Source organism: Mercenaria mercenaria, chromosome 15 (assembly GCF_021730395.1).
Source record: "Mercenaria mercenaria strain notata chromosome 15, MADL_Memer_1, whole genome shotgun sequence".
Lineage (NCBI taxonomy): Eukaryota > Metazoa > Mollusca > Bivalvia > Venerida > Veneridae > Mercenaria > Mercenaria mercenaria.
In genome coordinates this window covers 59,518,811-59,641,311 of record NC_069375.1, presented here as the reverse complement: position 1 = coordinate 59,641,311, position 122,501 = coordinate 59,518,811, and the positions used below count along the sequence as shown (strand labels likewise).

Genomic DNA, 122,501 nt, shown 5'->3' with positions numbered 1-122,501 from the left:
TATTGAAGTGTTTTATGTCTTGAGTACAGTTTCTTATATCAAAATGGTGTCTGCTGAATACTTTGCAAAAGAAATTGTATCTTCAAGAACTACTAATTTCGTGGTCTTCACACTCATTTGGCAGACATATCCACAAGAAAGTTTTGTTCATTCTTTCATTGTGACTTCCCTGACCTACATCTCAATTGAAAGCGATCTTAGACAATTGGTACACACGGGAGGTGTATTTATTTTTTCCTGGAGAATACATAAATTGTGCAGCTTATGTTCATTCATCCAATTTATGAAAGATAATCATATCTGCATGAATTGGACACCCCCGAGTGTTTAACTTCATGTTGCCTGAAGAAAGAATTGCTTCTTATTCATATGACATATCTAAAGAAGAAAGTGTAAGATACGAACAGTACACGTGAAAGGTACACTGAAATGCAAGAATCCCCAACCCTGGATATAATTGACATAAATCTTCGTTTCTAAATATTTGCTTCTGCTTTTACACCGGCTGAAGTTCCATGCGTCAAGCTAACTTTATAGGACATAAGTATACAACTTATGTGAAACTTCAGTTTGACTCGGTTGAGATTATAAGTACATGTATAAGCAGTATTTTCTTAATTTTTGTTTGTATATATTTATATTTGTTAAGTTAAAGTCGACACCGGCTGCCAATATCAGTGACCCATTAAGACGTATGTGTGCCAATTTTGGATTTAGAGGGTAATGCAAGATAAAGAAATTAGTCCATTTGCTTGTCAGATAACTACGTATTTTCTTCACTTTTATGAATTTACAGGGACGAAATACGTTCTTTATCTTTAAATCTGGGTCCTCCATATAAAGAATATGAACAAGAAAATACCGTCAAATATTATTGAGTTTGGTACATTAAAGAGACAATATATTTAGTCTGTTGCAGACATTTATTATTGATAAACGAAATATTACATAATAAATAATGGTAATTTGATAAAAATGCATGTTTACACTGATATTTATGTCAAATGGTCCGATCATAAGAAAGTATAGAGATGAGAAATAAATATGAACCATAACAACATAAAAAGCGGAACACCTATAGGTCTGAATATTACAGAACCTAACTGTCCTTCCATACAATATTCGAATACTGAAGCAGACACGACCGGAGATATTACACAGTAATACACTTAAATGTTCACGTCATTTTATCCAAGCACAAATTCTAAAAGCCACAATGCGTTTCATGTCACTTAGGGATTACTTGGAGCTACACTCATATTTTTCCATATTTTGACTGCATTTCCAAAGACCCTACTTTCGTCACCTGCAATATAACAAGTTTCAATGAGTCAGTCAAAGTTAGAATAAGTGATGATACGTATACCATGCATCAGTAGGAGCGAGGTTACAATGGATCAGGACTCACTTTACCATTTAGTTATCTCCCTCGTTATATCGTTAATTCCAAGAGAACGGCTTTCACTTGAAACGTCAATGTTCGGCAGCGACTAAACAGAGAATCCGAGCATTAGCAAAATACTCATATTATAATTAATAAGAAATTATTGTTTTAGTTTATTTCATCACATATTTGCAAATATGGTCGACGACTTATGGTCGTATAAATAAACGTTGCAAGGGTTGAAATTTCGGTTTAATCCATTCATTTTGTTTTTGTTGGGCTTAAAAACGCACCGACACAATTACAGGTTATTATGGCGGCATCCCAGCTTTAATGGTGAAGAAAGACCCCAGGTGTCCCTACGTGCACTATTTCATCACGAGCGGGTACCTGGGTAGAACCACCGACCTTCCGTAAGCCAATTGGATGGCTTCCTCACATGAAAAATACAACGCCCCGAGTGAGGCTCGAACCCACATCGGTGAGGGGTAAGTGATTCAAAGGCATTTTATTGCAAAATACCTTGTTTCAAACTGTGCCATTTAGTATTATGCCGTATGGATAACCACGTTTGTTTCCCTAAGTTTTGCTTAAATTTATCATCAGCAAGATCTATATTCATGGCATTGTTATAGTGACATGACAAATACTAGGCAAAGAACTGTTTACACAGTGACGGCAAATGACGACCTTGTTTCTACGTGAAGGTGACAAAATCTTTATTACGCTCAAGAACGACATGGTACTTCAAAAATTAGAGCGTTATCATCACGGACTACAGCACTATTCTTCGATGTAATATTACATGTCTGCTAATTGTAGATATTTATTCACCTAGACATCCACATACTAAATATTTGAGAAATATTAGACTGTAATATGTAAACACACATACCTTTTATTTAGAGAGATTACCATTAATACATGAACAAAAAGAAAGAAAAGAAGTGTTTTACCTCGACTCATACCCTCTATGACGTTATATCATTACATGCCTATATCTGTTACAAGCAACGCGAAAACAATCACTAATCATCATTCTGACCGTTATAACAATAAGTGTATCCCCTATACCTACCACGACCATTTTATCTCCTTCTATATGTCTGGTGATATTCATTTCCATATCGTTCATACTTTTATCTATATGTTTTTCTACAAATTTCCCACCATCAGCCGTCATCACACTCTGAATGAAAATATAATTATAATAAAACAATCTAAACATGCTAAAGTATGTGCAAATGTCAAAAATATATATAAGTACTTTTTAATTAGCCATGCAAATTTACCAGTTTTGAACAACACCGCTTGACATCCGCATAAATCAAAGACAAATCAATGAATTTGAAAGAATTTGACAATTTGTATCATTGTTCCTTACCTAATGTAAAGAATTTGATATCTGTATCATTGTTCCTTACCTAATTAACTTTTATATACAAATAAATCAATGACAAATCAATTATGTAAAATGCAATGTTAATGTAGAATGATATTTTATCAAGAATAATAAGGATTGTTTGATTCTAAACTTTGTATTATCCTTGAGATATTGTGTTATCTCATTTTGTCTAAAATAACGTTTATAATATATAAATATTCCTAACTGTGGTGCGGAGGGGAGCGGTTGTCTAGTGGATAAGGTGTCAGCCGCTCAATCCAGGGGTCGTGGGTTCGAACCCAACTGGGGTCACAGCCATGACTTCTCATATGACACCAGTACAGGTTTTTCCGGGAAGTGGACTCGAGAGCGGTTCCAATAAGCTTGAAGCCTTCATCACAATTGAGCTAAAACAATAAACTAAACTAACTGTGGTTGTTGTATTTTAAAAACTCTATATTCTATTCATTTGTCAATCAATTAACAAATTCAGTTTTTAAATAAACAACCTTGAGGGGAGAACCATCTAAAGACGCAGATTCATACTCTTCTCCTAGTTTTAACTTGAATGTTCTTTTGTCTGGGACACCTGCCATGCCTACTGTGATCTCCCATTCGTCGCCATTTTGACTGTAAGTAATCTCTGTCCGGGCTTGCTTAAAGAATTCTTTCTTTTCTGCAGGTAGACCTGAAAACAAAAATATGGTATACTATACTGAAACGAGCTTATCTGATTGACTGAAAGTGCTTCATTCTCGGGGCTGCAAAAGAAGATAGATAATTAATGACCCGAGACGATACCTCAGCATAAGCCATTAATTGTGTATTTTTATACGTATTACGCATTATCTGTGCAGATTATATTTTTCAGAAGATACCATCTACATCGGATAATTCAGTTTGCATCTACATTACTATAGTTAAAGCGTTTATAGTACAGTTTTTTAAAATATCTATGCATACATTCCAATGAAGATTTTAGAGATTCTTAAATCAGACATGTTCGCAAAAAGATAAAATTTGCTACTTTCACGGTTAAGATAATTTCACGAAAATGTGTCCTAGCGAAAGCTGGATTTTGATAACTTTCAATTAGGAACTTTATGGTTTACGCGTAATTCGACTATTGTGATAGTTTGCTAACGTTTAACCCAGCGAAAAAAAACACATAATTATGCAGTAATCGTCTCCAATAGGTTTAATCATTACTCATTTGTCTGCAATCTCCTTCCTTATTTAAGTAGCATACCGACGAATGTGCGTCGAAAATCTAAAGAGCCTCATGACGCCCAGTTCATTACTATAACGATATATAAGTTCAGCATGCTTTTTACCATCATGTAATAAATACAAACATGGAATGTTTGGGATTCATCGTCCTATTTTTTTTTAATATCAGACTGACTATCAAGTCAATCGGGCTATATCCCACCTGGTTTAGTTCCTGTGCAACTGTATTTCGAAACGTCGTAAATCTTATGATAAACGAAGTGAAGGCCTTGATAATTACCAAATAAATATAAAACAATTTGATATTTTAGGCATAAAACTGGTTTCGGTTTACTTCGTGACTATCACAGTTTGTAAATGTTCTACAATTTTACTGCCGAATTAAATGGTATAATAATAAAATACTGAAAACTAAAAGTCAATTTACATATGTCTTAATTTTAATTATTGACAATAACTAACACATAAAAGTAGTTTTGCAATTTCAAAACGTTTGACATAGCTCTTGACCGTATATGTTTACACGTTCTTGATTGAATACCATCAGAAAACAACGGATATACTATCATCAATCAAACACATTTTATGGGCTCTGTATCTACGTGCATCTTTCTTTATCTTTCATTTTTGAAGAAGAGAAAACTTCCGCAATAATTGTCCGATAAAGTTTTCGAGATACAAAATATGTTAAATCGCTGGAACTTTAAAGTACGTAATGCTTTGATAGTTATCAAACAGGACTTCACACGATAAAACGTTTCATGGATTAGTTTGTCCGATATGCCTTCTTCTTCTGAATGTATATTTGAAAACAAAATATCTGATTGATTTTCCAGAGAGACAACTGATACTATTCATCAATCATTTCCTCACACAATGTTTATATAACGCTAAATTAAGTCTTTACATGGTTGGTTAGATATACAACTTTGATCTTCTTGCTTTCCCTATAATTTGTTTTACCGCAATGAATTGATTACCATCAACAGTTAATCACGAGATGTCATGTTCCATTTGCTCACACCAAGAGTTGTCAATATGTTTTGGAATAATTCATTTCTAATTTCAAAATGTTACTGACGACCTTTCTTCCTATTCGTAGTACCAAAGGGGAACGTACCTTTAACTTTTCACAAAGTTTGCTACGTATCAAATCATGTTTTTATTTATCAGAACTTAACAATGGCAGCATTGTCATACATATATTCTGTTTAATGCAGTATAATATTAATTAACATTTAAACGTCAAATGGAATTGTCTATTGTCACATTCAATTCAAATGTTCATTTGGGTACCTTCTGTCTAATTTAAAACCAGTGTTTACAGAAATGTTCGCATATCAAAATTGACTTGTGTAGATATGGTTTTACAACTGGACTAATCTATGGAAAATAAATACACCTTTCATTTTTTTTTGCATAAAATATGCCATCGAAATTTTACAAAAATAATCTGCTAACAGATTTTAACTTATAGCTTTTAAAAGTAACTTGCTATTCCTATATTATTTTCAAAACAATCCACTGAAGCAATTTTAATGCGCATTTATTACACACTTTTGGCACTTTTTAAGAGATGAATCGATCATTCAGTGTCTTACCACACAGCATTCCTACATAACATGAATTCCAGACGCATGCAGTTGATATTGGTTTTGAGTTTTATTTCAGTCTTACCTAGTTTTCAGAAATTTGAAATGTTAACGCGAAACGCTATTCGTACATGTGTAGTGCAGCACCTACCTTCAGCTATTTCAAGTTCATTAAGTTCAGAATTACTCTCCATTGTACATAGTTATAACTTCAATAAGTAAGTAATACCCGTAATGATAAACGAAGATTGTCTAGAATGTTAATAGTTTTCCAGGACATTTGAAAATGCACTATTGCAAGCAAGACTTGTTTCCGGCATTTGTTTCTACTTGGAACACATTATCTGGAACGGATACATGAACTATATTAAAACAAATTTAATTTATCATTAAACGTTTAATTTATTCATATCGATATTTTACACGAATGCAGAAGTTTTCTTTTGTGTCTGCCTGTAATAAGTGGGTCGTAAAAAGCCATTATTTCTAATTATACGAAACAAGTTATAAACATCACTACATTCCATTCGTTCCTACACCACTTATATAACATGGAAAATATAGGTCTGCATGCTGCTGTCAGATATCATCGGCCGGCGATATATTCATAACCGTTTATAACACTGTTAAAATATTAGCCGACCAATTACAGAAATGAAACCAAACATTTACTGATTTGATATGTTATGAATTAGTTTACGATCTCTCATATATTGATACCGGTAGTTTATTATGTATGTACAAGATGATGCTAAAAAATGGTTTATACTATGACAAAACTGTCTATATTTTACATTTTTTTTGTTATCGATATGGATGGAGTATAGTGACTGTATCCAGCCTAAATAGTAATTGTTAGGTATTATTCTGTGTTCACTTACTTTCTCGATAGAGTGTTTACTCCATACGTACAGAGAAATAAAAAACCTGCTTGTGGTAAATGGTATGTAAATGAATTATTTCTAATTATATAAAATTATAATCAAATATTTCTGCATTCAATTATTACCGGAACCATTGTAAAAAAAGCATTTGTGCTACTATGCTGCTGTCACAGATGGCTTTTACAATCTCCAGAAAACAATGATCTATACCCTATTCAAAATCGTGTTTGATTACGACTTGAATCTGGCCAATGGAGACAAACAAAGCTTTTACAGATATTACAGGGGATGAAATTTTATACGGGTCCGTGGATGGACAGATAAAATATTTCATTTTTAATATAAATGAGCGTATGAGGCGTCAAAATTTATATAGGAGTAAGATGTTTTACATATTTCCAATAAGCATCCGAGGGATCAAGATTAAGATAGCGTTACGATTTCAATCTCAGTTTCAATAAAGATCTGATGCGTTTTAATGGAGATTTATTCTTATTCTTGTGTCTAAAGCATCAGCATTTAGAATACGGCTTATACAAAACCAATTAAAAATAATTCTTCTGAAATCTAGATTTGTAGTTCACTTGTTAGATTTTACAGGTAATCCACAACGAGAAACCACTGCAATAATGCAAATACGTTTCCTTTTATTTCTAGGCGTTGGCTTAGGCGCATTCATCTTGAAATATTTAACCATTATTAAATAAACTTTTCTGTAGTGCATGCTAGGAATAGATTTACTGTTGATGTAGCATTATCTATAGCATTTATGTTTATAGCGTTGCACATGTTTCTGATGCAAACATGCGGTAGGTGTCTTTAGAAGTTGCAATGAATAATCTTACCGCCGATGTATTAATTAAAAGTGAATGCACCCGAAGCTATTATTATGTTAGCTGTTTTCTTTGTGGTGGTTAGAACAATGAAATAATTTATGCAATTAAGTGTCAGTAAAGTAGTAATTTATGATAACAAAGAGTACAAACTATTTTCTTAAATCATATTTTGTTAAGATACACAATGTGCATGTGTATAATCATTAAATACCAAGTGTTATTTGCGACAGTCAAGCAAATGATAATTATTGTTTTATATTTTGTTATAAATTAATGAAAGGTTGTACATTTCCAGTATAATAATTTCAATTTTGAATAAAGAGTGAATATTTCATTATGTTGACACTTTCACACAGCCAAAATATAATCATCTTTATTTAGATCAAAGTTTTTGACTATGACATGAGCAGTAAACATTTTATGTGGTTGTAAAATGTATCGTAACATCATTTTAAACAGCTACGAATTCTTATATATTAAATGTCTCCATTACATCAGTGCGTGATTTGATACGATGACTTTACAATAAACTTCATCTATTTTGCCGATGCGTTGTATACATGTATATATATTTGTACAATTTAAATTTTCTATCAACTGTATTGACGAATGCTTGTCTGTTTTCGTGTTACTGGAAAGCAATGAACAATTATATAATTACAGTACGATATTCATAAATGTGCAGACAAGTCTGTAAATAACTGCTTATCTGCGAAAAAGAAAACGTTATTTTATTATAGAGTGACTTTAGGAAGTATGTAACTGAATAACGTTTTGACTATTTCTGGCATTCATATACGGTAAAATAAAATTATCAAAACAAAACCAGTAATATACCTTCATGCAATAAATAATAATTATTCATGACACTCTCTCTCCGTGTATCTTGATAATAATACATTAAGACAGAAACCACAGGATTTATACCAATTTTTTTATGTGAATGACTTTGAATTGTGTAAATTAATAATCTATCAATGTAGGGAAAATAGTTTCTTTCCCATATATTACTATTTTAATAATTATACGTATGCACATTCTATAACTTAACAAAATGATAAATGAAAATAAGATGTACCCTTTATTATCATAAATTAGTGCTCTATTGACACTAGACTGCATAAATTGTGTTTCATAAGAGTAGGTCCAATGTTACATATTTTCATTGTTCTAACCACAACAAATAAGCTGAAACCGCTAAATTCATCCAGGTGCATTCGCTTTTTAGTAAATACCTCTTCAGAGTACATCGTTTGTAATATGTGTTCATTGCACCTTGTAAAGACACCACATACCTATACACAAACGTTTTGCTACACTAGCATTATGCATCAGAAACATGTGCAACGCAATAAACAGAAATGCATCTAATGAATTTATGATGACGTGACCAGATCTTCTGTAGATTTTTGTATGACTTAAGATCCTCAACATGTTCAACAAAACCAGTCAGAAAATCCCAACAAAACCAGTCAGAAAATTCACAACAAAACCAGTCAGAAAATCCTCAATAACAGCCAGAAACCCTTAATAAACCAGAAAGAAAGTTCTTAAAACCAGTCAGAAAATCGCAAAATCCTTAACAAAACCAAACAAAACCAGTCGGAAAATCCTCTACTCAACAAATCCTCTCTATTATGACGTCTTGATATTTGCCACTTCAGAAACATAAATTGTTAATTTTTATAGAACTATTAAAAGTTGATGCGATTAGAAGTAAGCTGGAAATTTTGAGCATTCAACTATGATCTATATATTCACCAGCAGTAAATACGTGTCAATTTATGTGGCTTAAATTTATGGCAGTAGTGGGGTTTTTCGCCTGTTTGCCTGTAAATTTCATGAGAATATCTGCACAAAAAGAGAAACAACTGCTTGAGAAAATCTACATATTAGAGACCTTTAGTTTACCTGTTAGCCTTTGCCAAGTGCGTTGGTTATTAAAATTTTCTTAGTATAATTTTTACGGTATCCCGTTAGGGTCATGGCTGCATTTAAAACGCTCAAATCAACGACATTAAGACGCTACTATGTTGAACAGCCGTTATAACGAAACTAAAATGCTGAAATATGAAAACTAAATTCATCATCATACTGTCGACATCGTGGTTTACTTGTTTCGTTTTATCAACTTTTCACCATCCTAGTTTAAACTTTTCATTCCGCATTTTCAGCAAGAGTTTTAACATGAGGTGATGACCCAAACAGAACACAATAATATATCAATATGTCTTACAAAATATGTCTAATAAATTACAGTATACAAAGAATCTCTAGATAATTAAATAATTGAAACTAACCGAGAGCTTCCGCAAATGTATCAAAATCTGCTTTTTCTTCTTCTAACCATTTTCCAACAAACTCTGTATTTCCGGCCATGTTGCTAACACTTTTCGATATGTAAATTTGTGAAATAAAATTATGTTCAAACATGCCGTTCCCTTTGCAACGTTCTTCATGCATAATTTGAAGTTATGACAATAGTAAAAAGTAAATGTTATATAAAACAAATTACCAGCTTTTTTATGACCATAATAAAGTATTTTCACCACCTGGCGTACTTTTGATGCCTTCGTTCATATACGAACGTTCTGTTTGTACAATGTAATCATATCTAGAAAAAAAGTAAAGTTACTTTCTCTTTTAAATTTAGTTTATAAATAACCTCCTATCATTTCGCTTAACATACACAGTGGGTAAGCGTTGACTTAAGTTAAAACGTTGCTGCTTTGAAACGGCAAAGGTATAGTTCAACTGCATGTCAGTTTTGTCAGTGTTGTTGAGTTACAAAAACATTTAATTATTACGGTAAATAAGATTGTTTTACCATTTCAGATAAGGTTCAAATACTTCTTATTAACTCAGGAATGTCCATCGTATTTACGGCAGCTGGATCGACATTTTCTTTAAAGCCAGTCAGCACTCATTCATGTTTTTAAATCCTCTAATATTATCTGAATGCGCAAACTTTGTATTTATATTTATCATTTTATTTATTTAAACAAAGCACAGGGTGGATTTTAAACATTTACGTCGCTAAAACTTCATATAACTATTAGCTTTTTGCTTATTCATACTGTATGTTTCGTTTTTCATCACAATTGATGTAAGCTTCTTGTTTCAAACATTTTGTTCTGAACTAAGTTTGTAATTATTTTGTACCCTGACTCATGATTACATGTTACCAAGTTTTTTTTATAAAAGTAACTTGATACTATACAGATCATAGACATATGAAGTTACGTAAACTTGTTAAACATTTTCCGCCCAAAGAACACATATATACGCTAAACTTTACATGTGTATTAAGATATCACAACTACAGATTTAAAATTCTTACTGATTGCTTGTGTCTGAGATATGTTGTAATAATTTCTGACACAGCCAGACACAGCTTGCGTTTCTGTTAAGGAGTTGTGTTTTATACTTCTGAGGGATCGTGTTTTGTATTTATTTCGATTATATTATTTCGTCAATTATTATTTTTTCTGACTAAAAGAGAAAGCATTGTCTTTGCTTAACGATATGTAAAACGTTTCCGCGACGCATAATGTCTTATGGGTAGGAATATAGTAGATAAATTTGCTTTCAGTCCAATGTTTAATAAGTACATTTCTGATGGATGTCACACAATCCAAGACACACCTTAAAAAACAGAATTACTAACCTTATATTCACAAATGACCTTTTAATTAACTCATAAGAAATAAAAATAAGAAATATAGGTGTCATGTATGTTCTAATTTGTATTTTTGTCCGACATGTCAACACTTTGTGGAACATAATTGACAGCTTAATTATCACAATGAATACAGGTTAAATGAGGTTTATTTACTTGTAATAAAATGCAAAATAACTTACTGAAAAGACTACAAAAATATTAGGTATAGATTCACAACGAAAAAAAGCTACTGGCTGTTATAAAACGCGAAAACACTGCTTTACCATAAAAAAATAAAGTTTCTTTCTTTCCACTATTACCTGATTATCCCGGAAGTGCTGAATGATTACCTGTTTAGTAGTTCGATACCGCACAGCTGCTTTTAAGACATTGTAAGTTCGGTTAAGCTTTGTCTTGCCACATATAGTAGCTGCAGAAATTAACAGTATAGCATCAGTTGGATTTAAATCAAAGGAAATTGTAAATCTACGCGAGATAGATTGAAATGAAATATTTCACTCTATTGAAGTACAAATCAAAGCAACTAATTAAAACCATCTGAACTTTTAGCTTAATTAACACCCTCATACATTCACATATGTACAAAACGTTTATAACAGCTTTTCAAGATGATTTTAGGCTCATTACAATTACAAAAAAGTTACAGAGTCGAAAGTACTTCTTGAACAGACAAACGCATTGGTGGCAACAGAAACTCTTGCATTCTTTAGTTATCTATTCTGCTGTAGCAGTGATATTAAATAACAGAAACCTTTCAGTCAGATATCAGTTTAAACATTCAACTTCCAGCAAAATTGTTGCTTTTGCCGCCAACTTTGTCTTTAGATTATTACTTGATTTTTTCTTAAAATGTATTATTATATTTTATAACAAAAATGATTATTATCATATCTCGTATTTCACGGACAAAATTTGAGATTCATCATGATAAAAATAAGTTTTATTTTCCAACCCATAAACATTATGTTTCGTTTAATTTCGGTGCACTCAAAGGTTTACTTTATTGATATCCATTTTCATATAAGATTCGTCTGCAATTTTATAGATTTTAACAAAAGAATAGCTATTTAAGAGGTCCTCATGCAGTATCCATCTTCAGATATAAAAAATATATAAATAGAACGTATTGTATCTCTCAACCAGATCTGAAACGACTTGTTCAGTGAGTTGGGATAGTATTTGCAGATACAGATTGCACATACTATATAAATTATATATTAGCATTCTAAAGGTCTCTACGGATGGTAGTAGGGTCGATTTGATTTTTTAAGATATCCTTAACAGGGTTGATTCCATTTTCGTTGTTTTTAATTCTTGTCCATTGACAATTTTGAAATTCTGTATATTTTTTTCGAACGTTTACAGTTTTATTACAATCCATCAAGAAATACACTCAAAATTGGAATGAAAACAGCGAATGAAACAGTTGAAAAATATACAATTGGAAATAGCCTTCTAAAATCGTTTATAGACGTTAAGTTCAATAGTAAGAGAGCTTTACTGACAACTTTAAACGTTTCTACAATACTCTTAAGGTTCTGAATTATATAAATATCATATGAAATGCACTGTCAATAGAAATCAAGGAAAAAATGCTTGTTACGTAAAAGTTGGATCAAACAGTAAATATTGTACACTTGCTCATCTTTAAAATGCCATCCAATTATACTGCATAGAAATTATATTGAAAGTTTTTGTGTTGCAATGTTTTGTTCATTATACAACCAATTAGGGGGAACATAAAACATCTGGGGTCTAGAAAATTTGTTATGCTGAGAGAAGCTTTGTAACTGAAGTATCCCGGAGAGAGAAGAATTCAATTCATCATCATAGACCAGACTTTGATCCCTTTTGCAATTTCGGAATTTATTTCCTATAGAGATTAATAAACAACCTTTACGTTGCAATGATCATATTTCGTTTATGAACTATAATGTTAGACTGGTTCCTAACATTCATATTTGTAAAGCGAAATCGTGTGTCATACATTTTCTCACTGAACTGTCTAAGTACGACATATGAGCCGCGCCATGAGAAAACCAACAGAGTGGCTTTGCGACCAGCATGGATCCAGACCAGCCTGCGCATCCGCGAAGTCTGGTCAGGATCTATGCTGTTCGCTTTCAAAGCCTATTGCAGTCAGAGAAACTGTTAGCGAACAGCATGGATCCTGACCAGACTGCGCGGATGCGCAGGCTGGTCTGTTTCCATGCTGGTCGCAAACGCACTATGTTGGTTTTCTCATTGCGCGGCTCATTTCAAATATATTTTTGTAAATGAAAAAAATTAAATGCATGAACCTCAATCTCCTTGTGACTGTATAGTTAATAAGCTATCACCCATGTTACTGTAACTATAAGGATTTGTAATTAAATCGAAAACAAATATAAAATTCTGCAAGACAGATTGTTTAGATATTGACTTTTAGTTAACTATACTATTTAAAGACATCTTTAAAATTCAAAAAGCTCCCACCAACTCTTAAAATGATGTACAGAACATATTTTGTTCTTGACGAATGAAAAAGAATCTTCGAAAAAACCTAAGTCTGTTATAGCAATACTGAAGCAGACAATTCATCAACAGTATAAGATAGGAATTTCTGCAAATAAATATCTCATTATTCAAAGAAAAATGCTTTCTGTAATAATTAACTTATCTGTAATAAATGTCACAAATTAATATAAAAATGTATGATTATTGTTATTTTAAGTGTTATTGCAATATCAGCTAATAAATTTCTTACATAATAAGTTTCTTAAATAATAATCTACTTTAAAGAAAACATTTTGCAAAAAGCAAGAAACAGACTTATTATACGTTCTGAAATATGCAAGTAATATAATATACATGTTCAATTACATATAAAATAGAATAAAAATAAGAATAATGGAAGCATCCTTGACTAAACATACTTGTCTAAAATAATTTACGGTAAATGTCAGGCTATTTTTAAGCTTAACCGTTTGAGCCGAACAGAATGAAAACTCAAAAGAGTGAAACTGACTCTATAGTGTACATCGGTAGTGTGGTAGTGAATTGTGTATTATAGATATCATTGACGATAATAAAAAAAAATACAATAAACAGAAGTATAACATCTATTGATAATAGCTGGCTTATGCGTGATTTCAAAATAATTTTCGTAAATAATATACAAAACTGCACTGGTGGAACATGGTATTGCAACTCGAACTGAGAATAAGAGGTATTAAGAGACTAAGCGCCAAATGACATTAAACCGATATTATAATTTGTTCTGCACAATACGGCGAAACGTTAGGTTGAGTGCCCATTCGAAAAACGTACTGGACAAGCCTATAGGGGAGTCAAATATGTTTTCGGATGGGTACTGGTTCAAATATTGATAGAATATATAGAACATATATGTATAGTATAGTGGCTAAAAGTTTGACTAAACTGTTTCCAGAAAAAGCCTTCATACAGTACATTAAATAAACAGTTAAAAGTATACATCATCATTTTATTATCCAAGACGCCGAACGTGAAGAACTGCCTTAAATTGTTATTTCTTTGATAACAAATTTACCAAAATGGGATAAAATTAAAATCGTTACTAGGCTTGTTTGGGTTATAACGTATAATTATGTCAGTTTCTGCAAATGTAATGAAGAGATCTTCAATCAGGAAAAGAAGTATCTCATATACAAATAATTACAGGTCATTAGCTTTGTATCGGGAAATATGCACGAGTTCTGCAGCGGAAATATTGCGCGACTTCCGCGAAGTCCGAGTGCATATTTCCCGATGCAAAGACAATAACCTTTTTACTACATACGTATCTACACGTATAAATAAAATGTAAATATTAAGAATTTATTCAATAGCCTGAATAGGATTGACAATACTGAAATAAATAAAAGAATTAATGCAACGACACACATTAAATTACGTCTCGCACCCGATATGAAATTCAATTTCAAATACATACAGATTACAAATTGATCCAAATTTTAAACAAATGTTTCCAGTTTATTAACCAATTTGTACCAATCAATCTCGGCTAAGTAGAAACACTGTAATCGCTGTAATTCAGGTTATGTGCAAGAATCTTCCTGGCTGAAGAAATTTTGATATGACTGGATTTTTTATTACAGTTTCTGTGCCATTTTCCTGTCCCGAGAAGATATGTGCTATTGCTCTTATATGAGAATACTTTCAAAATTGAAACTATACAGTTCAAAATTAGATTAGAGATATGTTTACGTAACAGAAACTTTGAGAAATATTTGTCGTGTCGGCTTTTTGGAATGACACTTATAAGATAATAAGATAAGGGCAATATCTTAACCATAATTTCTTACTTTAAGCATAAAATTTGTAGCTGCTACTGATCGTTTACCTTGTAATTATTCAATTTGTAACCAATGGCTAGTTTATTTTTAGAACATCATGCAAAATAATGCACAGCACACAGCCAGATGTGCATAATCGCAATAAATAGCTGATATTTCTACTTTGCATGGAAAGCACCAATTTCCGAGGATGCAATATATATCTTGATGAACGTTGATTGTCGATATCCTAAAAATCATGGAAGGATATTTTTGATATAAAAATGAAAATGATAAAAGAATTGTGGGTTAGGTTTGGGACGCAAACATAAGCACTATAAAAATATTTCAAAAAAAGTATTCGAGGTGATAAACGCAATTACTATTTTGATTGGAGTGCCACCAAAACTTACCACGTGATACGCTTTTAGTTGAGAATTTTATTTATGCATAAACAAGGTACATATGTCCATTTAATTAGAACTTGACTTGTTATTCAGTTTTTACATTAGTAATCTGGTAATAATGCAACACGAACCATATGTTACAAATCTATTTGCATAGGAAGCTTAATGTATCTATAACTCAGTAAGACAGTTTCTCTCAGGTTAGCCCTATCGCTTGATTGTCTTACCGCAAAAATTAAACTAAGTATTATCTCATTCAGCACAGAACCCGCAACATTCCCATCAGGTGCATCAATTTATGCTATAATTCTTAACTGCATTAATTAGGACCTGCATAAATTCCCTAGTCACAGACGAAGTGTTCAGTGTAAGTTAACGAAAGTTTCATATGAATGTTGCTTTCCTTTTACTAACCTTGCAATTATCAGTAAGATCGGCAGATGTGAAAGTACTATTTGGAGGTATAGCTGCATATTTTTCTATGTAACGTTATGAATGCCTTGGGATTATCGTACATACTTAACAGGTCTTTAAAGTACTTAAACGATTCAAATTCTTTAGAAAAGGCTATTGCACACATGTACCCACAAACAAGAAAACGCCCTAAAGCATTGTAAGTATTTGTATTTCCGAAAATTATGTTATCATAACTGTTACAATAAAACGAATTTAAGATTGGAAAAAGGCAACAATAACAAAAGCTATGTAGAACAAATTTTAACCCAAGTTCAGATTTTGGACGATTAACAGTCTCAAGTGCCTAATTGGTTAAATTAACACACGGAAATGATCAATTAGTAAATTTAACCCTTACCCTGCTGTATTTCTATAATGGACTGGTCCATCTTTCAATTTGGACCGTACCACTTACTGTTCAAAGGGGTTTGCACTGAAAATTTACTGACTGAATAGCGAACAGTGCAGACCATGATCAGACTGCACGGATGTGCAGGCTGATCTTGGTCTGCACTGGTCGCAAAAGCAGTATCACTCACCGCCAGCAGGCTAAGGGTTAAACAATTACTTTTATATCAAAAGATTTGATTTAATGAATAATATGTAATGCCTGTAGCTACAATTTAAAAGCAGATTATAAACAGTTTATCGCAGAAAATAAAATTGATGCCTCTTTTATTGTTCGTTCTGAAGTCAAGTTAGTGCTGCACTTTTATCATCGAATCCTTCAAAATTAGCTTCGAAATACTGATTTAGAGAAAGGAGTAATTAACGCAACAAGTATTACTTATGGAAAGGCATATCAAAACGACACTACTGTTCTACCTTAGAACTGCGGGCTCAAGCTACGACAAAAGTACTATTCCAGACAACTACGTAAAATTTTAAACTATTGCTAAAATAGTACAATCATTAAAGTTTTTCGCACTGAATATTGCTCCAGTACATGGGAATGTTTTGTATTATCTAAACAAAATGTGTTTGGGCAATTGCTTAATCAGTACACAAAAGTTTTCACAGATTCCCACAGCTTATATTGCTCCAGTTAATGGACTATTATTAAAACATGTGTTATCAAATACAATACGTTTCCATCAAATGTATCAAATGCGTTATAAGCGTCAGTAAACATTACGAAAATGAAAGTGAAATAAACACAATCAGGTAATCGGTATTGCCCAGAGTCGATTGAAGTTAATCATAGTTCTAAATATCTGCATCAACTTTTGAAATAGGCAATTAACTGAAATAGATATTTGGAAAAGAATTAATCAATTGAGCAAATCTAACTTTTCATTACCGCAGAACCTGGTAAAAATTACTTGATTGAATTCGTAAATTTGTATTTTGACAGAAATCACAAATGTTTGCATAATCAATCTCCATGTCCAAATCTGAAGGTACAATGTTTTATATTATATCAGCATCACATGTTTATCAATGGAATATGCACTTTGCTAATGGGTTAGGACTCACATGTGTAACATTCTTAACAAATCTAACAAAAATTATTAGAAGCGTTATTATTAATCTTATTATACTTAATGTACATTTTTTGTAATAGAAACCAACATTCTGTCTCGGATTTCTTATATCAATTTGCTTTTTCGTTAACTGTCTTAACATCAAAATTAAGGTCAAAAGTATTTTTCACAGAAGTTTTTTTCCAAGTTAAAGAATAAAGTTATTCGATATATGTGTAATTGACGCGTATAAATTTGTATCTATGAGATGTCTGTAACATCTTCAAATAAATTCAGACGCATCTCATCTCATTGACAGATTCATAGTTTTGTTCAATAACGAATATCAATATCAAAAACGTTTATTGTCGCATTTATAGCAGAAAAAGTTTTCTTGTTCGTCTAACGTTTTAACATGTTCATTAAAATACATATTATTGTGTATTTCATTGATTCCTTAACATCATCTCGAGCTTGTAAGTTTGGAAACTCGTCAGAATTACACTATATTGCATTATTTTACCAAATTATTTCACGTAAAATAGTTATATAAGTTAGATACTGACTTATATACATTATAAGTGCCTTATATATACCTAATGCATCTGCCATTTCATTGAATCCCGTCTTCTCTTCTTCCCTCCAACTTCCTACAAACGAATCAATTCCCGCCATATGTGTCTAAATGTATTTTTCTTGTTTATCTTCTTTAATCCTATTTGTAATTCCACAAATCTCAATGTTTTCCTGATACCAATGTGTATGAAACAAACAGGCACAAAATATCAACACTGACTGCACTATGCTGTACCTGGTATATTATATCAGTGAGTAATTCAATTGTACGGTGGTTTTATGCATGCAGTCTCTGGTAGCAGACGATAACTGGATATTGACAGACAGCCACGTGCTGTTATAAACGGAAGTTGTTTCGGCCAAACGGCACTACGCCTACCACAGGCTGAGTTGTGATGTAGTATTCTCAAAAGATCCAATTATTTATATCATCAAAGGCATGACTCCTATCATAGATAAAGATATACAGATGTGTTCCCATTGTGATATATTATTTCGTCTAAGATTTGTCTCAGTGCAGCTAAAGGAAGATTTTAATGCGTAAAACTGTAAGGTTACTTAGGACGGAAAATAATGTAATATTTGAATCATGAACGTTCAGTTTATAAGTTCTTGACGACCGTATCAAAGCTGTTTCGTGCTTCCACTAAACAAATGACTAATACGAGGAATTAGTTGAATGCGTAAACAACAAAAAACATATCCTTGTACAGGTGTCAACATAAAATATAAATATTTACTGGTTATTTACCTCAAAGAACCAACTAAGAAATGTTCAAAATGTAACATAGGACATTTTACAATTAAAGTATTCGAATCATTTCTGTTCGGAATTATGCATTTCATGATTCTACCATGCATATTTGAAAACTACACACTGTACTGGATTAATATCCTGGGACTAGCATAAGCATGTGGTCATGTTTGATTTTCAGAATACGAACGGGGCTTTTTTGCCAGTAAAAACGATGGGAGTTTTCATTAAACAAATTATTGTTCAAAAATGATATTTTCGTACGATAGGAGATCCAAATGTACAGTTATTGTATGTATTTGGCTAAATATGATATGTTTGATGAGATCACTATCTTGTAATACAATATTTTAGTGAAGGGTGTGAAATAAATATATATTTTAGGGGTTTAAAGTGAAAATTTCATATTTGTTACTGTACACGCCTTCTGTAACGTCCTGGCAGCGCAATTTTTGTGTTGATGTATATATTTTATTCCTAATTTCGAACTATAGGGGTAACAATTTTTCATGTTATTAGTTCAAACAATTTATATAATGCTTATTTTGAAAAAAAAAAAATAAGAAACAATTCCAAATTCTTTCTAACCATGAACTATCAGGATATAATTTATCACTTTACTCCTTCAGTCATAAATATTTATCGTTTCTCTTTCTCACATCAAACATCTCTCGCAGGTGCAGTGCATTTAGTGATTGTTCCAGACAAATGTATACCATATTCATAGCAGAGACTTTCAAAATTAAGTAATACATTCAAACATGCAAGTTGTTTAATGTTTGTAAGTTAGATATTTATTGTTCAGTGAGAAAAAACCTCACTTTTTTATCAGAAACAAGTGTATCGATATTTACGTTAATAAGTTAACATTAAGTGTTTTGGTGTGCGAGTATGACTGAATTTTATTCTGATTCTTGTATTTCTTTGGTTTTAATATATATGTCTTAGGTACATTCTTACGGATTCTCTTTACATCACAATTTCTATCAAACGCAAGACTTGCTATACATGTATAATAGATGGTCGTTTTAAGATTTCAGACGAACAAGAATACTGATTGACAGACCCGTTGTTATATACAAAGGATGAAAAAAGCATACAAGAGATTGTGTTGCGGTGAAATATCATTAAAATACAATTCAAATACCCTCATTGATTGGACACCTGATGCCAGAGGAAAAGGATTTACTTCTATTAAAAACTAGAGTTGATCTTAAGAAGTTCTCTAAGAATTGTTTGCACTATTCAGAGTAACCGTTTCGTTGTGTTATGATAATTTCTCGTTGCCAAATGAATCATATTTTTTTCTATGTCTGCAGCTTCGAATAGATAGAATAAGTCGAGGTCTTTGAAAATACGCTATTCATGCGTCTGTACTTTACTCATCAAATGATTAGTATTCGTAAATATAAAGAATTACTCAAAAACGCGATACACCAAAATTTTACCTGCCGAATAGGTTTTCATTTGGCTTTTGAAATAATTCAACAAAGACAAAGAATACATCATAGAATCTGGTGGAAATGGGGCTTTTCTGTTAAAATATCTACGGTTCTAATCTGCGTTCTTGCCCGTTTATGCTTGTTATCAATATATGGTAGATAAAGGTAAAAATGATAAATTAACATCAACTCTGGTGGATATTTTGACCTTATAAATCATTTGGCTCTTTCACCACACTGTCAGGTAAATTGTAAAACTTGCACCGATATTACAATTTTGAATCATATCAGCGTTTTTTCACGTAATTTAGGTTTTATTGCAATAAACAGGGAACAGACAATTTGTAATAACTGGCAACATTCCATGACAATGATTTATGTCTATGTTTTATATGATTACGGTCTCTATGATATTTCAACACCTGAAATCTTTCGGTTTATGCATTTGCACAGTTTTATGATACACGTTAGAAAACACCTTTCAAGATTCAGACTTGTTAATTGATATTGCGATTGAAGTTGGCGTGTCGTATAGATGAAAAGCTAATCCAAATGTCTTAAGTCGAATTCAAAAGGTAACTGTATATTCGTATCTGAGAATATGTAAGTTGTAATGTTTCAAATCACAATATTTTCATGCCAAACAAAAATTATTAAAAAGAAGTCAAAGTAACAAACTTTATCCCATAGAGAAAACCGTTTTCAAAGGACAGCAACTATTAAAAGGTGCTTTACGCCTAAATTATTAATTAAAAATATGAACAATTGCTCTATTAATAACCAAACATGAATAAATTAACATGTTTGTGAAAAAATAAACTGTATCAGTATTAACAGTATTAAGCAGCCGAAGAACTCAATATTTATTTTCAAATAAATCTCTGTCTGTAGATTAACATTTTGTTCTGACTGCAGCTCTTTGTACATATTTACTTTATTTATAAGACTTAGCACAGTCAGCATTGTCTTGTTTTAATACTGATATATTTTAGACCAACTTTGAAACAAGTTCTACAATTTATATAAATCAGTCTTGACACCTCATTCCTGATGGTATCCTGATGGTATCCATCGTCATGACAGTCAGGAAGAAGAGAAGCCATGCTCCCTTATAATGCTGAACACCATTGGGAATATGTACAATTTTCCCCGTCTTTTGATATTCCACGGTCATGGAGCAAACGACAGATCTCCCGCTCTCATAGTTAAACAGGCGCTCTACGATTAAGCTGCCAAAGCGTTAAGGACAAATACCTTTAACAAATATGTCGTTAAAATGTTTGTATCATTAAAACAAAAATCAAAATAAGGTTTTTTTTTCATATTAGGCGAACTTGATAAACTGTAACATTAGCTTAAATAGTTTGTAGTTATGCTGATACATTTAAGTACCATCATATCAAAATAGAATATCTTAAGTATTTCTCGTATTGACCTGACATATGATATATTAGTTGTGTTTGAACTTTGGCATCCACTCACATTAAACATGTCAATGTCCTTCATACCCTTTGCCTCATTGGCATATAAATTATGTAGAAATTTCAGATATCATTCCACATTCAAGTCTAGTACTGTCACAACAGTGAAAGGTGTCAGATATATATCACTCTAATATTACGAAAGTCTATTGAAACATAATACAAATACAGTTGTAAATCGATATCTCGAAATCGTTTATTTCAAAATATAGATTGTTTTGAAGACATAATCAAGTCCCGTCCCGAAACCTCTTGCACAATATATCATTTAAGTCAAACATCGGTTATTTCAAAGTTAAACGCTCGTACCCTTGGAATTAATTCGAGATACCGAGTTTTAGCTGTATGGTAAAACAATGTTGTATGTTTAGGTTTTCTGGGAAAATAACAGACGCTCACCTGATTCAAATTACGTGTTATAAATCTAATAAGCGACTATATTAATTTCAAAATTCGCAGCTCATGTGTGCAAATCATGTTAATTAAACCTTCTAAAGAATGGTGTTTTCGCTCATACATTTTTAAGGATTTCTCGGAGCAGCATTAGACGCATACCATTTGATAATACATTAAACGTTTAACAAGATACCAATGAGGTAAGAAAAATATTTAAAACAACATGATTTTCTTTAAAATGGTAAGTGATATAAAATCCTTTCTTTACATGTGAATAAATAACATGATCCAGTCTTTTGAAAAGTATATTACAGACATACGCACAAAAGAAAACATATTAGTAGGAACTCCACTTAATTATGTATACTTAGAATACTTGAGAAAACTGTGTTATCGTAAAAGTAAAACGAGAAAATATTGTTATTATTTTAAATCAGTACAAGCATATTTCACGTTTGGGCACTGTTTTATTTTCAGTTAATGGACTTAAATTCAAACGTATTACATGAATCACATAATAATTCCTTCAACAGAAACAAATATGCATTAGCTTAAGTACATACTATGAAAACAAGTGAAACTAGTGCTATCACTAAAGACGATTAAAGACATCAGACACAGCTTTGATAAAGGAAAAGTAAAATATTGTGGTTATGACCATCACCTTTGATTGACCTAGGACATGTCTATAAAGTAAACACTTGATGCTAGTTTTATGGGATAAAATAAACGCTTTATACGATATGGTGTACACACAGATTAAAGCTAACTGATCTGTGACATTCAAGAGTGACATTTAACTTGAATTGAATGACCCTCTTTGTACGCTCCGGACGTCATTTAGATGAGGTTTACAATGGATGCTAGTCTTATGAACAGAAGGTTTAGAAGTTATGAAGCGAAAACAAAATTTGAGCTTTCACCTCTATTGTTATGTTGACTTTGGTCCTGGTGGCATGGGTTTGGCATCTTTCACGTCGACTTGTTACGGTAAATAAACGTTAGTTTAATGAAATTCTTTTATACAAAATGGGATGGACACAAAATTATGCTATTTGACATTTGACATCCATGTGTGGCCGTGACCTTAGATCTAGTGATCGGGTTGTTCACTCTGCACTTCGTCTTGAACAGGTTACGTTTACCATTGATGCTACTTTTATACTTTTATGAAAATCGAAAAGACGGACTGCGTACCAACGGATATGCGTGACTCCCATGCTGACCGTGTATACCTTTTATCTCGGTGTATGGTTAATACAGTCAAAATTCCATTAAGGTCTGTTGTATTGTACCTATCAATTTCAAGTTTTAAAATATGCATTTTCTTTATTAGTATTGAGTTATTACTTTTACAACCTTACCTATAATAGAAGAAAGTTTTCTTGCTTTTCTAACATTTCCACAATAGCATTTAAACTCATACGGAACATTTTACAGGTTTCTTTAGATCATCTCAAGTTTGCTATCACGGCACGTTTACATACCTACACTGTTTCTATACCATCATATTGTTACTTAATAACTTATAAAATAAGTGTATGTAAAATATTGATATAAACTGATATATTATATCTGCTTGATAGAGATACCTATTTGATCTGCCATTTCATTGAATCCCGTCTTCTCCTCTTCTCTCCAACTTCCGACAAACGCAGCAACACCTGCCATATGTGTATTCTGGTTTCTTATTTATCTTCTTTAATCCTGTTTGTAATTCCACAAATATCAATATTGTCTGCTATCAATGTATATGTACCAAACACACGTCTGCTCTCTCCTATAACTGATACTTAACTGCAGTGATTATACAATTGTGCGGTGATTTAATGCAAGTACAATCTCTGGTAGCAGACGATCACTGGATATTGACAGAAAGCCACGCGCTGTTATATAGGGAAGCGGTTTCAGCCAAACGGTACAACGCCTACCATAGGCCGTGTTGTGATGTAGTATTCTCAAAAGACCAATTATTTATATCATCAAGTGCATGCCTCCTATCACTGAGAAAGGCATACTGACGTGTTCTTATTTTTGTCTAGGATTCAACTCAGTTCAATTATACAAAAAAAATCTTTGATGTGTCACTGTAAGGTTACTGAGAACGGATCTACTGCTTTATTTGAATAATGGGAGTCAAGTTTAGAAGCGCTTGACAATAGAACAATTGCATATAAAGCACATTTAACGAAAAAAAAAATATTTTGTACTTCCATCGAATGGTTGACAAAATCATATGAGTAATGAAATGAAAGCGTAAATGAGCCGCGCCATGAGAAAACCAACATAATGGCTTTGCGACCAGCATGGACCCAGACCAGCCTGCGCATCCGTGCAGTCTGGTCAGGATCCATGCTGTTCGCTTTCAAAGCCTATTGCAATTAGAGAAACTGTTAGCGAACAGCATGGATCCTGACCAGGCTGCGCGGATGCGCAGGCTGGTCTGGATCCATGTTGGTCGCAAACCCACTATGTTGATTTTCTCATGGCGTGGCTCAAATCAAAATTGCCCTCGCAGATGTATCAAAGAATTACAGTGATATTGGCTATTTATTTCAGATCTCTCACAATAAACTGTTCGTGATGCCAGACATGATATACTGAATCATTTCACATTTCTTTTAAAAGCATTTACATCATTTCATCTCTCGATTGTACTAGGTATTTTTGCTGTCATAAATTTAGTATGAACTCCCAAACTTTTGCCTAGCACACCCGTGCGGTCATATGCACTTTTCAGGGTATATGAATATATAAATGCAACAACAGCAAAAACAATTAAAGTTTTATTTAACAGATTGCTGTTTAAAATTGGCATGCTTGTGTTTGCAGTTCCACATTATACAACTATTACATGTAAACGGCGAAATTAAATATATCTGATTGGGACTTTAAGATTTAATTTTTATGATAAAATATTTCAGCGAAGGATTAGCATACTAGAATATATTCAACGGTTTAAATTTTCTAACTGCCCATGCCTCTTGTAGCGTCACGACACCGTCAAATTTGTGTTGATATCCGTATTTTGTTTACTATTTCGACTGCAAGTGCCAGTATTTTGATTTTCTTGTTATACGTAAAATCATTTTGATAACGGTTATTTTTAACAAATGTGAATACACAGCGTTCTCGACCATTCTTCCATGAATTATCAGACAAGTTTAAACAATAATGGAGCATTAAATCAAGGTGGCTCATTCTATCATGAATATTTATCGTTCATTTTTCTCATCGCGAAATAAAAATCCCAAAAATCACTTACAGCTGCAACCGCATTTAGATGATTGTTTCAGACAAATGTACACACGATTCATAGCAGAGATTTTCAAAGTAATTAAACATTCAAACAATACACATTCTTAAGTACTTGTATATTGATAACTTACAGTTAATGACAAAAAAACATCAGTTTTACGCCAGAGACAGGTGTAACAGTATTAGCGTAAACCATTTAACATCAAGTAATCTGGCATGCAAGTGTGACTATTTAAATTGTTTTAGTTAATGTGAATACTGATCTGATCTTGTAAACCTGCTACGCTCTACCCTTACGGTAATACATTTATTACTCATAATGCATTACTTAAAAATGCCCAATTTAAACTTAATCGAATTAACTTCAACATGTTTGTATTTGACCTCACCATAAATAAGTTTGCCTCCGGATTTTTGTCGAAATATAAAACATTTTATACAAAAAAAATATATAACGGCCTCGGTAGCCTAGTGGTAGAGCGTCCGCTTCGAGTGCGGGAAGTCGTGGGTTCGATCCCCGGTCGCGTCATACCAAAGACGTAAAATGGAACTAGTAGTTTCCTCTCTTAGCGCTCAGCATTAAGAGGATAGTGCTAGGACTGGTCAGTCCGGTGTCAGTATAATGTGACTGGGTGGGATATCATGTCACGTGTCTACGGCGTGATATTCCAGAGAGGCGGCACTATAAAGTTGGGCATTGTGCTCACTGCTACAAGTAGGCACCGTCGTTTATATGACTGAAAAACTGTTGAAAAAGACGTTAAACCCGAACACACACACATATATTTTAACATTATGTTGAAAAATCAGAAAAGGTGATTCAGTATCAAATTATATATCGGTAGTGCAGCTAAACCAATACCACAGTATTGAACTTAACAGGACCACTTAAATGTTAAATTTACAGTTGATAAAGATTCAAAGATTCAAAAGACTAGTGTTGTACTGCTCATGATTTTTTTAACATGAATATGTACTTTAGCATGTTATTATGTTGCAGTAACTCACAGTCTTTTTACCATCAGGCTGCAAAATTTTCCCTAGCTCTACTTTCCAACGAGAGAACACAATTCGATCCTTAGTGTATATTGCAACGTAAAGTTTTTTCCACAACGATATGTATTTTGTTAGTTACTTTATTGGCTTTTCTGGAGCGGGTGGGTTAAATTGATGACGGAGTTCATTTGTAATGCATCAGTACAGTAGGAAAGTTACAGGCCGTAAGGGGCGTTATACCTTTCTCCTTTTATGAACAGACCTACTCAAACAGAATCTACTTGATTGCGATCTGTATTCCGAAAAGGTGGTCTTATATATTTTGTTAACTATCACAGTTACAGTTGGAAAGTGATGTTTATGCTGCAGAAAATCACCCCGTACTTGCACACTCTGTGTTTTTACGTTTTCTTGTCCTTTCAGGATCACGTAGTCCATCCATTCACCATTCAATGTATACTAGAGCTTTGCTTCAGCAGAAAGGGATTTGCCCATTCCAATTCCTCCGATGGACGGACTTAATTAAATTAAGTCCAATTTTGAAATTACAGACATTCTCCCATTTTAAATTAGACATCCGTCGTAATATTTAAAAATACCGGATAAGTCTAATATTACACAAATCTGCCGTAAAATGCCATAAAACAATGTAAAATGGTAAGGCTTTCAAGAAAAAAAGACGCTCACCTTTTTCGAGTTAACTGTTATAAATCTAAATAACACCTAATATAAATGTGTAAATTTACAAAGCACTCGTGCCAGTTATGTCAATAATAGTTTATAGAGAATGTTGCGTTCTGCTCATTCATAGTTGGAGCAGCTTTAGGCGTAGATAATACATGCATTTGAAGAGAACTGAAAGTCATTGAGGTATTGCCAAGGTTTGCAATTACTCCACCAATACGATCAGTAAATTTGGAAATATGTTTAGAGCTGCAAATTGCTCTTTATAACGGTAAATGATCTGGATATACAAGACATGCTTTACACTTCATACAACATCTATTTTAAGCAATAGTAGCAAAAAAAATACACAAGCACATATACAAGTATGCAATGACACTGAAGTGTACTTCAAAAAATCATGTTATCTCGGCCAAACAAAAACATTTTTATTTTAAATTTTGTAAACCGTTGTGAAACATTTGTAGATTTATGCCCAGTGCTTATCTGATTTTTAAAGAAAAAGAATTAGAGGCATCAAAATGAATTTCTTTTCGATTATTTGTTTTTCATCTTTTTAAGAGTAAACATACATCTTATCATACATTTTGATTTGCAGTTCTGATGTCATTATTCTCCAAATTTAACGATACATGGGAAGGATACAATAAGGGAGGTTTTCTAACTGATACACCACGTAACAGCCTCTTACATTTTGTTGCTTCTTTTTTCAAGAATATTGAGCAATAATTATACTTTTTTCGAAACAAACTTGGCATGATTTGGTAAAAGTAAAGCATCATAAATGTTAAAGTCCCTTTAACACTTGCTTAATTAGATAGCATATTAGATAAATCTTTTCTCCTTCATCCGACTTGCTTCCATCTCAAGATTAATTTGCGTTTAATTATATTTTTGCTATGTCCAATAAGTGATATTTGTTTTGTTCGGTGTTAGATAAAAAAATAAAAGAAATAAAATCTGTAAGAAGGTGAATATGAATGATTATGAAGCACACTAGCATAAGTGTAGCAGCCTCGTTTTTGATTGAATATGTTCGCGACATGTAATAAAATATGCGCATCTGTAACTGAAGTGAAATTCTATAAGTAACAGAATAATTACCTTAAATAGAGTCTGTTATGTCAATGGTACTGTCAATAAAACACTGACTTTGGGTAAGATTTTATAATTTATAGCATAAAACTAAACAGGTTGAACTAACGTCAGATACTTTTTCATAAGTACATATTGTTTAACCGTCTCAACACAAAAAAGAAGCCGCAAACATCACCTGTACGTGTATATAAAGATTATTTTGCTAGACAAATATGCATCTGATTTGCAACAGATATTTTAAAAGTAATTAAATCGTTTAAAGAATAAAACTTGTTTATTGCTTGTATATCAAATAATTAATATTGAATTAATTTCAAGTCAGGAGCAGATGTAACGGTAGGAGCATAACGTATTTTATAACGATGTTTTGTTTGTTCTGTAAGTGCGAATAAAAAAACAAGTATAACTAATGCGTACTCTCCGTCTTACCATTTATACCTCAATAATACCTCCCCATAATGTCATAATACTTCCTTATTACCTCATAATAAACAAATAATCGATAACAATATTCACATTAAGTATTTCTCTCTTTCCCAACTCACATTTACAGCTTTTATTGCGAAACATTTCCGGTTAAGATCTTATCTTGACTGGGAATACAATGAGCTTTGTTCGGATTTAAAATAAAGTTTTTAAGATGATGCTTAAAAAGCATAGAATGCAAACGAAAAAAAATCTCAGACTCGGTTTGATTCAATATGTAATGGAATATGCAACTTCCCGCACGACCTCTAGTACCGCCTTATGCAGAATTCTACTGTATTATAGTAGAAATGTCATATGGCAATAGAATAAATAAAATTGTGGTTTTCAAATTGTCAGAATCTGTTCAAGGTGTTAATATTACAGTTCAAATGTATTTTGTATAAGGCAGTTAATTAAAGGTGCGTCTGGTTTAAGGCATCCGTTTTAGATTTAATTAGCTCCTACGCAAATCTCAGTTTACGGACGAGGCGTGTAAAAATCGTTAAAATAATTATTGAAAGGAAGCTGGATTATTACTCATTAGTTCATTTCAAAATCATTAGTTCCTGACAAGGATGCTATGCTGATAGCATGAACATAATATTCGTTTGCTTTTTTGATTAACAACATTCATGCCTCTCAAAGACTTTAAAACAGCTTGGTAAAATCGTCAGGAGAACAAAAGTCCGTCAATAGAACGCCCATTTCTGATCAATGTATTTCTAAATCTCTTAAATCTAATTAATATCGCTAGAAAATACACTATACAGAGAACTTCAGAGTATATAAGTTGTTAACCGAACAATAGGTAGATTATTATAATACATAAATAAATTCAATCTTTTTCGCGCTATCCATCTTTTGTTACAAGAGTGCATTATAAACATCTTAACAGTACAATGTTGTGTTTTTCAAAGCGTGTGTCTTAGTTTTTATTTAAATATTTTTGTAACATGTTTGACGTCGTAGGAATGAAATAAAACCGTTTACATAATTTTGATATTACACTAGTGTAATAAAGCGTTGACGTTGACATGGTTTTAAAGGAGTACGATAAAATCTCTGTATATGAGATGGCAATATTTTTCCCAATAATAGAATGTCTTCAAACTTTGGATATTGAAGGACAATCCTCTAAAAAACAAAGATTTGCAATAAAAGTCATAGGTCACCGGTACTGAGAAGGAGTAATCTGCCCTTGAAAACGGCATTTCCCCAAACTATGCCGTTTTCACGGGCAGATAACTCTTTTTCATACACTATCCTCAAGTACATTGAAACTATTTTCCAGACAGATGCACACCTGATACATCACATAGATTTTCAAGCCAATTTTTTAATACCATCAAAGTACGCGAAGTTTGCCATCTTTGTTTATCAAATATTCTTCGTAACGATTCTCATTGTAAACGTATTGTTTAATGACAATAACGTATTACTAAGTTATGCTTCAGACGCACGTTAACAGTAGCTTCAAAAGCATGCTTGTTTACTGCTCATCATTTGAGCCGTGCCATGAGAAAACCAACATAGTGGGTATGCGACCAGTATGGATCCAGACCAGCCTGCGCATCCGCGCAGTCTGGTCAGGATCCATACTGTTCGCTTTTAAAGCCTATTGGAATTGGAGAAACTGTTAGCGAACAGCATGGATCCTGACCAGACTGCGCGGATGCGCAGGCTGGTCTGGATCCATGCTGGTCGCATACCCACTATGTTGGTTTTCCCATGGCACGGCTCATTTTATTGCAAAATCAAGACTTCAGCTTTTTTTAGATGCAGGTATCATGCGGTATCATTATTCCATTCTTTTAGCATTTTTTGTGACGCTGGCAAGAATCAGTTTGCACAAACTGTTCAGAGCTAAATTCCAATGGTTTATATGAAGTTGCACTGAAATACGTTCATTGGTAGTAGAGCTATTTAAGAACAAACGTTTCATATATGCATAGGGTTAAGGAATGTTGAAGTTAGGAATTTGCATTTGCGGGACATATCAAAGTGAAGAATAGATAATTACTTCGCAAAACAAAAGTCAGTGCTATCTGGAACTGCTAATGAGCTTGATTTAGGTTCCTGAAAACCTTTATGTATCTCCGTTAGTTTCAGATTTGTCAAATAGGGTAATATTCAAAATATATATAAAAATAAAAGGCATAGTTATCAAATAACATTTTGATCTCAAATGTTTGTGTGGAAATTCATTAAAGTGTATGGATAGATTTCAGTATAATTGTTTTGTTTTGTTTATTTTGTTGGGTTTAACGTCGCACCGACACAATTATAGGTCATATGGCGACTTTCCAGAGTTTATGGTGAAGGAAGACCCAAGATGCCCCTTTGTGCGGGCATCTGTGTAGAACCACCAACCTTCCGTAAGCCAACTGGATGGCTTCCTCACATGAAGAATTCAGCACCCCCAGTGAGGCTCGAATCCACACCGATGAGGGGCAAGTGATTTGAAGTAAGGGACCTTAGATCTTGAGAGAAATGTTATTTTGGGGGAATTTTCCATGTGAAAAGGGGAGATAAGTTTTAACTTATACATTCATATCGGTTCTAGAGGCCTGTTGGGACTGGACTGGATGACAATCTCGTCAAAACAAAAGTGAGAGTTATAGAACGTGGCATTAAATTAGTTTTATGATGATGGAACGGGACTAAGTGATTATTCCTACGTATTTACACTCACTCTGCATTTTGCACTGAAAACAATAACGTCTGTTTTGCGTATAAACAACAATGGTGCAATATTATCAAAGGTCGCCGTTTCCTCGAGACTGTATATGTTACCTGGCGTCGGTTACAAAAAAAAAAAATGGCGTTCATTAAAAATAAAATCTTTGGAAAAAAAACGGCAATAAAATTCCAAAAAGAACGTAGAATAATAGCTAAAACTCCATTTTCTTATTGTAAATGTTATAACTGAATCGACATAACGATAAAAGTTTTCATTGAGAAGTTTACGGGGGCGAGTCGTTTTGGCTGTTCTATCTACATTTTAAAGATCGCTAGTCGAAAATTTATTTTTTATTTTGCATTTTTAAAGAGACACGCCGGTAAAATCTAATACCTGATATTTTAACCCTAAAGTTATTGACAATGCAGTGAAGTTAAATTTCATTCTGTACTTCTGGAAAGTTTTGTTCATTAGACGACGAATAAGGAGGGTGACTGTAGCACTGGAATATTATGACGATCAAAGAAATCTTGCATCTTAAATAGTCTTTTGGGAAGAATGTTAATTTAGTCTGTACAAAATAAACTTTTGTGTATTTCATATTTTGTGCAATAAATGGTCACAAACTTTCCCTTAATAGTAATTTATCAATACTATTTCAGATATGGATCTTCTAAAAAAGAATAAGAACAGTGTCCGAGGAAAAGTCACAAACAAAGAACACAGCCGTCCATACAACACTCAGCACAGAAGTAGGGGTATGTGTAAAGGAATACACGTACACAGACCCGAGCACATGTACACGTTAACATAAGATAGAAGTAACAGCCATAAAATGCACGAAGAAGGAACACAGCAAGGTAACTTGATCTCAGTTATATATCTACGTCACTTTATTCAACAAACAATTAATACGCTTTAAACACGAACTTAATGTTGTTTTTTTTTTGTAATGATGATCAGAATCTACTGAAACTTTGCAATGCATTACCTATCGAACATAGTTAATACTTCATCTGTTGAAACTTTTCCAACCAAATCGCCCTACACGTATCTATTGGTTAAACTGCCCAATGGCTATATTTTGAAATATTTTTACAATAAATTCAGTAAAATCACTTTTAAGTTAATGGCACATATTTTTCTGATTTGTGGTCAAGAGCATTCAGATGAAACAAGAATTTTCACCCGAACTTGGTTATTTGTTTTATACAATGTGTGAAAGAAATTATTGTCTTTAACATAAAATGAATTTCTATGTCAATGGCTTTATCTTTTAGTTGCTTCATATTTAGGCTATCAACTAGCCCTACGCACAGTTACAGTTGTGCGACTTCAAAGCAAAGCAACATACTTCGAAATCGCTTCCAGTCTGTAGAAAAAAAAACATAATTATTATGTATTATAATACTAGGCCTGTATTAATATTTTCAAGAATATATGTTGCAAAGATGAAGGAAGAAGTTAACCACCAGGCAACTTAATATACAGTGGGTAAAATATTTGGCAATTCAGTTTGACATTCAATACCAATTTACTACGGTCAGAAAATAATAATGTTCTTAAAAAAGCACTTGTATAGCATTTCTCTATATTATGAAAGAAATTGTTCTGCAAATAAAGATTTCAACTTTTACTTATTTATAATATTATTGTTGTTAAAATACTTGTTTTTCAAAATCAGAGTTTGACATATCATAGCAAGATAAACCGCATGTCGTAATTACGAAAACTGTTCACTGATTCTGATACACGACATCGACTAAATTATGATCATCAGAAAAAAACGGCATTTTTATGTAGTTTAACGCTTATGTTTATTCGGACGTAGTTAGTTATGTCTGACGTGTAGGGGATAGGACTAATTCTAACAATATACATACGTATTTTCACACCCATATAGTATCAAAAGTCTAGCGAGGTAGCACACCAAAATTTTATCTGTACACTGGTATTGGAAGCATATTATTATACCAAATTGAAAATGCAAACTTTCGTACTTAAAGTTGAACTGACAGTTTTGTGAGAGAAAAAAACTAAATTCAAAATAGAAAAATATATATATAAGAAACCAGAAAGAAATTTTGCTATTATATTTCTTAAGATGTTTATAGCAAAATATATAAAAATATCAAATAAACTATTTACATGCAATTGTAACTTGTAACCTTATGAAGGAAATGAAGACGTTAGCGTTTACTCTTCCTATTCTTACATCAAATAATTACGTTATATTATGCTAACCTAAACTGCTGGTTAATTAAGAAAAAAAAAATGATTATTTTAAAATAACAAATTTCAGTTTTATGATAATCGAATCACGCAAATATTTTTTTTTTAAACTGAGAAATACCTATATTATCTGCTAACTCATCGTAACCAGTTTTTTCCTCTTCTCTCCAACTTCCAATAAACGCTTGAATTCCTGCCATTTTTCTCAATCTATGCACTTGTTATTATCATTTAGGTCTTAGATATGACTCCACAAATGAGCAGTGCGTTCTTGCTGTCAACTTAAATGCAAGATGCGCACGACTAACGAGCGCAGGCGGCTGTATCTTATACCAAATACGTAATAGTGATTTCATGCAGACAAATATTGAATATTGATAGCCCTACTGCTATATGTACATATTTGGCTTTGGTCATATTATGTGCAGTGGTGAAATATTTTAAGGACGAACCGTTTTTGAATTAGAAAAAAAAAATCATTTTCTCATTTATTTCCTGAAACTAGGATCAGTTACCCATTTCAAGCCTCGAAACAAGTTGAACAGGCGTCTGCAGGTAATTGGGCTATACGTGAGAAGTATTAGGACCTCGTATATACAGGTCAGCCATATATAATTTTGTATAACTGTTGTTTGTTTGTCTTGCTTCGTTTAATTTCTTTTGTGGTATTTCGATAAAAATGTATTGCTCTCTCAATGAAAAAGAAAACTGCGCACAACATACTTGAAGTTGTATTACATGTATTTCTAGCTGCAACTCGGAAAGTCTTGTTAAGTCGAGACCTTGTTTTTAACATAGTTAACAATAAAAGTCTAATGCTTAACTTACTGTAAACCTAGAAATGTTCGCTGATACTATATTTCGCGTTTTTCAAAACGTCGAAATTTTCGCGGATACAAATATTCGCGGAATCATATCCATTATTTAAGCTGAAGCTTAAATCTTTCGCGTTTTTGTTAATTCAGAGTTTTTCGCGGCTATTTAATTTCACAGAAATATACTAGCCACGAAAGGCGCTAATTTAAAAAGCGCGAAAACAATTCTAGGTTTACAGTACTTTGCGAACTTGTATGGTTAAAATACACGAAAATTGTAACGCTCTGAAATTTGACAACCCAGACGCTCACTATAAAATCATAGTAGTACTCGTACCCATGCAAGTATGAATCGCAATCATTCTCATTGTCGTGGATAACGCATATTTATTTCTTTTTATGTGAAACGTTTATACAATGAAAATGATCATGAAATTAGTTGGCTCTTCCTCCTAAATACCTATCGTTTCATTATCTCATCTCAGTAATAGATACAACCGCAAACATCCTCATCAAGTGCATTAAAAATAACGGTTAAAAGGAAGTATATACCTGATTCATAGAAGAGGATTTCCTACTAATTAATGCATTCCTAGCATGCAGGCTGGATAACACTAGCATATTAAATCCTCTATGCTTTTTGTTTAATGACAATTACACGGTTATATATATTACCTTAACAATATAGCTTAAACACCTTTGAATTCAATATGTATGAGCCGCACCATGAGAAAACCAACATAGTGCATTTGCGACCAGCATGGATCCAGACCAGCATGCGCATCCGCGCAGTCTGGTTAGGATCCATGCTGTTCGTTTCCAAAGCCTATTGCAATTGGAGACACCGTTAGCGAACAGCATGGATCCTGATCAGACTGCGCAGATGCTCAGGCTGGCTGGTCTGGATTCATGCTGGTCGCAATGCCACTATGTTGATTTGCTCATGGCGCGGCTCAATTATATTGAATTTAAGGGTGTTTAAGCCATGTTGTTAAGTATCGGTGGCAAATCTGATTTCATGCTTCTGTTTCCCGTGTATTAACACCTACATAAGGCCTTAAATCATATACATTTTTCCTTTAATAGCATATCCTTCCAAACTGTGTTATTGTGCGCTCTTTAATTTATTGCAAACGCGGATGGGAAGATGATAACATAAATTCCTAAATTCTCTTGTGTTTTCCAGACAGCAGTTACGGACGTACCCTTTCAACTAACCATCAAACAGAAGCGTTGTTGTTTTTTTCTGAATGTGTCCCTTTATTGTTGTCTAGATACCAATATATCTCTCGGTACTTGCTAATTTTCCAACATATAAATCACAGTTGTTGGCTTTTTTGTAATGAAAAACATTTTCAGAAAGGCAGCAACATTCGCAGGTGTAACATTTTAACAAATGCGTGGCAATTATACTGCTAATGGCAGTTTTCGATTTTCTGTCTCTTGGATCTAATTTACCCGAAAATATAAATATACCAAAAAAGACTTTTCAAATTAGTTTTAGTGATAACAATCGAGGACACACTGAAAAGTTTTAGAATTTAACTAAAAATTATTGAAGTATAGGATATATTCATATCTGTATGAATTTAGCATTTTGCGAGAATTACTGTTTGAGGCAATTAACTGTGAATTTCATTTATAAATTAATGAAGTAATTATTATCAGCATTTGGCAAAACTGCTATACAATGTTGCTTTGAATCAGTTTCATGTATATATGCAAATTTGTTCAATCATTGGTTGGATGAGAGCCAGAGAAATAGCTTAAAGGCGTATGCTAGATAAACTTTTCACGAGGCAGAAATCGCATGACGCACCGATTACGACACCATTTCCGGTAAAGTTTATTTTCAACGCCTGGTCAAAACTAGTCGAAATGATGGGATGTACGTTTCAGGACGGCATGATAACTTTTGGCTATCACTGTCCCGTTACGTCGATGCTTATTTTGAGTATTTCTGTAAGGACATCTGCAATGAAAACGTACGCAAGATAAAATTTTCACGAGGCAGAAATCGCACGGCTCACCGTTTCAGGTAAAGTTGCATGGTTTTTGGACATTCGGACAATCGCTGTGTTTATTTCTAATGCTTGATCAAAACAAAACCAAATAATAGGATGTAAGTTTCGGGACAGCGTAACAATGTTTGACTGTCACAGTCCTGTCACGTCCGAGCTTATTGTGCGAATTAGATTTATGTAAGGACACCTCCGATGAAGTTTGTTGGGAACGTTTTCTGGTACATGTACATATGAATGTATTTGTAAAGATAACAGGTCTGATAATGAATTTATTTTACATTAAAGCATACAATTGTCTCGCTGATATTTTTGAACGTATGTTTTGTGTTTTTGTTTCTGTCATTTTAGTGTCATCGGCTGAAACCGGTGTCGAGGTAGATATCTCCTCGCACTTGTTCACATATTTCCAAAGATTTCAGTCTCTTATTTAAAATTATGAGTTACATTTGACCCATATTACGTTTCTTTATGACTATTTGTTTGTAATCGATTGGAGTCTGACCAGTATTTATGACTATTTTGGATTTATAATGGTTTTTATTTTTTGGCATGAAGATCACAAACCAGTATCATAAAGGGGCAATAATTCAAAATGAAAATGTGAAAAATCTAATTCGGTGACCACCCTTTTTATATTTCAAAAGTAAACATTATATTCTGCTATTCTTGCAAGTTTAAGCAAATTCCTTTATGTAGATTTGGAAATATTAACTGCTGAAGGAAATATACAATATTTCATAATTATGATGCTTTTTTGACTTAGAAAACAACAACAACACACAAGTGTCATGCAACTATTTCTTGTATTTCATTAAAATTTCTTTTTGTTTTGAAGGGAAATAATCATGTCTTTGATTTGACTAGCAGTTATACTTCATGAATCATTTATTTGATTCCTTGATCTTATATGCTATGGCAGACACGCTCTAGATTTCAGGATACACTTGTACCATGGTCATGCATTATAATCTGAAATAAAATGAAAACGAAGTCGGTGACCCCCATTTTAATTTTTAATTTTAAGTTACTTATAGAATGAACTAACAATATATGAAATATGAGCAAATTCTGTTAATGGGAAAAAATGGTGAAATTCTAGCATACGCCTTTAATATAGCTCTATATATGGTTTATACATTCATTTCAAATACAAGGATACATAAACACTATGAAAAAGTTAATTTTTATTACAGTGTGTCTTGACAAGATGAAATTTAGTTTAATAATGTATGGAAACAAGGTACAAAAGCTTTTTTGTCGCGCATCCTACATAGTCGTGTCTTTACACCCGGTCGTTTTGGGTACGACTCCCACTAGTGCTTTCTCATATGACATCAGTGCAAGCTTTTTCCAGGAACCGTTACCATGCTGGACACGACCAGTGTAGATCATAATCAGCCTGCACATCCATGGTACTGTCCAAATTGGATGATGGACAAGTTCATTAAAGACATTTTGCAGGGTAAGTGTTAATTAAGTTACAAGCTTTCATCACAAACGGGTTAAAATAAATAAGTATAAAGTACATTAAATGCACTTAGCTTAACCTAGCCTTACTCGACCACGAGTTTTCCCCAAAAGCGCTCTCACAGATAGGGAATGTACGTTTACATGTAATCAAAAACAAAGAACACCAAACGTCTCTCTAAGAAATTACAATTTTTATTAGTTTATTTCGCTGCTGTTGTTCGATCCTAATTGTAGTGTATTTAAGTAAACATAATCTTTCAAAAATACCTAAGACATTAGCCATTTTATCGTGTCCTATCTTTTCTTCCTCATTCCAACTTCCGGCAAACTTCAAATTCCCACAATTTTTCTGAATCCGTATAAGTGCTAATTATTATTATTATTATTATTATACCACATTTATATAGCACTCTTTTCATACAAAATATGTGCGTTCAAAAGTGATTTACAAAGACATTAAAGAACTCATACATACATATATATACATGTAAATACATTGGTAAAATATTTTTAAAAAAAGTAATTAAAACAATCATCCTTAAATTTTGTTCAACGTTAAATCACATTACATACACTATTAAAGAGGAGCAATCCCTTTCTCAACACGAAACAAAACCTGTCATGATTTTGTTAGTGTTGTTTATTTGTTTTTTGTTAAACGCCGTTTTCAACGGTATTTCAGATTTTGATATTTTATATAACATATGTGAAAGAGATGTGTTCTCAATTTTTTTGTAAATGCGAACAGTGAGCTTGAATCTCTGATGCTTGCTGGGAGGGCATTCCAAAGCTTTGGAGCTGCATGCTTGAAACTTCTGTGACCATATTTAACTGTTCGACTCCTCGGAACAACCTAACACACTGGGCCATTTGCCGACCATAAGTCTCTACAAAGTTAGTTCATGTCCAGCATATCGACAATGTACTTGGGAGATTCAATGTGTATGGCTTTGTACGCAAGTGTCAAGATTTTGAATTCAATTCGGTGCTGAACCGGAAGCCAATGCAACTCCTTCAAGACTGGTGTGATGTGATTGTATCGCGGAGTCTTGGTTATGATGCGGGCCGCTGTGTTTTGTACACATTGAAGCTTTTGTAGTGTGTCTTGGGAAATTTATACAGCAGCGAGTTACAGTAGTCTACTTTCGACGTAACCAGAGAGTTCACAAGAGACTTGGTAGCATCAGCTATGATGTACTGCCTAATTTGGCCTATTTGCCGAAGTTATGCATAACTGTCTCTACATAGAGAGTTAATATGCTGTGTAATGACCATGTTTAAATCCATTCTAGCACCGAGATTCTTCACACAAATTGATGGTTTAATCCGAGAGGGTCCTACTTTCACGCAGATATTTTCGGGTATTTTTGTGTGATTTGTGTGAAACAAAATGACCTCAGTTTTGTAAGTATTGAGCTTCTTCATGTTCTGATGCATCCAAGAGACTATCTCTTTTCGAGATTATTAATCACTTTGTCAATTACTACCAACGTAGATGCAATAAGCCTGCATGTAATAAAAAGTGGCAGGTATGCCTGGTATGTGATTGCCGAGAGCATTTTGATCGTTGGGCGGTTTCATGCCGGCGAAAATTCGTTTCTGTTAGCTGCCTTACATTAAATATTGAACATTGTGATGTTTCGGTCAAACGGTTCATCGTCTGCCGTAGACTGTGGTATAAGAAAAATCTAGATTATCATCAATTAAATGCCTATTATTAAAACGTAATAACAAATATTCCATCTTATTTCTTGATCTTAAGCTTTGACTTGATAAACTGTATGGTCGCTTTGTGGCGTGAAACTGCACTCGACAACTCAATGAGTGCTGATACAAAACTGTATAAAATTGTACAGTCAAATCAGTGTTAAAGTCTATTTGAAGATGTGAGAGCAAAAAAGCTCTAACTGTACTATTTTCCAAGTTATTGTCATACTTTCTAGTCCTTTTGGGATCAACGAGTACGCTCATTATCACTAGTCTAAGAATACAATTTCTTGAGCTCGGGGGCCTGAGGGTGTTTCACATTATCATAAACAGAAGTCTGCTATTACGTGGCTTTGTGTTCTTTGCTTCCAAAAGGATCTTTTATTTTTTAGACAGAATTGACCATAAATAAAAGTTATTATAACACTCAACTAGCACTTTATTTCTGGTAAAAAATGTTTATAGACATTGGTAATTTTGCTGTGATATGAAATGAAATACTTCACGTGTCTAATAACTTGGTTAACCGGGTGGATATGTTAACTTTTCGTTAACACTAGACTGTAGTGTTGCCTGCAACTAAAGTCTATATCTGTATGTGATCATGTCTTTGCTTTAAATGCCTAAACTGAGCAGTTCACACATTGATGAAACTATCAATTTCTATCATATTTTGTGTTTGTACAAATATTTAAGAGTTGCACCATTGCCAAATCGGGTAGCAGGAATATTTGAATAACAGCAACAACATTTCAGTAAAAAATATTTCAATGTGAGCACTGGTTTCTTTATTAGACCAATTTCTGTACGATGATCATAGTTTCAACTAAAATTAGACAAAAAAGTTTTGTTGATTTGTTTTTAATTTTAGCTGCAGAGAGCAAACATGCATAATAGATGCGCGGTGCGGACGAAAACATGCTAGCTTAGTAATCAAATAACAGTATTAAACATTTGTTTCTGGTGTTCAATGATGTGTTACCCCTGTCTTTTATTCAATGCTTGCGTTTCCGCATGCATGAACATCTTGTAAATGAATAAAATAATTATAATAAATAAAATATGTAAAAAGATCCTTTGGAAGCAAAGAATGTAACCAAGAAGAATAATAGCTGACTTGGTTTGATTGAATCTATTCATGAGAGGTAATGAAATGTGCAACACCTCTTACGCCCCCCAGCCCTGGCTTAAGCGGAACTCTATTACACATATGTTGAATGGACACTGTGATCCCAAAGGTCCAGAAAATATAACAGCAATCTTGGAATGACACACTTTACAAATCATACGTCGTAATAGTAAACATTTAATTTACTCATCAGTTGTCTGCTTAGCAAAATAGTACTACATCAGCTATGTCTGACAAATAAGAAGTAAATACCGATTCGAACTTGTTTGCTTTCGTTATTCCGAAAAAATCATGTAATACTTAGTTTGCTATAATATATAAGTTAACGGGTACAAATATTTTTTTTCTATTGAAGAGATATCTTGCAATGACTGGCGCAATTCCATCATCTTGAATTATGTATTGAGTTATTTACTATGTTTTTTCGCACTCCCGAGGTTGCAGCACTAGGTAGAAAACATATATCAGCTTGTCACTGGATCTTACTGATAATACATATCATATCCAGAAGGCAATCTTTGATGTTTTAAGGCAGACGACATTTATTACATATAGATATTTTCATCGGGGTAATTAAAGACGCATCAGATAGTTTCCTAAGGGCAGATAAATTAAATTCAAAATCAAGCACAGTACCTATGATTTTAATACATATTTCCGTTTTAAACTTGATTCTCAGTCAGTACACAAAGTTTAAAGAAATTATGCCCATAAGAAAATATTTTCCTACATACATATAGGAAACTCTCAGATTTGTCTTAACCAGATTGACAATGTAGATGTTCAAATGGTAACGAAGTTATGACTCGGCCTATTTTTAGAAAAAGAAATATATTATGTACTCTCAATTAATGCCTCAAGTAGTGATATCCTGTTTGATTGTGTCAGACTCTGTGACATTTCTGAAAGCCCGCTGGAGCTAAAATGTTTATCATTTGTGTTCTGGCCTTCATAACATAAATTGCAAGGTATCTGTGGTCAAAGGAAAGTACTTTTCTACATACTTAGATAAATAATTTTGACATTACGTTTAATGTAATGCTGTTGATCAGTTCTATGTAACCTTTTCAATGACTTAGTGGGTTTGGAAAATGCATGTTTCAAGATATAACATGTCATGATGTGGTAAATAATTTTGCATAAGAAAAGTCAGTGTTTGACACTATGTTTAATGTGATGCTGTTGAACAGTTCAATATAACCTTTAAAAAGGCTTAGTGGGTTTTGAAACTGCATGTTTCAAGATATAACATGACACCTTGATTTTTTATTTTGACTGGCGACAAAAGGAAGAGGTGAGCCGTTGGAGATCGACACATTTTTACATCGTTAAGTAAGTAAGTGCTTGGTCTTCATGGACCACCAGAATTTTGAAGGCTTAGTGTCCTATCTATTTGCATGTGTCAAGATAATATGTGATAAAGTTTTTTGACCAATGACAAGTTACAAAACCTGGTATTTAAAATTGTTTTATGGTAACGGATGGTGACAGGGACAGACGGGGCAAAATGTTTCCTATTAAATCTCCTCCCCAAAAACACAATGTCCCATTCAAAATATGGTTTGGAGAATACAACTTTGTAGATAAACATATGAGAAAGTAGCGGAGAGAATAACACAATATTAAAAAATGCCTTCTGTAACAACACTTGAACCTGAAATATAACGTACGAGTATTAAATATACAAACTGGTTCTGGTGAAATTAGGTATATTCAAGACGATCTTACCTTGTGTTCAATTTACAAATGTAACCAGGAATGATTGAGTCCTGTAGCATTGCTATTGTCCGTCGAGCATTATAGTATGCAAGTATGTTTTTTTCTTGCCGAAATTACCTAGAAAATATCTGTGCCTTTTACTCAGGGTAATGTAACATTTATATAAGTAGCGGAGGCTTCACGCGCGACCATAACGTCAGAACGAGGATACCCACATGGCGGCTAGGTCGTATAAATACAGCATTTCGGCGTGGGTAAAGCGTTTCCTCAGACTGATGACAGATAGCACATAATTATTTCTTCTTTAGTCAAAAGTTTATACGATGAAAATGATCATGAAATTAGTTGCCTCTTCCCCCTAATTACCTATTGTTTCATTATCTCATCTCAGTAATAAATGCAACCGCAAACACTCTCATCTAGTGCATTAGAAATAATGGGTAAAGGGAAAGTATATACCTTATTCATAGAAGAGGATTTCCTAGTAATTAATGCCGTCCTGGAATGCAGGCTTGATAACACTTGCATGTTAAATCCTCTATCATATTCAATTTTAAACTTTTTTGTTTAATGACAATTACACGGATATGCGTTTTATTGAAATTAAAGGTGTTTAAGCCATGTTGTTAAGTATCGCTGACAAACATGATTTAATGCTTACCATGTAATAATACCTATATAAGGCCTTAAATCATGTCATGTTTCCTTTTATAGCATCTCCTTTAAACTGTATTATTATGCGCTCTTTAATTTATTGCAAACACATTTGTATAATTTCGGACGCAGATGGGAAGATGATTACATAAATTCCAATCTCCCCTGGTGTTTTTCCCAACAGCAGTCACGGACGTACCCTTTCAACTAACCATCGAACAGAGGCTTTTTCTGTTTTTTCTGGACATGCGCCTTTATTGTTGTCTAGATGCCGATATATCTCTTCGTACTTGCTAATTTACCAACATATAAATCATAGTTGTTGGCCTTTCTGTAATGAATAACATTTTCAGAAAGGCAGCAACACTCGCAGAGGTAATATTTTAACAAATGCGTGGCAATTATACTGCTAATGGCAGTTAGATTGTCTGTTTCGTACAATTTGGATCTAATTTAGCCGAAAATATAAATATAGCAAAAAGACTTTTAAAATTAGTTTACGTTTTAGCGATAACAATCGAGGAAGCAATGAAAGTTTTAGAATTAACCTTAAGTTTATTGAAACATAGGATATATTTATATCTGTATGAATTACTATAGAATTACTGTCTGAGGCAATTAACTTTGAATTATAATCATAAATTAATGAAATTGATTATTATTCAGCGTTTGGTAAAAGTGATGTACAATGTTGCTTTTGATGTAAATTTGCAAATTTGTTCATTCATTGGTTGGATGAGTGTCAGAGAAATTGCTTAATCTATAATAGTTTAAATATAATTCATTTCACATACAAGTACATATGCATGGTCAATACTATAAAAACGTTATTTTATCTTTTAAAAGTTTGTGTTAAACCTATTTAATTAGAGAAGATGAAATTTGGTTTAATATTGTATGGAAACAAGGTAAGAAAGTTTATTTGTCGTGCATCTTATATAGTGGTGTCTTTAAACCCGGTCGTCTTTGATACATGTCCCACTAGTGCTTTCTCATATGACACCAGTACAAGATTTTTCCAGAAAGCGAACATAATGATTTAAATAATGTTTAAGCTATGCTTTCATCAAAATGAGTTAAAATAAATAAGTATAAAGTGCACTGAATGCAATGCATTTGTTGCACTAAAGTTGTACTGATACCTGAAATTTACCATTTCAGAATTTTGTATATACAACACGATGTTTTATCACTAGCGTTGAGATTCTCTAGGTGCGGGAGACGGGAGGTATTTTACATTTTCTTGTCCACGGAGTAACGTTACGGTAGGTGTGAAACCGGTTATCCAAATGCGGGTTTAAACACTTACTCAATGCCTGCTGTTGTTTTGAATATTAATATTGGTGTTGAACCTCTCCACGTCTTTTATTTTATTTTAAAAATACCTGAAATCATGGTTGGTATTCACTTGAATATTTAAGAATTTCAGAATTTGAAGTTACAATTCTAAGGCATTTATCAATAATCATTATGTGTTGTTGTCGGAATCATGTATGCACCAAGTATGCAAAACCTGTCTCAGGTGACGTAAAGCTGTCTTGTAGCCTAACCTACGTCTTATTCGTCCATGAGTGTCTCCTAAAAGCGGTGTCTAAGACAGGACATATACGTTTATATGTAAACAAAAACAATGAACACCCAACGTCTCTCTAAGAAATAACAATTTTAATCATTTCATTTCGCTGCATTTGTTCAATCCTAATTGTAGTGTAGTTAAATAAATATAATCTTTCTAAAATACCTAAGACATCTGCCATTTTATCGTATCCCATCTTTTCTTCCTCTCTCCAACTTCCGGCAAATTTCAAATTCCCGCCATTTTTCTCAATCTGTGTAAGTGGTAATCACCTGTTATTACTATCAACGTTGATGAAATAAGCCTACATGTAATAAAAAGTGGCTGGTATACTTGGTATGTAATTGATTTGATCGTATGGAGGTTTCATGCCAGCGAAAATGTGTTTCTGCTAGCTGACAAACAATAAATATTGAACATTGTGATGTTTCTGTCAAACGGTGCATCGACTGCCACAGACTGTGTGGTACAAGAAAACAATCAATTATCATCAATTAAATGGCGTTTATGAAAATGAAATAACAATACATTCCATTTGTATTCTTGATTTTTAGCTTTGACTTGATCAGTTTTGCGGTCGCTTTGTGGCTTGAAACTGCGCTCGTCAACTCTATGAGAGCTGTTACAAAATTGCACAGTCAAATCAGTGTTAAAGTCAAGAACTTCAAGAAGTGAGCGCAAAAAAAAAGCTCTAACTGTACAATTTTCATGAACAGAAGTCTACTATAATGTGGCTTAGTTTGCTTCAAAAGGATATTCTCTCACTTTTTTATTTAAAGACAGAATTGACTATCAATAAAAGTTATTACAACACTCAACGAGCCCTTCACTTCTGGTAAAAAAAGATATTCATATACATCATTAATTTTGCTGTGATATGAATTAAAATACTTCAGGTGTCTAATGACTTGGTCAACCTGAGGTCTATCTTGGTTTTTCGTGAACACTAGAAATTTTGTTTTTTGTTGTATTGAACAGATATCTTGCAATGACTGGCGCCATTTATTCATCTTGATTTATGTATCGAGTTATTTACTATGTTGTTAGCACACCCGAGGTTGCAGTATAAGATAGAAAAAAAGCTCAAAACTATACGTATCTAATTTGATTTGATTATTTCTCACGCTGATTTGATATGTATTGCCAACACACGCGGTTAAATTGAGATGTCATTTTTTTGCAATCTAAGTGATTTCCAGTAAAAATATTTCATAACCGTTTTGCAAGATTGTTTTTTTCCAGTGACCGATTTTCTTTGTAGTTATTTCTACATAGACATTTGATTATTCGGATATAACATCATATTTGTAAAATTTAGTTTAAACCGTTTTTCTATGACTGTTTTTCCCTTGCAATGGAAATTAATTGATAATTTAAGGATACCTGTAACAAATTAACAAAATAAAGTTAATCTTTAAACCGTTTTTTCATACCTTATTCTCCTTAAAATGGAAATCAATTGATAATTTACAGGTACTTGTAACAATTATTCAAAAATATATTTAAAGTATGAAAAATAATTCATTCGCAATTATTTCCGAATTGATTAACTGATTATGTTAAGCAATGTTTTAGCTGTAACATCTGGTTTCTATCAGTTCCATTAACTATCAATAACAAAAATATGCCGTGTAATTTTCTTTAGGGATTTTGTTTCAGACATGATCTTGTCATAATTGACTTTCTATTTCGATTTGTCGAAACATATCAAATACTTCAAACTGCAGAATAAGTGTCTGCATTTTATAAACATTATTGCCTGAATATTGTATATGCTATTCGAACAATTTTGTTTACCAAAAAACACTAACAAGTTTGCTTGTTTTGTAACTTATGAAATACCGACCTTTCTATCAGAACATCACGCATTCTGAAAGCAAACAAATGTTCATTATTGACGATTGCTTGACAAGGCAGTGTACACTTTTTTAGACTTACTTCAGCACAATAATTACACAAAATAAAGAATAAAAAATAAAAGGAAGCAAAGCTTTATACAATCAACATTACATGTGCATCTCAAGCTACACTCATGTTTTTGAGATAAATAATTTAGCCAGTGAACAATGCATTTGATTCCCAAACATACTTCAGCTTGTCAGTGGATCTTACTGATAATACATATCATATCCAGAGTGCAGCTTTTGATGTTAAAATGTATTGGGGTCATTAACAGATTGTCAATGCAGATGTTCAAATGGTAACTGTGTGAAGTTATGACCCGCCTTTTTTAGATTCTTTTCCTATTATGTACTCTCAATTACTGTTCCAAGTAGTAATATCCTTTTTGATTGTGTCAGACTCTGTGACAGTTCTGAAAGCCCGTCTGGCCTTCATAACATAAATTGCAATGTACTTGTGGTCAAGGGGCCTCCGTAGCCGAGTGATTAAGGTCACTGACTTCAAATCAATTGCCCTCATCGATGTGGGTTCGAGCCATGTTTAATATAATGCTGTTGATTAGGTCAATGTAACGTTTCAAAAGGCTTGGTGTTTCTGGAAAATGCATAAGGATATAACACGACAACTTAAATTTTTATTTTGACCGAAGACAAAGCCCAGGAGAGCCGCGTGCGGCTATAGAAATATACAACCACGGATAAAATTTCAGTGCTTGGTCATCAGGGGCCACTATAATTTTGAAGGGTTAGTGTCCTTGGATGGTGCATGTGTCATAATAAATATGTGATAAAGTTCCTGTATTTTTTTACCAATGACAAGTTACCTGGTATTTAAAATTGTTTAAAATTGACTGCGGTCAAATTATGTGCAGGCAGTGGTGAAATATTTTTAAAAGGACAGGATGAGCCATTCTATAAATAAAAGAAAAAAAGGCATTCTTAAGTTAAGATCATTTACCATTTTGTAGCCTCGAAACTTGTTGACCAGGCGTTCGCTGGTAACTGGCCTGTACGTAAGAATTAAAAGGACCTCATATATAAAGCCAAATCTAACAGGTTAGCCGTGAAAATGATCATGAAATTATTTGCTTCTTTCTCCTAAATACCTTTTTTTTTTTTTACCTTATCGCAATTACTCAACAACCGCAAATATTACCATCTGGTGCATTAAAATTTGTTGAAGGGACGTATAGACCTGATTCATAGAAGAGGATTTCCTAATAAATAATACCTTCCAAGAATACCAGAGAGGTAATGCTTGTATATTAATCCTCTGTCATCTTTATTTTTGTACTAATTGTTTACTAGTAATAACATGGAGATATACATGGAGATATGCATTGCACAATTTAAAGTTGTTTAAGCCTTGTAGATAAGAATTAGTGGCATATCTGATTTAGTGTTTCTGTATTCTATTTATGAAACTTCTACATAAGGCCTTAATTCACAGACAAGTTTTCCTTAATTAGCATCTCCTTACAGAGAAGGTTATTTTGCGCTCTTTAGTTTATTGCAAGCACATTTGTAAAGTTTCTGACGTAGATGGGAAGGTGATATTAGCATAAAATACTATATCTGTGTTTTACCGAACACAGCCACGGAAGTACCCTTTCAAGCAACCATCAAACAGAAAGGTTGTTTTGTTTTCTGAAAGTGCGCCTTTATTGTTGTCTAGATGCTGAAATATCTCTCCTATTTGATTGGTTAATACCGAGTCGTTCACACATTGATGAACCTCTTTGTTATCGTTTTTGTATTCGTACGCGTATTTCAGAGCTCCATCGGTGCCATTTCAGCAGCATTATTTGACAAACGGCGAAAACATCCATATTAACACATGTATGAACACGAAAAAAGTAACCATATAAACAAATAAACCAGAACACTTGGAATGTAGATAATTTACCAACCATCTGTACGGCTTAATTTTGAACAATTTCAAATTACTTATCAGCCGTATGCTATTAAAATAATTCCTGTGTCAGTTTGAACTGACAGCTATGCAAGCAAGTACTGATTCGAGTTTGATTTCATTATTCCGTAGATATCATTTAATACTTTGTTTGTTTCGAGTTTAACGCCGTTTTCCAACAGTACTTCAGTTATGTAACGACAGGCAGTTAACCTAACCAGTGTTCCTACATTCTGTACCAGTACAAACCTGTTCTCAGCAAGTAACTGCCAACTTTCCCACATGAATCAGTGGTGGAGGCCTAATGATTTTAGACACAAGGTCTTTCATCAAATCGTCACGGAAATTGTACGACCCGCCCGAGAATCGAACTCTCGAACCCGCCATCCGTAGATCGGCGCTCTCCCTATTGAGCTAAGCGGGCGGGTTTTTATAACTTTGTTTGCTATGATATAAGTGTACGGATACAAATATTTTTGTTTTGTTTTGTTTTTTGTCAAAGAGACAACTTGCACCAGTCAATCATCTAGATTTATGTGTTTGAGTTATATGCTATGTTGTTAGCGCTCCTGAGAGAATATGCTTTATCTATGTTTGTGCACTTGATAACAGTTGCTGAGAGAAAAATGTTCGAAACTATACCTGTCTAACTTGATGTAATTATTCCTCATGCTGTGTGTCACGTATTGCCAGCACACATGGTTACATTGAGATGTCATTATTCTGCATTTTGAACGCTTTGCAGTGGAAATATTCTATTAATTCTATAATTACCATACAACAATGTTCCTCTCCCATGACCGATTTCTTTGAAGTAATACCTACTTAGACATTTGATTATTCGGGTATAGTATCCTTTTGTATTAATTAAAGGATATTCAATATTGTATGCCAATAACCTAGGAAATTGAGACCTCTAATGGCAATTTCTGTTCATGCACGGATGTTAGTTTTAAAGTGATCCTTAGGACCAAACTTGAAGATTATATTATTTTTCGCCTTCTGTTGTTCCTGATAAAATCAAGCAAAAAACTAAGTATATTCACAAATAAGTTTCGTCACTGTACATTCTTGTTATTTCTTGAGTTTCTGAAACACAAGGTCCTGTGTTCTAGAGCTAAATTAACTTACGTTTAACATATCATCAGCATGGCGGTATGCTTTGCTGTTCTGTATCAATCTAATGATGATTATTGAACGGGGCATAACGCTCGGAGTTATTATATTCAACTTTTTATTCATCTTGATAGCTGATCTGGTATTTAACATAGTAAGAGTTTTCCTAGGAGAGCAAATAAAATTAAAGACTAAAGGAAGTAAAATTCTATGCGATCATCATAACATGTGCATCTCAAACTATACTTTAGTTTTTAGGTAAATAATTTAGCCAGTGAAACTGTAGTTCATTCCCAAACATACATCAGCTTGTCATTGGATCATATTGATTATACATATCAAATTCAGAAGGCAGTCTTTGATGTTTAATGGCTGGACGACATTTATTTGATATAAATATTTTCCTCGGGGTTATTGAGAGATTGTCAAAGAATGTGCTGAAATGTCAAACAAATTTTCATGAGATTTGAAAGAATTACTAGAATCTGGATTCCAAAGATATGAAATGTATCATGATTATCTTACTTATTGTTTGGTTTACTCTGACAATGTATCTCATGGGGACGTTATTTACAAACTTCACAAGAGTATGAAACATTCCAATGTAGATTTACAAATGGTAGATTTACAATTGGTAACTGTACGTAATAATGACCCAGCTCTTTTAAAGAAATGTTTCCTATTATGTACTCTCATATACTGTTAGAAGAAGTGATATACTTTGATTGTGTCAGACCCTGTGACAGTTCTATAAGCCCACTGGAACGAAGCTGTTTATCATTTGTTTACTGGCCTTCATCGGGGTCTACTTAGTGTTACAATTAGAAGAGCGAGGAAACAAAACTATCATGGCTGCATTTTTGGTAAGTAATTTTATATTTTATCAAGCGCAAACATCTAGGACGCGGGTCCCGAAATGTGATCAATAACCACTATTTTCTACGTATATACTTAAATAAGTATATAAAACAAAAGTCACTGTTATGACAACATACTAAATGTGAAACTGCTTATCAGTTCAATGTAACTTATAAAAGACATTGAGCCGGTGGAAAGTGCATGTTTCAAGATAACATTTCATTAGTATTTCGATAAATTAAAAGTCAAAAGATATACAAGCACGGATCAAATTTCATCGGAGAAAAATAAAAATTGAAAAGGATGAGAAGTGGGCAAGAGAGGCAATTTTTTATTTCGTAAAGAAGATAGGTGCTTGGTTATCTGGGACCAACGTAGCGTTAATTGCATGCCAACGTTGGTCAAAGTAAAGTACTTTTCCATATACATAGGTAAATGATTTTGCATACGAAAAGTCAAGGTTTTGACACTATGGTTAATGTAATGACGTTTATCAGTTCGATATAAACCTTTTAAAATCCTTAGGGTTTCGGAATGTGCATGATACAAGATATAAGATGACACCTTTAATTTGTATTGATATTATATTGAAAGTGGTAGGCCGTAGGAGAGCGACGCCTTTTTACATCGTTAAGTAAGTGCTTGGTAATCAGAGACCATCATATTTTTAATTTCAGCTAAAGATCCGTGTCCCGACATGTGATAAAAAACTTCATTCGCATATACGTATATAAAGGCTTTGTGTCCTTTGAAGGTGCATGTGTCAAGATTATGTGTGATGAAGATCTTTTCTTACCAATGACAAGTTACAGAAGATGGTAACATTTGAGAAGGTAGTGAAGAGGATGACGCAAAGTTACAAAAATGCCTACAGTAACAACACTAGAACCTAAAATAAGACATACAAGTATCAAATATACAAACAGGATATGGTAAAATTAAGTATATTCAAGCCGATCTGACCTAGTGTTCAATTTACAAATGTGACCTAAAATGATTGAGTCTTTTGGCAATGTTATTTTTTGTCGGGCATTAGTAGATGCAAGTATGATTTTTTCAAATGAGATAGAACAGAAATTATAGGTACCTAACATATTAACTATCGCTTCGAACCATATAAGTTTCTTATAATAGTCTCAGGCATATGCCTCATGTCAATTGAATGTATATATATTAATAAATTTATTGCTAGCTTATTTTTCATATCATTTAGTAACAGTGTTAGCTGACTGATGTATGGCTTGTCTCTCATAAAATATCTTTTGTTTTGTAGTTTAACAAAATAAACACTCGATTCTTAGAACCTTTCGAGAAAAAAAACGACAATATGTTTCGGTTCCAAAAAATAGTAAAAATGTTTCAGATGAAATGAAATAAGAATCTTTTGAAGTTACAATCAAATTGAGATTTAAGTTTAAATTCATTTGAAAATAAGTATCAGGACGATACTTGCCGAAATTACGATCAGAATATTTTGGTACATTTTTCAGAGTGTGGTGCGGCTAGGTTGTATAAACACAGCATTTTGGCGCAATACCACAGAGTAATGACAGACTGGAAAAGTTAAATTAAGAAATTATTTAAGCATTGTTTCTAACGGAACACTTAAGACATGGGACGATTTATATAGCTATACGAGATCCCCTCCACCTCATGCCCCGCCCCCTCCCTCCCCACCAAAATCCTTCCGGAAAAGCGGCTTAATCAGGAGTTAATGATGTCGCCCGGAGTTTAGATTCCATACAGACAAGATAGCTATTAGTCTCAGATTAAGTTGAGACAGGAAGAGACAATGTTACATTAGGAACAATAGCTGTCAGGCTGGACAGAGAAAAAAAGCAACCGTGCTTGAACCAATGAAGACGAACATAAATAGAATCGTAGTAAAGTCTGAAACAAATTTTATGATACCGTTATATAACTTGCTGACGTTATAACAATCGCTGGCCAACTATACTGAGCATTTAGTTTAATCTATTTGTAATTATTTTGTTGGGTTTTATATCAAACGGACACATCCTAGGCCGCCCAGTGAGCTTACAGATTTACATGGAAGAGAAAGACACACTGTGAACGTGCCCCTCTACATATTATTTCAGGTAAGGCAGGGTACCTGGGTAGAGGCACTAACGTCCTGTAGCCAAGCTGGATGAATTCTGTCTAACTTAAGCGCCAACATCAATAAGGAGAGAGTACGTTTGTATTTAGTCGTTGACAACAACGTTTAAAATTTAAACATCTGGTTCATTCGGATGTGATGGTTAGTTTATTAATGTTATCATTTTCACATAATTAACTTTACTCTATCGCTTCATTCAGACACCCTTTATTTCAAATCAAAATTGAAGGATGATGTTCAAAATGGATTTCTATTTATTTACGCTGAAAAACAAAGCAAAAGAGATATTATGGACCATGAAAAACGTGTATTATAATTATAACACAATAGTCTTCATGAAAGCATATTTTTTATTGTTTAGTTGATGTTTTCTCAGTGCTCAATTTATTCATATTTTGTTCCGTGTCTATAACCGTTAGAAGTTTGAGTGATATTTAGAGAAACGCCGATAAAATCTAGTGCTTATTATTAACCCTAAAAATATTTACAATGCGATGAAGTTAAATTTCATTCTGTAGTCCTGGAACGTATTGTTTATAAAATATTAATAAGGGTGGAGGCTGTAGCATCTGGATTTAAAATATTTATAACGAACAAAAAAAGTATGTGTCTACAGCAGTCTGGAAAGAAGAAATTAATTTGAATTATAAATAAAAATCTTTGTGTATTTCATACATTATGCAACAACTGGTCACAAACCCTACCTGTTTGTACTTTATCAATTATATTTCAAGTATGGATCTTCTATTAACAAGAACTAAACAAGCGAGCTTTAACTTTAAATTGTTCCATCCGAACTTGGTTCTTTATATGTCTTTGAAAAAGAAATTATCTTTTATACATAAAATGAGAGTCTATGTCGAGAACACCTTTTTGATGTTATAACATAATGCCAACTTGTTCGCCAATGGTCTTATCTTTTATTTGCTTCATCTGGAAACCATCCACTAGCCCTAAATACAGTTACAGGTGTGGCATTTCGAAGAAATTCGACAGAGTTTGAAATCGCACCCAGTCTGTGAAGAAAAATAAATATGTGTACTATAATGTTCTGTATTCATATTTTTAACAATGTATGTTGCAAAGACGGATGAAGAAGTTAACCACCAGACAACTTATACAGTGCGTAAAACAATCGGCTATTCGTTTCTAAAATTCAATACTTGTAAACTACGGTCAGATAGTATCAAACCATATGTTCTTGAGAAGCACTTGGCACTGAAATATTCGGCATGCAAGTCTTTCTTAACAGTATGTCTCTTTATTATGAATTTATGAAAGACATTTCAAGCAAATGCAGATTTCATTTCATGTATAATGGGTAATGCGTGTATATCAACCCACTATCATCTTTATTTTTGTTAAAAGATATGTTTAATGGTTATAACATGGAGATATGCATTGTACAAATTAAAGTTGTTTATGCCATGGAGATAAAAAAAAAATCGGTGGCACCCCTTATTTAGCGTTTCTGTATTCCATTTATGTAACACCTACATAAGGTCTTAATTCGCAGACGAGTTTTCCTTAATTAGCATCTCCTTACAAAGAATGCTATTTTGTGCACTTAGTCCATTGCAAACACATTTGTAGAGTTTCAGTGGCAGATAGAAAGATGATAGCATAAGAAATTATAATTGTGTTGCTCGAACACAATCACGGAAGTACCCTTCCAAGCAACCATAAAACAGAAGCGTTGTTTTGTTTTTCTATGTGAGCTTTTATTGTTGTCTAGATGCCGATATATCTCTCGGTATTTCCTTAATTTTCAACATATAAATCACAGAGCTACATTCAAAGGGGTAATATCTTAAAAAATGCATGGCTATTATACTGCTAATGGCAGTGTCCGATTGTCTGTTTCGATACACTTGAAAAGACTTAATCTAAATCTTATGCCCCCGAAGAATAAATATATCAAAAAGACTTAGATTTAATAGTAGTCTTTAATCTCTTTAAATAATGTATCAGGGTATTAAAATAAATGAAATATCTCTAAGATACCAGGCATCTGCAAATTCATTGTATCCCAGTTTTTATTTCTCTCTCTTACTTCTGCAAAACTTCGAATTCCCGCCATTTTTCACAATCTGGGAAGCTGTTAATCACCTGTTATTACTATCAAAGTGGATACAATAAGCAAGCATGTAATAAAAAGTGGCTGGTATACCTGGTATGTGATTGCCAGGAGCATTTTGATTCTAGGGAGGTTTCATGCAAACAAAAGTTTGTTTCTGCCAGCAGACGAAGATTAAATACTGAATGTTTTTATTATACACAAACATGCTTCGGTTAAACAGTACAGCCTCTGCCGCAGACTGTCTGGTATCAGTGAACAAATCAATTATCATTATTTAACGCCTCCAATAGAAAATATAATATCAATACCTTTCAAGTTTTTCTTGATCTTTAGCTTAACCCTGATCAATTTTATGGTCGCTTTTTGGCGTGAACACTCCACTCGTCACACTAAAAGTGTAGGTACAAATATTGTACAGTTTAATCCGTTTTTAAGACCGCTTCAAAAAGTGAAAGCGAGAGAGGACTCACTACGTACTAAAAAGTCCTTACCTTTTTCATCTTCAACCATCGATCTGAAAACAGAGGCACATTGTTCCAGTGAACACACATTTCATTTCTAAGTTGCTCATTGTAGTGTATTTTAATATACGAACAAATACTATATGCAAAAGATTAGTTCTTTTTTACACTCCAAAACATGATATTTTAAATATAGATTTGGATTGTAAATAAAAGTTATGATAACACTGGTAGAAAACATAATGTCTGCTTGAAGTGTTTGCTGTGGTACTAGTATTTATTCGTTTCATTGTTTTAATGTCATTATCTGTAAATTAGAGCAATTTGATTGGTTACATCGAGTCGTTCACACATTGATGAACCTCTTTTTTATCATTTTTGTAGTTGTATGTGTATTTCAGAGCTCCATCGTGCCGATTCAGCAGCATTATACTATTAGTTATATCATTTTCCGTACGGTAACCATGGTATCCGCTAAGATTTGACAAAAGTGTTCTTTTTTATTTTTATACGAAATTACAAAATTGGTGCGGAAAAAGCTAACTTGGAACCTAAAGGATTACATTATTATTATTTGGTGTTCTTGCATGTGTTAACGCAGTCTTTTATTCAATGTATGCGTTATTTGGCAGGAATAACACGTGTATTAACATGCGAAAAAAGTAACCGTATAAACAAATAATTTAAAACCAGAACACTTGGAATGAAGATAATTTACCAACCATCTGTACAGCTTAATTTTGAACAATTTCAAATTACCTTTCAGCCGTATGTTATTCAAATAATTCCTGTGTCATTTTGAAATGACAGCAATGCAAACAAATGCAGATTCAAACTTGCTTTCATTTTTACGTAGATATCATTTAGTACTTTGTTTCATATTTGTTTGTTTTGGGTTTTACACCGTTTTCCAACAGTACTTCAGTTATGTAACGGCAAGCAGTTAACCTAACCAGTGTTCCTGCATTCTATACCAGTACAAACCTGTTCTCAGCAAGTAACTGCCCACTTCCCCACATGAATCAGATGTTGAGGACGATCAATTTCAGAAACAATGTCTTTTATCAAAGCATACTCCCCACCCAGCCCCGCCCGAGAATCGAACTCACGAACCTGTGATCCGTACATCGGCGCTCTCCCTATTGAGCTAAGCGGACGGGTTTAGTATTGTGTTTGCTATGATAGAAGTGTACGAATACAAACAATGTTTCTTTTTTTTTTGTTGTTGTTGAAGGGACGTCTTGCAACGACTTGCGCCATTCAATCATCTAGATTTAAGTGTTTGAGTTAGATGCTATGTTGTTAGCGCTCCTGAGAGAATATACTTTATCTATGTTTGTGCACCTGATAACAGTTGCTGAGAGGAAAAAGTTCGAAACTATACCTGTCTAACTTGATGTAATTACTCCTCATGCTGATGTGTTACGTATTGCCAGCACACATGGTTACATTGAGTTGTCGTTTTTTGCAATCTGAATGATTGCAGTGGAAATATTCTATGAATTCTATATTTACCATACACTAATGTTCTTCTCCCATAACGATTTCTTTGAAGTAATGCCTACTTAAACATTTGATTATTCAGGTATAACATCCTTTTTGTATTAGTTAAAGGGTATTCAGTATTGTATGCCAATATCCTAGGAAATTGAGACCACTAATGGCATTCTCTGTTAATGCACGGATGTTAGTATTAAAGTGATCCTTAGAACCAAACTTGAAGATTATAGAAGTATTTCGCCTTCTGTGGTTCCTGATAAAGTCAAGCAAATAACTGAATGCATTCACAAATACATTTTGTCACTGTTCATTCATGTTATTTCTTGAGTTTCATATGTGTTATCAGACGTAACTGGTTAGTCAGAAACACCAGGTCCTGTGTTCAAGAACTAAATTAACTTACGTTTAACACACCATCAACATGACAGTATGCTTTACTGTTCTGTATCAATTTAATGATATTATCAAACGTTGTATAATGCTCGAAAGAGTTATTATATTCAGCTGTTTATTCATCTTAATAGCTGATCCGATATTTAACATAGTGAGCATTTTTCCAGCAAAGTAAATTGGAAACATTTCCAATAATAAAAAAAAGTTTTTGTCAGTCCCTATCATTATATGAGTCTCCAATTAATATTCTCGCAAACCTTTTCATCAAGATATGTTTCTTTCAAATCTTTTAAAAGCAATCGCAAAGTATATAGTTATGAATAAAGATCGGCATCAACAACACAGGTTTTATTCATATTTTACATTTAGGAAAATAGACCCTATCCTAATACAAGCTCATTGAATATCCTTGCCAAAAACATTTTTCGACAACAAAAGCGACTGGTTTGAAGCAATATCTATTATTGCTATGTTCTAATCACTATTTGTGATAGGTGATGTCAACTGTTTAAAAGTTATAGGATTATTTTCCTTTGCAAATAAAACATGAAAACTTAAAGATAATACATAAAAAGTGTATGCACCCAAGTTGTCTTAGTTTAACAAACAAATTAACAGACTTAAATTGTTAAAATGTTTTACCGCGAGTGTTTTTGCCGTCACAATGTAAATGAATACACAAATTAAAGGCACTGACCTCGAGATCTTACGACAACAGTAAAAATAGATATCAGAAAATTATTGCTATACTTTTTGAAGGCCTTGAAACTTAATTACTGATATTTTATAAATTATGGAAACACATAAGAATTAGTGATGTATTCCTCCGTAGTGTAATGGTCAAGACCACAGGAAAATGTTTATTGCCACGTCGACCAAGGTTCGATTCCCGAATCGGGCATGTTATAATTTTTTCTTAATCTGCCAGTTTTGTCAATGTTCAAAATATGACCAAACTTCAATTTCAAAGAAAGATCATTTTAGTCAAAATCTGGAGGTCAGTGCTTTAAGGATATCTGTTTTAATTATTCAAAAACTACTTTTACACTGTAAACACAACCTTCACAATTATACATGATTATATTAAGTGCTTTCAATGTTTAAGCTGTAACGTCTAGTTTCGGTCAGTTCCGTCAATAATGTAACACAAATAAAAGTATTTTATGATACAATGCACTTTTTTCTTGGGTAATTTTGTATATCATAATTAAAATTCTAGTTTTCATTTTGCAGAGAAGACTTACAAATAATGCTAACTGCAGTATAGTTGTCTGCATTTTTTAGAACCTTATTGCCAGAACATTACTTTAAAGCCATGAGCTGCTAACTTGTATATTCTATTTGAACAATCTTAATTTCCAAAGAAAAGACCAATGTTTTCGCTTATCAAGTTTAGAACTGAGGAAATACCGCAGTTTATAAGAACATCACACGTTCTGAAAGCAAACAAGTGGTAATTACTGATGATTGTTTGACAAAACAGTTAACACTGTTTTTTATAATTACTCCAGCAAATAAGATCAAAGGAAGCAAAGCCCTATGCGATCATCATAACATGTGCATCTCAAACTATACTTAAATTTTGAGATAAATAATTTAGGCAGTAAAACGACATTTCAGTCTCAAACATACGTCAGCTTGTTATTGGATCATACTGATTATACATATTATATCCAGAAGGCAGTCTTTGATGTTTTAAGCTGGACGACATCTATTAGATATAGGTATTTTTGCTCGGGGTAATTAAGAGATTGTCAAAAAATGTACGGAAATATCAAACAGTTTTTTATGAGCTTTGAATGAATAACTAGAATCTTGATTCCGAAAATATAAAATGTTTCATGATTATCTTACTTGTTCTTTAGTTAACTCCGACACTGTATCTTAATAGGACGGTATTTATAAACTTCACAAGAGTCTGGGTCATTGCGATAATCCAATGTATATTTACAAATGGTATCTGTACGAAATAATGACCTGGTTTTTTTTAGAAAACCCACATGTTTTCTATTATGTACTCTCAGTTACATTTAGAAGTAGTGATATACTTTTGATTGTGTCAGACCCTGTGACAGCTCTGAAAGCCCTCTGGTACTAAGCTTTTTATCATTTGTTTTTGGCCTTCATCGGGGGTATACTAAGTGTTCAAATTAAAAGAGCGAGAAAACAAAACGATCATGGATGCATTTTTGGTAAGTAGTTATAAATCATATTAAGCGCAAACATCTAGGACGTAAATATACGGGTCCCGAAATGTGATCAGTAAGCACTATTTTCTATGTATGTACGTTAATAAGTATTATGAAAAGTCACTATTTTGACATTATACTAAATGTGAAACTACTCATCAGTTCGACGTAACTTGTAAAAGGCATAGAGCCGATGGAAAGTGCATGTTTTAAGATAACATGTCATTAGTATTGCGATAAATTAAAAGTCAACAGTATATATTAGCCCGGATCAAATTTCATCGGAGAAAACTGACAACTGAAAGAGGTTGAAAGTTGACAAGAGGCAAATTTTTATTTCGTAAAGAAGATAGGTGCTTGGTTAGCTGGGACCATCGTAGCGTTAATTGCAAGCTAATTGTGGTCAAAGAAAAGTACTTTTCTACATACATAGGTAAATAATTTTGCATAATAAGTTAGTGTTTTGACATGTTTAATGCAATGCTGTTGATCAGTTCAAGGTAAGCTTTCAAAAGGCTTGGTGTTTCTTGTGGAAAATGCATGTTCCAAGATATAATATGACACTATAGGTTTTAACTAATTTCATCGGAGAAAATTGGCTTCTGGAAGAGGTGGGATGTGGGCAGGCAGCAAATTTGTTATATCGTTAAAACGATAGGTGTTGGGTTATCTGTGAACATCTCAGCGTTAATTGTAAGCTAACTATGATCAAAGAAAAGTATTTTCTTACATACAAAGGTAAAAAAGTTTGCAGAAGAAAACTGACCGTTTCGACACCATGTTTATTGTAATGCTGTTGATCCGTTCAATGTAACGTTGTAAAATGCGTAGCGTTTTTGAAAAGTGCATATTCCAAGAAATATACAAGCACGGATACAATTTTACCGTTGGAGACCCACTCTTTTATACATCGTTAAGTAAGTAGGTGCTTGATCATCAGGGACCATCATAGTTTTGATTGTCAGCTAAAGATCCGTGTCCCGTTTAGTGATAAAATACTTCTTCTCACATGTACGTCATGGAAGCATATTTCTCAAATGTTTAATTGATTTTTTCTTGGTGCTACATGTATTTATATTTTGTTCTGTGTCTATAACCTTTGGACGTTTGAGTAATATTTAGAGATACACCGATAAAATCTAATGTTTATAGTTCACCATGATGATATTGCAATAAATTTATAATTTTATTCTGTAGTTCTGAAACATTTTGTTCATAAAAGACCAATAAGGAGGGAGGTTGTAAATATTTTGGAGTAAAAATGTTTAGTATAAATTAGTTTAAAGTAGTCTATAGAGAAGAATATTTATTTGATTGATACAACAAACATTGTGTATTTCATTCATTTTGCAATAACTGGTCACAAACCCTACCTATGAGTATTTTATCAATTATAGTTCATACATTGTATATGGATTTTCTAAAAGAAGAACAAGCACAGATGCCCAACACAAATAAAATTACAAACTAAGAACACAGCCATCCATACAACACTAGACACGTAAGTATGGGTATTTGTCAAGGAATATTCAAGGAATTCACGTACACATGTAGGAGTTAACATAAACGAATGCAATGATAATGAGATAGAAGGAACAGTCATGAAATACACAAAGAAGGAGTAACAGCAAAAAAGTCAGTAGATCTAAGTTATATCTCGGCGCTACTATATTAAACATAATTATCAATAATAAGCATTTAAAGCAAACTTACTGTTTCCTTAATGAGAATCTTATGAAACTTTGCAAGTGCATTTTTATTGAAATCTTAATCGTTGGGATTCGGTTCTGAAATTTCCAACCAAATCGTCCGATAAGTATCTATTCATTCAGCTGCTCGATGGCTAAATTTTGAAATATTGCTTACAATAAAATGCCTCTCTGTGCCTTCAATAAAGTTACTTATATGTGCTGTTAAGTGGAAAAGAGCATTTAGAAAAGCAGAAATATCCTCAAACAAGTCTCGCATTTCTCCAGGAAAATTACCGTCCAGCCACTTTAAGGAAATGCCGTACATTAAATTTGCTGTCAATCTTTTGGTAAATCTTGAGAAAACAGATTTCACTAAGAATAAAAAAGCAAATTCATGTAATAAGTAATACTTATAATAAATGTATATATATATATTTTACTTTTGATAACGTAAACAAATTCAGAGCCGTACATGTCAATATATTTAGAATGATATTCTAGCGAGGTCTACTTTGCACTTGTTTCATCCGAACTTGATTCTTCATTTCTTTTAAACATCTTGTCGAAGAAATTATCTATTAGACATGCAATGTCCAATGGGAGGGGCCTCCGTTACCGAGTGGTTAAGGTCGCTTACTTCAAATCACTTGCCCCTCAGCGAGCTGAGTTTGAGCCTCACTCGGGGCGTTGAACTCTTTATGTGAGGAAGCCATCCAGCTGGCTTACGGAAGGTCGGGGGTTCTACACAGGTGCCTTCTTGTGATGTTATAAAGCACGGAAGGGCACCTGGGGTCTTCCTCTTTCATCAAAGCTGGAAAGTTGCCATATGACCTTTAATTTTATCGATGCGACTTTAAACGCAACAAAAAATGCACGCCATTGGCATTTTCTTTTATTTGCTTCATATTTAAACCATCCGCTCCGCTAGCCCTACATACAGTTACAGTTGTCCCACCTCAAAGAAATTCAACAGATTTTGAAATCGCACTCAGTCTGCGAAAGAAAACAACGACTATATTGGTCTGTATCCATATTTTAAACAATGTATGTTGAAAGATGAAGGGAGAAGCTAACCACCAACAACTTTTACAGTGGATAAAAAATTTGGCGATTCGGTTCTGATGTTCGATACTAATAAACTATGGTCAGAAATTAGAATTAAATGAAAAAGAACAGTTTCAAAAGTAGCACGTTCAATCCGTTAAATAAGTTTGCAAAATATTTCAAGAAGTGGTGAAAATAATTTATGAAATAATACCATTCATATCCACACTTTTAACACACAATATCAAATGTCTTTTAATGAAATACGTTTTCATCTCTTACCTTTATATGTACGAAATGTCTTCCTTGTGAATGACATTTTCATTCACAACACTTAAACAGTCTTAAATATGTATCTGTCTTGTAAATAATCCAATACAGCTTTCAAAGTAAAAAACATTTTAAAGAAAATATCACTGCGAATCATGTACAACAATTTTGTACTAGGTACATACCTTAGTAAATTACACCGTGAGTCGTAATTACTCAATAGCTCACAAAAGTGTTTGAATTGTATTTTAAAACAATAACGACTGTAACATTTGTTCAAATAAATATATTATGAAAAATTAGCGATAAATTTTTAAAATGTGACAAGATATATCAAACTTTCATGGCAGCTCGGAAATAAAGATTTGTAACAAACTATACGTCTAAACTGCAAACTGCTGCTGATACACGACTACCAAAATCATTTGATCATCCGAAACTGCGTTTGATTGTAATTGAACGCTTATATGCATGTAACACGTACATAATTATGTTCAAATTAGAACAGGCTAGATTTTAGACTAATTTAAATTTTCACATCCAAGGTCTAGCGCGGAAGCAGTTCAAACTTTCATCTGTACATTGATATCTAGAAGTCGGTAACAAATTAAAATCAAACATACTTAAAATTGCACTTTTGTGGCACATTATCTAAATAGAAAAAAAAAAGAAACCAGAAAGAAACCAAGTTATTACATATTCTAAGAAGTTTATAGTAAAATATATTAAAATATCAATTATTTATACGTAAACTTTAATCAGTGTGTAAACTTACGTATGAAATGTACAAATTTAGTTCTAATCTTTCTAATTTTACAGCAAATAATTATGGTATATTAGATATTATAATTACCAAAACCGTTGATTAATATAATAAATATTATTACAAAAACAAAAAAGAAAAAAGAAATTAAAACAATAACAGGACATTAACGATTTTTAAATGATGATTTTCACATTTAATATTTCTTTTAAATTGGTAAATACCTATATTATCTGCTAATTCGTCGTAACCAGTCTTTTCCTCTTCCCTCCAACTTCCAATAAACGCCTGAATTCCTGCCATATTTCTCAGTCTATGCACTTGTTAATATCATTTAGGTCTGAGATATGACTCCACAAATGAGCAGTGCGCTCTTGCTGTCACCTTAAATGCAAGAAGCGCACGGCTGTATCGTATACTAAATACGTAATAGTGACTTCATGCAGACAAATATTGAATATTGACAGCCTCACTGCTATATATACATCTTTGGCTGCAATCAAATTATGTGCAGGCAGTAGTGAAATATTCTAACAGGACAAGTCATTTTGAATAAGAAAAAGAAATTTTCTTATTCATTTTCTTATATTAAGATCATTTTCCTATTTCAAGCTTCGAAACTAGTTGACAAAGCATTCACAGGTTATTGGTTGTCAGTGCAGTGAGAATTATAAGGCCTCTTGTCTAAAGCAAACTTAACAGATCAGCCGTAAATTACGTTTTAATGTACTGCTCAGTCAGTGACAAAAGGTTTTGCACACCCTACTTGATATTGTATTGGTATAAAGTGATCTGTTTACTTATATTTCTAACTGTAACTCGGATAATCTTGTTAACAGATAAAAGGTAAGGGGCAGATTCCCCGAAAGCACAAAGCTCCCCAAAACACAGCCTTAGAGCCATTCATCGGAAAGTAGGCCCACAACAAAAAGAATCTGTAACGGAAAAATATAGCAGACGGGTTTTTTCAAAACTCGAGACCTTGTTTTCAAAATATGTCACAATAAAATAATTGTTCTTCACTTACTTTTGCAATTTTCAACTTAATTGTTTCGATTCTTTTTGCTTAAAATTTTGCAATATTAACGATCTATAATTAGAAAACAAAATTCTTAAACTAAAACCATTTATCCATTTCTAGCCTCGACACTTGCTGACCAGGCGTTCACAGGTAATATTGGCCTGTACATTTTTGTAAGAATTATATATACCTCGTATATAAAGCAAAATCTAACAGGTCAGGCATGTCTGTTGTTTGCTTGTCTTGCTTTGTTTGATTTCTTTTGTAATTTTACTCCGTAAAAATGTGTTTCTCCCTCCGTGAAAAAAGAATGTGCACAACATACTTGATATTGTATCGGTATTTAGTGATGCGTATCCATTTGCTTATTTTTCAGGCTGTAACCCAGACTGTTTGACTAATTCACGACCGGGTTTTAAACATAGGACAAAACAGAATGATAATATTTTACTTGCTTTGCAAATTTCCCCTTTTTATTCTTAATTTTTTCTTGTGCATTTGCTTAAAATGTTGTGTTATCAACTACCTACAAGAAGTAACAAGTCATTACAATATATTTTTTTTAAAGAAAAATAATCATTCTAATGAAATTTCCCTTAAAATGTAAGAAAGGGTGTAAAATAATTAGATAACAGAAAATCTCTTGACCAAATAGTAAGAGGCTCATTAAGTTTGTTCTTAAAATAAATGTAGTACTTTTAGACTTCACATACGGGTTCTGAAGTTATGTTATTGAACTTGTATGGCTAAAATATGTGGAAACTGTAATGTTTTGAATTTTGACAAGCCTTAATGAAATAAATGAAGAATAAAATCATACAAATACGCGTACTCGTACAAGCATGACTCACATTATTTCTAATTACCAAGGATAACACATAATTATTTCTTTTTAGTCAAACGTTTACATTAGATGTTTCGTCCTCCTAAATACCTGACGTTTTATTACCTTACTGCAATTACTCAACAACCGCAAACATCATCATCTGGTATATTTAGAAATGATTGTTCGAAGGAAGTATATATCTGGTTCATAGAAGAGGATTTCTTTTTAATTAATGCCTCCCCAGAATACAAGCTGGGTAATGCTTGTATATTAAATCCTCTATCATCTTTAGCTGTATACTTATTGTTTAATAGCAATTAGCATGTGCAGTACAGAAATTAAAATGTTTAAGCAGATGAGTATCGGCAGCACACCTGATTTAGTGTTTTTGTTTTCCATTCATTTTACACCTACATAAGACCTTAATTCGCAGACTTGTTTCCCTTAAATAGCATCTCCTTCAAACAATATTGATATTTTGCGCTCTTTAGTTTATTATTAACGTATTTGTAAAGTATTTGTAAAGTTTCAGTCACAGACGTGAAGATAGCATAAATTCCTATCCTATCTCCTCTTGTGTTTTTATCAATATCATTCACGGAAGTATCCGGTTCAGCAACCATTTAACAGAAGGATTGTTTTGCTTTTCTGAACGTAACGCCTTTATTGTTGTCTATATCGCTCAGTATTTCCTTAATTATCAACATATAAATCACACTAATTGGCCTTTTCTGTAAAGAATAACAATTTCAGATAGTCAGCTACACTCTAGGAGAAGTATCTTAAAAAATGCTTGGCAATTATACTGCTATTGGTAGTTTTGTTTTACATGTTTCGTAAAAGTTGAAAAGGCCAATTCTGAATCTAATGCCCCCGAAGAAATAAATATACCAAGACGACTTCACGTTTTTTTTTGTGAAAACAGTCTAGGAAAAAATAAATATATAAGTTTTAGTGTCAACTTTAGTTTATTTCAAGTATATCAATATCAGTTACTTAAGCATTTTCTGAGACTCATTTTCTGATGCAGTTAACTAAATTATGATCATAAAAAAATGAAATTAATCGCTTAGAATAAGCAATACACATGTTAAATGTTGCTTTAAATAAGTAAACATGTGCATGGCCAACATTATGAATGTAATGGGAATATAAAATCATATTTAACAATGAGATTTCAACATACTTTGACATGAATCATTATTTCTCAGTTTGTCCCATATATAGTTATATTTAAAGAGTATGATCAAACGTTGCGGTAACAAATATAAATATAAAGCAACTTTCAAACAAGTCCTAAAATGTAATTCGCCTTTAATCGCTTTAATTGGATCGGCGTTTTAAAACAAATAAATCTCTTTAAAACACTTAATGCATCTGCAATATCATCGTACATGTATACTATCTTACCTTCCTCTCTCAAACTTCCAGCAAATTTCGAATTCCCGTATTTTTTTCTCAATCGGTATACGTGTTAACTGCATGCAATTACTATTAACATGGTTGCAATAAGCACGCATATAATGAAAAGTGGCTGGTTTACCTGGCATATCATGGTTAACAGCGTTTTGATCATGGGAATGTTTCATGAAGGGGAAAGTTTGTTTCTGGCAGCAGACGAACATTGAATATTGAACATTGTTACATTAAAATATGGTTCGGTCAAACGGTACAACGTCTGCCACATACTGTGTGGTATCAGAAAACAAATTAATTATCGTCAATTAAATGCCTCCTACAGAAAATGTAATAAAGATATCAATATATTTCCAGTTTTTGTTGATATTCATCTTTGACTCAGTCAGATTTATGATCGTTTTGTGGCGTGAAAACTGTACTCAACGACACTATGGTGGTTGGTACAAAACTTTGCAGTCAAATTCCTGTAACAGACCAGTTGAACCAGTTGAACAGTTGTGAGCGAAACAGGTCTACCTGCATATCAATAAGGCAACATTAAGACCACTTTTGCCCTCATTTATCGGTAGGAAAACAAATATCATAGTGTGCAAAAAACCACAAGAATTAATTCACGTGTTGAACATTCGCAGTATATTTTCATATATGGATAAAGACAATCTGCAAATGAATACATTTTTTACACTCTGAAACATGTTATATTTTCACAAATAGTGTTTTTTATGTTTGCTAGTCTTTTAGGATCATGTCGTGCATTAATTTTTACCTCAACAAAATTTCCTTAGGCCGGTGCTAATGGGTGTGAGGCTGATGCACAGTTTATATCCTCTCATGAACAGTCTACTTTTATGTGACTTGGTTGCCTTCTTTACGTCAGAAGGATCTTTTCTTATATTTAATGTTGAATATAGTATTCACTATAGATACAAGTTACTGTAACACCCAGCGAGCATTTCATTTCTGGTAAAGTTGTTCATATCATTGGTTTTTGGTAAGGTTCAGACTGAAAATAATTCACATGTCTTTTGACTTTGTTACCCTGAGGTCTATCGCAAACACTAGACTGTAGTGGTGCCCGCGGCAAAAGAAGGAAAATATCCAACAGAGAAATCCATATTCCAAAAACACAGCCTCCCCAAACGTTAACCCAATAACATGGACGCGCACAGGACCAACACACACTGTCACACGAAGCAAACACACTAGGACACAACGAACAAAGAGGAACACAGTGGCGCACAGTCTATGTCAACACATTGTGTTCGTTTCATTGGTTTAATCATATCGATAAATTAAAACAATTTGAATTATTATAGCCGAGACGTTCACACCTTGATGAAACTCTTTGTTATCATTTTCATGTTCGTAGGCATACTTCGACGTTGCATCAATGCCGAGTAGTAACAATCTAAGGAAAACATTTCAGTGTGAAAACTTGTTTTCTTAGTTAGATGATTTTCTATACGACGACCATGGTTTCGACTAACATTTGACAAAGTGTTTCGTTGATTTGTTTTTAAATTTCGGATACGGAGAGCAAAACAATTATAAATTGAAAAGTCAGTGTTGAAACATGCTATTTTAATAAACAATTAACAGGACTAAACAATTGTTTTCTTCTAGATTTCATGCATGTGTCACCCTGTTCTTTATTTAATTTGTGCGTTATGTTGCAGAGCTACCGCATGTAGGAACATCATAAAAATATTTGAATCTTATTAATGAATAAAAAAAACCCAAAAAGCTTTGAATGGCGCACGTTGTCAGTCAGAATATCAGTACGTTCTAATATCTAACATTTGATTTACTGATCAGCAGTTTGCCTGAACAAAAATCCTGTATCAGTTCGGACTGACAATGAACAGATGTAAGAAAATACCGATTCGAACTTGTATGCTTTCATTACTCCTCAGAAAATATGTAATACTTTGTTTGCTATATTTATATAAGTTTTCAGCTACAAACTATTCATGTGTGGCGTTGAAGAGACATATTGCAACGACTGGTGCCATTCAGTCATCTTGATTTATACCTTTGAGTTATAAGCCCGCCCGCTTAGCTCAGTAGGTAAGAGCGTTGGTCTACGGATCGCGGGGTCGCGAGTTCGATCCTCGGGCGGGGCGTATGTTCTCCGTGACTATTTGATAAACGACATTGTGTCTGAAATCATTAGTCCTCCACCTCTGATAATTCATGTGGGGAAGTTGGCAGTTACTTGCGGAGAACAGGTTTGTACTGGTACAGAACCCAGGAACACTGGTTAGGTTAACTGCCCGCCGTTACATGACTGAAATACTGTTGAAAAACGGCGTTAAACCCAAAACAAACAAACAAACAAAAACCTTTGAGTTATTGCTATGTTGTTAGAACTCCCGAGAGATTTTGATTCATCTAGGTTGGTGCACTTATTTTCAGTTGCTGAGAGGCAAAGTTCGAAACTATACCTGTATGACTTGATTTAATGATTTCTCATGCTGATGTGATATGCATTGCCAGCACACGCAGTTATACTGAGATGCCAGTTTTTGCAATCTAAACTATTACCATTGAAAATATTCTATGATTTTATAATTGCTATACACTATGCAAGAATGTTCTTTTTCTTACGGCATATTCTTTGTAGTAATACCTACATAGGCATTTGATCATTTGGGTACAACATAATTTTTGTATTTATTAAAAGGCATACAATATTGTCTGTCAACATCTCTTGAAACTAAGACATGTGATGTTATCTTTGTTAATGCACAGATATTAGCATAAAAGTGATCCTTAATACCAATCATGATAATTGAAGGAACCTGTCGTCTTTTTTGATTCCTCATAAAGTCCAAGAATAAACGAGCGCAGTAACAAATACATTGTTTCACTGTACATTCATGCTATTTTTTGAGTTTGCTTTTGATTTGTTATTTCATGAAATTGGTTAGACATGTGTGTTCACGAATTAAATGATGTTATGCTAAACACACCATGAACATAAAGCTTTGATGCTCTGTATCAATCGTTAACGTGTACGGACCCTCGAAATAGCTGTAATATAAATGTTTTCATTTTCATAGCTGTTCTTGTATTTCAAGTAATGAGAGTTGTAGCAGCTTAAGTAATTTGGGTACATTTTCAATTAAATACAAAAAGAGTGTTCCGATAACTTTGATGATCAATCCCGGTTATCATATGAATGTCTAACAAACATTATTACTAGCTTTTTATCAAGATATGTCTCTTTTAAATCTGTTAAAGTAATTGCAAAGAATATCGACACCAACAGCACGGCTTTATTAATATTTTACAGACCATATTGTTTCATAAAAGAACACTATCTATGATACAAGCCCATGGAATATCTTTAAAAAGAAAATATGATTGGCACAGTTTTAACAACAAATAATTACCCTAGCACTAGTGAAATATATGGTTTCATATTTTTCTTGAAAATAAATGTGATACTGGTTTAAAGTGATATTGTGTTATCACTATGTTATTACGATTAAGGCTTAAAGGTCATGTCAATTGTTTAAGAGCTGTAACATTAAATTCTCAATAATTAAAACACAAATAGATTATGAAAGGGTAATTCATGCAAAACTGGAGTTAGTCCATACAAACATAACACAAACTAAATACAGCTCACACAAAAAGTAATACATCTAAGTTGACATAGTTTAACTTACTAATTAACAAACTAAAGTTAATTTTAAACACTTTTTATCCGCGTCTGATTTCTCCTTTGCAATGTAAAGGATATCTTTAGAAATTATTTTTTTAAAAAATCAAAATATAAAAAAAACTTTCACAATTATACACAATAAGACTAAATGATGATGGAAGCAATCTTTAAGCTTTAGCGTCTAGTTTGTGTCAGTTTTGTCAAAAAATAATAACAAAAATATGTGACTACTGAGAGTATTTTATGATACAACGTACGTCTTTCTTCGGGAACTTTATTTATCATAATGAATAATGTAGTTTAAACATAGCGGAACAGACATTCCTATTCTGAAAATTGCAATACAAATGCTTGCATGTAAAGAATTTTATTGTTAAAGATATCACACCAGAGATTTCAGTTGCAATATCTGAATACGCTATTCAAACAATTTTGATTACAAAACAAGATCAAAAAGATCTGCTATTCATGTTGAAAACTCAGTAAATTTCGAAACTCGTATCAGAACATCACACGTTCTGCAAACAAAACAATGTTCATTATTGATGATTGCTTATCAAGATATTTTATACTATTTTTCAGAGTAACTCCAGCAAAAACATTAAAGGATGTAAAGATTTATGCTATCATTATAACACGTACATCTCGAACTGCACTAGTGTTTTCACAATGAATAATTGAGCAGAATCCATAGAAAAATGCAGTCCATTCTCTAACATGTGTTGACTCAGCTTGTCATTGAATCCTACTGATGATAAATATCATATCTAGAAGGCATGGTTTGATGTTTTAAAGTGAGGTTTAAGCTATAACAATACAATTAAAATTAGGATATTACAAAGATTGTTACATGTACGGATTTTACTGGAAAATCAGAACAGTTCTTCTTGAGATTCTTCATAAATTGATTAATTAAAAACATGGATTTCCAGACATCAAGAAAATATGCCAGTATCATATTCTTTTCAGAAGTCCAGGACACTCCTGACTTTGCATAGTGGTGATTGATTTGAATAAAATGAATAGTTTAGGGCTTTTTTAACTTTGAAATTGGTTTGATTTTTTCAGCAAATACTTGAACACAAAAATTACTTTGTGTGCAAAACCATGCCATTGAACTAATTCAACAATATGATTCTTTTTATTGTAGGTGTATCGTGTTATTGTAAAGTTAGGTTAAAGTACAAGTGGCAAAAAAAAATCCTATTTATGCACGGTACCCAGAGTTAAGTAAAGGAAGTTGCCGTTTCGACTTCATTATTTTTTTTTTCTTTGATAGATTTAACGTCGCACCGACACATGATAGGTCATATGTTGACTTTCCAGCTTTAATGGTGGAGGAAGACCCCAGGTGCCCCTCCGTGCATTATTTCATCACGAGCGGGCACCTGGGTAGAACCACCGACCTTCCGTAAGCCAGCTGAATGGCTTCCTCACATGAAGAATTCAACGCCCCTAGTGAGGCTCGAACCCACATCGATGAGGGGCAAGTGATTTGAAGTCAGCGACCTTAACCACTCGGCCACGGAGGCCCCTTCGACTTCATTGTTATGTGATAAAATGAACGTTATGTCCATTAACTGTAACAAAAATATACTTGATTAAATTAGCAATTTCTCTCATTGTGCATTAAAAGTGGTCAATCAAGTTCGAACAAAATTTTATCACATTTTCAGTTTTCATATTTTCTGTTAGAGATTTATTTAAGAAACAAAAAGATCAATTACTGTTAAACAGAGAGTTGGATCCCTGTTGAAAATGAGTCTTTATTACTTTTAATTAAATTGAGTAATTAAATTACTTTAACATAATAGCTTATAAGAAGTGGACTATTTCTTTTGATTTCAGTACTTTAATTTCTAAATATTTTACTATTTCAACAGCATGACACAAAACGCACGTTTTAAAACACAGTATAGCTTCAGAATACATCTATTTTCAATTTTGGTAAAATATGTTCTTATCAATGCGAACCTTTGACAACATTTATACATAGGCTAAAATAACGATATCTTAATTGGGCAAACAGGTTAGGAAAACAAAATTTTCAAAAAACCTTCCAGTGGAAGTCTGACGTGTATTAAGAACTCGGTGAACATAGATAAGTGTAAATGATCAGTTTGTCAAGTTTGAAACAAATGCATTTCTTGACAAATATCTGATTAGCCACCTTAATATAAACTGTGCCGGTACCACGTTATATGTTTGATAATTTATGATAAGGCAATCCTAACAGTATGTCGAATAGTTGCCTGATTTACACAAAATGTGTTGGCGAAATGAATATAAGACAGGTCGAAGCAAGTGAAATAGTGTCTAGCAGAATGTATATGATGCATATTGCATGCATATTCCTAACATGAAAACCTGATTCTTTGCTATTTAACTAAGTCTGTTTTTTGTTTATATAGTTATTTATTGAGAGCGGATTGACCTGTGCCTACGTTCAAATCAGAATAACGAGAAAACAGAACTATCATGACTGCATTTTCTATGACTTTTCTTTCAGCTCTTATCTAGTCGGTTTTTGTTAATATTATCGCTAGATGTCTTTGCGTATACATTTAAATGCATTCCTTGATATGATACTGTATCTAAACATAGAAACAAATTGCTGTGATAAGGGTGGTCTGCGCTTCCGGGAACTTACCTTTTAGAGTATTTGTATCATTTTAAAAATGGAAAAAGAAATTAACATAGCCTCATTATTTCAAATTCATTTCGTCGTCCATCCATATTCATTAAGCTCAAATTTGCGAAGAAAAGTAAAACAGTCATGGAATATTTATCTCACTAACAATTCTTACGTCTAGCTTTGAGATAGAGCAAGTACAGTAATTCATTTGCTGTTAATACGGGACAAGTATCGTTTGATTCGTATTGTCTTTTATCCCCTTGAATCCATCTTCTGATGTTTCTTCAGCTGATGTCAAAGTTATTTGCAGAATTATCAAGATTGACATACTCTGACCCTGACACTTGACCTTTGTTGCCATCTTTCCTGGTAACTCCATTTGATTATCTGACAATGTAAAGAAACGAGCATTGACCTTAGGCTTTTACATTTGATATTAGCATTCGGTTTCCATTATCACTGATACTTGATTTATATTCACAATGACACAGATTCGTTATTCTATGAATAATATTAAGGATACTTATATAACACAACTATTTGAACTTAAAATCAATCGCTTCGAACACGCCTGATATATTCTTGTTTATGCAAGCATAAGAGCCTCATAAACATTTGCTACCCCGTCATTTTCTCCTCTCTGACTCCACTCCGCTATTTTTCTCAATCTTTCAAAGCGTAAATCTCCCAGATCCCTATATGGTTTAAACAGTATTAAATTCTATTCACATAGTTGCAATTGTTACAAAATTCAAATATACAATCATGGAGGATTGCGTACGTATAATAAAATCTGTAAAAAGAAACTTTTTAAGAAACTTTTAATTGCCTCAATGTCAGTTTCTCTTCCTATCTAGGTCATTTAGTTTATAAATATTGGTGGTTACCTACGATTATAGATTGGTTATAGATCACAAATTGATCTTCTAATGATGAGAATTAACCCAAATATTGGTTGTCGCCTTCAATTGTGTTTTACTTATAAGTCAAATATTAACCTTTATTTGATGATATGAGCCGTGCCATGGGAAAACCAACATAGTGGGTGTGCGACCAGCATGGATCCAGACCAGCCTGCGCATCCGCGCAGTCTGGTCAGGATCCATGCTGTTCGCTAACAGTTTCTCCAATTCCAATAGGCTTTAAAAGCGAACAGCTTGGAGTCTGACCAGACTGCGCGGATGCGCAGGCTGGTCTGGATCCATGTTGGTCGCACCCCCACTATGTTGGTTTTCCCATGGCACGGCTCATATTACTTCAGGCTTCATAGTGCCTATTTAAGTGTATCCATCAGGTCATTTAATTTGCAAATATTGGTTGTTACCTACAGTTTTACTTATAAATTGATTATAGATCACATATTGACCTTCTAATGTTAGCTTTCAGGATGCACTTAGTTACTAAAAATGTTACGTTCATTAGGAAGTCAATAAATAAACTATGGCCTACATTTGTAAACTTATTGCAGCATTTTTGACTAACTAGTAGTGATCCTAATTACTAGAGCCAGGTATATATGAAGGTACTTGTATTAAGGTATAATATGGCGCCCTGGAAATGACTGTTCATTACTGAGACTAAGACCTAAAATAAGTTCAAAATGTACTTTCAAATTCGATTAATTTTCGACAAACTTTAACATTTTTCCTAAGTGTTTCAATAAGATCTTGAAAATCGAGATAAATTATGATTTGTGCTTAACATACGGTATATACTTATCATGACATGTTTATTAAAACCGATACATCCGGTGTGGCTATATTTTATGTTTGGCATATTTATATAATATAAACGTAAATAACCCTTAATATGTTTGCAAGATAAAGAAATTATATTCATTACAGGACTCTTAAAAAGACATTGAAAAAAATATGCGAAACATTCCTCTCAGCTGCAAGACTAAGGAAGTAAATACCTAAAGACACTCCAAAGTATTTGCTCTGTCTTATTAAATTAGTTCTGATTTCAAGGTTTTTGCTGTCTTGCTATCAAACTATCTCCGTGAATACTCAGTACAAAAATTGCTGCTGGATAATATATTTTCATGTTTTGCGCTATGTAATCTGAATTAAAGTGTTTATATTGTGTAAAGATATAAATCTAATTGTGCTTATATGCAAAATACTTTCAACTTGAAAATACAAACATACAGATGAAAATAGTTTTTCCTTCTGTTTTGCAAAAGCGCAACATGTTATCGCAAATGCCCTAGAAATGGTGGTACCAATTATTTTTTCTATAATCTTTAATCTATATATTTTTTCTATAATTTGTAGCATCAGTTTCATAAATGGTTACTTAATATAATAGCGTTAATTTCAGGCGTGGCGCAATAGCCCAATTAATATATATTGTTGGCATAAATCGTGATCCTCGGTTCCCGTAACTGCTGTATGTCCTATGTTACTCCCATGTCCCTGTGTACTGGTTTAAGTATAATCATTCACTTTTATCAAACTAGTATCCTCACAAAGCTTTGATTTGAAAAATATGTGTAATGTCGCCAAGATCCAAATGCCACAGGGTAAGAAATAAGTGCTAACCAATGATCTACGGAAAGACATGAACGCTTACACATTTTCACGACGAGTTGTATACGATGCCGATAGACCCTATTTCGTAAGTAATATTGCTACATGTAAATCGCATGAATATTCAGGAAACGCTGATATATGCAAGTATACTGGCAGATTAATTGATATAAAAAAAATCCTGACAGTAAGTGCTTGCAGAACTTTACAGCCGTTATATTGGTTTCTCGATTTTTGCTATACTTTCAATAATCACAATTGTATGAATAGATCTACCATTCCGTACTAAAAACGTACTTGATCAACACGATGCACCGAATCTCTTTTCATTTATACAGAATCCCTTTTCGATTTATCAGGTTATATGTAATAATTCAAGAACTGTACCAAACCTATGACAACTTATCGTTAATATTATCATCATTATCACTATTATCATTCAGTATACATTAGCTGATTTTCCTTCATGTTGTTTTGTCAGTGTTAAATGAATATAAAGATTATTTTGTACGAGATAATAAAGAAATTTAGAAGTGTCAAATTGGAGACCTAAGAGATAGATAATTGTGAAATATCATGTAATCTAATTAATTATCTTCAAACTCCTTACCTATTTTACAGACACATAATGCAATCTGTAAAACATCCTTTGGAAGTATAGAATGCAACAAGGCGAAATAACAGCAGAATCGGTTTAATTCTTACGATTGTTCGTGTGTGTGTTTTATTATTGTTGTTCTTGCTTTTATTTCGTATTTTGTTTTTCATATGTTTTCATATGTATCTTTAAGTTTCATTTTAATGTATATCTTTTACGTGTTTTATTACATTGTATCTAGTTAATGTTCTGTTTCGATATTAAGGTTCAAAGTGATCATTTTATTATTTCTACATTTATTTGTTCAGTAGTTGTACACAGTTTTGACATTTTTTTTAAATTTGAATGAACGCTTAATTTCAAAACAAGACAATCACTAAAGCTGAAAGTTGTCAAATATGAGCCATCGGTAAATGAATTATTTTAATGCCTCAGATACCAAAGATTCGAACTAAGAACCATAATTCCTAATTCTGAGAGTTGGAACATTTTATGACCGCAGAAAACTTGAAGCACTTTGTTTGCTGTAATAAAGTCTCTCTGGTACAAAAAAAAATTACATTTTAGTTGAAGTGACATGACTGGCGTGTTTCCATCTATATGATTTATGTCCGTCTTACTTACGATTCACGTACACATTTGTAAGTTGGTTTGTGTACTTAGGTGCACTTGACTCGTTAACAATCACTAAGAGATTCATGTAACTATCTGACATGATGAATTGATTCCAAGTGCTAAGTATTTAACGACAGCTCTGACAAGAGTGGGGTTTGTGGTTGCGTGAGGTATCACACTTAAGGTGGCAGTGGAGCGGTTTCGTAGTTTGGCCCCGGTCGATTTTCTGTATAAACAGGACAGGGTAGATATAAAGGCATATCTATCTTACTGGTTATTTATCATTATTAATTCTTTAATATATCTGGGGAATGAGGAACGGTTAATGATTCTACATGGCGGGTGTTTTAAAATTCCTAGCTCCCTACTTCCGGTTGAGGCTAAAACATAAACATCAGAACAAAAAGTCGGCCAGACGCTCGGCTGTCATCCATCCACTTTTTTTCAAGTGAAAATTAGGGAAATAAAGTGGTGGTTGGGAGACACATTCCACACCACCTGGGTATGCATCTATATTCGCACTATACATATATGCTACGAAATTGGATTTAAAAATACAAAATGGATGAATGGCAGAGTTCAAAGTGAGACCCGGTTAGGCTAATTTTGGTCTATAAAATTTGGTTGATTTGGCCAATTTTCACTACATCTGGCATGGAAAGCGACAGGTGCATAGGACCGGAGAGTTGTCTTTATGTAGTCTATAGTATTTGCAATAGTCCATAGTAGTTTCAAAGAAAAACAAGCAAAAACGAGATTTCTATGGATATTTCAACACTGGTACCCACACGTCAATGTGGAATTCGCGAATCTGCACTCCCCTGCCACCTTAAGGAGGTTGGTTACCTTAATATTTTTATGTGCGCCTGTCCAACCGGAAGCTAACGTGACGATTAACGACGACGTTTACGACAAACTAAATGTGTTTGTATATCCATTCTTCTAAAACCAAATTATGAACTTGTCTGATGCTTAACAGGAAAGATAATTTTGTTCAATACTTTTTATAAGAAATTACGGCAAAAAGCAGGATATAAGCTATTTTAAACATCTCTGTTGCCATCATGGTGGTTACTTTAAACTTAAGAAAAATAGGGTATCATGTAAAGTGATTGGTATTTTGCTAGTAGTATTACCCAAATACTTTATGTTGGTCATTCACAGAATGGCACTGAAGCCGTCGAAACCCCCGTTTTTATACATAGTAGTTTAAAAAATGAGAGAAAATGCGTTACCATGGAAACACAAGCCCCGCGACACATACATTATAATGTTATATTGGAAAGTTTACGCGCATACTAGTAAAATTATCAATTATGCACACTTCTACGGATATCAGTGAAACTAAAATACACTGAAAAGCGTTAAATATCCGTATTTTCCTTCTTCTTTCAATATAAAATACCTTTGGTCATGTTCTTCAAATCAGGATAAAAATTGAACTTGAAAGGACAGAGATAAACGAAATGAGATTGTAGCAGTTAAAACATCATATTACACAAAATACAAAAAAAAATGCTGCGGTTCAACTAATTTGAATTTACCCTGGTAACAAGGTTACCTACCTCCTTAACGAAAGATCTTATGAGGGTCAGGTGTGTGGTCGCAATGAGGTGCTAAGCTTGATCTATATTCGAGCAAGCGTAGCCCTTTTCCTATATATTTGTATGTTTCTCAGTATATCACTGAACATTGCTTGCCTGTTAGTGATCGATCCCTTTCTTTTAATCTTTAATCTCTATATATTAAACAGTGTCGAGGAATGGATGTTATGTACAACACAATTAAAATTGGTGCGTATTAACTCCGTTAATTATTTATAAATATATTATAAGGCTATAGGCCACCAGTAACTCCTCGCTCACTTCCTGTTCCCAATCTATGGTGTACTTTTCACGCATTTATTTTCTGACACATACTCATTTACAGATTAATGAACTTTCTAGATTTATAGTGAATCAGCATATTTACCGACTGTCCATTTAAAATATGAACCGAATCACTCTCTTTTGAACCAAATTGATCTCGGAAATTTCAACGTCATAACTTATAATACATTTAAATTATTATTAATCATTAGCATTCGAAATTCCTGATAATGCCACTCTTCTTTTATTGTCACGGGACTTTTTTTCCTGTAAAATACAGCAGGAAATTTATTCATCGCTAAAAATTATATTTGAGATCATTTTCAGCATTTCTATAGATCGGAAGTAATTGAGAACATAAAGCTCCTATACGAGAGGCGTTCAATATGTAATGTTACTCCGTATGCAGTTCCGTAACTGCTTATTATTTTTATATGCGGTTTTCGGCACATTATAGAGCAATTTATTGGCAACACAATGTTATATAAATTATAGAAATATAATCATTTGAGTGAGGTGTACTCGGGTATACTGGACAATTTTATGTCCAAAATATTGAGATTGTAATATGCAATTCCTTGTTTCTACTATTCAACAACTAGAATTATAGTTCAATTTTCAGTTTAAACAGATAAAGCAAATCATGATTTTCACAAAAACATATGAAAACTAAAATAAAAAAAAAACAACTTTTATAACAGTTTTATATTGAGTGTGTATATTTTTACTCGAAAAATGATAAGGTGAGTACAATAAGCCTCTGCAATTATGTCACGGGCGATAATTATCGTTTAAAAAAATATTGTATTTTAAGTTGATACTTGTATCTTAATTCTCGATTGCGAAACTAATTCTTACAACTTTGATTAATCGCTTTCAACACACACTCTAGATGGAATCAACCTCGAGTTTAGATTTTTAGTTGTATTGTAAAATTAAAAATGCAATAAATAGTTTAAAACAAACGCAAACTCATCACAAATTACAGTACCTCGTAGAAAATGATAGAATTTTGTAAATTTACAAGTAATTCTATTTTTTTTTTTTTTTAGACTCTGGATGCCCAGGACGAACCTAAATTATAATTATGGTCCAGTATACCTGAGTACACCTCCCTAAAATGATTAAATTTTTACTTTGAACATACCGATTTTTATAATATATATAGCATTGTGTTCCCAATAAATTGCTCTATAATGTGCCGAAAACCGCATCTAAAAATAACCAGCGGTTACGGAACTACATACGGAGTAAAATTACATATCGAACGCCCCTCGTATGTATCCTACACTCCAGATTTCCACATTTCTAGTACCGTTTATGACATACCTTAAATACTTCCCCTGCACCCAAAATACATCACTTACTTTTTAAAACGTCTTCTGTTGAGTAGGTCTGAAACGATATTATCAAGAACAATGTGTGGACTCTCAACTTAAGTTTAGAATGTTTCATTTTTTAACTACCTAGAAAAACGATGTCGTATATTTAAAAAAAATGCTTTTGTTGGGCAGGAATTACGATAGTAAACAACAAGAGGGCAAGGATGGCCCCTAGATGGCTCACCTGAGTTTGATAGATTGCATGAACAGTTTTGTAGAAGATCACACAAGGAAAATATATGTAAAATTATTTTGAAATGGGGCTAGCGTTTCTGACAGGTAGATCTTTAAAGTTTCCGCTAGAATAAAGGGATGGGTAAAGACATTGTGTGCTTGTTTGTGTGTTTGCGTGTTTATATGTGTGTGTTGGGGAGAGGGAGAGGTAAACCATGACACAGGTTTATAAGACACAGTGAAAAGCTTTCTTTCTTGGTGGTAGTGTGTGATGTGTGGATTGATGAGATGTGATATGTGAGCAGAGAGATGACTATGTTGTACTAAGGGACAATATTTAGAACCACACGAAACTGAACGATCGAGTTGGGATGGGATATGGCCGTTACATGTGTGGGAGCTAGAAAGAAACTGGCAGAGGGTCACCCAAGAAACATGTCTGAAAATAGTTTAATACTTTCTAACTTTTCTGTTTAGTCATACAGGGGAAACTAGTCCCTTGCCCTGGAAGTCATCAAAATAAATTGAAGGAATTTTGTGGAGGGTTACACATTTATCATCGCTGTTGAACGTTTTGAAAAATACATTTGTAGTAAGCGGTTTAAGAGAAGAAAATGTTCAAAGTGTTTTCCATAAAACCATATATAGGGAAGACTAGATCTGCTCCTTGTAGGTCAAGATTTTACTGAAACATAATGATATGAAAGGATTTGGCAGACTATGACGTTAGGAACAACGATTTTAAGGTATTTTGAAATTCCGCTGCCAGTTTCACACACGAGATTTTCAGACATGTTCTGAGTGCCATATAGGGAATATTAACCACGTCCCTTAGCAGCCATGTTCTTCACAGAAACAGAGTGATGTGAACGAATTTGGTAGAAGATTATCCAAAAATATTTCTTTGAATTTTTTTTGAAAGTGTGTTAATAGCTAACATTCTTCACGGATGACCAAAGTTCGAAGGAAACTGAAAAAGAATCACCAGAAAAAAACACATTCCTATGAAGATTGGTTGCAGTGGGCTTGGACGTTTGGAGAAAATGATCCTTTTACATAATATGGACGAATGATGGCTGATCGACGGACGGAAGACTGTCGGACGACAGACATTTAACTTTGTGTTCTGGTGAGCTTAAAAGGCTCCGTGAAATAGGCATATATATCAAAAGCTTCTTTCTGTCAGAGTGCATGCAAAATTGTTTATTAACATGTTCAAAGAATACATTGAAAAGTATTGTCTTATTTGCTTTGGTTTATATTATACATCGTCATGTCCTCCCTCCCCTACTCCCCACCCCCGCCCCTCCCACCCCCAGATGGGCGATTACCAACTTTTAATAGTCTAATAGCAGACTTACAGGTAGATACTTTTCTGATTATTTAAGCAGCGATTCATTAAATTTTTAACTAGCAAGATAGTGTTAAGCAAAAATATTGCTACCGGCTGTGTACAGCAAAACATTGCTCTTCATTTATACTGATTCTGTTTTTTTAAAAAAAAGACATATTTGTTTGAATTACAAGTTGGATATACGTTTCATCCTAAGGTCAGTCAAGTAAAATTACGATTTTAAGTTTAAAATTGTTAGTGAAAAGATCCTTTGGAAACACAAAACCTAATTATTATAGCACAATATCGGTCTTACAGAGTCCTTTCAGGAGAGTACTAAATGAAATATGCAACACAGCTTACGCCCCTAGCACCGGCTTGAGCGGTATTCTATTATAGTAACATTGAATGTTGATTCTCAAAGGCCAAAAAATATAAGACCACTGAAAGCCTTTAATATCTTACTTTTTTAAAGAAACTAATAAACTTCTTACTTTTTCTAGATTAATATTTGATTTTAGCCGTTGATTTTATAAAAACAGATGAAATAGTTTTGTGGGTAGAAGATTCTTTTTGCCATAGAAACTTTACCAAGCCCAAATGTTCTTTTAAATAGCATTAATAAAATGAATTCATTTATCAGATTTTTATTACGTAGAAATTAGACGTAGTGGGAGCGGAATAGTATGGCAATTCGTTTATCGTACGAAATTTATAATGAGATCAATTTGAACAGGTACTGAAATGTGTTAGATGTACATTCACCACAGGTTAAGTATTCATTTAATACCGCAGCATTTACAAATATTCCACTCCAACTATTTTAGCATACCTGAGCACTAAGTGCTCGGGATGAGCTATTGTAATTGCTCACCACCCGACGTCAGTTCTACGGTCCGTCCACACTTTCTTTTAAACAATATTATCTGATTTCCAGTGAACTATGAGCAGATGTAATATAAGTCTACATTTATAATGTCTAAAATTCCTTAACAAAAGGACACCTCCGATGGGTTCAAGTACATTGCAGTGTTTCAAGTATAGACTTGTGTTTTAATGTTTGGCATATTTTTATAACGTAACTGGTTACACTTTTAAAGAGCTTCTTATTTAGAATGCAATTAGATTAATTATCAGATACTTTGAAAACGATGTTAAACATGATTGTGTGGTTAGATGTTTGAGAAGTTGTTTATATTTCATAAGACTCGGTAAGCCAACTGAAGTGGTATCGGGCCATAACATAGAATTAAAACTTTGATCCAGCTAAATTTCGCTCCACTTTTATAAGAACCAGCGGAAGAACAACTTGTGATCCTGCTCCACGTCTCATCCTCCCGTTATGCAAAATGCAATGTTAAAATACTTTGAAATTCTCATCTAATATGGCAGTCACTTCATCACGTTCATTCTTGCAACTTTATATTTCTTTATATTCTTATACTGATTCTTATTCAATAAAAATGTTTCTGTTCCAATATGTTGTTTTCTTTAATCATACATAAAGCGTGACCATCGTCACATGTGCGTTCATAGATCGTGTTGTTATTCACGTCATGTAAAATATACTGCGGGTTTTTTTTTCAGTTCGTAACAAAATCTTAAACAACCATTTTTACAATTCTTTCCGACTTTTATTAAATTCAATGTCTGTCCATATAGTATAGACATTGACTTTTCTCAAAAATTGGCGCTTCTCAAAATCTTTTATAACCATCTAAAGACAGAATTACAAACATTAGTCAGTCATTTCGATATGAGAGAGTCACCTAAATTGTACTAGACATTCTGCGGCTCTTGGTTTCCACGTGCGACACAACTACCTGAATGTTTTAAATAATATAAACGTCACATACTTTGGCGTTTTACAAGGTTAACATCAAACTGACATTTTATCATTGTTAAAAAGCTGATCAATCTTTTTAATTTTATTGTCGTGTCTATAGGTCCTAATCCAAATATTGACCGTTATTGCGGAGAACAGCTTTGCACTGGAACAGAATCCAGGAACACTAGTTAGATTAACTGCCCGCCGTTACATAACTGAAATACTGTTGAAAAACGGCGTTAAACTCAAAACAAGCAAGCAAACAAACAAAAGAAAACATGCCAATGAGCCACTTTTATTATCCGACATATACCATGTTCGACCGTTTAATTCGTAGTACAATGCGTTGAAGACTTAGCTAGAAACCTAATAAAACGTAGGTGTGGGAAACGTTACATTGACATGGCTAATACCAACACCTGATAATCTGGGAAGGGTTTAATATCCTTATTTATTATGCATATTTCAGAAATAAATGAATACGAAAATATTCTTGACCAAATGCTATGAAAGCATAAATGAGTGTATAAACAATGCACCGAATCACTTTCTGTTGAACCGAATTTATCCCAAACATTCAAAACTTTAACTTATAATACAAGTGCCCATTAATCATCAGTATTCAAATTCCTTTGAGAATATTATTAATATCCTTTATTGTCATGTGAATTTTTTCGTCTTAAGAAATGTAGCCGGAAATTTATTCATCGCTAAAATATCTACTATATTTTAGATCATTATCAGCATTTTCATCTATCAGAAATAATTCAGACAAAAAGAAAACATAAAGCTCTTGGTTGTATCCTACACTCCAAATTTTTTTTTACAGAATAACAACTAGTTTCATTGCACCCATAATACGTTACCTACTTTATGAGACGCCGTCTGTTTAGTAGGTCTGATATTATAAGGAGCAAGGTGTCTGAATACTTTCAATTTCAGTTTAGATGTTCTCAATTTTGGACTGCCTAGAAAAAAACAGTCAAGTACTACTTAGTAAAACTGATTTTGTGGGGCGGAAAGATAAAAGCTGCTTCACAGTTTTAGTACCCATTTTGTATTACTGTATACACGATCCATAATGGATAATAATGGACAATTACTTGTAATGATCTATATTCTGACATAAAGGAGTTGTTACAATTACCGTTTGACAATATCTCAGTTATCAGGAATAACGTTAAATGACTCCTCATGATATATATGTAAACGAATGTAGATAGATAAAGTATTTTAACGAGAGAATTCTATCTCCTGGCTTTATTCAGGTTCAGACCATAAAAGTTCATGTACACCACTAACGTTTAAGACCTTTTGATTTTAGACCAGCAATACGTACACTTTAGAGCCGACATGGGAGAGTAATTGGCAATGTTTGAAAATGTTTAACAAGATAATGTAAAAGATTTGAAGGCTATTCCGTTACGTCGGTTTTAACTGATTCTGTGAATGTATGTCCAGCAAAGTATTAAAAAGTTACGCTTTACTGCATTATACTATGCAATACCCTAAATAAACATACGCGCAAAATGATTTTAAATAAGTATTTTATCATAATTTAAGTTTCAACAGGAAATAAAGGAAATAATTTTATTTCGAAGTATAGAACGCAACCAAACACATAATAAAATAGTATGTTCTTGAGAGGTACAGATAATTTCATGTTAAACACCTCTCGCATTCCTAACAACACGATTATGCAGATACACTGAATGAAATGCAACTAAGCATTGAATAGTTTGTACTTGAGGGGTGCAGGTTATGAAATGTTAAACACGTCTCACACCCCTACACCGGCCTATCGTCATGTCCCACCCAGAATGGATGCTTACCAACTTTTAAAGATGTAATAGCAGACTTACTGATAAAAGATACTTTTCTTTAGCAGTAATTCACAACATTTCAACTACTAAAACTTTGCCACAGAGTGTGTTAAGCAAAAATAATTCAACGGACTGTGTAAGGCAAAACATAGCTACAGACTTTGTAAACTTCGTTTATACGGATTCTGTTTTGAAAAAGACATATTTGTTTGAATTACAAGTTGAATATACGCTTCACCCTAAGGTCATTCGAGTTAAATGACAATCTTAAGTCAAGAAATATTAGTGAAATATCCTTTGGAAACACAGAACATAATTATTATAGCAGAATCGGTCTTATTGATTCATTCCACTAAATGGAATATGCAACAGAGCTTACGCCCTTCCCACCCCACCCCCATCCCCAACCCTAGCACCGGCTTGAGCGGAATTCAATTATAGTAACATTGATCGAATGTTCTCTATGATTCAGAAAACTGAAAATATCAGAACACTGAAAGCCTTTAATATCTTACTATTTAACGAAACTCATAAACATCTTACTTCTTCTAGATTAATATTCAATTTATAAAAACACATGAGTTAATTTTGTAGGGAGTGAGGTTCTTTTTGCCGAAGAAACTTTGCCAAGCCCAAATGTTCTTTTAAAGAGCATTAACGAAGGAAATGCTTTATCAGAGTTTTATTACTTTATAATTACATGTAATTGTATACCTCTGCGGGGGCTCAGTCGTTAAGATTATAATAAGATCAATTTGTACAGATATAGAAATGAGTTAGAAGTACATTAGAGTTCATTTAGTACCGCAGCATTTAGAAATATCCAAATCCTACTATTTTTCGTCTTTACATTATATATTCTTATTTATCACATGTTGACGTCGCGGGAGTGTAATAAAGCCATTAAATAAAAATGATAATACACTAGTGTAATAAAGCTTTGACGTTTACGTCATTTATAGTATAAGAGACGTTGGTCAAATTGACTTGTTTATATAGTAAAAGAAAGTAGAATTTTTGATGTTTCTACAGAAAAAACTAACATGTGATAAAAAGAATATAACATTTGTGACTTTCCACATTAAATTTATTAAACTCGTTGAATAAAACTGATAAAATGCTCGGCAGAGCCTCGCATTTTATCATTTTATTAAACTCGTTTAATAAATCCAATATGAAGAGACACTCATGAATTATCCTCTATAAACATTTATTGTGTTTGTAGTGAAATTGTCGTTTCTTAGTAATACCTTCAGTTTTTAAGCGGTTGTGAATCTTTATACTTTCAGTTTGTGTAGCTCTTTGTGCATTAAACGTGCACTATTTTAAGATAGTTCTGCACGTTTGTTAAACCGGAGGTAATGACGTAACGTTCTTTATCCGGAAAGCGTAGAGTAAAGCTTGGATGCGGCGTACGTTAATGAAAATCGTTATATGAATTAATGGGAACAGATGAGAAAACTATTACAACGGCAACTTAACCATCTTTGGAAAGTTAAAATATGATATTAAAACATCTGACACGTTAAATAGTTCAAACAAATGCCTTAAAATCAGCTCGAAATGTGTGGATCTTATTAAGCATTGGCAACTATTTTGAATAAAGCACACGGACCTACACATTTTGTTTCACCATATTATAGGACATATTTTTATTTACGATTGTGAGAAGTATCATTAAAATCTACATTGTAGAAAAAATTATAACCGCGAAATGTTTTCAAAGTTGAGATGTTCCGGTATTGGCTCCCATTATTGTATTTGGTCAACTTTCCTTAAACCAGTCAAACAATCGAGCACATTGACCTATGTTTTTTATTTTTTTTTCAAGTTTCGCACAATTATGGTTTTAATCAAATTCTACAGAAACGAGTTTTCAAAAGGTCCTGGACACATTTAAGGCGTTGTTTCCTTTGTTCTTCAGTGAGCAAATGAGGTACCCACCTAGCGCAAACCTTTCTCAGGTCCAAACAAGACAATCATGCATCCTGTTCGCCCACAGCTTTTACAGCAGCGATGTCTTGGAAACAGTGGTTTTAGGCCTACCAGAACAGGTACCATCAAGCTTAAAACCAGCTCAAAACTGTGCGCATTGAAATGGCCTGAAGTCCATATATACCACAAATTTCTTTTAATCTATATAAAGCCTACTGCAACATTTAATATAGCTACGAATTGCAGTCTTTTCGTCCATTTTACAATGTGCCAAGTTAATTTGTCAGTGTACAGTAAACCTCGCTTATAAGGAACAGCTTGGGACCTCTAAATTGTTCCTTATAACCGAGGTTCAATATATCCGTATAACGAACTAGTTCCATGTAACTGAGGTATGTATAAAGAACACAATTTGTATAGCAAACACTATTTGACCGACATTTGAAAAGGGCTATGTGTTAATACTCTAGGTCGACTATGAATCTTTATGTGAGAACATTTTGTTTAATTTTTATCGGTTATTTCTATCTTCTTTTTTAAAGAGCGCCGTGACTATAAGAAATGTTGCAGTAATTTCCCGTAACTTCCTCGATTGCATGTTATGTGAAGGGGCATCAATATTAATATAAAAAAATGTTCATTTTTTATTTATTTTGCACACACTGGTCAACGGCGCCATACATTAAAGTGTAAATTAGGCCTATACCTATAGTTTTGCTATTGTCCATTTTAGCACCTGCTATATTTTTTTACCATTAGAAATTTGGTAAACTGGACTGTTTGCTATTGTTAATCGCGCGTAATTACCACATTTTTTTAGGATAATATCAATTGTGACGAAACTAGACAAATAATGACAAATATTAAAATGCAAGGTTTTGTTAATGTGACAGTAACCGTGACTGATTTTCGTTTGCTATTGTTAACATAAAATTCCTCATATATGTAGCTCCTACTACTTGATAAATATTTATAATTTTATTGCATATTTTCTGTTTATCGTATCCGTGAATTAACAAACTTAAGATCATAGAAATAAAATAATTGTGTTTATTCATGGACATAAAAGCGCAAGAAAGTACCGACGTTACTCTGACGTAATCAGCGATTCTCCTGTTTATTTCCGGTTTTCAATAATTTTCATTCTTTACGTCTGTTCGCTATAACCGAGGGTTTTTCCATTGATTTTCGTACTTTCGCGCAATGAACCGTTTTAAAAATACCTAGCATAAAACTACGGAAGCCCATTAGTGACAGAGATTTTTGCAAGACCAACATTTGCGTTTACGAAAATATACCTTTGTTTAATCTGAGATTATTTTCCTCCGGTAAAAAAGAATGTTGTTTTGTACGCTGCTGTATGTAAAAGCTTATCAAAATATGTTTCGGAAATCATAAACGTGTCTTAACTGATAGTGAACGCAATATTAAAGGCGATAATCTAAGAAACAAAAAAATGCAATAAAAATAATAGGTCACCGGATTCGAAAAAGAGTTATCTGCCCTTGAAAACGTCATTTTTGGGGGAAATGCCGTTTTCAAGGGCAGATAACTCCTTTTCGATACCGGTGACCTATGATTTTTATTGCATTTTTTTGTTTCTTAGATGACTGTCCTTCAATATCCAAAGTTTGAAGAAATTCTGTTATTGGGAAAATTTTCGCACCAAATTCTAGCATACGTCCTTAATAACTATTTTTAAAGCAAACATAAATTGTACGTGTTATGAAGTAAAATAAGAAAGCATTTCAATGACGGATGAAGAAATTTAAAGAATGTTGTAATCATTAATGTGTTATATCCAACGTTTGTGAAAATGCAAAAAGATAAACAGCTAGTACATGCTGAGTATATCAGTAAATCTCAATGAACACAAATCAAGCCGGAAATATCAATTACACATTATCGCAGAAAAGAAATTATTTTTTTTTATTTCTGCAATCTTTATATCTATTCTCTGTTCAGAATATTAAGAAGGAACACTACATGCTTTTTTGGTTTACTCAGTGATGATATATGTTCCGGTCCTTTGGGTTTCTGGAGTCCTTTAAATGTATCCGTATAAAAAGAATCCCATCTAAGCTGGTGCTTCTTTAAATAGTTTGTGTTCTTTTATTCAGTCAATGTTTTCTGACTTTATGTATAGAGACTTTCGTGTGGCAATGTATTTTAAACGTGTTCTGACAAATTGTAAATAAAGACGCCTTCCTCTGGTATTATACCATCCACATTTATTTGTCTGGTAATGTCATCATCTGGTTCAATATTGTCAGAGAAATAAATATTTTTATAGACACAGCACATAATTAGCATAGGCTAATTCTAATCTAGTCTGATATTTTGCTTGGTTGGGATATATATTTTCAATCGATAGTCTCCCTGTCTGTCAGCCTACCCTTTTCAGGGACGTCGATACGTTTGTGTGCGATAAGGCACACATATATAAATATAAATCGGGTATAACATGAATCTGGTATAATATTAAGTAGAAAGACGAGAAAATCAGACCAAATAAATAGGGAAAGGAAGATTAGTTTACTTAGTGTATGAAAAACAAAAACAGGGAATAAAGGCCATGATGGTGTCACATATTCAATGTTCCTAACATTGAACTGCTCAAGGTTGAAAGGAAGGAAATATCAGAAGACTATTCCATAGGACTATAGTTTGTTTTAAGGAAAACAAATATTTGTTGTTTGGTGGGTTTTTTTTTTTTTTTTTTTTTTTGTAGTTGCAGAGATTAATCTGTAGGGAAGTAAATGATAATGGCGTCACAGAGAGATGTGATAACCTTCAATGGGTTTTGCAACCAGATCATTTGAAATTTTGCACAGAAGAGAAAGCCGTAGGTTTTAGCATTTTAGTGACACTGGGAGCGAAGTCAAAGTCGGATATAGTCAAACTTGCAGCCTGGCTTTGAACTGCTTTTATTTGGTCTATTTGGGTGTGTGTGAATGGAGATTAGACTTTGGAGCTGTGGTCTACGTGGGTTCGAGATGGACTTGGAGGGTTTATTTGGCCTTTTAATACCTGCAAAAGAACGTTAGCGTTTGATTTGCTTTAAGTTGACATATTCATGCGTGCGCGTCCCCCGAGAGATCGTTTGTAATATCCGCGCTGGGGTATTTTGCTGAGGTAACAAATTATGGTAGCGTATTATTCAGGTAGTTTAGTAGAGAAACGGATGTTTCCTTCCTGTGACGTAGATAACTGGACACTTGGATGACAAAATTTGATATTCCTGTCCAACTTCAAATTTCCTAATGTTTAATGGTCATTTTGGAGTGTCCTTTTGAATATTAAGATATAGAAATATTGGAAATATGATACGATGGGCATTCAGTAAATTTGCGTTTCTGATTTTAGAAGAAAAATAACGATTATTGAATTATTAAATTATTATTATTAAAAAATTTAATGGCTACTGTCGCTGTCAGTCTGTCAGCTAATATGAAAGAAACGCTACTATGTTGTAAGTTACGTTCTGTCAACACTCTCAAAATAACTATTATTGCCCTTGTCGGTGGTCCTGCTATTTGCAGAAAACTGCTTTTACAAAAGGTAGGAAATATTAGTAATTTTTCCCCTTATCTAATTAGCATAAAACAGGAACATCTCTTTATCACCAAACTGGCATAACACGCGTTAATTTATGGCAGACAACCCAAACCAAATTACAGACAACACAGGATACATTTTGTGTTTTGATTGCTGCCGAATATGCATCGTCATGTCCCACCAACACTGCATGGTGACCTCGCTACTAGTCTAGATAGCAGACTCACGAAAACTGACTTCATTTTATTAATTTGCAGACTCGGATTTTGTGAAAGTTTTTTAAATGCTGTCTGAGTTCTGCTTAAGCCTGTACTATTTGCTTGGTTAAGTTATATGCTCCCTAATTGAATTATTGCTAAGTAGTAAAAATTATTGTCTCTCAAACTGCTCATATGTACTAACAGGACTGACATTTCTACATGCATTTAAATTTGATTTTTACAGAATCAGCTTAACAACGGGATTGAAATGAATTTCAGTTGCTGACTGGCTGTATTATTTATCAATTAAATCTGTAAGATCAGTCTGGTTCAAAGACAATAAAATCTGTAAAAGGATCCCTTTGAAGCATAGAACATGATAGAATGCAACCAAAAAAATAATAATAGCAGACTGGGTTTGATTGAGTCTGTTTATGAGAGGTAATAAAATGTGCAACACCTCTCACGCGTCCTAGCACCGGCTAGCCTCTGTCAAAATAGCTGTTTCGACGTTAGGAAAAAATAATACATGCGGTTGAACCTAAATACTAATAGCTGCAATAAAACATAACAAAGATTGCTATTGCCTTCGAAGGGTCTACAAAACCAGACAGAAACTACTGTCGTTTTATTCATAGAACTGAGAAATTGCAGTTTTCGTCGATACGGAAGAATCAGATTTATAAAAAAATGACTTAATATTTAGTTAAAAAAAATTTATATCAGGTTTCTGTTCTTGTGATAGCACATGTTCATGGGGGCCGCTATTATAAGACATTGTGTCTATCAAACGAATAAGACAATTACACGTTTAAAAGGTATACGAATGAGTCAGAGATGCGCCAGCTTTGAACATTTAAAATACGCAGCAGTGCACTGAGTACCACTGTAATGAAAAATGATATTTGAGCCGTGCCATGAGAAAACCAACATAGTGGGTTTGCGACCAGATGGATCCAGACCAGCCTGCGCATCCGCGCAGTCTGGTCAGGCTCCATGCTGTTCGCATTTAAAGCCTACTGAAATTGGAGAAACTGTTAGCGAACAGCATGGATCCTGACTAGACTGCGCGGATGCGCAGGTTGGTCTGGATCCATGCTGGTCGCAAACCCACTATGTTGGTTTTCTCATGGCACGGCTCATTTAAAAAAAATCTGTTTTACATAATCATTGTCAGAAGCGCTTAAAAGCCATTGGAGTTCTTAGTAAAATAGGCGTAAGCCCATGTGCTCTTTTACATACTTTTCAAATAGCATAAAGTGCTACCTGAGATTGTCAACAAAGGCGCAAAGCATCACATGTTAATTTTTATTTTCATCTAGTGGCATTGATGTTATATATCATTTCATATAAAATAAACGAGTAACTTAAATTGATTGTTAACGGGTAAATCAATGAATGACGTTTTGTCTAAAAAAGCGTTTTATATTTTTTTAAGGGGAATGTGCATTATTTGGCATCATTTCTTGTAAGAAAGAACCGAAAAAGTATCAAAATCGGACTGCAAAACAAAAAGTATAGACATTTGACTACCATCTATGAAGTCGAATGGCAGCCCTTTTGTGCACAGTGACATCATCATTCTTTACTTATATGGGCATTACATATATGGACAACAATTAAGAGAAACATAGTCTGTGGGCCATAATATAATACGACTTCTACTCAGATCTCTAAAAACTATTGAAATGAAAGCAAAACGAGAATTTTACGTATCGAATGTTACGATAAATTAGAATATTGGTATGTTATTGTATTTGTCAAAAGCGTCCATATTTATAGTGAGAACTATGTTATAAAGGAAAATACAAGAACAAAATATAATTTATATGGAGTTTTCAAGTACGGCATGAAATCATATCGCTATAGCTGCTGAAGAAAAAACATGGGAGAAAGAGCAGCTGCTAGCTGAAAGAAAACACGTCTAAAACAGTGAATAGATAAAAGGTAATAAATGCTGCCACAAATAGGGAATGATGTCTGTTTATATTTTTGCCGTTCAGTAGATGGAGAGGCAGTCCTATATGTTTCATTTCTGTGCTGCTATTTTCCCTTTGACATAGTTATCCTAAGTTTCTATCTCATAGCTATCCATTCAAACTATTTAAGCTGCACATACATTCCTGTATATACTGGCAATCGCAAATCCGAATATTTCAGTGTGGTAGAGATCATGATCTTGTTTATAAATGGTTGCGATTTAGAATTCATTAGATGATATTAAATTTGATCGCATTCTATCAATAGCTACCTTTTCTAAGCGGTAAAGGACAATCACCGTAAACTTTTCTGAGTAGAATTGGTAGATATATAAAGTTAAAATGGTACATTACACATGTGCAATAAAATATGCATCAACTCTGGTTACTTGCGTAATAAACAAGAGCATATTTAAGGTGTCATTATAAAGCCATCCCTCCGCCTTTGAACCTGATATGCAACAACTTGTAACGGAATGTGAAAGTCGGGTTTGATAACAACGTCAACATATTGTGAAAATGGAGATTTTTCTAAATTAATTCACTTAATGCTGATAGATCTCTTAAAACATAATCATTGTAGAATAAAGCTGATGTTTTATTGTGTGAGTTTCAAGAAAGACTGACACAGTTGTAGGTTGTATGGCGACAATGTACGTTTTAATGGCGGAGGAAAACCTAGTGTGCTCCTCTAGGATTTTTTCAGGAATGGGCGTGACTTCATTACAAGAACAAAAATCTACACGTACAGCGGTGAAAGGCAAGTGACAAGTTCAACGAACTTAACCATTGATTATCTAATATATTTTCGAAATAAATTAGAAACATGAAACATGCCTATGTTTTTATTGTCTCGTGGAATCTGTTGTACGAGAAGAGTTCAGCTTAGAATAATTTGAACACTTTGAATCCTAACCTGTTGAGAGAATGCATGAGAATTTCGGAAAATGTGCATTTACTGTTTTTAATATCATAATATCTTAAAGATAAATATTCTTTAGTTCGAAGAAAAGATCTTTTTCTGTGAAAATCGATGAAAAGTTAGATAGCACCGTGTATTACCTTTTGAAGATTGGACTTTATTATACGTGAAGAAACAAGGTTCTTTAAGATGATTACCATACGTTCGTCATGATATTGAGTTACAGTGAAACACAAGCAGTATCGACATAATTCTGGAAACGTTTCAAAAATGGCTTTCAACGATATCGTCTTCTATTATTGAATCCATTCTATCGTACGATCTTAAAAGTCTCGTTAAGGAAGTAAAGAGAAATGACTTCTAAATAAGGAGTTTCTTTTGAAACATTGAGTCGTGTCTGGTCTATAATTAGAGAGCAAAACCTTGAAAAATGCATAATTCATCCGCTTAGCGCTGTTCAAATCAACAAATAAAGATAAAGAAAATGTGTAATTGGATATATGATATACTTTTGATTTTGATGTTCTACTTAAGTGAACATGTAGGCACAGGCGGTTCTGGTGTTACGTATTAGAAAAGACAATGATCATGAAAAACTTTAGGTCGTGAAGCTTTATTCTCTGCTGCAGAAGTTATTGCTTGGGCAAGAACATCGTTTCAATGCATTAATGAGATTAGAACTGTCAACTAATGAATTCAAGTGAACTGTAAATGCTACACTGGCTTCGATAAAAAATGGGCTTAAAGATGATAAATCATTTTAAGCCACAATTTATTATAGTCATTTTTGACATTTCTCTCTTTTCGCATATTTTGTAAGGGATTCATTTAATTAACAAAAAGACTTGTGGCAAAGTGTTTGGTCCCCATTACAAGTGTATGTTTAATCAATTGTTATAAAACTTTTGTAACATCAACTCCCGCACCCCCGTTCCCTACACCCCCCCCCCCTCCCCCTACTCCCAATCCCTTGATATGAAATCATTTAAAACCCTGCCTGTATCTGCATATTTCTTTTTATTTCAACATAATTAATTTACTTCTATTCAGTTCAATTTGATAACTATCTTAATACTTAACAAACCTAAAACTGTGTCTAGTCCCCATATTCCCCATCCCTTAATATGAAATCATTTAAAACGCTGTATCTGTATATTTCTTTTTATTTCAACATTATTAATTTACTTTTTTTACAGTTCAATTTAATAACTATCTTAATACTTAACAAACCTAACCAAAAGGCATTTTAAAAACTGTGTCTAGCTTCATCAATTTTCAATCTATCTCGGTTGCGCCGCCAAAGGGTGGACATAATATTTTTTCAAACTTGCATTTCTGATAAATTCCAGTTAACTTTATAGTTACTAATGCAAATCTTATATCTAAATAATGCTTTAGGCAAAGTATGTTTATCAAATTTATACTTATGCTAAAATAACTCTTTCCTTCTTTGGCAACCATGATAGGAAAATCAAATACGTATGCCTATGAAAGGGTCAAATATAAGCTGAACACCTCTCATAATGGTTTAAATCCTTGACATGATATTCATATTTTAAACGTTTTCAAAATTTTCTTTAATAAAAATACAAAATCTGTGAAGTTTCAACACAGTATGAATTAAAAGTTCAAAACCACTGTGGCCACACACATACTTTAGATGGAAGAGAGAACCGCTAGTGCATGGCATTGCTTAGCCTGGTTTGATACATAATATTATGTAAGAAAAATGTGTTATATCCAACACCTGTGATAAGCTTTAGAAAAAAGGTAGCTGCAAGCTGATAGCATATATATAAATGTCCTTGTGCAACAAAATGCATCTATGCATCTCTGAATTATGTTAAAATATGAAATAAGTGTAAAAAGCATTAAACAATGTCACAACACAGTAAATTTAAACAGAAATTGTTCACCAAGCCTTATATGCATCCTACTAATAACAATACTCTTTCTTACCATAGTGGTAATGATCAACGAATCAATTATAGGCAGGCTACGTTTTGCTTTTTTGTTCTATATAAATTACAAATTCTAATGCAAGTTGTTTACACTTCCGTGCGATGTTTGATTTTACAAACAAAGCTGTTTTTGTGTCCCTGGTGTTATATTTGGTTCAATACTGCGGAAGAATATTTTTTCACAGATAACAAGATGACTCTAAACTTTTAAAGTGATCGTTATTGGATATTAAATTCTACATTGTTTAAAGGTCCGTAATGCTTTCAATTCTTATCTTAAAACAGTTGAAACAGCTTTTCAAAAAGATGTTATGCGTACTTACGGGGTGAGTAAAACACTACTTTAAACATTGCACATTAACTATTACAGTTAGAGCCGCAAAGGAAGGAAAAAAAGAGCAAAGATTTAATATAACGGTCTAGTATATTCAGGAATATTCCTACCATTGACAAATTTTAATGAAAGTAATTACCAGCAATAGTATTTAACAGGAAGTAAATGTATTTATGTTCATACTGGAAAATGTGGCACCCGCATTTTAAACAAAAGCATTATGAGCCTTTAAATTGCGACGATCTGAATAGCAAATTAGTTTCCAAAAGATAAAATACTGTCGTTAGATGTTCGAATACTGATCGCTGTTACGTCTAAGAAAGGAAATTGCAAAAAGGCTGTAAATAAGATGTCTGTTAGCCATGCGCATTAAAGTTAATTACAAGTTAACGCTTGACATTATGTTTTGGTTTCTTTTTTCAGATTTATATTTTACCAAGAGCCAATCCAAACTATCTGTAAAAGGAGCCAGACTAATTAAATTTTGAAAGCTTATTAACTTCCGTAATTACACATATGAATGTATTTTCGTCTTTCAAATAACCTCTGGTTTGTGTCTTGGAAAAACCACAATTATAGAAACATTTTATTTATTAACTAAACTTTAAATATCTTCATATTTACTAGCATTGCATTTCATAGCTTAAATGAATAAACGTACTTAAAATACACAGCAGTTACAGAAAGCATTTGCGTTAGCTAAGGTACTTCAAATTGGAAACACTGATTGTGACAGTTGGGCTTGTATTACTATCAAATGCTCCGCAAACTACGGAAGCTCAGAGGGGCACGTGAGTTTTATTTTTTACATTTTCTCGTGTCCACGAGATATAAAGAAGAAGAAAAACTTATCTCGTGGTCACGAGATATCAAAAACAAAAACAAAAACAGAAAAACGTTATCTCATGGCCACGAAATATAAAAAAGTAAGATAAATAAATAAAAATGTTATCTCGTGGCCACGAATAAACTGTCTTTTTTCGTTTTTTGTTGTTTGTTTTTCTTTATCTTATATCTCATAGCCACGAAATAACTTTTTTGGTGGTTTTTTTTATCTAAACTACTTGTTTTTAAACTTATAGCTCTTTTTGTTTTTTAAACTATCTCGTGGCCACGAGATAACACTTTTGTCTTTTTATATATATCGCGTGGCCACGAATTATTTTTCTGTCTTATTTTTTTCTTATCTCGTGGCCACGAGATAGCTTTTTTCCCTCTTCTTTTTTTTTTTTTTTTTTGTATCTCGTGGTCATGAAATAACCTTTTTGTTTTATGTGTTGATTTTGTTTTATATCTCGTGGTCACGAGATGACTTTCTGTTTTTTGTTTGTTTGTTATTTTTCTTTTTATATAATCGTGGCCACGTTTTAACATTTTTCTTTTTTCTTTTTTTTTCTTTTTTAGTATCTCGTTGCCACGAGATAATATAAAAATAAAACTCACATGTTCTCTGAGCTTTCGTAGCAAACAGTGTCATCCATTTTGCCAAAATCACAGAATAGTAAAAACTGTTTTATTAACGATGTTGAGACTTGGGAAAATGTGTACTTGACAATACAAATCTTTGGTAACTTTTAAAAGTAGTGCTTATATTCATATTATTCTTAACTTTAAGGCAAAATGTGGACAAATTACATTCCTAATTGGGTTCCTGTCATGAAGAATAAGAAGAAAGCGTAACTGGAGTTACAAATGGAAGACATTAACATGAGAGGAGAAACAGTGTTGGAAACTAAACTGCTATCGATGCCTTCAAAGACATTATTTTGCCGTTTCGTACCCTGTTACCATAAAATTAAAAAATGTAACAAGCTTTTGCTAGTTCAGGTTTTCAAAGTCCACATATATATTCAATGTTTCAATTGCTGAGTTTCAAACTGCACGCTTTTCGTTTAGATTTGTGAGGTTTGTTGTAAACATTCTTTCCAGAAACAGGAACTGCTGTGGAATGCAGAATATGATGCATAACATTGATTTAATATCAAGTCATGCAATGTTTAGATGCAATGAAATTATACAACGTAAGCAAAGATAGTAAATTGATTAACATGCATGTTTCACATCAGTTTCAGCCATTAAATTGCATTAATAATCATTTTCCATTCACGAGAGGAACTTAAACGGTATCACTTAGACTATTAAGAAATATTACATGTTTCTGTATAGCGAAACATTCAAAAACAAATTTTGATTAGTTCATATGGCAAATTAAGGTAGTTCTGTACGTTCGGATAATATTTTCTCTTCACTGTAGAATTACATAAAACTGCTTTTTTTGTACAACATCAGTACGCACTTAGAAAATTAGGCAAATAAAAGGATCGTATGCGTGATTCTTGACTGCTAGATTAATTTGTAATATTTGTCCTCCATACATGGTATCATAATGGGAGTCTATTGGAACTTCACAATTTTAATGAGAGTTTCGCAATGTAGATTTTTAGGAAAGGTTTTACGGTTATAAACTGGTTTATGGTCTATAATATAATGAAATAAAATGTATTGGTCTGTGTGCTGGTGTATAAGATATTCGACTATGATTAAAGAGAGTCCTGCATTTCAAGTTATTTGGAATTATTTAACGTGTCTTACTTTTAAATATCATATTTCATCTCTAGAAGGATAATAACGTTGTCGATTTAATGATTTTTCTCACAGGTTGCCATTTATTCGTAAAATTATTTCGGTTTCCGTATGCAGTGTCCAGGCTTTATTCTACGTTATCCGGATTAATGACGTTAATTATTATTTCTGGTTTATCAAACATGCAGAATCACCTAAAAGAGGCCTTTTTAAGCAGAATCCTGATGTACTGTCCTTACATTGGTAAACAGGTAGCATATTTACTGCGAGAATTCCACTTAACATTCTATGTTATTTCTGTCTCCGGTAGTTTGGTAAAATTCCGTGGTTTTAATTTATCTGTTGAGTTTCTCCACCGTGAGGGGCATTCTGTATAGTGTTGTTTGAAATTTTTCGGCGACGCCGTCTAAATTCGTTTTCGTTACCTATGCCACGTGACTTCAGTTTGCAAATCAGAGTACTTGATAACGCATTATAGATAATTTATCAAAATGGAAGATTTATGCAACACTCTGCCTGATTGGACGAGAGTGTCAATTTCTTTCACTCTGTTGATTGTGCTACGCTGAGTGAAATGTAGACAAAGCGTTTATCCTAAACGACGCTGTTCACAGTTTTAAAGCTAACTTTGGCTTAGTATATTTAGCAAGAATATTGATATATCTCAAAATGATAAGTAAGTTTAATAAATATGATAAAAACCTGTTCAAATACCAACATGTATCAAATTAAAGAAAGAGCTGAATACGGTCTGCGTATCACATGAATAAGGGTGTGATAAGAGTCTTTTATGTAGAGAAGTGCTTTTTAAAAGATATTCCTTGTTACAATTGTCGTCTGTATATGAAAAGGTTTCTTGCTTTTGTGACTTATTCAGATTGCATATTAAAATGAGTATTTGTTTGCTTTGATATATTTGTTATAAATTATTTAACTGATTTATTATATATGAATATTTTTCTTTAGTATGTTATACAAATAATGAACTCAGTCGAAATCTGTTTTATTATATATATGCTACATAATGACTGAATCTCATTACTCTGAAACGAAGGTACGCTGCATAAGTTTATCTATGAGATATGACTACAGTTAAAATTTGCTTATGAAACAGAAATAATTACAATTGTATGTTTTGCTTGACCTTCACTTTTTTATAGGTGTGACGTCATTGTCCACAGTTTCATGAATAGCGAATATGCATTTGTTAAAGCGGGATCAGTTGACCTATTTTAGAAATAAATGAAAGTAATAAATAAAAAAATCCTTTAATTGATTTTTTCTCATGTATTCTAATCAAACTTGATATGTAGCATTTTTATTAGGCCCGCAACTAACTTTGTTCAGCTGGGACATTTAACCCCTTTTAAGGGCTGCTAGAGCTAAAACTAGAAATGCCTTTATACAGCGTCTCATGAACTGCTTGGTGGATCTTTGTCATACTTGGTCTGGAGCATCATTATAAGGTCATATTCCAAATTTATTTATATAGGAACTTGGGCCCTATTAGGGACCACTATAGCTTAATGTAGATATGCCTTTCTTCGCATTAACCACTAAAATGTAATGGATATTTATCAAACTCGATGTGTAACAATATCGTAAGGTCTCCTGCTATTTTGTTACAAATGGGGATAGGGACCAATTTAGCTAAAAATATAAACACGTTTAATGACCTCTTCTCATGAACCGCTTCATGAATCTTCATCAAACTACTGCTGTAATTATTCGTCTAAGGATAAACGAAACAAAATTGCAACCCTACGAAACCTTTGCGAAAAATTTAAAGAGAACCATTTAAATTGTTAAAGTGCGGTATTTAGTTTTGCAATTTGAAAAATGTTAGATGAAAGATGAATGTTAGATGAAAAATTCATAAACTTCTTTCCTTATTACAATTCGCCGACCATCATATTTAATGATATTTCTTGTTTGCATTGTTTTGTACTTCTTGATTGAAGCATTCGTGATTGTTTTGTATATTTTTGATTGAAATATTCATATTTGTTTTGCAGCGTCTAGACTTAAATGTTTTTCATAGTCTGTACATTTTTGATTGAAAGGTTCGTCAATGTTTTGTATCTTTTTGATTGAAACGTGTTTCACTGCTTTTACGGTCTTGATTAAAATGATCGTCATTGTTTTTTACCTCTTTGGTTAAAATGTTCCTCGTTGTTTAGCCCATGGTTTACATGTTTTGGTCGGTCATGGTCTTGCCAGTTGCTTTTGTGTTTTGATGCATCAGCAATATTTATTTTAGCTTTGTTAAAGGCGACCTAAATATCTCACAGCATTTTACAAATTAAAGGTTTTGTTTCGTTTACACATTTTCCTTCGTATCACAGTTTGACTGTTTTGGTGATTTTGTTTGGCTTCTGTGTTCCCCTCAAAACTGGCGGTTACCCGATGGTTAATTTTGTCTGATGACAAGTTTCTATAGTACGCTATAAAAGTGGAAGTAAATTGATCGTATGTTTACTTTCTGGCTATATTCATTGCATCATTAACTGGATTATTGACGTGGCAATCCTATGTACTTGATGACATATACTTTGTTAAATCAGGTGTGGCATTGCATATAATTGGTGCAATGCTTAGATTTCGACCACTAAATGGTGTTTCGGGAATTTTATTTACTGACACACCGCTTCTCTGCATAACTCATCACAATATTTCATTCGTAAAACAAGCATTAATTTTATTAAACAGAACATCGATACGTGAAATATATATTAATATCAAATTATCATGTTCTGCTATTTCAGTTTCTTAAAAAATGCAGAGCAAACCATTCTCATAAAGGTGGTCATTCTCTTGTTTGTCAAGTAATAAATTTGTATGAAACACAACAATCTGATCATTTACATTGATTTGGGCTCACTGAGTGCTTTAAATTAATATTTGATTGTCTTATTATGGTGGCAAAACACTAAGACTGTATAAATTATTTTGACGTAAGAATAGCTTTGCTTATTGGAATAGCATACACGCTGTTTAAAATCTCTTTTGGTCCAGGTTGTTGAAGTTACTCTGATATCAAATGCAGTCGTAAAACTAGAAATTATGTTGTAATTGATATTTAGTTATTCAATACTTTTATATTACAATGGGGGGTAGGTGGTATATCCAGAACCCAATTTTAACAGAGTGAACACAATGGGCTAAACGTCATCGAATTGTGCTTAAAAGTTATTGACCATCTTTTGTGTATATTTTTAAAAACATGCAGTGATGTAAAATATATTTGCACACACGGGTTTCGGAATCTTTATATTACAAAACATACCTTTTAAAATACTGTATAAAAAAGATCTGCCAACACAAAATCAATATTATAAAAATAATGATTTTCTTTTTGTCTTTCCAAAGCTATAATTAACCCGTAGTGACAAAAAGCATTTTCCCAATACCTCTGTTGAGAAAATGCATTTGAAATTGTCTGTCTTTAATGCAGAATAAGGTACAGTTCCTTTCATTTTAATTGATACGGAAATGTAATCGTAGCTTAGTCTGTATTAAGCTGAATAATGAGCAAATTCATCAAAATCGTATAATGAAGGTATAATATACAGAGCAATAACGAAAACAGGGTTAGTCAGTTTGTTTGTTTTGGTTTTAACGCCGTAATTCAACAGTATGTCAGTTCTGTAACGGCGGACAGTTGTTCCTGGATTCTATACCAGTACAAACCCGTTCTCCGCAAGTAACTGCCATCTTCCCCACTTGAATCTGAGGTTAAGGAAGAATGATATCAGACACAATGTCTTTTATCAAATCGTTACGGAGAATATACGCCCGGGGATCGAACTTATGACCTCACAACCCGTAGATCTGTACTCTCCCTATTGAGATAAGCGGGCGGGCAAGTGTTAGAGAATGTACTTGACCTTGCGCCTAAAACGTATAGCTCGGTCTCTAGTGAATTGTAAAATGGTGTGCAATGCAAGATGAAACATTTCTCAGGGGTTACACGGTGGACATGAAAATGAATCAAATATTAAGTTTAGCGTAACTCACAAGATCCATGATGTCCCTGTAGTAACTTAAACGAGTGCAATGTTAATCTTGACTGTTTATGGAAATAAATTGGCAATGGATACGATAAGTTTGACCAAAAACGCAACAGAAACTGATTCTGACAGAAATATAATCTGTTCTCACAATATTGTGAATCTGGTAAAGATAACCTTAAAAGAATAATAGAATTAACAATTCAAAAATAATTAAGGCTCTATGCCTATGTTACAATAACTCGCATTTAGTGGTACAATTGATAGCCGCTAGTTATCAAATTCGTACTTTACTTAGATTTAATCATATAAGGGAATATTGTCTTATTTCTTTTTATTTCAATTCGACTCTTTCCTCTTTTTAGGTAGAATCTTTCTTTCTAAAAAAATCGTTATCTGTTGTAAGCATGGCCAGGGCCCGTACTTATTTATGTTTTATGTGTATTGACTAACTAAAGGCTTTAACATTTTCACATGTGTTTGTACCTGTTGTATATTACTTAAACTTTACTGTTACTTTGTAGATATGAGCTTTCTGTAATAGTAGATATTTCAGCGGTATCATTTTTAACAGTTACTATCTATCATTAGTAAGAGAATAAAACAAGTTGTACAACTTGATTCTGTTCCTTGGTTTTATTTTACATTTCATACTGTAAACAATACTGAGATAAGCATAGAGAATGCGTGCATGCAAAAACGTTTTACCGCCACAAATTAGAAGAAGACGTACATATCACTACCTTCCTTATTCTGGTATAATACCACCCACATTGATCTGTCTGGTAATGTCATCATTTGGCTCAATTCTGTTAGAGGAAAAAACATTTTCATAGAGGCAACACATAATGAGGGTATGGGTAGATTCTTTCGCAATAAGATATCTTCACCGTTTCTATTCCTCATTAAGACTAGGAATCCTGCTCTTTTAGTATCATTACTACTTTTAATTTGATTTCAGGCCTAAACTACATGTACCATCTTTCATTTCCCACCAGTGTTGTTTTGTACTTTTCAGTACCTCTTATGGATCGAAAAAAATAAAACTGGGTCATCTATAAGTCTGCTTGGATACTTTTTTTGCTTCAAAATGATCTTCTCTAAATTTATTTTTATATATCAAATTTTTACAATCAGTTACTCCAAATCTGATCATTGATGTCTTATCCTTATTTGTGAAAGGGAATTTGCGTGAATTGCAGATGTTTTTTTTTCCAAAATGTTTATAGCCATTTATACATGACAAATGTATATCATAAACATGTCGGAAATGTACAACGATAGGCATTTAGTCCGTTTACATACATTTTGACAGTATATTAAAAAATGTTCGCAAGGATTATATTCTCGCTATATCCGCTAAAAGTTTCGTTAATTTCTATAACTGTATTTGTTTTACAAAACGCATACATTCCAAATATTCTATCTTATAAATTGCAATATTCTATCTTGAAAGAAGATCTCTATTGTAGCAAAATGTGACATTATAAGATTGTACATTATACACAACCACCTGTCAGCACACTGTAACTATAGATCCGAAACCTTAAAACAGACGAAACAAGACACTCTTTTATGTTTTGTTGCTGCAATATGTATAATATCACACTCATATTGCATGGTAATATTATTATTAGTCTCATAGTAGACTACTAAAAACTGACATCTCTTAAGATATTACAAGCTTTTGTATTATGCATGTGTATTTCCATATATATTTCATAGCACAAGGATATTATTACAAAACGATATAAAATACCATATACCATTTTACATAAAGAGTGTGTCATTTTCCTAGAAGAAAATATATTAGGCGTAGCAAGTTTTCAGCTTCATAACAGATCTGCAGTGGGAATGAAATCATATCTTTTTACTGCTTAAAGAAGCGGATGAAAAAAATTGGGTCGAAGCGGACTGTTTAGGCGGAAACGAGGCTCTGCCGAGTTACCGCGAAACAGTTTCCCGAAAGCCAGTTATTTCCATCCACACCTTCAACTAGTCAATTTTTCATGCATATCTTATTCTTAAAATAATAAAAAAAAGTAAAATATAACGTTAAATATTTATCTTTTAAGCACTTTTTTATTATAGTAGCGTAAGAATTTACGCAATTATCAATAATTACCAGTACGTTAGTCAGCTTAGATCCTTGGGTGCAAGATGATTTTTTCCAACTTAACATTGAAAATGAAATGATTTCTTATTTGCTAATTATAATATATAACACGATCAGTCAGGTTATGTGACAACCCTAAATCAAAACAATCAATTTTAATAAAGTAAGAACCTGAAATAAGAACGGCTAAAAGTGAATGCTAATGGAAATTTTTTCCGTTATAAAATCTACTATTGCCTTCTACGGGTCAGCAAAAATGATAGACAAACTGGTCCATTTGTTTCTTTTATATAAAGCACTGGTGATTTCTTTCTTGTAGATATGGCACCATGAAAGATTTAGGTTTTAAAAAAACGGTTATTTTGATTAAATATATTTATCTAACAGGCTTAAATACTTGTGACGGTACATCTCGGAGCGGGCGCTATTTTGAGACATTTTGTCTATCACTCGATGATTAAAACACTTTCATTTTTCACAGTTATAGAAATAAATGAAAGGTATGCAAACTTTGAAAATTTAAAATACACATCAGTTTTACAGTTTATTGAGTAATGAAAAATGGTCTTTTATAAAAATTTACGTTTTCGGAAGCACTTAAAATTCAATGATGTTAGGAAACGAGCGTAATACTTTCTTCACAACTTTTATTTTAGTTCATGTTAAGATTCATGTGCAGGTCCTAGATTTACTGTTGTACTGCTTGCAGCGTTGAATACATTATAGGTAAAATTTGTGTAAGGGCTCACGGCTTCAATCGTTGAATATTGTTATGAGAACTTCAAGGTTTGTGATAAGACAAGAAAGTTTAGCCGCATGAACATGCATGTATAATTTAAAGTTGTCAGAACATAGGTTTTATAATTGATATTGGACAATGCAGTAGGTAACACAGGTAACATTTGTAGCATATGAACGACGTTACACTGTACGAAATGTTGACAGACTTAATTTCCTGGGACATGATGGGACAACGGACGATTATGAAGGAGACAGTCTCGTATTCCAGGTTCCACTGTAAAAGCAATCTTCAGCTCTTGAACCTGAAGAAATAGTTTAATACAATCATTTGCTTTTTTCATTTATGAATTACATGAACATATAAACAAATAGGGGCATACGTGACACAGTGGTAAAGATCGCTGACTTCAAATTACTTGCCCCTCATCGTTGTGGGTTCGAGCTTCACTCAGGGCGTTGAATTCTTCATGTCAATAAGCCGTTCAGCTGGTTTACCGAAGGTCGGTGGTTCTACCCAGGTGCCCTCTCGTGATAAAATAATGCAGGTAGGGTTACCTGGGGTCTTCCTCAACCATCAAAACTAAACATTCGTCATATGACCTATAATTGTGTCGGAGTGACGTTAAACCCACCAAATAAATAAATAGATAAACAAATACATAGTCGGTTAATGTCTTAAATCTTTACTTACTGATAGCTGCTATCAATAGTTGTATCAAGTGTATCTTCGGATTTAGAAAAATCCAATTGCATCCCATTATATTTACACCATAATTCTAAGTTTTGCGATGCCTGTATCAGTTTCATTGTAAAATAGGGTGTTTGAAAAGAAAATAAAATGCAAATGTGTCTGTATTTTGCAAACAATATTTATTTTGTTAAAAATTTCTGTTTCTTGTTACTTAATGATATCTCGTCTCATGACAGACAACTACTCAGTACAGCGAAAATGAGATATTTTTGACCCCTATTTTCTGACATATGAATAAAAATAATCGTATATTCAGAAAATGGCATAATTGTTACGTTCAAAATACTTACGTTTGGATGGATATTGTAATTTTTTAATTAAAACCCCATATCAAATACAACATCTTTCTTCTTCCTAAATCGTTTCAAGAGTCGTTTTTTCGCATTTTGTTGTCAGTATACATATTGTAACATTGCTATTCTCTGTTTGCTAGCTTCTAAAAATAAAAAATGAACCAGCAATTTCCTTTTCAAATCGTGTAATTATAACTGTTGTTATAGTTTTCTGGGAAATTTATTCCTAGCCATGTTTTATAACTTTCTGTGCAAGAGATACCTACGTATTCCGAAATGGACGATAAACTGAAATCGTTTTCGATATTTAGTGTATAAGGTATGAAAAGTTCGACACGAAACAATGCACAACTTTGATTTTGCATTTTCTGTGTTGTTGAACTGGAAATAGTTTCCTCTGGTGTCATTTGCTTTCTTACATTCCGAATCTAAAGTTATTACATTAATATTGCCTTTATTTATTAGATTAGCAATGTATTCGTATCGAAATATCTTTTATATGAGCGAGGAAATTTGTTCCAGTCTCGAATACAATTTCAATATAGATTAAGTACTTCAATTACATATAATTACAGCTCAAACTGATATCATCAGAAAGCTCGCACAATAAGATGTCTGCAAGATAGCGTTTGATTTTAGCGTTTTGACTGCTTTCATTTCACTTCAATATAAAGAGCAATGCGTTCAGTGATTTTCCTTTCACGACTGTATGAATAAGAAAAACACATTTCTGATTAACTTAAAGTCCCTTTACTTTAAGATTTATGTGATTTTTTATGTTATAACATATGTGAAGAAACTTTACAATGAATACTGCAAACATGTACCTTAAGAACATAAACGCAAAATATTGACATTAGGCACTGAAAGTGTGTGATAGACTACAAGAAATAACCATGGATATTTCTGCCGTTTCTGTGACTTTGAAGAGTGATTTGCAAACACTCAACCGAGAGTCGTAAACGGCTGTAAAAATGGCAGAATAATACAAGGGACATTGATTTTATAGTAAACCATGCAATATCCACATGCAGTTAAATCATCTGCAGAACAAGCAGAGATAACAAATTGATTAGCTTTCATGTTTTATAGCAGTCTAGCATTTCAATTACATCAATAAACTTTATGCGTCTTTGAAAAGGAGCGCTTAAACTAATAGAAAAGATGCATTTTTCGTGTTTGCCTAATATGACTGTTTGATAATATCTTTGCAATCTATATGGCTAAAAATAATATATCAGCAGAAGTTTTGAAATATTTTGTTTGCGTCAATACAGATATAAATTCTACAAAATGGTATTATGAAATCAAATCTAAAGGGATTAACATATATGGCGAAAAATGATTTCTCTTACAAAAATAAAAGTGAGTACTCTGAAAGCGACTAGTGTTAAAAAGTAATTGACATAAGATATTCTTACGAATAACCAAAAATATTGTACAGAATGTATTCAACCGTTGGAACGCTTTTTAAACAATGCAGAAAATTTGAATTCTTCTTGATTTTTTACAAATATCTTAATTTTTATTTTCACCTACTTTATCATTTTTCAGTGTCATATGTACATTCGTTGCCAAACTTGGAGGAAATGGCCATGTTGGAAAATTCGTCCAAACTGAGGTTGAATGGCTTTAATATGTAGTTACAACGAATAAGATATTATTCAACGTCTTCTTTTGCTTTGCTTGAACATCAGTAGCCGAGGGACTGTTATAGAACAGGAACTTATCTTGATTGTTATGAAATCCTGTGAGCTCATGCAATTCGCGAACGCGTTCTCACTAATAGTGGTACGAAGAAGTTATACATTAAATCAACTCTAGAAGATTTGAGTCATTTTATTTCAAACTTCTCCCAGTCAAACCTTATACTGAGGGACTGTAGAACAAAACAGCCATGCGAATAAGACAAGAACGCTTTATGTTCTGACCGAGACTTCGTGGTATTACTTCACGGTGTCATGAGAATATTGATCGCATTTCAGTTTGAAATTTGCGATATACTTCAGCAGAACGGGATTATAGTAAATTCCTTAACAAAATATTGGTTGAACATATAGAAGAAGAAAGAAATGAATACCAGCAAAGGAGAAAACCATTGAACAACAGTTTTATACATAGAGTACATCAAGCTGTTTCGGTATACGTACAATCAGAACAGAAAAATGTTTTGTCGAAGCGCGTCGTGTTTAATCTGGTAAATTATCCATAACGTATGGTAAAGTTGGATACAGAGGCCAACTATAGGGAAAGTACACGTGATGTTTTTATCTTAGACAACACAACATCTATATATCTTACGTATAATGTACAACACACAAATTCCATGTTTTTTTCCATAAAATGCTGTGCAAAATACAAGGAGGGAAGGTCAAAGAAGGTAAATATAATAGATGTGCACCTGCATTATCCCTTAGCCATTAATACAGAACTAATGATCATGCTAGGGATTCTCGTACATGTCACATAATTTAGTGAGGTTCTTGTGGTTACACAATAGGAAAATGTCTGCAGGAATAGTCTGAGTAATTCTAAATAAAAATTACATAAGTATATTCTAACTGTATGGCTGATGTAGGTTGATGGCATTAGTAACAATCGATAAAGCACCATACTCCTCAGTCTTTCTTTTAGAACAAAGTGTTTCAGATATCAATTTGCATAAAACAAAACCCATTGCCACCTTTGAGACCATTTTTATCGGATTTCCCGGGACAAAATGGAAATCTTATACTAAAAGTATGCCAACTGTAATCACTTATGAAGTGCACAACGTGCAAGATTTAAGCTATGAAATGAAATTAATTACACTTTGTCTTATATATTCATATAAAATGTTTAGTAAGATTCCAATAGGTCACAAAATCACTTAATATTTGAAAAATGTATACGATGAAGCCATCAACATACTTCCTATAAAGATGATTGATAAAACCTTCTCATCCAAATTTTATAATATCACAAGTAGCTATCATTGTTAAATATTCTGCACATGTAGAAATTCCATACTCCAAGCAAACTTTTGCACCCGTAGCAGTGAATGGCTAAGTGAGTGATCAAAAGCCAGCGATCTTAACAATTCGGCTACAGAGGCCCCTTTTTTTTCTTTTCTCTAAAAAGATACAATAAACGTGAAGATAAAATAGGAAGTTGTAGTTATGTTACTAATCCTCGTTTTTAATTAATTTCATAGGAGTGTATTCATTTCATATGAAACTCAAGCTTTTTTGCAAATTGAATCTTTGAAGTTTTTTTTTTTTCTAAATCCAATAAGAGTTCCACAAACTCTTAAAAACTAACGTTATGACTGTTAGTTAGAGTGAATTATAACATAGTGCATGATGTCACGCTGCAGTACAATCATCAGACAAAAAGAAATCATCAGTTTTCATGTTTATCATCAATTTATAAACATTATTTCGTCAATAATATTTCTGCGAGTACGAGAAAGATCTTACTCAGGCAAAACTACATGATGATTATAGTCCTGAAATGTTTAATAGTACGTCTGAACCATTCTGAAAATCTTTTGTTTTCAGTCTGAAGAATGAAAATGTTGCCACACAAAAAGTCCTCTTGCTTACTTGAGAATTGCATTCAATGTGATAGTGGCGATAAAGGAAATTACATGAACCCATCCCCAAACTTCTTGGAATACTTATCCATTTTGCCACCCATTTCCTCCTTTATCAGCTGAACTAGATAGGTTATTGGCTTCTGTCAGGAAAGCAAACATAGAGAAGTCAACATATTGATAAATATAATTAAAATTCACGAAGTGCACAAAATGCTTTAAAAATAACTGGATGTTAATCCAGTAAAGCTATAACAGACATGCACGTTTTATCATTTTGTTCAATAGCTATTCGTTCTCGTATCGACTTTGTCGTGAATCACTCCGATTATAGCAAGCTTAGTTGTATGAAAACGTATTGTATTTGTGAGCTTAAGTAAGCGTAACAGAATAAGTCCGACTTCAAACTATTCAATAAGTTTTACGTCAGTGACTTTTACAATAACTGCTGATAACATTGACCCTTTAAAAATCTCAAAAGATTGGTTACAGCAACATGTTAATTTGTCCGTCATATTCATTATTTCCAATACAACAAAAATCTTAAAGTTGATGTTACGGAATTATGACGGTATTTTTGAAATTGTTAAGTTCGGTCATTTTCAGTTAAAAACCCTAATTTGTAATTTTGATTAAATTTGTTGTTAGTGTTTAAATAAAACTTTCAGAGTTTATCTTAATAGTTTAAAGATATATATTAGAGCAAAACGCGGTAGCTTGAATTTCTGATCCAAATAACAATGAGATATGTCTTAACAAGACTGTAGCTATAAATTATACAAAATGAACCAGATTGAGGATAATGATATATTACAAATTTAAAAACGACACTAATTGCCTTTAAAATCATATACATATGTAACTTATATCTGGTTCTTGAAACAATGAAGACAACCTTTTGGGAAATCCACAGAGTCATTCAAAATGTAAGTATAGCATTGTACTTCCAAGATATTTGCAAAAGTATGCAAATAAATCAGTGTTTAATTTTATCTTTTTTAACATTGGATCATTTTTATTAACATCATAGTTACGTCATGACTGAGTACGTTTTCATATTTTTCCAATACCGGTTTGGTGTTGAATACAGGATTATGTATTTATTTGTGAAAAACAAGCTGTATTTCAGGCAGATTATTTGCAAGCAAGTTGCATAGACAATGCCTGGTCCAGTATTTCCGTCTTTTTACGGACATATTGGCCTTACTGCCAATTTAACAGTAATGCATTTGAACGTTTTCAAATAGAAAGGCTTTTATATGTTTGTTTTGTGTCTTCTGTAGTAAAGTTTTCCATACAGTTGCTGATTGGCCTGATTTCACAGATTTTGCTGAGTTAAATGATTTTACGTCCATTTAATATAGGTGCTTATATTATATTGCTGGACGTTTTCTTTCTTCAGTGGAACGACTGACTGGTGATCGTTGTGTTACTTGTTTCTTTGTTTTTTTTGCATGGGTCTCACCCAATTGTTTACCTGATTTCATCGCTTCTACTTCGTTCCCTTAGCAGAACTAGTAATTTAGTAATTAACCGGTCATTGGATCTTTATGTTCACTGCTTAATGGTATGGCTGTAATTTCAATATTATTTTTACTAACAGAGTGATAACAAAAATGCCCACCCGCTTAGCTCCATAGAAAGAGCGCAGATCTACGGATCGCGGGGTTGCGTGTTCGACCCCCGAGCGGGACGATTTGATAATATATATGGTGTTTGAATTCATTCGTCATACACCTCTGATTAATACGGGGAAGTTGGCAGTACTTTTGAGGGAAAACGGTTTGAACTTGAACTGATACAGTGGTAAGGTTAATAGCAAGTGCCCGCCCTTACATAACTGAAATACTGTTAAAAAGCGGCGTTCACTGATCCCCACCCCCAAGAAAAATATAAATAAATAAATAAACAAAAAAAAACAATCGTTACCAAAAGGTAGGATGCACTCGACGGCATGATTTTTCATGAATCAGGTATTTCCTTTCATATAATGGATGCAATGATTACATCCAGTCCCCTTGAGAAATCAAGTGCTTGTAATAGGAATCAAATTTACTGGCACCCACTCTTTAGTTTCTTTGCACAGCTTATTACGATATTCATCTCTGTCAGAAAAGCAAATGTTTATTAGAATAATAATTCGATAATTACAGCACGAAAACTGTGAGGTTTTTTGATGAAACGTGTATCTACTAACAAAGTTATGAGTTTGTATGTGATGTCTTTTATCTTTTTGTTGAAAAGCCTTGTCAGCAAATCTTGCCATTCTCAAACAATTAAAAGACAGAAAGCAAAAAAAAACGTGCTCTGATGCAAAATACAAAAAGCAGGCATTAAAAACGTAAGTTTTTACAAAGGGCATCTTTTGATCGTATGTGTTATGCATAACGATCTACCGACTAAGAATACAAATAATTGCCTTTCTGTAATGTATTTTTATCACCACTTAACAAAATACATTTTCCTCCTTGCTCCCGGGAAATATGCTTCCTTGAGTGTTTCCCTATATTGCAGTTAAGTGTGCAAATTCTTGCAGTAAAATATGCAAACAAAGACATAGACATATTTAATTTCATAAGTGTAGTACAAAAGAGTTTCATTGTTCGAAAACCAACGTAAAGTCCTTGCAACCAACAAACATACGGACTAGTGCACATACATTTTGTCCAGTTATCCCCACATCCATACTGTTCGGTATCAATTTAAGCACTGATAACTTAATAGTATGATTCCAGATCAGACTGCACGGAGGCTTAACCTTTACCATGTTAAATTTCTAAAATGGACTGGTCCATCATTCAATTTGGGCAGTACCATTTATTATTCGAAGGGGTGTTCACGAGAAATTTACTGGCTGAATAATGACCAGTGCAGACAATGATCTTGTTTTGCACTTTTCACATGAGCATCACTTGCAGCCAGCAGGCTAAAGGTTAACGTTGGTTTTCGCACAGAGGTGCTGATAATATTTTGCAGCGTTTTATATCGACAGCCACTTTTGCCAAATATTTTATAATTATCACCAAACGCTTATAGATATCCAATCGTTGCTTGCAGAAACAATTGTTATGGCATATATCTGTGCTAAATGATAATTTCTCAAACAAAACTTTGATAGAATGTATGGTAACATTACAGGCGTTACGTTAATTTTAGTCAAGTTCAAACCTTATGTATCAAACAGAAATTGTGCTACATCCAAAGTTACAAAACTTGTTGATTATTTTATCCCGCAAATTTCCGCGCAATAAACGATGAGGAAATATCAAAGACAAACATAACAAATAAAACAATTTCACCTGAATATTTCTCCAGCCATAAACACAAAGAAGATTGCTTCATGGTGGGGATCCTTGTGCACACTGCAGTATACGTCTATAGTACTTGTTTTATTAATGCTATATGTATGTAGGGAAAATGTTCGCATAAAATGTCTGAGGAAATCTAAACAGAACGAAAATCTTTGAGTTGTTAAGAGAATGTAAAAATGAGACTTTTGTGAACAAACATTATAATATGTACAGTCTAGTCTGTAAATTACTCTCAAGGCCGCTGGCTACAGTAGTAGCAACAAAATTATCATTAGAATAAAGTATCTGAACAATTTGTCTAAAAGTTTACGACCTGTTGAAGGTATTAAGTTATACAGTAAAACAATGTTGCATTTTTTTCGGATTGGAGTGTTTACCGTTAGAAATGGAAATGAAAATGTTAAAATTTTAAAGTATATTAAATCCAAATTTCATATTTTGAAACATGGACAATTACTTCATATAGTTCATGTAAACATAAAATTAACAAGTGTACATGTTTGTATCAACAGTACTATACATTAGGTTTATACTGATACATGTATAGATTAACACAGTATAAATGTGTACTACCACTAAAAACCTGGCCGTTTTTTAACACTCAACTGCTACTACATGACATTTAATTATCAATGCAGCGCTATATGTAAACTTGATTTATATATATTTAGTTAAGTTGAATACATTTGATGAACGTTTTATACATTTGAAGTAAATATCTAAAGATAAAATATTTAAGGTGGAATGCGCCCCAAATTTTTTTTCCGAATTTCGTCCTGAAATTTATTCTATACAAAATTCAGGATATATGCGATAAGGTTCCGATTTTACTTTGTCGCCATATTGTTTGAGTTTTTTGCTATTGTGTCACAAACATGGCCCCTGACGTCACTTTTCGTGCAACGCCCAGTTCCGAATGCTCTCGGCATTTTTCCTTTCCTGCGCTCTGAATGTCATAAAAATGAAAAATACAAAATAAATTTCACTTTGCATTTAGAAAATGCTACTCAGTGATACAAAATTCAGCGAAATAAGATTGACGCTTAAGACGTCAGGGACGATATTGTGACGTCAGAACGGAAAATCTCACATCAAGTTTTGCTATAAATTTTGCCTTAAAATCCAGTTTATAAAAAATCGGCTCGATAAAAAAACGTATAACTTTGGTATGTTGTTTCACAGTATGTGTACGTCTAGCAGACATATATAAACTTAGGGGTCACCGACTTTTATTTTTCAATATTTGACGATATTTTACCCCTACCCCATTAAGAAATTTCACGCTTAATCGTGTTTTCACGCTAAATCGTGTTTTATTTAACAAAATAATCTAAATAGTATGCGAAGTTGCATGTATCAACGGTAAATCGGAAAGTATTGAGATACATAAGGGGAGATTCGCTAAGAAAGTGTTAAAGAAAAAGTCAGATTTTTTAAAACATGTAATAAATTGAAACATTCAGTGATTACGGACATGTTCCGAAAAGAAGAATTGTAGATATGAAATGTAGATATGAAATGTAGATATGAAATATCTTGGTGAGATATTTGATAAAGGGTGTAAATCATGTTAACGACATGTCGTATCTAAGGATATTATCGAAAACAAGAAATATCTTTAACAAGAAATATCTTTAAAAATGATGGTCGGCGAATTGTAATAAGGAAAGAAGTTTATGAATTTTTCATCTAACATTCATCTTTCATCTAACATTTTTCAAATTGCAAAACTAAACACCGCACTTTAACAATTAAATGGGTCTCTTTTAATTTTTCGCAAAGGTTTCGTAGGGTTGCATTTTTTTTCGTTTATCCTTAGACGAATAATTACAGCAGTAGTTTGATGAAGATTCATGAAGCGGTTCATGACAAGAGGTCATTAAACGTGTTTATATTTTAGCTAAATTGGTCCATATCCCCATTTGTAACAAATAGCAGGAAACCTTACGATATTGTTACACATCGAGTTTGATAAAAATCCATTACATTTAGTGGTTAATCAGAAGAAAGGCATATCTACTTTTAGCTATAGTGGTCCCTAATAGGGCCCAAGTTCCTATATAAATAAATTTGGAAGAGGACCTTATAATGATGCTCCAGACCAAGTATGACAAAGATCCACCAAGCTTATCATGAGACGCTGTATAAAGGCATTTCTAGTTTTAGCTCTAGCAGCCCCTAAAAGGGGTCAAATGTCCCAGCTGAACAAAGTTGGCTGCGGGCCTAATAAAGATGCTACAAATCAAGTTTGATTAGAATACATGAGAAAAAATCAATTAAAGGATTTTTTTATTTATTATTTTTATTTATTTATAAAATAGGCCAACTGATCCCGCTTTAACAAATAGCATATCCGCTATTCATGAATCTTTGGACAATGACGTCACATCTATAGAAAAAGTGAAGGTAAAGCAAAACATACAATTGTAATTATTTCAATATTTCTGTTTCATAAGCAAAGTTTGACCGTAGTCATATCACATAGATAAATTGTAGGCAGCGTACCTTCATTTCAGTGTAATAAGATTCAGTCATTATATAGCATATATATAATGAAACAGATTTCAACTGAGTTCAATATTTGCATACCATACTAAAGAAAAATATTCATATATAATCAATCAGTTAAATAATTTATAACAAATATATCAAAGCAAACAAGTACTCATTTTAATATGCAATTTGAATAAGTCACAAAAGCAAGAAACCTTTTCATATACAGACGACAATTGTAACAAGGAAAATCTTTTAAAAAGCACTTCTCTACATAAAAGACTCTTATCACACCCTTATTCATGTGATACGCAGACCGTATTCAGCTCTTTCTTTAATTTGATATATGTTGGTATTTGAACAGGTTTTTATCATATTTATTAAAGTTACTTATCATTTTGAGATATATCAATATTCTTGCTAAATATACTGAGCCAAAGTTAGCTTTAAAACTGTGAACAGCGTCGTTTAGGATAAACGCTTTGTCTACATTTCACTCAGCGTAGCAGATTCAACAGAGTACAAGAAATTAATACTCTCGTCCAATCAGGCAGAGTGTTGCATAAATCTTCCATTTTGATAAATTATCTATAATGTGTTTTCAAGCAGTTAGATTTGCAAACTGAAGTCACGTGGCATAGGTAACGAAAACGAATTTAGACGGCGTCGCCGAAAAAAGATGGTCGGCGTGATGTAACTGAAGCACAAGTTATACATAGGCAGAAACATGTATTTTAAATCTTTTGGCAATGTTGAAAGGGGCCTCTGTGAAGTTTTGTATAAATGAAGACAGTAGTTGTGAAGAAGACTGTGTTTAGAAATTGTGGAGGGACACACGACGGACAATCACAAAAGCTCACTTTGAGCCTTTGATGCTTAAAAGATGGTAACAGTAAGCAAACAATATTAAAATACGTTCTATACTTTATTTCTGGAATTGTTGGAAGCAATATGAACCCTTACCCTACTTCAGGTTATTATCAAATTTGTCTATCATTCAGAATATGTACAGTACTGTTTTCACCGAAAGATTAATTTAAAATTTAGAGTCTAAAATTTAACAGTATTGGACATGTTGTTGCAGATTAGTAATGATTCTCACTGGTTAGAAATTGTTGCTGTAATGCAGGGTAAGAGTTAATGACTGTTAACATATAATAATCTTTTTGTAAAAACAAAACTTAAGGAAAGGAAACTTAACAAAACAGAAATAACTTAACAAAACAGAAATATGTCCGGATGAGCAGATGAATATTTGGTTACGCATACCTGTTCAAGTGGTACGCATACAACCCGATGGTGCTGCTCTTATAGAGGTTATAGATGACGAACGCGTTGTCATTTCACTCAGTGTCACACATGACTCAGAGTGAAAGCATTTCAGGCTTTCCTTCAGTCAGCGCCGCTCTTACAATATCTCTCATTATGGCTGAAAATACCTAGAATACCTTACCAAGCAATCCGATTGGTACATTATTCAGGCAGCATAAGGTCATACGAGGTCATAAAATCGTGCTTAATACGGCACGCCGAAAAAACTTGTTGACTTTGTTCATTGGTTAAATTTTAAAAGTGTTCAGAATGTGAACACGAAACTATAATTTCTACATCCAGGACATTCGGAGAAACAGATAGGACTTTTACTAAATCTCCGTACTCCGTAAATCTGAACGCTGCAACTGGTGAGGGTTTTATAACATCTTTTCTAGTATCTATTACTTTATTACTTTGAGTTTGTTACTGCATTTGATTAAAAGGTTTCCGTCAAGAAATGAATTCTTTGCATCGGACCTGCAGCTGTGCTTAATTGTAATAAAAAGACACTGTCTGAAGAATAACTTCTCTGCGTCGGACCAGCTGCAATACTTTATCGTCATCTGAAGATATGTCTTTCAGAAATAAAGTCTCTTCACTGGACTAGCTACTCTGCCTAACTGTGACCTCTCTGTCACTTTGTCTCCCTCTCTCTCTCTCTCCCTCCCCCCCCCCCCCCCTCTCTCTCTCTCTCTCTCTCTCTCTCTCTCTCTGTCTCTCTGGTGGGGCTCAAACTCCGAAACTCGCGATCCAGAGGCGAACGCTCTTCCACTGAGCTATAACTGCACACGATTCCACTTTCAGTGAAGTAATCTTGTCTGGAGCGTCCGCCTCCGGTGCGAAATATCATGACTTTGATCGCCAGTCGTTTACCAAGAATGTGAAAAATGATACCATTTGCTCAGCTTTATGCGGATAGAATAGACTCTTTTCTCAACTCGTAATCTTGCATGAATGAGATGTGTGGAGATTGATGTCTAAATTAGTAGAATTTATTTCATGATTCACCATATATTAATTAGTGTAAAAAAATAATAATTTCTTATCAGATATAGGATCCGATATACTATTTTCGTGCTGATTATACATGTAAAGTGGAGCAACCGTCTGCCATGCGTCGATAAATATTTCTGGTAAAATCAGGCAAATGCTCATTTCATAAAATTACATTTGAACGAACTTTCTAAATGTTAAAAACATGTTAAAGAACCTATTTTCACGATATTAAATCGACAACGGACCACATACAAGCTTTTTTACAAAGCTAAGTTAGCATTTGCAAGAGACTGTGTTGAACGTAAAACTATTCTTCAACCTCTGAATTTGCATTTTGAAAACATCAATAGGAAATAAACAATGGATAGTAAATAGTGGATATTGTCCGTAAGTATTGATCTGGCACTCATGAATATTCCGTACATTTCCGTATTTTAATTCTCCGTGTCCGGACCTAAATAGCTTAAATATTTCTAGATGATAAACAAAATTTCGCATGTGCAAGTAGCTGCGGGGACAAACCGATTATCCATCAATCTCGGGGTTGTGGGTTCGAGTCCTCTGTCTGATAATCTATTTTTCAAATTTCATCTCCAAATTTTACAGGCCGGAAAATTAAAACTTATCTGATAAAATTTTATGGTTCATTTATTGAAAGAAATACACTTGTATTCAAGATATTTTGTAGAATGTGTCGAGTAAAGGTATCTTAGATAAAAAGACAAATTACTCCCGAAAATTGATACTACAACTGAAAACAAATTAAAATGCGTGAATATTGTCGCAAAGAAATGTAAGAATACAAGCAATAACGATAACACTACATTACGTTTTGTACATTGAATTATACAAAAATGGTGTGAGGTAATTTTGAACCCTCGGTAACGTGCGTGGAAGTCAGACAGTTAATCTTTTCAGGATACAATATTGCGTAAAGTAACGAAAACGCCCGAAAATATTAGTGAAGATTAATGCCAGGTTAATACTTACGAACAAAAGTATAAAATATATACATTTTTTTTTCAAAGTTGTTGTCTTATCTTCTGCAGTTCAGATCGAATATATCGTGAACATTTCTTATAATAAAACCATCTCGTTTTTAACACGAACGTAAGTTGTGCAAGTTGAAAACGCATTCTTTTTAACTCTAACGTCATATAGCCTAAAACCATGTGGGGGTGGGGGTGAAGTTATATTATATTGTGAAAAATAGAAGTCGGTGACCCCTAAGTATTTATGTGTCTGTTAGACGACCACATACTGTGAAACAGCATACAAAAGTTATACATTTTTTTATCGAGCCGATTTTTTGTAAACTGGATTCTAAGGCAAAATTTATAGCAAAACTTGATGTGAGTTTTTCCGTTCTGACGTCACAATATCGTCTTTGACGTTTTAAGCATCAATCTTATTTCGCTGAATTTTGTACCATTGTGTAGCATTTTCTGTACGCAAAGTGATAATTACTTTGTATTTTTTATTATTATGACATTCAGAGCGCAGGAAAGGAAAAATGCCGAGAGCATTCGGAACTGGGCGTTGCACGAAAAGTGACGTCAGGGGCCATGTTTGTGACACAATAGCAAAAAACTCGAACAATATGGCGACAAAGTAAAATCGGAACCTAATCGCATATATCCTGAATTTTGTATAGTATAAATTTCAGGACGAAATTCGGAAAAAAAATTTGGGGCGCATTCCACCTTAAGTGAAAGATGGCAGTTGGATATTTCTAAGAAGATATGTAACAATAGGGATGCAGAGGGAAAACAAAGGATAAATACTTGACTTTGTGGTTATTGCAAAAATATATCATTGAATATATTGAAATTATTTCTTTGACCATCGAATATAAATGCAACACTTTTGAACAAAAGATATTATGACAATTTATTTCGTTCTCCTAACTAACGTTTGATCATGGATTGCATTACATTTGATAGATCGTGATAGAGAGAATTATTAGAACCATTCCTCTGTCTGACTGGAATATTTATCATGTTGTAGGAATCACTTATTGACACGCATTGCATTGTTTACTTTACAATCTAATGAGGTTTCTAATATTTGTTAGACAAACAAATACTGAAGTTTATTATTCAGAACAAAACTTTAAATGCACGGAGAGCATGGAGTGCTTAAGAATTAGTTGGAAATTAATCATGTAATCATACTGCAGACACTTTATTATATTTTTAGAACATATATCTCCATTATTTTAATCTAGTGATGTCATTTTTGTGAGTTACTGCGATTTATTCAAGCTTCGATATATATCTACTGCTTATATGTTAATGAGCTTTAATTTAACATTATAGAATAATTCAGACGCCAAATTATTCATTATTTTTACTGTTTGATTTTCATTTTCCATGACAAGTTCTTACGGTAGTTTCTTGAACAAATGTTGTTTGAAACATTGCTATTTTACATCGTTCTGAAAAACCTCAAGTGGTGATTTTTGGAACCTTTTCATTTTGTTTTTAATTTTTTTATTAGTTTTCAATATATTCCACTTTGGTGGAAGGTAATTGTAGGTATAGTTTCCATCGTTGTTAATTTCGGCAATTGTTTTCAAACACTAAATTGTAACTATTAAATTGCGTCAGTAATCTTTGTCCACTCATGAGAGGAACTAAAACGGTATCGCCAAGACTAATCAGAAACACTGCATGTTTCTGGTTAGCAAAATATTCAAAAACAAATCTTGAACAGTTCATATGACAAAAACCAGAATCAAGCAAGCAAGCAGCCATAATGTACATAGAAAACAGATAGGGTCGTATGTTTGATTCTTTGCTAGATAAATTTAATAAATTTGGCCCCAGACGTTTTCATGATGGGAGTCTGTTAGGACTTCACAATTTTAATGACAGTTTCGTGAGAGGCTTCTCTACAATGTAGATTTTATATGAAACGTCTCGCGATTATAAAGTAACATATGGTCTATAATATGATGAAATAACATGTATAGGTCCGTGTGCTTGTTATTAAGATATTCGATTATGATTAAAGAGATTCGCACATTCCAAGCTGATTTTGAGACGTTATTTTGAAATTATTTAATGTGTCAAACTTTTAAATATCATATTTCATCTCTAGAAAGATAGTCGTTTTCCCTTTTAAAAACACTTGCTGTAGTTTCTTGTGTGAGAGATGGGGCAAAAATTTCCCAACAATAGAATTTGTTAAAACTTTGCATATGAACAATCAAAGGGTACCATGCTTGTTTAGGAGTTATCTGCGCTTAAAACTGGATTTTTCTTCAAATTTGCATATTCACTTGGCTTCCACATGTGACATTCTTGAATTTGGGGATTACCCGATGTTTTATTTGGTCATATCACATGTTTCTTTATTAAACGTAGTGCTATGTACTCGATGACACATACTTTCATAAATCAGGTTTTGCCGTGCATGTAATTGATGCAATGATTAGATTTAGTCCCCTAACTGCTGTTTCGGAAATTTCTTCTACTGGCACCCCCACTTTTTCATATCACTCATCACAATATTAAGTCGCTCGGGATCAAACTCACGACCCCGCAATCCGTAGATCTGCGCTCTCCCAATTGAGATAAGCGGGCGAGCAAAACAGTGTTAGATAATATCCTTGACCATGAACGTATAGCTTGCGTATCCTCGGTCTCAAGTTACTTATAACATTGTGTGCATTGTAAGATAAAACATTTCTCAGGGGTAAACCGGTGGACAAGAAAAATGGACCACATATTAAGTTTAGCGTAACTCATTTTGTCTTAGTTTCTCACAAAAACCTTGATGCCCCTGTACAAAATAACACAAACCGAACGCAATGATAATCTTGACTGTTTATGAAAATAAATTGACAATGGATACGATAAGTTTGACCAGAAATGCAATATATTTCTTTTAATCTGCTACGTTACATGTAGGTGATTCTGAAGGAAATATAATCTGCTCTGGCAATCTTGTGAATCTGGTAAAGATAAGCTTAAAAGAACATTATCAATTAAAGAAATAATCAAGGCTCTATTCCTATGTTACAATAATTCGCGTAAGCGGTAAAATTAATAACCGCTAGTTATCGAATGCTTATTTTACTTAATTTGAATCATATAGGGGAATGCTGTCTTATTGTTTTTTTATTTCTATACGACTCATTTCCTCTTTCTAGGTACAAGCTTTCTTTCTCCAAAATCTTTTTCTGATGTAAGCATAGTCAAAGTCCGGTGTAGGAGCCAGGGCCCGAACTCATTTATCTATTATTAGTAAGAGAATATAATAAGTTGAAATTGTTTCTATTCCTTGGTCTTACATGAAATTCCATAACATAAACAATACCGAGATAATTATAGAGGATGCAGTGCATGCTAAAACGTTTACCGTCATAAACTAGATAAAGACGTAAATATCACTACCTTCCTTCTTCTGGTATAATACCACCCACATTGATCTGTCTGGTAATGTCATCATGTGGCTCAAGTCTGTTAGAGGAATAAACATTTTCATAGAGGCAACACATAATGAGGGTATGGATAGATTCTTTCGCAATAAGATATCTTCACCGTTTCTATTCCTCATTAAGACTAGGAATCCTGCTCTTTTAGTATCATTACTACTTTTAATTTGATTTCAGGCCTAAACTACATGTACCAT

General features: G+C 33.1%; 1 protein-coding gene and 1 long non-coding RNA gene across 4 annotated transcripts; both read right to left on the bottom strand.

The window, feature by feature from the left end:
• Positions 1-904: 904 nt before the first annotated feature.
• Positions 905-63,411, bottom strand: LOC123555844 (fatty acid-binding protein, liver-like). Of its 3 annotated transcripts, none has more exons than XM_045346451.2 (4): positions 63,294-63,411; positions 3,278-3,456; positions 2,463-2,573; positions 905-1,306 (listed from the first exon to the last, which is right to left on the bottom strand). In XM_045346451.2, exons 1-4 carry the CDS (start codon positions 63,370-63,372, stop codon positions 1,256-1,258), a joined length of 420 nt encoding a protein of 139 aa, XP_045202386.1. In that variant the 5' UTR covers positions 63,373-63,411; the 3' UTR covers positions 905-1,255. The 3 variants fall into 3 exon arrangements, with proteins under 3 accessions (XP_045202386.1, XP_045202378.2, XP_045202370.1); XM_045346443.2 differs by lacking the exon at positions 63,294-63,411 and adding an exon at positions 23,855-24,121; XM_045346435.2 differs by lacking the exon at positions 63,294-63,411 and adding an exon at positions 18,210-18,527.
• Positions 53,370-55,452, bottom strand: LOC128549101 (uncharacterized). Its single transcript, XR_008367472.1, has 2 exons — positions 55,250-55,452; positions 53,370-53,694 (listed from the first exon to the last, which is right to left on the bottom strand). It is a non-coding gene; the product is annotated as an uncharacterized LOC128549101 (long non-coding RNA).
• Positions 63,412-122,501: the final 59,090 nt, after the last annotated feature.

Excerpts from the sequence above, each read along its gene's own strand:
- LOC123555844 (XM_045346451.2), bottom strand. The coding sequence starts at position 63,372 with ATGGCAGGAATTCAGGCGTTTATTGGAAGTTGGAGGGAAGAGGAAAAG. Across the intron at positions 3,457-63,293 it reads CGAATTAGCAGATAATATAG|GTCTACCTGCAGAAAAGAAA; the intron begins GTATTTACCAAT and ends TTTTGTTTTCAG. Across the intron at positions 1,307-2,462 it reads AAGGAGATAAAATGGTCGTG|GTGACGAAAGTAGGGTCTTT; the intron begins GTAGGTATAGGG and ends GTTATATTGCAG.